Below are 125,710 nucleotides of genomic sequence, written 5' to 3'. Positions count from 1 at the left end.
CAACTGACTCAAATGATGTCAATTAGCCTATCAGAAGCTTCTAAAGCCATGACATTTTCTGGAATTTTCCAAGCTGTTTAAAGGCACAGTCAACTTAGTGTATGTAAACTTCTGACCCACTAGAATTGTGATACAGTGAATTATAAGTGAAATAATCTGTCTGTAAACAATTGTTGGAAAAATTACTTCTGTCATGCACAAAGTAGATGTCCTAACTGACTTGCCAAAACTATAGTTTGTTAACAAGAAATTTGTGGAGTGGTTGAAAAACTGGTTTTAATGACAACCTAAGTGTATGTAAACTTCCGACTAACTGTATCTCTATGACAACAAGCACGACTCCAATTTAATGTAGTTTTTGGGTAAATTGCCGAAATGCCACGTGCGTCCACCTATCAGTGCATTCGTAACAACCTAACAATTACGAAACTGATATTCACTCAAATAAGCCTCATGTAGCAAATTAGCAATTACATTTTTTGTTGTTGACCGAATTCAACACTCATCAGTTTTATTTGTGGCATTCGCCAAAACAACTGGTGTATACTTCACTGTGAAATGCTTGCTTACGAGCACTTCCAAACGATGCAGAGTTTAAAAATAAAATGGTAACACAAGGAATAAAAGAAGAATTGACCTCCATACAAAAATGTCTCACTTTGTGGGCTTATTTTCAGCAACAGATTTAGCCTCTTACTCTCTGGTATCTGTTAAGCTCAGAGCAGAGTTGTTTAGAAAAATGACCATAAATGACTGAAAAATAATTGCTGGCTCGATCCCATCGGTGACAAGGACAGAAACCTATACGTTTGAAGGACAATTTTAATTCTAAATAATATACAAGCAAATTAAAGGTCACCCCATCAAAAGGACAACATGAATTCTCATTCATTAACAGATTTGATCACCTATTTATAGTACATAAAGGAACAGGTACCACCTGATTATGCCAAATAATGTCAGTGGGAGGGATGTTATAATATAAAGGTGTTATAAAAAAAGAGAAACATTTATAATGGTTATGAATAGAACATAGGCAAAACCAAATTTAGAGGGGAAATATAGTGTTACACTTCAATGAGTGTTTTGGCTATGCCAGCACACCAAACAACTTACCCCAAGACACTTCACATGATGACTATAATATGTCAGCTAAAGCCACAATGCTAAGATGTCTCCCCATTGTGGACACTCCCCTGTCTGGTAAGGTTAGTCAGGAAGGAGAAGCTCTTGTAACATAGTTTGCACTTGAAGGGCCTCTCCTTGGTGTGAACGGTCTGGTGCTGCTTCACATAGCTCGCCTCAGCGAAGCACTTCCCACACGTGAGACAGGCTTACGGCTTGTCTGCGTCTGTCCTAATGCTCCGCCTCCAACGTTGTGACCCAATGACACCAGAGGTAGAAGCAGGAGCCACCACCCTCAGGTGGTTCATCTTTGAGCTCCCTCCTTGACCTCTTGCTATTGCTTGGATTGTGTGTTGTGTTATAGGCTAGGTACCTCGTGGTGACCGCCCATCCTGACATTCTATATTGGTGCAGTAACCATGAGGTAGCTGAGGAAAGCTAGACCCAGGTCCAAGCCCAGGCTTTCTATGAACTGAGCCACTAGGCACTTCCTGTTAGTCTACCACCAGGGGGTTCCACTCACCATTCTCTGTGAAGGTTGAATCCCAGGGTGACCTGCTCTGTTCATCATGGTGTGGTGTTTGTATCATAGACCCTCCTGTTCCTATCAGCCCCAGGCCCTGCTCCATCCCTGCACTGATACTGTGAAGAGAAGGGTCTGGGCTGCAGACTGGATCCCTGACTGGAGCCTCTGTCTCTCTGATGACCACCAGGACTGAGGTTGTTCAGTCCACCTGTCCACTGGTTGTGTTCTGTGTGGTGGAGTCTCTGTCACTCATGGTTTGTATTTGTATTTATTATGGATCCCCGTGCAGCTACTCTTCCTGAGTTCTAGTGAAATTAAGGCAGTTTATACAATTTTAAAATCATTACAATACATTTACAGTTTTCATAACACACTGTGCCCTCAGGCCCTACTCCACAACTACCACATATCTACAGTACAAAATATTTGTGTGTATAGTGCATATGTTATTGTGTGTATGTATGTGTCTGTGCCTATGTTTGTGTTGCTTCATAGTCCCTGCTGTTGCATAAGGTGTTTTTAATCTATTTTTAAAATTTTATTTGAATCTATTTTTTAAATTTTATTTTACTGCTTGCATGAGTTACTTGATGTGGAACAGAGTTCCATGTAGTCATGTCTCTATGTAGTATTGTGCTCCTTCCATAGTCTGTTCTGGACATGGGGATTGAGACCTCTTGTGACATGTCTTGTGGGGTATGCATGGGTGTCCAAGCTGTGCACCAGTAGTTGAAATAGACAGTTCGGTGCATTCAACATGTCAATTACTCTCACAAATACAAGTAGTGATGAAGTCAATCTCTCCTCCACTTTGAGCCAGGAGAAATTGACATGCATATTTTTAATATTAGCTCTCTGTGTACATCCAAGGGCCAGCCGTGTGGCCCTATTCTGAACCAATTGCAATTTTCCTAAGTCCTTTTTTGTGGCACCTGACCACACGACTGAACAGTAGTCCAGGTGTGACAAAACTAGAGCCTGTAGGACCTGCCTTGTTGATGGTGCTGTTAAGGTAGAGCAGTGCTTTATTATGGACATACTTCTCCCCATCTTAGCCATTTTTACAGACACCATCACAATAGGTTTTGACCATGAGTGCTGTTTGGTACTACCCTGGTAGGTTGACTGATAACCTGAACCAGGTTGCAGGCACTAGTTAGTCTGACACTTTTTCTTGAGTGGGCAGCTTGATGAAAGCCAGTATTTAAATCACCCAGAAAATACCTCTCTGTTGATATCACATGCATTATCAAGCATTTCACACGTTATCCAGATACTGACTGTTAGCACTTGGTCTATAGCAGCTTCCCACCAGAATGGGCTTTAGATGAGGTAGATAAACCTGTAGCTATATTACTTCAACAGTATTTAACATGAGATCTTGGTTCCGACTTGGGACGGAAGCGCAGAGGCTCCTGATCCAGGCTCTCCCGCCAGCAAAACTGGACAAATCCATATGTGTTGATTCACGAATTAAGTATGTTTTGGTTCGACTGATATACAAAACTCAGTCACTGCAACGGCACAAAAAATACCAAGTCAGTACATTTTGTATTTAATTTCAACAACATGGTCATATTTTACACTCAATGTACCTTTATTGCACAAAACTATACCTGTGACAAGTAGAATAACTTTTCTCACTATGGTAACACTTTACATTTTCTGTAAATCTGGTACCCTTGCTTTGATCAAATTAATTGTTGAATACTTTGGAAAAGGTTTAACATTACACATATCTTCATTACTTTATGTCAAGTAAACATGAATTAAGGCACTATAATTTCCTCATTATAAAACACCAGTATCAACCTACATGACAGGTTGTCACTCTTCATCAGTGAAGCATTTTTACAGACACCATCACACCAACCATCACCATATCATCTACTCTGTCTCATCGTACTCCTTCTTTCCTCAGTTCACCTCATCCAGTTCCATATAGAGTGCCATAGTATGAGTCATAATACCCATATAACCTAGCGGTCAAACAAGGAACTTTTTCCAATTTTTTTTCCACCATTCATTTTTCCCATGGGGGATTTAAGAAACACTTCAAATAAGGACTGTGTTTCGTGTAGCCTTACCTTGGCATGACGTCCTTGGCGTGACGTTTTGATAACGGTGTAAATCTCAAGGACAAGGTGACTTATCAATATATTCGCCTGTATAATATAAATTGCCTACATTTCTTTAAATGGACAATTCTGTGAACTGTCTTCTGCAAGTTTTAAAATGACACAAACGAGTTAGCAAAGGTGTCAGCTAGAGATGGCTTTGCAGGGATTTGTAGTCTTGCATGATGTCTACTTTGATGCTGAATATATTGATCAAATTCACCATGTCCGGGAGATTTACATGGTTACCAAAACGTCACCCCAGGATAAACCTGCATGAAACATCTGTACTTTACTATTTATATTTTTGACAACTTTTACTTTACTAAATTCGTAAAGAAAATAATGTACTTTTTACTCCATACATTTTCCCTGACACCCAAAAGTACATTGACAGGAAAATAGTCCAATTCACACACTTATCAAGAGAACATCCCTGGTCATCCCTACTGCCTCTGATCTGGCAGATGCACTAAACACAAATGCTTTGTTTGTAGTGTGCCCCTCTCCATAAATAAAATTTAAAAACAACCTTGTGCTGTCTGGTTTGCATAATTTAAGGAATGAAATATTATTAATACTTAAGTATATTTTAAACCAAATACTTTTAGACTTACTCAAGTAGTATTTTACTGGGTGACTTTCACTTTTACTTGAGTCATTTTCTATTAAGGTATCTTTACTTATACTCACGTATGACTTGTACTTTTTCCAACACTGGTCAGGATCAAAAAAAATATGAAAGGAGCTACAGTGCATTTGGAAAGTATTCAGACCCCTTGACTTTACAGCCTTATTCTAAAACGTATTAAATAAAAAAAATCCTCAATCTACACACAATACTCCATAATGACAACGCAAAAACCATCTTAGCAAATGTATAAAAAAAAATTAAAAACTTATTTACATAATTATTCAGACCCTTTGCTGTGAGACTTGAAATTCAGCTCAGTTGCATCCTGTTTCCATTGATCATCCTTGATGTTTCTACAACATGATTGGAGTCCATCTGTGGTAAATTCAATTGATTGGACATGATTTGGAAAGGGACACACCTGTCTATATAAGGTCCCACAGTTGTCAGAGCAAAAACCAAGCAATTAGGTCGAAGGAATTGTCCGGAGCGCTCCGAGACAGGATTGTTACGAGGCACAGATCTGGGGAAGGGTACCAAAAAATGTCTGCAGCATTGAAGGTCCCCAAGAACACAGTGGCCTCCATAATTTTTAAATTGAAGGAGTTTGGAACCACCAAGACTTCCTAGAGCTGGCCACCCGGCCAAACAGAGCAATCAGGGGAGAAGGGCCTTGGTCAAGGAGGTGACCAAGAACCCGATGATCACTCTGACAGAGCTCCAAAGATCCTCTGTGGAGATGGGAGAACCTTCCAGAAGGACAACCATCTCTGCAGCACTCCATCAATCAGACCTTTATGGTAGAGTGGCCAGACGCAAGCCACTCTTCAGTAAAAGGCACATGAAAGCCCGCTTGGAGTTTCCAAAAGGCACCTAATGGACTCTATAAACAAGATTCTCTGGTCAGATTGAAACCAAGATTGAACCTTTTGTCCTGAATGCCGAGCATTACGTCTGAAGAAAACCCAGCACCCTTTTTCAGCAGCAGGGACTGGGAGTCTTGTCAGGATTGACGGAAAGATGAAAAGAGCAAAGTACAGAGAGAGATCCTTGATGAAGACCTGCCCCACAGCGCTCAGGACCTGACTGGGGGCGAAGGTTCCCCTTCCAACAGAACAACGCAGGAGTTGCTTCGGGACAAGTCTCTGAATGTCCTTGAGTGGCCCAGCCAGAGCCTGGACTTGAACCCGTTCGAACATCTCTGGAGAGACCTGAAAATACCTGTGCAGCGATGCTCCCCATCCAACCTGACAGCGCTTGAGTGGATCTGCAGAGAAGTATCGGAGAAACTCCCCAAATACAGGTGTGCCAAGCTTGTATCGTCATACCCAAGAAGACTTGAAGCTGTAATTGCTGCCAAAGGTGTTCAACAAAGTACTAAGTAAAGGGTCTGAATACTTATGTAAATGTGATTTCAGTTGATTTTTAATACATTTGCAAAAATGTCTAAAAACATGTTTGTGTGTAGATTGAGGGGGGGAAATAATTTAATCAATTTTAGAATAAGGCTGTAATGTAACAATATGTGGAAAAAGTCAAGGGGTCCGAATGCACTGTAGGGACTGTATATACAGTATTCCTTAACACAATGTCTGGATGTAATATTCTACCCAGGAATATCCAAATGCATCTGCGGATATTTTCTGATGACAACTAAAATTAATCTTTCTCTTTTGATATAAGTGCTTGTTATAGAGTGGAGTGTTTTTTCTGCTGGTGTAACCTGAGGTAGCTCTTCTCTGAGAACCTCTTCCCACAGTGCGCACAGGCGAAAGGCCTCTCTCCCGTGTGGACCCTCTGGTGCCTCTTTAGGTCACCAGCCTGAGCGAAGCACATGTGACACTGGGTACAGCTGAAGGGTTTCTCCCCTGTGTGGACCCTCTGGTGCCTCTTCAGGGTGCATGCCTGGGCGAAACGCATGTGACACTGGGTACAGCTGAAGGGTTTCACCCCTGTGTGAACCCTCTGGTGGATGTCCACCTTCTGGGGGCAGCGGAAGCCTTTGTTACAGAATATGCAGAGGAACCGTTTCTCTTTACTATTGTCTGATGTGGCTCCCCCTCCTCGCGCCTTGGCCTTTTGTTCCCTGTGTGAATCGGAAGGCCCCATCGACATGGATAATGGGTCGCGATCCTTGAACTCGTGTAAAGGGGAGTGGGTCTCGACATTTAGATTTGTTTCTAAGCTTTCCCTGTAGTCTAAGAAGTCACTGGTGTTGCCCTGCGAGTGTCCTTCTCCTAAGTGAGTTTCGTCTGCACTCCATATCAGAGGAGCATCGTCCTCCACTTTCACAATCACCTCATCTACGACCAGACCCTCCCCTTTCTTATCTCGGCACCCTTCCGAGTATACACTACTACTGTACTGGTTCCAGTCCACTTTCATTGGATTAGTCTGTGTATCTAATACCACAGGCATGTCACCAGGTATCATCTCTGTCTCTGTAGTGTATGAACACGATGGATCATTGACAGTCTGTAAAGTGTCACCTGAGTCCCGATGGGACAGAACAGTCCTTGGGCTCAGGTTGCCGTAAAGTAAATACTCTGAGTGTGGAGCAGGTTGACAGCCCAATCGGTTTATCCCCGTTAAAGTCTCGGTGTCTGTCTCTGACTTGAGGATGGCGTTCAGCGTTCCACTGACCTCCATGATGCTGCATTGGGTCCTGGACTGCTCTTGGGCGGTGGAGGGGTTCTCTGTGGCTACAGGGGGCACACCAGTCTGGATGTCTCTGCTGTGCCGTGGGTCCTCCTCTCCTTCAGTCAACTCCTGCTTGACCCCAGGACCTGCATCCTCTGCATCTGCAGACTGACACAAGAAGAGAGGAGGTTATTACAGGTACATGGGTTGAATTGGATAACAATGCCGTAGGGAAGTCTCAAAAGCTCCATTATGGCAGATAAATAAGGATGCACATGGAAGCTAGTGAATAGCTGAGGAGGGCCTTTCTGAAATAAACTGTCCACATTTGATTTACAAAGTAACTCATGTTTTATATAACACTATTACACTAACCTCTATAACATAATGGGTTGAGTTTCCTATCCCCTCATCAACAGTGATTGGGTGGTCATCTCGCCATATATTTTGTCCTGCTGGCTTCACAAAGCTCCTGTGGCCTCTAGTGAGATGTCCTTCACCTGAGAGTGATTGGAGGAAAAGAGGTGGTTAGGTATATTGTATTCTATTGACACTGTCTAGAATTGGCAATAATGTAAGGTAACACTTCTCATAACTTCTTGATATACTATTTATTGATTGATGTATTATGTTCCAGGTATCACATTGTTTTCATTTAGTAAATCATTGGAAGTGCAATAAATCAGGAATCTGGTTAGAATATGATCGTGTCTATGCGCAATATGGGGAAATATTGCATACTGTCCAAAAACGGACCAAGACCCAATTCTGGATAACACATGTAGAGGGGAACGGGGCGACGAGTACTGAGCTCTATATGAAAGGAGACACGCCGCGCAGCCTCCGCCAAAATGTACCTTTTGCATTTCCTCTGTATCGGTCGAGGATCTTGACATTACAGGGATGACTGGCGAGGACGCGCTCTCTCATTGTCCTCTCTGCGCGCTCCCGTGCCACCTTAATTTCCAGTAGCTGTAGTTTCCTCCGCAATGCCCTGTTTTCTTTCTGGCTTTGAGTTATTTCCAAACGAAACACTGCATAGTCGTCATCTACGAGTTTACATATCTCAGCCACAGCTGCATTCGCTAGAACCTCCATAATGGAGGCCATTTGAGAGTGAAAAACCATACAGTTAGCCATTGTTAACAGCTAGCTAGAGTTACCTAGTTCACATCTATCAACCAAGTCGTCTCCAATTAAATTTAAAGAATACCGGGAGTAAGTATGTGATACTGTGCGGTTAAATTAATCTTATGTTGAGTTCCAGGGTGTTAAACGTCTAACAACAATTGAATTGCTCTTGGTCACTGTACACGTTCGTTTATTACGGTTTCTTCGTTTATGGTGTTATAACGGTAAACAACCGTTAGAGGTGCATGCCGCCACCTACTGTACTGGAGTGTAGTCAATCACAGTTTACAAACTAAAATAATAAATAAACAAATATTAAGAAAAATCTAAACCTTCCTGCCTTATCCTGTACTACTAAGAAAATAAAAAAGAGCCATACATGATTTTTGAGTGTTTGTCCACCCACCTTGTAGAGGGCTAGCTGTCCCACCTGTTCTGCCACACATTTATCATAATAGCTCTAATCTTACATTTGGCTGGTGGGGGGAGCTATAGGACGACAGGCTCATTGTAATGGCTGGAATGTAATGAATTGAATGGTAGCAAACTTACGGAAACCATATGTTTGACTCCGTTCCATTAATTCCATGTCATCCTATAGCTCCTCCTACCAGCCTGCACCGCATTTGGCCTCACCTCTACCCAGTGGAGCGGGAATACCAATTATATATAGTTTATAGTTTTAAAGCCCTTTGGCTACCTGGTCTACAATTACATTCCTGCCCATTCCCAAGTAGGCTGGAACCCATCAAAAACACACTACTACACCCAGTCACGATTTTCCATAGCAATATTAATGCCTCCATAGTAAGTCACTCCTATTAAATTTGCCAGATGATAAAACTATTCAATAGAGAGAGGGAATTCCATTTACTTTAGTTTTTATTGGCAGACTAGACCAAAAAGTTGTATTGCAACCACCTATTGGGTGAGGTGAAAACTGGGAGACTTTAAAGGCATAGTTCATGCTAAATATATATATGGCTACAGTCATATTAGCATCGTCAGTTTTCATGAGTGGAAACAGCCGAACTGATGTTAGCAAATTTGCATGGCAAGCTGCACCTTCCTCCCGAGTGGCGCAGCTGTCTAAGCTGAGGCGCCACTTCATCCTGGGGTTCGATCCATTACCGGGAGCCCCATCCGGCAACCCACAAATGACCCAGTACCATCCAGGTTAGGAGAGGGTTTGGCCGGCAGTGTTTTCCTTGGCTCATCGCACTCTAGCGACTCCTTGAGTCGGGCCGGGCACCTACAAGCTGACTAGGTTGTCAGTTGAACAATGTTTCCTCCGACACATTGATACTGCTGACTTCCGGTTTAAACAGCGTGGCTTGGCGGATCATGTTTCGGAGGATGCATTTCTCAACCTTCGTTTCTCCCGAGCCAGTTGGGGAGATGCAGCAATGAGACCGGAAGAGTGGCAGTAGCTAATGGGGATCCTTAATAAAATACAAATAAAAACTATTATTTGGATAACCAGTTGGAGAAAAAAATTATAATAACTAAGTTCGGTAGTTCACAGGGATTTACAACAAAATAAATGTACTCCTTCAGTCGGATTCAAATGTCTTCTCAGATCCCTACACTCCCTTCCAGACTCAGGAGCCTGGGAGGGGAGTACATCTTCAGTCAATATTCCCTGCAATGATCCAGCCGTGAAGTCCTGGAGCGCATCCGTTTACTTCTTCTTTGAGGTTTTATGGCATATCACAACTAATGTTGTATTGCCACCACCAACTGAATGGGGGTTGGGAAGGAAAATACAAAGTACATTCCCATGACGGATAAGGGAAAAACGTAATGAATCCATACACACTACTAATAAAAAATGTAAAAACATTACAAAAATCATCCCACATCCCAGTATCATTCATCCTTTGTGCATAGTTCTCCAGGAACATTCTAGAGTAGAGCAAAGGTTCCCAAAGCACACACATCTCTGGGTCACTTGTCTTTTCAGTTCGCTGCAGCTAGCGGCTGGAATGAGTTGCAAAAAAACACTCAAACTGGACAGTTTTATCTCCATCTCTTCATAAGACTCAATCATGGACACTCTTACTGACAGTTGTCGCTGCTTCCTGTGATTTATTGTTGTCTCTACCTTCTTGCCTTTGTGCTGTTGTCTATGCCCAATAATGTTTGTACCATGTTTTGTGATGCTATCATGTTGTGTTGTCACCATGTTGAGTTGTCATGTGTTGCTGCCATGCTATTTTGTTGTCTTAGGTCTCTTTTAATGTAGCGTTGGGGTGTCTCTCTTGTCATGATGTGTGTTTTGTCCTATATTTTATTTTTAATCCCAGCCCCCGTCCCTGCAGGTGGCCTTTTGGTAGGCCATCATTGTCAGTGGTGGAAAAGGTACCCAATTGTCATTTTTTAGTAAAAGTAAAGGTATCTTCATAGAAAATGACTCAAGTAAAAGTCACCCAGTAAACTTATACTTGAGTAAAAGTATTTGGTTTAAAATATACTTAGGTATCAAAAGTAAATGTAATTGCTAAAATATACCTAAGTATCAAAAGTAAAAGTATAAACCATTTGAAATTTCTTATATTAAGCAAACCAGACAGCACCATTTCTTGTTTTTAAATTTAAGAATAGCCAGGGGAACACTCCAACATTCAAACATAATTTACAAACAAAGAAATGTGTGTTTAGTGAGTGCACTAGATCAGAGGCAGTAGGGATGACCAGGGATGTTCTGTTGATAAGTGTGTGAATTTGACCATTTTCCTGTTCTGCTAAGCATTCGAAATGCAACGAGTACTTTTGGGTGTCAAGGAATATGTATGGAGTAATGTAGTCAAAAATATAAATAGTAAAATACAGATACTACTTAAGTAGTACTTTTAAAGTATTTTTACTTAAGTACTTTACACCGCTGGTCATTGTAAATAATAATTTGTTCTTAACTGACTTGCCTAGTTAAATAAAGGTTCAATAAAAAATTATTCTGAGACTCCAGAAATGACTACTTTGACAGGAGCCCTGCTCTGCAGATCAATGCAAGACACATTCAATTCATCAATTTGGGGGAGACGCAACACGCCTTTTCTGATCAGCAGAAAAACACAAAAGGAAAACAAGCCCATTTCTCGTGATCTTCACCGATTTCACTTTACCCAAAGCTTTCTCCACCATTTTAGATGCTTCAAACGAATTCACCAAGACTGGCATACATTGTTTTCAGCATTGGGGAAGCTACTCTGAAAATATAATTTACCAAGATGCCAATTACTTTACACTGGAAGAAGTTAAGCTAGACTAAAGCTACCCCCTTAAGAAAAAATATTGTGTAGATTGTAAATAATTGCTATTTCTTATGCAGGAGACCAACCTACTGCTAAATACATGGCTATTGCATTGTTATAACCGAGACAACACATAGCAACGTATTTTCACAGTAAAGCCTGTGGGGTCCCCTACAGGATAGCTCCCGCATTACACTAACTGCCAAAACCAGCGCACACACATAATCTCCTCTAGTCGAACATTGTGTGACCAAGAACAGACAGACCCGAAGAGGATTCTACGATGACGGACAGACAACTGAGCCAATGGCGGAAGACTACAGACTACACCCAGCCTGAACCAATCCAAAGATCCGATCTACTAGAATCAACCTACTTCCTGTTCCACATATAAGGGTTGTCCTGACTGTTAACGGTCTCTTTGCCTGCTGTTCCACACGAACTAACGGAAGAGCCGTAATTACGCTGTACTAGATATCTTCACTCTGAAATAAACTGTTACTTGTCATACAATTTACCACTTTGTCTGAATCGATCCTTGACCGGCTCACCCTTCTACACATCTAATTTCTAACAGAACTTGGTAGGCAGAGGATAGTTAACTAACGGTCCAGTCGAAGTGAACTGATTGGGTGTGCGAGAGCGGGTGAGCTCGTGGAAAGGACGATTCAAGGAGGACGGTTGATGATTTTCGGTGGGTGGACAACAATTCTGCTCAACTCGGGAAACTGATCTAAAGGTGCACCGTAAATAAGGTAAGCAAAACCTGTTAAATCAAACTTTGCATATTGTCGTATAGTCTGTCTAAATTTTGATCAGTATTTCCGAGTAAGTATGAATTCTTGTGTAAATTTATAATTTGCTGACGAGTCGAAAGAACAGTGTAGTGAACATATGTAGTAACGAACCGGCGACGGCCGGTGTGATATAAATCATTGATGAGATATCACTAAGGGGATAAATTGTAATTTTGTCCCGTGACCCGGTCAGCACAGTCTGATAGCTTTCAATGATGAGAGATCACTTTTAAGGCCTAGATAGTTCCGATAGGGGTCAGGAATAGATCAGTAAGGGGATAGTTAATTACTATTCATTAAATCTGGCGCCGAGGGGATAAATTGTAATTTTGTCCCGTGAACCGGTCGAGGCTAGTCTGAGAAATTCACTGATAGGGGTCGGACATGTGTAATAATTCTGATAGGGGTTAGCTCGATAGGGGTCGGGAATAGAGATCAGTCAGGGGATAGTTAACTACTATTCATTAAACCTAACGCCGAGGGGAGAAATTGTAATTTTGTCCCGTGAACCGGCCGAGGCTAGTCTGAGAAATTCACTGATAGGGATCAGGAATAGAGATCAGTAAGGGGATAGTTAACTACTATTCATTAAACCTAACGCCGAGGGGAGAAATTGTAATTTTGTCCCGTGAACCGGTCGAGGCTAGTCTGATAGAGATTCATCGATAGGGGTCGGCTTTCAGGGGTCAGAGAGATAGCGTGTATTAATTTTTATAGGGGTCAGTTCGATAGGGGTCAGTAGGGGATAGAATTGGATTCTAGGGTTTAATTTTATCCAGTAAATCCGCTTAGTTCGGTCTGATAGGGGTCGACTGATAGAGGTCAAAGATATAACCTGTAATTGTATGTTTTGTCTTGTTTTGTCTATTTGTAACTGTTAATATGTACCTATGACTTCTGTGTTCTGACAGTTGTTATAGAATTTTATTAATGGGCCTATACTGAGTTATTTTAATAGGAATGAGTGAATTGTGATTGACCAATATGTTAAATTCCTTCGGGACCCTGTTTGTTCTGAAATCTGCATAGAAAACTGTCCTAATTATATATATATTGGGTTGTGTATAGAGGTGAGGGAAAGCAGAGGCTGTGTTTTAACATGTAAAGGACACGATTATGAATGTTGGAAATTCTATGTGAATTTCGTATGAATGACTGTAGTATTGAGAAAACATATTAACCAGAGTTTGCATTCCATGATTTTGAGACCGGGGAAATTAAATTGAGAGAAACGTTTGTCGCGGAGTAAACCGCTAGGTGGGGATACGTAACTGGGCTATTATGCACACGTGCTGATAGACAAGGCTACCTTAGTAGTCGAATGGCCGTGCAAACTTGATTGACAGCCGCCGGGCTAAAACACTGATTTTCGCTTTTTTTCATTCCTGTTGATATTGCCTAAAGAGATTATTCTGACAATTGCTATAGAATCGCTCAAATTTAAATGTATAATCAGGAACAAAATGACTGATGTATAATTGAAATAATATCTGAATATAATATTTAAATATTGAGACTAAATAGTCGAATAGATCCCTTGGTTGTGCGCTCCACAAATGCTATACCAACCCATTCGTTTTTCTCGAACTAAAACATACTAAGGAGAAGCTCAGAGATAAGACAGAGCACGAGCAGCAGTGTCTCTTCGAATACATTGTGGGTATTAATCAACGTCGGGCGAAGTATATGCTAACTATATTCAGATAGAAGGAGAGAATTCCGATTAAAACAACGATTAAATTCCGATTGAATTAAATTAAAATACGATTAAAGCAAATTCACAATGGCGACCCCCAATACTCAAACAAAAAATCACGTATATAAGAAAGAAGGGTCAGATACGAAGGGAGCGAGATTAATGAGAATCCTAATTGAGGGAAAACTTTGGGCGTTTAAATTAGTGCTATTTTCTGCTGTTCAGATGCCGGAGTCACAAATACAGATAACTGTAAATTGGGTCTATTTGCGGAGAATCTCAGTTCCATAGCATTGGTGGTTCAGTGGTAGAATTCTCGCCTGCCACGTGGGAGGCCAGGGTTCGGTTCCCAGCTGAGGTGTAAAAATAATTATATATGTCTGAGTTTTTGGTTGTAATTAAACTAATTGTTTTGCAGGGAAAGTTATAGTCACTAGTATTGGTATAAGATATAAACTGAACGTTTTAAATAGTTTGTTTGGTTCAAATTGAAAGACTAATTCATTCAACTTAATATAAGGAAGGAGATTTTGATGCAAGGCGATGTCTGTTCACTAAATGATTTGTTGGGAATAATACATTGGGAAAAGAGTCGTAATTAAAATTCTAATTCAAAGACGAGACAGTAACTTAAATCAAATTAATTCTGAATGATAACGGGGAACAATTACGATAGATTTGTGTCCATTGAAATGTTTTTATAAGATTAGCCAATTGAGAGATGTTGATTGATGTTGTAAACTCTAATTCAGGATTCAACAGATGTGATAAATTAGGTTTGGTTTATCGAACCCGAAATACTGTTGATGCAGACAGCCAACCATTATTTACAATGAGTTGAAAATCGTTGCGAATTGAGTCAAGATTGAGCGCTTGTTGATGACATCACTCGCGAGGTTTCCGTCGCCACGGAAATTATGTCTTGACTGGGGGTGACAGAGAAAATGGTTAGTGTCTTTTAGAAGGAAATGCGTGCATTAATGTTGAGTCACTTTTCAGAAGTTGATAAACATTTCGAAATACATTTTTAAAAAGGAGTATGTAAATCGTCAGGAAAGATGCTAAAAACTAGCAGCTGATTCGCTGGGTGGGTATCATTGATTTGTGGCGTTTATTTGGACTGTAATTAGGCCATGAGAAAGATAGATTGAATGTCTGAATCATAAAACATCGTGATAATGGATTCTGATGGTTATTGATTCTTGGTTTGATCGTTTAAATAACACCAGTGAATTTGAGCACTGTTTCCATTATGTGGAACGGTGTCAGGGTATTAATGGTGAAAAGCAACCTCTATAGTAAAACATAATTGTACATGTTTTGGTAAACTAGCTAGGTTGAATTTGATTATTTGAGCATTTCCCTTGATACGTAGACATACGTAACAGGGGCAAGTTGTTTTTCCTTGAGGAACACGCAGATGGTGTTTTGTTTTATTGAGATGTAAATGTGAGTTGAAGGAGCCAACGGAAAATACGTTATTTTTATTAAATATCAGGGATTATAATCTTGGGGAGAATGAGGCCATAAACAAAAAAAGGCCTGGAAAGGCCTGGAAGTTTTGATTAATCATTGAGGTTTGCAAATATATACACATAAAACATTTGTTAGGACTATTTGTTTTTGTCGAAAAGTTTTTTAAAGAGGCACGCTCAAATATAGAACTTTATGAATTTTTATTTTATGAGTTTTAAATTACACAAGTGAATTTGGATTTTAAGGATAAAGGGTTCTTTAATATGTCTAGTGTAGTATAGAACTTGACTATAAATGGGTGGGTTGACTTATTGACCTTATCATGACTGTCTTCTAAGGTCTGATCAGCCTTAGGGGAGAGTCATTGGTATAATGAATGTGGTCATATTGAGTTACTAGTTTTAAGGTAAATTCATTATAAAGGAGTTTAGGTTAGGAGGCTAGGATAGGAGATATATTAAGCCAATAGGGCAGGGAATTACATAGAAAAATAAGTTTCAGTTCTTAGGGGTGATAAATTACTGTAGATAAGGAATTCTGCACTTTGTAACATATATTAAATTCATGTTATTGTCAGATAGAATACTGAGGGTCCCTGAAGGAAGGATTTTGATATGATAAGCATTTGTTTTTTTGTTTTTTTTTACTATTACGAGTTTTTTTTAAATAGTATTACATTTAACAGGTATATAGGACATCTGTGATGATTTAGGATTATAGTCAGGTTGATTAAGGAAATGCAAGGACTTTAGAGATTGACACTCATAGACATGATTTTAGATAAAGTCAAACAGTTAGAAGCTTAGTGGTATTTGATAGAGATTAGAGAAAAGGTTTAAATTGGTAAATATATATTTAAGAAAATATATAAGTAGCGCAGATAGTTCTTCAATAGATAAGAAACTTGACAGGGAATTGGTACTGGATTGACGCCCAAGGGAGAATTGGACATGTGGAAAACTAAAAGGGGCTCCTTCATGATGATGTCAGACATAAGGATAATATACTAATCTTACCTAAGTCATTATTTAGAGTAGGTAAGGTTGATACCTGGGCAGAGTCAGGTATCAAAAGGGGGATGGGTAAATTGTGGTCTAGGATAGGATGGGGCCTATTGGATAAGAAACTAAAAATTTAAAAAATGTAGCTAACAATTGGGCATAGAAGTTAAAGATATAATCAGATAAAACATATGAGAAATTGTTTGTTAACCAAGCCTGTATGTCCAGGATTTTATGCATTACAGGTGAACTACAGGTGAAGTCACTCAATCCAGTCCCAGAGGCTTGGGGACCATAGAAGACCCCTGGTGACAGCTAGCTGAAAGAGCTACCCAGATTCATATCGCACGGCGGGTGGGTAAGACACTTTTTCACTGTCGGACAATAAACAGAGTTCGGGAGAAGAACTGGAATTAACAGAATTCCGGGGGCCAACTCTCGAATGAAGCAACCCTCCCTGTCCTATCACCCCTGTTTTTGTTCATAGAAGTGAGGATGTGTCTGGCTCTGGCTAAGTGATGTGTATTTTGTTCCAAAATAAGCATAAGAGATCCCTAGATCTGGGTAGACAGGACGTTAGAGTAGAGATTACATGATAACCGATTTCGGACAGTTCTAGGATTGGAGAAGAGGGTATCCTTATAGCATAGGGAATCCCACAAGGGTGGATAGGTTTTCCATGATATGGGGAAACCTGGGAGCAATGTTGAACTTTGTAAAGGTGATGAAATCCTACTAACCATCAAAACTATTAAGCTCTCTGATGCAGGCACTCACACCCTCGGACTACAAAGGACGAGGACAGACATGATGGGTGTGTTTTCTATTAAGGTACTGCCAAGACCAGAGGTAACCGGACACACTCCTCTACCACCACTGTGTTAAAAATACCATTCAGGTAATTAATGTTAGAGACTATTCGGCTATTGATCAATTAGAAACTGAGACTGGTTTTGATAGTAGGGACAATTTGTGGCTGTCTTATATGAGGTACACAGCTAAAACCCTGAGAAGAAAGGACTGTATTATTTGTAGTCATGCTAGACCTGTTCTGGCTACACACCCATTCGCTGTGGGAGAAGGAGAGGGGTGGTTGTGTATTCTGAGAAGTTTTTACCAGGTTAAGCCCAATTCAACCCTCTGTTCCTCTTTGAGCCTTGTGTTTCCTGCAGTACCTCCTCATCGGGCCTCTTGGGGTGTTGAGGCATATGGGGGCAATTACGAGTGCATCACGGGTACAGGTAATGGCATTGATTTATGGGAGATTGCCTGAAGCCGATTGCAGTAGTAACATAACCATTAATTCCACTTGGCCAGTTACAGGCCTAAACCAAACTAGTGGTCTGGCTGATGTGTGGTGGATGTGTGGAGCCAAAAGAGAGCTGAGACACATTCTTAGAGGAGAATGGCAAGGTACGTGTGGTCTGACCAGTTTGATAATTCCACTGACCATTGTTGATGTTGCTGCTGAACAGCTGTTGGGTTCTGTATCCAAGGGACCTGAAAACATTCCATCCCATGGGAGACATAGATGTAGTGCTCCATGGACAGAGGATGTAGTTGACATACACACTAACCTGTTGGGAGTGCCAGTGGGGATTCCTCATGAGTTTCAGGCCTTGGGTAGGAATGATGGACTCTGGCACTTACTACCTACTATAGGTCCAGCCATGGTGGATGCTAGACAGACTGCATGGATTAATTATATCTACTATAATCAACAGCGTTTTGTGAATTACTCCTGTGATGCACTCACTGGTATGTCTGAACAGCTTGAGGCCACATTTGGGGTTTCCAGACAGAATAGACTTGCCTGGGATATGCTTCTTGCCAGTCAGGGGACGTCTGCAAGATGTTCGGTAAACAATGTTGCACGTATATTCCTAATAATACCAGTCCAGATGGTGGTATGTCTAAGGCGGGCTTGATGCACTATCTGCTAAGATGAGGTCCACAGGGGGGGTGGAGGAGTCTGTTCTCTTGGCCTGGTTTGGTAAGTACACTGGTGTGATGGTTACTGGATTTCTGACCCTAATTCTTGTATTATTTGTTATTTTTACATTTAAGTCATTTAGCAGACGCTCTTATCCAGAGCGACTTACAAATTGGTGCGTTCACCTTAAGACATCCAGTGGAACAGCCACTTTACAATAGTGCATCTAAATCTTTTAAGGGGGGGAGGGGTGAGAAGGATTACTTTATCCTATCCTAGGTATTCCTGAAAGAGGTGGGGTTTCAGGTGTCTCCGGAAGGTGGTGATTGACTCCGCTGTCCTGGCGTCGTGAGGGAGTTTGTTCCACCATTGGGGGGCCAGAGCAGCGAACAGTTTTGACTGGGCTGCGCGGGAACTGTACTTCCTCAGTGGTAGGGAGGCGAGCAGGCCAGAGGTGGATGAACGCAGTGCCCTTGTTTGGGTGTAGGGCCTGATCAGAGCCTGAGGTACTGAGGTGCCGTTCCCCTCACAGCTCCGTAGGCAAGCACCATGGTCTTGTAGCGGATGCGAGCTTCAACTGGAAGCCAGTGGAGAGAGCGGAGGAGCGGGGTGACGTGAGAGAACTTGGGAAGGTTGAACACCAGACGGGCTGCAGCGTTCTGGATGAGTTGTAGGGGTTTAATGGCACAGGCAGGGAGCCCAGCCAACAGCGAGTTGCAGTAATCCAGACGGGAGATGACAAGTGCCTGGATTAGGACCTGCGCTGCTTCCTGTGTGAGGCAGGGTCGTACTCTGCGGATGTTGTAGAGCATGAACCTACAAGAACGGGCCACCGCCTTGATGTTAGTTGAGAACGACAGGGTGTTGTCCAGGATCACGCTAAGGTTCTTAGCGCTCTGGGAGGAGGACACAATGGAGTTGTCAACCGTGATGGCGAGATCATGGAACGGGCAGTCCTTCCCCGGGAGGAAGAGCAGCTCCGTCTTGCCGAGGTTCAGCTTAAGGTGATGATCCGTCATCCACACTGATATGTCTGCCAGACATGCAGAGATGCGATTCGCCACCTGGTCATCAGAAGGGGGAAAGTTATTAAATTTAAATTAAATTATTGATGTGATGTGCTGCTTGCATCATACCGTGTTTTAAGAAATCTGTTACAGATGTGGTGAAGGCTTCAGGCATGCTGTCTTTGCTTGATGCTCCAGTTGGAGATGCCGATACGGACGCATGCTTTCAGGGGAGGATGGGACTGACTGAGGATGACACATGGTATGCTGTGGGTGAGGTAGTAGAATAATTTTACACCACCACAGTTCCTTGTTATACATTTTTATGATAGGTTTTCTTTCCAGTATGTTTGTTCTCCCTGTTGTGAAGATTTAGAGTCCCTGGGTGGCAAGGAGCCCACCTGTTACAGGATAGGAGTAGCTGAGAGGACCAGATGGTTTCTAATAATTCTTTACTCTGTTTTCCATGACCAAAGTTTTATCCTACATCTTACATGTCAATAACAATAAAGTTTTATCCTGTTTTTGAGTGACACCCTTGTGGGTGACAAAAGTGGGAAACAAAAGCATACAACAAAGGCATATTAATAAACTTTTTATTATTTTCATGAAATGCTATGACTGCTGAAATAAAGGATAATGAGTGACACCCTAGCGGGTGTCAAAAGGGGGACTTAAATTTCACACTTTTCTTTTGTTCTGTTTTTGAATGAGCTGTTCTCTTTTGACGTGAAGGTAGTTTAAACTTTGTAACTGTTATATGATTCATGGCTGAATTTTTGTTCACACCCTTGGGGTTATTTTACATTATAGCCATTACCATATATATGATTGAATATTATCTGCTGTTGCCTTGTGGATGTAAGTATGTGTTATGCTACCAAGCTGATTTGAAACATTGTTAAAAGAATCAGGGCCATGGAACTTTCTCATGCTGAAAAAATACAGAAGGGAGGGCACATTCAGAGTGTGGGGTTGCGAGAACAAGCGGTCTTTTGTTAGATAACAGGAGCCAGGTGCGAGATAACGGTATGGAGCATGAGACCCATCTTTCAGTTTTTGCAGCCATTTTAGGAGGGGGATCCAGTTGCTTTTATTGATTAAGCTTCTCCATTGTATGTCGTGTCCCATCTGGGATGGGAAGAGGGGGAAATTATTTTTCTTTGTGGGCCATTTCCGGATAGACTTACCTAGTTTAGGATATTTTTCCTTTTTGGATTATGTTTTCGTTTTTGCTTGGAGTAATGTATCTGGACTATATCACATCTCTTAGGAGATGTGAAGAGAGGGAATCACAACTTTTTCCTGCGGGAAAAAGTTGGCTTATGTGGACAATCATTTTACTTTTATTTTGAGCTGTTGTTCTCCGCTCTGTTAAATGAGGGTTGTAAGTTCCTAGGTGGCTGGTAGCCAACTTAGTACATATTGGGATTGAATGGAGAACATGATGGTAATACATATATATCTATTTCTGTTTAATACCGTGCCTTATTTCATAGTCCCTTTGGGAGAAGTTTCTCTTTGTGTCTGGATCTAGTTAGGTTGTGTCACGTCTCTGGTGAGATGTGAAGAGAGGGTTTTGTAAAGAATTGCTATTTCTTATGCAGGAGACCAACCTACTGCTAAATACATGGCTATTGCATTGTTATAACCGAGACAAGACATAGCAACGTATTTTCACAGTAAAGCCTGTGGGGTCCCCTACAGGATAGCTCCCGCATTACACTAACTGCAAAAACCAGCGCACACACATAATCTCCTCTAGTCGAACATTGTGTGACCAAGAACAGACAGGCCCGAAGAGGATTCTACGATGACGGACAGACAACTGAGCCAATGGCGGAAGACTACAGACTACACCCAGCCTGAACCAATCCAAAGATCCGATCTACTAGAATCAACCTACTTCCTGTTCCACATATAAGGGTTGTCCTGACTGTTAACGGTCTCTTTGCCTGCTGTTCCACACGAACTAACGGAAGAGCCGTAATTACGCTGTACTAGATATCTTCACTCTGAAATAAACTGTTACTTGTCATACAATTTACCACTTTGTCTGAATCGATCCTTGACCGGCTCACCCTTCTACACATCTAATTTCTAACAAGATCCAGGAATCTACACCGCTACATGGCAAAAAAGTAATTAACTACTTAAAACACTACATAGATTTGAATTTAGTTAAACTACCACCAAGCTACTGCAAACTGTAGTTCCATTACTAGTTTAACTACATGTAGTTCACTAGTCCCCAACTACAGATTGTTTCTCCAAAAACTGCACGTGTAGCTGGTATGATCAGAGCTAGACATTTTCCACAGCAATTTTGCTCCTTTTCCCATTATTTTGGACAAAAGTCCACGCATCTTTTATTCACCGTCATCCGATTCAAGTTCCACATCCGCTTCTGCCATCTCACCTAGCCACCGCCATCTCCGTTTACACTGACGAGAAAGGATGTTATTGGTTGTTGTGGTGGAAATTCAACACCAGGGACACCTGAAGCCAATCTTAAAATGAATCACTTTATTATCAGCAAGCTGGAGAGGTTACAACAAACTCTGCACACCGTACAGGTCTATAAGAAGCTCCTTTGGGGCGGTCCCAACAGTTGTCTTATATACGGCTATACACAGATAAGTTATATTTGCATGATTTAGCATAATTAAATTCATCACCAGCGGTGGCTCGCACAGGTGACTGATCAATACCTCATGAGGCTTTCTCTCTCCAAGTTGAGACCTTGAAACTGAGAGACCTCGTGTTCCCATAGCAATATTCAGTTATTGCACAAGTGCCCCCATGACCTGCCAAAATATAGTCAAGAAACTCTGTTTTGCAGAGCCAATATACACAATTATTTCAGTACGTCATTCAATTGTTCCAGGGAATTTCTGTTACTTACACTCCCTCTCCGGCACTCAAGGTCACCAGGCTGCTCATTATTACACACACTTGTCACCATTGTTAAGCGTACCAGTGCCTCATCAGACTCATCTGGACTACATCACCTGTCTGATTACCTTCCCTATATAGGTCACTCCCTTTGGTTCTTTCCCTAGGCATTAATGTAACTGTTTGTGTATGCTACTTGTGTTTCTTGTTTTGTTCCTTGTGTTATTTATTATTATAGTCACTCCCTGTACTTACTTCCAGCGTACACGTTACAGAATCACGCCTCACCAAAGGAAAGCATCAGGGAGTGTTTTTTAAATGTATAAAACATGTTTTAGTGTAGGTGACGTCGCTCCGGGTGTCGCTACCAGAGCAACCGGGGATGCCTCAGCTGGCTCGTCAGGCTTGCATGCTTCAGCCGGCTCGTCAGGCTCCCGCACTTAAGCTGGCTTGCCAGGTTTCCGTGCCTCAGCTGGCTAGACAGGTTCCCATGTCTTGACGTTTGGCCCGACAAGTGTCCGTTGCCGAGTCTACCGAGGATGCCTCAGCTAGCTTGACAGGCTTCCATGCCTCAGCCAGCTCGTCACGCTCCCGCACCTCAGCCGGCTCATCAGGCTCCCGCGCTTCAGCAGGCTCGTCAGGCTCTCACGCTTCAGCAGGCTCCTCAGGTTCCCAACCTCTCCGGTGCTCGAGGTCACCAGGCTGTTCATTATTACGCACACCTGTCACCATTGTCACATTCACTAGCGCCTCATCAGACACACCTGGACTCCATCACCTGCCTGATTACCTTCCCTATATATGTCACTCCATTAGGTTCTTTCCCTAGGTGTTATTGTTTCTGTTTCAGTGTTTCATGTCTGTACGCTACTCGTGTTTCTTGTTTTGTTCCTTGGTGTTATTTATTATTAAAGTCACTCCCTGTACTTGCTTCCCAACTCCCAGCGTACACATTGACAATTTCGAGTAGCATTGCCTTTTTCCTCCACGTGATCCTCCACATACCTCGGGAAAAAAACTCACCAAAGAACCTTGGAGGCAGGTGGCTGAGTGTGAGTGATGTCAATCCAGAGACCTCTTATCTCTCCTCATTCCAGGAGGTTTGTAGTCGCTAAACAGAGCCTTCAGACTGTCTTATCATTGTTTGGAACAGTTCTCATAGCTGTCACCACAAACCCAACAGTACAACTACCTCCCCAGTTCAGGGGTAGGGTATAATAGGGCTCTTCCCACACAACCAATAGGTGCCATTTGGCACTCCTCTCAAAGGGATAAGAACATTATACACTGCTCAAAAAAATAAAGGGAACACTAAAATAACACATCCTAGATCTGAATGAATGAAATATTCTTATTAAATACTTTTTTCTTTACATAGTTGAATGTGCTGACAACAAAATCACACAAAAATTATCAATGGAAATCAAATTTATCAACCCATGGAGGTCTGGATTTGGAGTCACACTCCAGCTTTAGGAAGGGTCTCGGTGGTTCCAAACTTCTTCCATTTAAGAATGATGGAGGCCACTGTGATCTTGGTAATCTTCAATGCTGCAGACATTGTTTGGTACCCTTCCCCAGATCTGTGCCTCAACGCAATCCTGTCTCAGAGCTCTATGGACAATTCCTTCGACCTCATGGCTTGGTTTTTGCTCTGACATGCACTGTCAACTGTAGGACCTTATAGACAGGTGTGTGCCTTTCCAAATCATGTCCAATAACTTGAATTTACCACAGGTGGACTCCAGTCAAGTTGTAGAAACATCTCAAGGATGATCAATGGAAACAGGATGCACCTGAGATCAATTTCGAGTCTCATAGCAAAGGGTCTGAATACTTAGGTAAATAAGGTATTTCAGTTATATATATTTTTTTTAAGCAAAACATTCTAAAAAACTGTTTTAGCTTCGTCGTTATGAGGTATGATGTGTAGATTGATGAGGAAAAATAATGCTGTAACAAAATGTGGAAAAAGTGAACGGGTCTGAACTTTCCAAATGCACTGTCAGGGGGTTGCAGATAGGTTATTAGCGGGTGCAGGTGACCCACGCACCACTAGTTGTCACCAAATTAGCTAACGTCATAGCAGTGGCCGTCGGTGCCGTTTATGATGAGGGGGCACGTTTTTGTTTTTCATGAGCATGGCCTTATTTCTATTACAGCATATTGGATGACTGTCATTCAAATTCCATTCACCCAGTTCAATGCAACATTGATAGGTTTAGGCTACTACATGATACTCACATTTTCCCTATAACCATAATGAGGTTGCTACAACTTAGCCTACGAATGAAAGTTTACAAAGTAGCACAGCAGGTCAACAGAACATTTTCAGACAGTGACACATTCAATACTGCCTTGCACACTCTTGCCTGCATCTAGCTGATTTAATGTGGAATCATTCAACCAACAGTTGCAAACGAGAGTTCCCATTGGACAAATTCAGATAAGTTTATCCCCGTTTCGTTCCGTTTGAGAAACGTTTTTCAAAAGAATTGGTGAAATTAATAGACCCCTTATCACCTGTAAAAACAGTTGTATTCCTTCTCGCATCTATGTGCTCTCCTCCCCTCACCTTTTCCCTTCATTTGTGGACTTCAATGCACAACACATTAGCTGTATTTGAACAGGCGAAAAAAAACTTTCCTAGCCAAACCATATCAAAACCGCTACACACCATATTAGCTAAAGTAACGTCAGAGTCAGCATAGCTAATAGAACTAACGTGTTAGTAAACTCGCTATTCATGCAGCAATATTCCCTGTTCACCCACGACTGCGTGGCCATGCACGCATCCAACTCAATCATCAAGTTTGCGGACGACACAACAGTGGTAGGCTTGATTACAACGACGAGACGGCCTACACGGAGGAGGTGAGGGCCCTCGGAGTGTGGTTCCAGGAAAATAACCTCACACTCAACGGCAACAAAACAAAGGAGATGATTGTGGACTTCAGGAAACCGCAGAGGGAGCAGCCCCCTATCCACGGGACAGTAGTGGAGAGGGTAGTAAGTTTTAAGTTCCTCTGCGTACACATCACGGACAAACTGAATTGGTCCACCCACACAGACAGCATCAGAAGAAGGAGCAGCAGCGCCTCTTCAACCTCAGGAGTCTGAAGAAATTTGGCTTGTCACCAAAAGCACTCACAAACTTCTACAGATGCACAATCGAGAGCATCCTGTCGGGCTGTATCACCGCCTGGTACGGCAACTGCTCCGCCCACAACCGTAAGGCTCTCCAGAGGGTAGTGAGGTCTGCACAACGCATCACCGGGGGCAAACTACCTGCCCTCCAGGACATCTACACCACCCAATGTCACAGGAAGGCCATAAAGATCATCAAGGACAACAACCACCCGAGCCACTGCCTGTTCACCCCGCTATCATCCATAAGGCGAGGTCAGTACAGGTGCATCAAAGCAAAGACCGAGAGACTGAAAAACAGCTTCTATCTCAAGGCCATCAGACTGTTAAACAGCCACCATTAACATTGAGTGGCTGCTGCCAACACACTGACTCAACTCCAGCCACTTTAATCATGGAAATTGATGGAAAAATATATCACTAGCCACTTTAAACAATGCTACTTAATATAATGTTTACATACCCTACATTACTCACCTCATATGTATATGTATGTACTGTACTCTATATAATCTACTGCATTTGCCATCTTTATGTAATACATGTATCACTAGCCACTTTAAACTATGCCACTTTGTTTACATACCCTACATTACTCATCTCATATGTATATACTGTACTCGATACCATCTACTGTATCTTGCCTATGCCGTTCTGTATCACACTCATTCATATATCTTTATGTACATATTCTTTATCCCTTTACACTTGTGTGTATAAGGTGGTACTTTTGGAATTGTTAGGTTAGATTACTCGTTTGTTATTACTGCATTGTCGGAACTAGAAGCACAAGCATTTCACTACCCTTGCATTAACATCTGCTAACCATGTGTATGTGACAAATAAAATTTGATTTAAATACATTTGTAAAACCAAAAGATTACCTTTATTTGGAAGTACCAGTGTTGTGTTGGACATAGCCAGCTAGCTAACATAGCATCCCTCTGTTTGAGCAGGGCTTGAGTGAGCTAAACTAGCTAGCTGCATTTGCTAACTACAGTTAAAGTCGGAAGTTTACATACAATTAGGTTGGAGTCATTAAAACTTGTTTTTCAACCACTATAGCTTTGGCAAGTCAGTTAGAAAATATACTTTGTGCATGACACAAGTATTTTTACAACAATTGTTTATAGACAGATTATTTCACTTATAATTCACTGTATCACAATTCCAGTGGGTCAGAAGTTTACATACACTAAGTTGACGTGCCTTTAAACAGCTTGGAAAATTCCAGAAAATGATGAAGCTTCTGATATGCTAATTGACATCATTCGAGTCAATTGGAGGTGTACCTATGGATGTATTTCATAGCAAGTATAAACACCATGGGACCACACAGCCGTCATACAGCTCAGGAAGGAGACATGTTCTGTCTCCTAGAGATGAATGTATTTTGGTGTGAAAAGTACAAATCAATCCTTGAGCAACAGCAAAGGACCTTGTGAAGATGCTGGAATTAACAGGTACAAAGTATCTATATCCACAGTAAAAACGAGTCCTATATCGACATAACCTGAAAGGCTGCTCAGCAAGGAAGAAGCCACTACTCAAAAACCGACATTAAAAAGCCAGACTACGGTTTGCAACTGCACATGGGGACAAAGATCGTACTTTTTGGGGAAATGTCCTCCGGTCTGATGAAACAAAAATAGAACTGTTTGGCCATAATGACCATCGTTATGATTGGAGGAAAAACGTTAGAGGCTTGCAAGACTAAGAACACCATCCCAACCGTGAAGCACGGGGGTGGCAGCATTATGTTGTGGGGGTGCTTTGCTACAGGAGGGACTGGTGCACTTCACAAAATAAATGGCATCACGAGAAAGGAAAATTATATGGATATATTGAAGCAACATCTCAAGACATCAGTCAGGAAGTTAAAGCTTGGTCGCAAATGGGTCTTCCAAATGGACAATGACCCCAAGCACACATCCAAAGTTGTGGCAAAATGGCTTAAGGACAACAAAGTCAAGCTATTGGAGTGGCCATCACAAAGCCCTGACCTCAATCCTATAGAACATTTGTGGGCTGAACTGAAAAAGGGTGTGCGAGCAAGGAGGCCAACAAACCTGACTCAGTTACACCAGCTCTGTCAGGAAGAATGGGCCAAAATTCACCCAACTTATTTTAGGAAGCTTGTGGCTACCTGTAACGTTTGACCAAAGTTAAACAATTTAATGGCAACGCTACCAAATACTAAATTGAGTGTATGTAAACTTCTGACCCATTGGGCATGTGATGAAAGAAATAAAAGCTGAAATAAACAATTCTCTCTACTGTTAATCTGACATTTCACATTCTTAAAATAAAGTGGTGATCCTAACTGACTTAAGACAGGGAATTCTTACTAGGATTAAATGTCAGGAATTGTGAAAAACTGAGTTCAAATGTATTTGGCTAAGGTGTATGTAAACTTCAAACTTCAACTGTAAGTAAGTGAAATGGAAAGAAATGAATCTTCCTTCACCTAAATTTTTGAAAAAACGAATTTGTTCAAAACTGTTAAACTATTGTCTTTCTCGCTCTTTGAGTGAACTACTCACCACATTTTATGCACTGCCATGCTAGCTAGCTGTAGCTTATGCTTTCAGTACTAGATTCATTATCTGATCCTTTGATTGGGTGGAAACATGTCAGTTCATGCTGCAAGAGCTCTGATAGGTTGGAGGACGTCATCCGTAAGTTGTCATAATTACTGCGTAAGTCTATGGAAGGAGGTGAGAACCACGAGCCTCCTAGGTTTTGCATTGATGTCAAGTACCCAGAGGAGGGCGGAAACTAGCTGTCCTCCGGCTATACCATAGTGCTACCCTACTGAGTGCTGTTGAGGCTACTGTTTACCTTCTTTGCAAAACAATGTATTTTAATCAATGATTTGGTGGCATGAATATATTTAGTAAAGTCTTATCTAAAAAGGTAAACTTTTAAAAATTTTCACTATTTTTATTTCTATGAAATTCACTGAGGATGTTTCTCCCCTTCCGCCGCTGAGGAGCCTCCACTGGTGTGATGAGATCAGATGTGATGTATACTAGTCAATGAAAGTCTTAAAATGAAGTGTCACATTTCGTGTTTATTAAACTTAAAAAGGTGTTAAATACACCTGTCTCAACTACAAATCTGTATGATAAACTACATTAATTTTCTCAATAAAAGTGTCTTGGGACAGAAATTAAGTAGTTGAATGGCATTGGTGAACATCATATAGCCTACACAGTGCAAACACAATATGAACAGACATTTTAGGCTTATATATCACAATGTCTGGATACAATATTTGCACCAGGAATATTCAACATGGTTACTCTCGTTAACTCCAAATGCATCTGCTGACAAAAATGACAATTCAAGTTTGTCTTTAATGCAGGGTTTGAGTGGTATGGCTACTTTCTATGTTATAGAGTGGAATGGTTTTCTATTGGTGTAACCTGAGGTAGCTCCTTTCTGAGAGCCTCTTCCTGCAGTGCGTACAGGCGAAAGGCCTCTCTCCCGTGTGGACCATCAGGTGCATCTTCAGCTGTTGCTGGCTGGAGAATCTCTTCTCACAATGGGGTCAGCTGGAGGATTTCTCCCCTGTGTGGACCTTCTGGTGCCTCTTCAGGTTGCCAGCATGGGCGAAGTGCATGTGACACTGGGTACAGCTGAAGGGTTCCTCCCCATTGTGGACTCCCCTATGCCTGATAAGGTTACTCAGGAAGGAGAAGCTCTTGTAACACAGCTTACACTTGAAGGGCCTCTCCTTGGTGTGAACAGTCTGGTGTTGCTTCACATAGTTTGCCTCAGAGAAGCGCTTCCCACATGTGGGGCAGGCATATGGCTTGTCGGCGTCTGTCCTAATGCATCGCTTCCCACGTTGTGACCCCGAGGAGGTAGAAGCAGGAGCCACCACACTCAGGTCGTTAGTCTTTGAGCTCCCTCCTTGACCTCTAGCCATTGTTTGGGTGTTGTTAGGATTGTGTGCTGTGTTATAGGCTAGGTACCTCTTGTGGTGAACGCCCATCCTGACCCTGTCTGTATTTGTGTGGTAAACCTGAGGTAACTGAGGAAGGGTAGACCCAGACGTCCTATGAACCCAGTCACCAGGCATTAGATGAGACTCTGAAGGAGAAGACAGACTTGCTGATAGACTACCACGAGGGGGGTCTCCCACTACACTCTGTGGAGGCTGAAGCCCAGGGTGACCTGCTCTGTTCATCATGGATACTGTGGTGTTTGTATCATAGGAACAGGAGGGTCTATCTCTATCAGCCCCAGGCCCGGCTTCATCCCTGCACTGAGACTGTGAAGAGAAGGGTCTGGGCTGCAGACTGGATCCCTGACTGGAGCCTCTGTCTCTCTGATGACCAGCAGGACTGAGGTTGTTCAGTCCACCTGTCCACTGGTTGTGTTCTGTGTGGTGGTGGAGTCTCTGTCCCTCACGGTTCGGTCCTGGTTCCGACTCTAGAAGGAAGAGTGATGGCTCCTGATCCAGGGTCCGGGGCCAGGGTTTGTGACCAGCCACTTCAGAGGTCCAGTCTCTCCTGCCAGCAACACCTGAAATCAGCAGGTCCTCATGGACTGCAGACTGTAAACACAAATTGTACAGAAGAGCATATAAAAGTTTATATAAGAAACTCTGCTGTACACAGAAACATGACATTATAAAATGTTAACCAGAGTCAAGCCCATCTCTAACACTCTGATTCAAGTACCTAACAATATGGAGCCATTGGAGTTTATTATAAAACGATTCCATGTGTTGATTCAAGAATTAAGTATAATGTTTTGGTTCAACTTAAATAAGGGAAACGCAGTCCCTGCACTGATACAAAATTAACCAAGTCAGTCAGCACAGTGTCAATTTTGGATTTCATTTCACAAAATGGTCATACACTCACATAACATGTGGTACAGTACTTTTATTGCACAAAACGAAATGTGACAAATATAATAACTTTTCTCACTATGGTAACACTTGACCTTTTCTGTAAATCTGGTACCCTTGCTTTAAAAATATATTTTTTAGAATACATTGGAAAAGGTTCAACATTACATAAGACACATCTTCCCTACTTCATGTGACATAAACATGAATTAAGGCACCATCATGATCTCACTATAAAACACCAGTATAACCTAAAGGGAGAAAATGTGTCACTCTTCATCAATGAAGCATTTTTACAAACACCAACCATCACCATATAATCTACTCTGCCTCATCATACTCATTCTTTCTTCAGTTAACCTCATCCGGTTCCCTACTTCATTGAAAACCAACAGAATTAACTACAAACAAACTAGCTAGTACTACATTACATGTCACAATACTCTATACATGGGCCGTGTGCATTTTCTGCTGGTGTATCCTGAGGTAGCTCCTCTCTGAGAAACTCTTCCCGCAATGCATACAGGCGAACAGCCTTTCTCCGTGTGGACCTTCAGGTGCATCTTCAGCTGGTGCTGGTGGGAGAACCTCTTCTCACACTGGGGGCAGCTGAAAGGTTTCTCCCCTGTGTGGACCCTCTGGTGCCTCTTCAGGTGGTGCTGATGGGAGAACCTCTTCTCACATAGTTGGCAGCCGAATGGTTTCTCCCCCGTGTGCATCCTCTGGTGGATTTCCACTTGTTTAGGAAAACTGAAAGCTTTCCCACAGAATGAACAGGGGAAGCGCTTCTCTTTGCCACCGGCTCTACTGATAGCGTCATTTGTCAATGGGCTTGTATAGCCATTTAGTGTTGAGGCACTGGCATTGTCTGAGGTCTGGTTTAACATTAGGAGAGTGTGAGGCCGAAGGCCAGGGAGTGTCTGTGTTGTCGCAGGGTCCATGTTCCAGTTCATAGATCCTATAGAAGGCAGGCTGAAGGCAGCATCTGTTAGGGGGTTAACCTGAGGCGCCATCAGTCTCTCTGAATCACAACTATAGGAGCAGGACGGAGCATCGCTAGCCGAGTCTGTATCTGTTCTCTCCCGCCGCATACAGACACCTCCCTGTCCCTGCAGACCAAATCTATGCCTCGTCCTGGTCATAGCCAGTCTGTTTTCATGGAGTCTAAGATCGGTTGTTGTTTTGTGTTCCACTGTCTGTTTCTGGTTGTGGTTAACAGTGTTGTTCCCCAGCCCAGAGTTGAAGACACTGTCCCATCCACTGACCTCCACTATGTTGCCTCTGGTCCTGGCCTGCTTAGTGATATTGTCCCCTGGGCGCTTGACTGCACCGGTCTGGGAATCCAAGATGGCCTCCCAGTCTCCTCTGTTAGCCTCCAGCCAACCATCTGCAGGAAGAGGTTACAAAATATACTTTACAAACACGGCAGAGAACTCCACGTATGTCGATTTTTTATGTCATTCATTATAATGTGTGGTTTTGTATGTAAACATAAATTGCAGTTATGAATGAAGAAAGAAAAAATAGACAGGTGCATCACTATTCCGATTGAATATCTATTACTGTATGTACTTCTCCCTTACCTTGCTCCCCCATCTTTACTCCACTCAGCAGGTCAATGCTCTCTGGTTCGTCTTCTATTGTCTCCTCTTTGACTAGCAGCAGGTCAGGCTTCCCATCCTTCATGTCTACTGACTGTAAGAGGTACAGAGTGAGAGGATGTTGGATCAAGAAATCTGATGAGCACCCCGCTATGGAGCATCTTCTGATTGGGCAATGAGAGATTGCGATGAGTACTATGCAAACATGTTAGTTGATTTGATTACTTGACACTTATGATGACAAATTGTATATTTGTGCTTTAATCAATTTCTGTGTTCATTCAAGTGACTGATTGAACCAATCCTCACTATCAGTATCTGCAATTTGGCAGTATGCCCAGAACTTTGTTTTGAGAAAGAAAGGGCAAGGTGACCGGAAACATGACCGTATACAAACAGTGTAGCTATTCCCTCCGCAAGGCAATCAAACAAGCTAAGTGTCAGTATAGAGACAAAGTAGAGTTGCAATTCAACGGCTCAGACACGAAAGGTATGTGGCAGGGTCTACAGTCAATCACGGACTACAAAAGGAAAACCAGCCCCGTCGCAGACCACGATGTCTTGCTCCCAGACAAACTAAACAACTTATTTGTTCGCTTTCAGGACAATACAGTGCCACTGACACGGCCCGCTACCAAAACCTGCGGGCTCTCCTTCACTGCATCCAACGTGAGTAAAACATTTAAACGTGTTAACTCTCGCAAGGCTGCCGGCCCAGACGGCATCCCCAGTCGCGTCCTCAGAGCATGCACAGACCAGCTGGCTGGTGTGTTTACGGACATATTCAATCAATCCTTATCCCAGTCTGCTGTTCCCACGTGCTTCAAGAGGGCCACCATGGTTCCTGTTCCCAAGAAAGCTAAGGTAACTGAGCTAAATGACTATCGCCCCGTAGCACTCACTTCCGTCATCATGAAGTGCTTTGAGAGACTAGTCAAGGACCATATCACCACCCTACCTGACACCCTAGACCCACTCCAATTTGCTTACCGCCCCAATAGGTCCACAGACGACGCAATCGCAATCACACTGCCCTAACCCATCTGGACAAGAGGAATACCTATGTAAGAATGTAGTTAATCGACTACAGCTCAGCATTTAACACCATAATACCCTCCATACTCGTCATTAAGCTCGAGACCCTGGGTCTCGACCCCGCACTGTGCAACTGGGTCCTGGACTTCCTGATGGGCCGCCCCCAGGTGGTGAGGGTAAGTAACAACATCTCCACCCCGCTGATCCTCAACACTGGGGCCCCACAAGGGTGCGTTTTCAGCCCTCTCCTGTAGTCCCTGTTCAACATTGACTGCGTGACCACGCACGCCTCCAACTCAATCATCAAGTTTGCAGACGACACTACAGTGGTAGGCTTGATTACCAACAACGACGAGACGGCCTACAGGGAGGAGGTGAGAGCCCTCGGAGTGTGGTGTCAGGAAAATAGCCTCACACTCAATGTCAACAAAACAAGGAGATGATCGTGGACTTCAGGAAACAGCAGAGGGAGCAGCCCCCTATCCACATCGACAGGACAGTAGTGGAGAAGGTGGAAAGTTTTAAGTTCCTCGTCGTACACATCACGGACAAACTGAAATGGTCCCCCCACAGAGACAGACAGTGTGGTGAAGAAGGCGCAGTAGCGCCTCTTTAACCTCAGGAGGCTGAAGAAATTTGGCTTGTTACCAAAAACACTCAAACTTCTACAGGTGCACAATCGAGAGCATCCTGTAGGGCTGTATCACCGCCTGGTACGGCAACTGCTCCGCCCATAACCGTAAGGCTCTGCAGAGGGTAGTGAGGTCTGCACAACGCATCACCGGGGGCAAACTACCTGCCTACACCACCCGATGTCACAGGAAGGCCAAAAAAATCATCAAGGACAACAACCACACGAGCCACTGCCTGTTCATCTAGAAGGCGAGGTCAGTACAGGTGCGTCAAAAGCGGGGACCGAGAGACTAAAAAACAGCTTCTATCTTAAGGCTAACAGACTGTTAAACAGCCATCACTAACATTGAGTGGCTGCTGCCAACATACTGACTCATCTGTAACCACTTTAATAATGAAACATTTATGTAATAAATATATCACTAGCCACTTTAAACAATGCCACTTTATATAATGTTTACATACCCTACATTACTTATCTCATATGTATATACTGTACCCTATACCATTTACTGCATCTTGCCTATGCCGTTCGGCCATCGCTCATCCATATATTTATATGTACCGGTACATATTCTTATTCATTCCTTTACACTTGTGTGTATAAGGTAGTTGTTGTGAAATTGTTAGGTTAGATTATTTGTTAGACATTACTGCATGGTCGGAACTAGAAGCACAAGCCTTTCGCTACACTCGCATTAACATCTGCTAACCATGTGTATGTGACCAATAAAATTTGATTTGATTTGAAAGGCTCTCTCAGTTTCAATGTCTCAGCTTGTAGAGAAGATGCCTCGTGAGGTATTGGTCTGTCACAAGCATGAACCAAACGTTAATGATGAATTAATTATGAATGATGAATGAGCTAAATCATCAAATATAACTTGCCTGTGTAAATATATAAGCGAGCTTACAGGACTGCCCCGGTAGGGCTCACTTCAGACTGATACCTTATGCATCTAAGTTTGACTGTGACCTCTTCAGCATGCTGGTAATAAACAATGATTAATTTAAGACTGACTTTGAGTATCCTATGTGTAGAATTCCCACCACAAACTGTTTAATAGTTTGACAGTTCAAAAGCATGGTCCCACACTTAAGACAAAATTATTAAAACCTGGGCCCGTATCCACAAAGAGTTTCAGAGTAGGATTGCTGATCCAGGATCCTTCTATATAAATCTTATTCATTATGCTCTAAAAGGCTAAACTGATCCTAGATCAGCACTCTGAGTGGCTTTGTGGATACGCCACTGACTTAACACCATACAGACAGTGGGGTCACCTCAGTGAGACTGTGTGTGGCTCTGTGCTGCACAGCTGGTTCCTCTGCGGGTTCAGGAGGAGGTGTAGTATGGTTGTCCTCCATGACCATGGTCCCCTCAGGGTTCCCCAGACCCTCCTCCTTCACCAGCAGCACCCCCTGGAAGAGACAGGTGATACAGATTACACAGACATACACTCCCTCAGGTACACACACACAGATAATAAACACACTTTCAACATGGAATGTTTACCCATCCCCACTACGTTTGAGTCCTATACTGTAGTTAGAGAATGACTTCATTGTTGTTAAACCCATCATGGTGGACATAAATATGATGTTGTGGGTTAAAACAAGTCAGCTATGATAAGTCAAAAGTCATCAGACAAACCTGACAAAACTATTCTGATGCGTGCAGGAGGTGTTTGTTAGCGTGTGGTATCACAGGAGGTTGGTAGCACCTTAATTAGGGAGGACGGGCTTGTGTTAATGACTGGAGCGGAATAGGTGGAATGGTATCAAACACATGGTTTCCAGGTGTTTGACGTCATTCCATTTGCCATTTGCCTCTCAGCAGCCTCCTGTGGTGGGTATGTGTAGGTATATTTAGTAAGTGTATAGAGTATATTGGTTATAACGTCGTGTTTATGCAGAACAGGGTGAGATCAGATGGGATGTATACTAAAGAGAGTCTCAATGAAAGTCTTCGAATGAAAAGTCCCATTTTGTGTTTATTAAATAAAAAACACTTTAAATAGGCCATATGAAAACCACACATACACGTCTCAGATACACATCTGTATTTACTGGATAAACTGCATTTCTTTTCTCATAAAAATAGTCTTGGGGAATTTTTGTTGGTAGTTGAATGGAAGTAATGCATTTTTAACATCAAATGTACAGTACAAACAATCTGAAACAGACTTGTTAGGCTTATATATCACACAATGTCTGGATGCAATATTCTACCCAGGAATATTCAACACTGAAATCTGTTACTCACATTGTTCCTTGTTTAGCCTCGTGCTTCAACACTCTTCGTTGTTGCGGAAATTGACCCACTACTGCTGTTCACTTTGTGATCTAAGTCAGGGATCATCAACTAGATTCAGCCATGGGCCGATTTATTTTTTGCAGATGGTCAAGGAGCCGGAACATAATTATTATTTGTAGACTGCAAATTGACCGCAAGAAGCTCAAACAGATATAATATTTGACGAAGATATACAGTGGGGCAAAAAAGTATTTCGTCAGCCACCAATTGTGCAAGTTCTCCCACTTAAAAAGTATATAACAAAGTATTGAGATAAACTTTTGTTATTGACCAAATACTTATTTTCCACCATAATTTGCAAATAAATTCATAAAAATCCTACAATGTGATTTTCTGGATTTTTTTTTCTCATTTTGTCTGTCATAGTTGAAGTGTACCTATGATGAAAATTACAGGCCTCTCTCATCTTTTTAAGTGGGAGAACTTGCACAATTGGTGGCTGACTAAATACTTTTTTGCCCCACTGTAAGAATTTCAAATCTTGCTTAAATTTGTATATGATCACATATATCTTTCCATTAGGCGTGGGAATACTTAATTTGCTGGTGTTTGATGTCCAACAATAAAAAACATATACGAATGTATTAGTTTTAATTGCTCAGAAAACTCACCCGCCAGTTGGGGAACCCGGATCTACATAATCTCGCTTAGTCTACCTTCACGTAGTGTTGAATATTCAACACTGAAATCTGTTACTCTTGTTATTCCAAATGCATCTGTGGATCTTTTCTCTTGACAACAATGGCAATCAATGTTTGTTTTTAATGCAGGTGATCAACAAGTCAGAAGCTATAGAGTGGAATGGTTTTTCTTCTGGTGTATCTTGAGGTAGCTCCTCTCTGAAAACCTCTTCCCACAGTGTGTACAGGCGAACGGCCTCTCTCCTGTGTGGACTTTCAGATGCGTCTTCAGCAGGTGCTGGCGGGAGAACCTCTTATCACACTGGGGGCAGCTGAAGGGTTTCTCCCCTGTGTGGACCTTCTGGTGCCTCTTCAGGCTGCCAGATTGGGCGAAGCGCATGTGACACTGGGGGCAGCTGTATGGTTTCTCTCCTGTGTGGACCCTCTGGTGGATCTCCACCTTCTGGGCGCAGCTGAAGCCTTTGTTGCAAAACATGCAGAGGAAACGTTTCTCTTTAACATTGCCTGATGTTGCTCCCCCTCCCCGAGCCTGGGCTCTAGTCCTGTCATTTGAGTTCAATAACTGATCGAAAAGCATACACCCGTGTGAATCGGAAGGCCCCATCGACGTGGACACTAACCTTTCCCTGTAATCTAAGAAATCTATGCCCTGTGAATGTCCGTCGCCTAGGTGACTATCTGCATTCCATGTGGGAGGAACGTCGCCCTCCACTTTCACAGTCACTTCATCTCCGACCAGACCCTCCCCTTTCTTATCAAGGCATCCTTCAGAGTACACACTACTACTGTACCGCTTCCAGTCCCCGCTAGACAGATCAGTCTGTCTCTCTAAACCCAAGGGCATGTTGCCAGGGTCCATCTCTGTAGTGTAAGAACAACACGGATCATCGCCAGCATTTAACACATCACCTGAATCGGGATTGGAATGAACCGTCCTCTGGCTCGGGTTACCGTAAAGTAAATATTCTGAGCTTGGAGCAGGAGGACACCCCAGTCCCCCCAGTCCCAGTCGCTCCGGGTCTGACCTATGGTCAGATCCTGTGTGTAAAATCCTTTGTGTTACAGTTACAGTCTCTGTGTCGGTCTCTGACTTGAGGACGGTGTTCAGCGTTCCACTGACCTCCGTGATGCTGTGTCGGGTCCTGGGCTGCGCTGGGGTGGGGTCCTCCGTGGCTACAGGGGGCGCTCCAGCCCCTCCAGTCTGAATGTCTCTGCTGTGCCGTGGGTCTTCCTCTTCTTCAGACTTATCCAGCTTGACCCCAGGACCTGCAGCCTCTGCAGACTGACACAAGATGAGAGGAGGCTATTGGATAACAATGTCATAGAGAAGTCTCACAAACTCCTCTATGGCAGATAAATGAGGATGTACATAGCTGAGGGGACCCTTTCCGAAATAAAAGGGCCATATTTGATTTACAAAGTAACTCAAATGTTTAACGCAACACTATAACACTAACCTCTATCATGATAACATGCTGGGTTGAGGTTCCACTCCCCTCATCAACTGTGATTGGTTGGTCATCTCTCCATGTAGTGTGTCCCGCTGGCTTCACAAAGCTCCTGTAGCCTCCAGTGAGATTTCCTTCACCTTAGAGAGTGATTGGGGGACAGGTGATTAGGTTACTTACTGTCAATGCTTACCACTATGTTGTACACTATTGACAGTTTTGATCTAGAATTGGCAAGGATGAAAGATAACAGTTCGCATAACTTCTGGGTATACTATTTATTGATCGATGTATTGTGTTCCATGCATCACATTGTTTTCATTGAGGAAATAATAGGAAATGCAGTAATCAATAATCTGGTTAGAATATGATATATTATCTTTGCAAGACAGTTAAGTAATCAGGGGAATTATTGCATACTATCCAAAAAGTGACCAAGACCAAATTCACATCTGAACACGTGCAGAGGGAAACGGTGCTACTGTGCTAAGCTATATATGAACACCACGGGAGGTTGGAGGCTTGTTAATTGGGGAGGACGGGCTCATGGTAATGGCTGGAACATAATTAGTAGAATGATGTGAATCAATGTGTTTGATGTCATTCCATTTGCTCCATTCCAGCCAGTATTATGAGTCAGCAGCCTCCACTGATGTACCTCTTGCGATTCCTCTGTATCGGTCGAGGATCTTGACACTACTGGGACGACTGACGAGGACGCGCTCTCGTGCGGTCTTCAGTTCCAGTAGCTGTAGTTTCCTCCGCAAGGCCCTGTTTTCTTTCTGGCTTTGAGTTATTTCCAAACGAAACACTGCATAGTCGTCGTCTACGAGTTTACAGATATCGGCCACGGCTGCATTCGCTAGAACCTCCATGATGGAGGCTATTTGAGTGTGAAAAACCATACAGTTAGCCATTGTTAGCAGCTAGCTAGCGTTACATAGATAATGTATATCGAACAAGTATTTTCTCTAAAGCGAATTAAAGACTACATGTGTTGAATGTGTAATGCTGGGAAGTTAAATTAGTCATATTTTGAATTCCATGGTGATAATAAACGACAATAAACCGCTAACGTGGACATTTTCCTGGTCACTGTTCACTTCCGTTTACACTGAAGAGAACGGATATTAAATGCCGGCGTCATAGCGCAAAAGGTGTGGCTAAATGTAGGGTATGCGCACTATTTTTTGAAAAACGGTACTGATTATTACGTTACAAGTCAAGTCTCCAATTCAAGTATCTTTCAAGCTCAGATCAGATTTGTTTATAAAGAACAGTGTGTTAGCAAGAACATAGTAGAATAGAATACAATATAATAATTTTATTCCATCTACATCACCTCATTAAGGTAAATATTCAACTGTCCTTTATTTTTTTTATTGAACCTTTATTGAACTAGGCATGTCAGTTAAGCACACATTATTATTTGCAATAATGGCCTACCAAAAGATCTCCTGCGGGGATGGGGGCTGGGATTAGAAATAAAAATATAGGCCAAAACACATCATGACAAGCGACACCACAACACTACATAAAGAGAGACCTAAGACAACAACATAGCATGGCAGCAACACATGACAACACAGCATGGTAGCAACACAACATGGTACAAACATTATTGGGCACAACAGCACAAAGGGCAAGAAGTTAGAGACAACAATACATCACGCAAAGCAGCCACAAGAAGCAGCCACAACTGTCAGTAAGAGTGTCCATGATTTAGTCATTGAATGAAGAGATGGAGATAAAACTGTCCAGTTTGAGTGTTTTTTGCAGCTCATTCCAGTTGCTAGCTGCAGTGAACTGAAAAGACGAGCGACCCAGAGATGTGTGTGCTTTGGAGACCTTTAACAGAATGTGACTGGAAGAACGGGCATTGTTTGTGGAGGATGAGGGCTGCAGTAGGTATCTCAGATAGGGGGGAGTGAGGCCTAAGATGTTTTTTTTAAATAAGCATCAGCAAGTGGGTCTTACGACGAGTATACAGAGATGGTCAGTTTACAGAGGAGTGTAGAGTGCAGTGATGTGTCCTATACGGAACATTGGTGGCAAATCTGATGGTCGAATGGTAAAGAACATCTAGCCGCTCAAGAGCACCCTTACCTGCCAATCTATAAATTACGTCTCCGTAATCTTCCATAGGTAGGATGGTCATCTGAATCAGTGTTAGTTTGGCACCTGGGGTGAAAGAGGAGCAATTACGATAGAGTAAACCAATTAGAGATGTAACCTTAGCCTGCAGCTTTGATATGTGCTGAGAGAATGACAGTGTACCATCTAGCCATAATCCCAAGAACTTGTATGAGGTGACTACCTCAAGCTCTAAACCCTGAGAGGTAGTAATCACACCAGTGGGGAGAGGGCCTTCTTCTTACCAAACCACATGACCTTTGTTTTGGAGGTGTTCAGAACAAGGTTAAGGGCAGAGAAAGATTGTAGTACATTAAGAAATATTTGTCGTAGAGTGTTTAACACAAAATCCGGGGAAGGGCAAGCTGAGTATAAGACTGAACCATTTGCATATAAATAAATGAGAGCTTCCTACTGCCTGAGCTACGTTGTTGATGTAAATTGGGAAGAGTGTGTGGCCTAGGATCAAGCCTTGGGGTACTCCCTTGGAGACAGGCAGTGGTTGAGTCAGCAGATGTTCTGACTTCATACACTGCACTCTTTGAGAGAGATAAGTTAGCAAACCAGGCCAAAGACCCCCTCAGAGACACCTATACTCGTTAGCCGGCCCACAAGAATGGAATAGTCTACCGTATCAAAAGCTTTGGCGAAGTCAACACAAATAGCAGCACAATATTGCTTAGAATCAAAGGCAATGGTGGCATCCTTGTCACGTTGGTATGAAGAGATTCGGGAGACAGACACAGGAATGCGTAATAGCCAAGCCTTTCGCCAAATGGAATTCTTGAGGTAGAGTAACTCTGCCAGATCACTATCAAACCAGGGGCTGAACCTGGTTTTAATTCTCATTTTCTTTATGGGGGGCGTGTTTGTTCACAATACCACTGAAAATATCAAAACATGAGGTCCAAGTGTCTTCAACAGAGGGGATCAAGCTGATTCTAAACCAATTTACAGAGGCAAGGTCATGAAGGAAGGCTTGCTCATTAAAGTTTTTTAGCAAGTGTCTATGACAAATCAGGACAGGTTATTTCATTGAGCAGCCATTACAAACACAGGCTGTAAAACAGTGATCACTAAGGTCATTACAGAAAACACCAGACTGATACCTAAGAGGATTATTTGTGAGGATAACATCAAGGAGAGTAGCATTTTCTGGGTGTTTGGAGATACCTTGTGGGATTGGTAATAATCTGAGAAAGATTTAGGTAGTCCCATTGCTTTAGGACTTGGTAAGGTTGTTTAAGCATGTCCCAGTTTAGGTCACCTAGTAGGACAAATTCAGACTTAGTGTAAGGGGCCAGGAAAGAGTTTAGGGCAGGTAGAGTACAGGCCGGTGCTGATGGTGAACGATAACACCCAGCGACAGTCAACAAAGAGCTATTTGAAAGTTTAATGCTTAAAACCAGCAAATCAAATTGTTTGGGGACAGACTTGCTGGAGACAACCGAGCACTGAAGGTGTTCCTTGGTAAAGATTGCCACTCCAACACCTTTGGAAGATCTTTCTTACTGAAAAAGGTTATAACCAGAAAGGCTAACATTTGTGTTCAAAACACTCTTTCTTAACCACGTCTCAGTAATGACCAACACATCTGGATTGGAGCTGTGAACCCACACTTTCAATTTATCAATTTTAGGTAATACGCTTCTAGTGTTAACGTGCAGAAAACCCAGGCTTTTACAAGAGTAGAAATCAGTGAAGCAGATATCAGAGCATAAGTCAGAATTGGGGATAGCAACAGTAGATGGGCCAGGGTGTACATGCACATTCCAAATATCATCAGTAGTAATACAATCAGGGCACAGCAGAGGACAGGGAGAGCTCTGCAATTATGATTTTTTTTATGACATTTGAATGTGCATCAGATGCACATTCTAGCCTAGGTTTATCTAGCCTAGGTATACTGTCTCTCTAAAAACAGGTATTTACAAGCCTGTTTCAAATTCAAGTTAACAAAGGGTTAATGAGGAGTATGTTAATATGTTTGTTTGGGTTGTAAATTGGATTCGTTCTGACATTTCTTGAATTACTGTTGTTCTTACAGTTCTAAAATGTTTATTACATTTACATTTTTGTCATTTAGCAGACGCTCTTATCCCAAGCGACTTACAGGAGCAGTTAGGGTTAAGTGCCTTACTCAAGGGCAGATTTTACACCTAGTCATCGCTGGGATTCAAACCAGTGGCCTTTCACCCTTAACCGCAGTTATTGATTGTTTGTGTACCTGTTTGACATTTTACAGCATTGTCAGGAGCTAGTAATATAAGCATTTCACTGCACCTGCTATAACATCTGCTAAACTGTGTACATGACCAATAAACTTTGATTTGTTGTTTACCACCCTCCTAAACAGAAGTAAACAGGTCGCACACTCTGACCCAGTTTGTAAAGACCAGTCAGTCTGGAATATCAAGTACAGGTGGACTTTAGTTCATGTTTAATATTTCATCTCAATCATCACTAGACCTGAAGGTAGATTATAGGCCATTTACTGCAAACAGCTTGAGGCCAAGGACTGTAGACTAAACACAGTGACATGGTTATGTACACTGCCTTACTTATTTATTTGGACAGTGAAGCTTTTAATTTGGCTCTATAGCCTATTCCAGCATTTTGGATTTGAGATCAAATGTTTCCTATGAAGCGATATAAACGAATGGCAAATAATGAATACTGTGTCATTTTGAAGTAACTTTTATTGTAATTAAGAATAGAATATGTTTCTGAACACTGCTACATTAATATAAATGCTACCATGAATATGGATAATTATGAATATGAATTGTGAATAATGATGAGGGAGAAAGCTACAGAGGCACAAAGAGAAGTTGCTGTAGACCACCGAGTGCTAACAGTAAGTATCTAGATAATGTGTGAAATGCTCAATGGTGTATGTGATATTAACAGAGAGGTATATTTTCTGAGTGACCTAAATATTGACTGGTTTTCATCAAGCTGTCCACTCAAGAAAAATCATCCAAATGTAACCCGTGCTTGCAATCTGGTTCAGGTAATCATTCAACCTACATACAAACAGCACAGGAAATAAATCATCCACGTGTGTTGATCACATCTTCACTAATGCTGCAGAAATCTGCTCTAAAGAAGTATCCACACCCATCGGATAAAGTGATCAGAAACCAAAGTTCCAAAGGCTGGGCCTAAAATTGTGTATGAGAGATCATACATGAGGTTGAGTAGGGAGTCCTATTTTGAAGATGTAAATAATATTTGCTGGTCTGTTGTGTGTAAATGAGGAGAAACATTTATAAAATTGCTTTTTCCAGTTACTAATAAACATGCACCCATTAAGAAACGGACTGTAAAAATGTCTAATTCCCCGTGGATTGATGAGGAACAAAACAATTGTATGGTTGAGAGGGACAAGGCAAAAATAATGGCAAATAAGTCTGGCTGCACAGCCGATTGTCAAACGTGTTGCAAATTGAGAAATCATGTATCTAAACAAAAAGAAGAAACTGTACTATGAAACGAAGATAAATTATAATAAGCGACTTTGAGCGTGGTATGATCGTTGGTGCCAGGCGTGCCGCTTCCAGTATCTCAGAAACGGCCGGCCTCTTGGGCTTACAATGCATGACAGTGTCTAGGGTTTACCGAGAATAGTGCGACAAACAAAAAAACATCCAGTCCCTTGATATGAATGGAGCAACGTTTGAATGCATCACCTTGTAGAATTCATGCCAGAAGGGCAGTAAAATCTGATTTTAAAAAAAGACGACAAAACACCTCCTGGAAACACGAAGAGACACGCTCATACATACACACTGTAATGTTGTGGCATTGTGGATTTTATATTGTAAATTTTTTCATAATGTAATAATGTTTTGTATGATGTATTGTTTTATTTATGATGTAGGCTGTGTTTTGATGTACTGTAACTGTTTTAACTCTGTTTGGACCCCAGGTAGAGTCATGAGGATCCTAATAAATACCCCCAAAACATGGTATCTTCTCAACATTACCAATAACAGGGGAGGTTAGCATTTTTTGGGGGGGTGGGGGTATGATATTTATGCCTCTGTAACTTTCTCACTCATCATTAATCACGACTCATTCATGACTATCCATAATCATGGTATTACCAACATTGATTCCAAAGATATTAATGTCACCCACAATATTCAGAATGGGTCGATTCGTCCCCCTCAATAATTTATTGATAAACAATCAGCATTCGGACGCACTGTGCCCCTTCCACACTAATTTCACTGTGCTGCTCAGCCGCCTCAGCCAGCACTTGCCTCGCAGTCAGGTCGGCCTCAGTCCATTTCAGGCTCACATATACACTACATGACAAAAAGTATGTGGACACCTGCTCGTCAAACAACTCATTCCAAAATCATGGGCATTAATATGGAGTTGGTCCCCCCTTTGCTGCTATAACAGCCTCCACTCTTCTGGGAAGGCTTTCCACTAGATGTTGGAACATTGCTGCAAGAACATTTGCTTCCATTGAGCCACAAGAGCATTAGTGAGGTAGGGCACTGATGTTGGGCGATTAGGCCTGGCTCCCAGTCAGCGTTCCAATTCATCCCAAAGATGTACGATGGGGTTGAGGTCAGGGCTCTGTGCAGGCCAGTCAAGTTCTTCCACACCGATCTTGACAAACCATTTCTGTATGGACCTCGCTTTGTGCACAGGGGCATTGTCATGATGAAACAGGAAAGGGCCTTCACCAAACTGTTGCCACAAAGTTGGAAGCATAGAATCTTCTAGAATGGGCTCCTGAGTGGCACAGTGGTCTAAGGCACTGCATCTCAGTGCAAGAAGTGTCACTATAGTCCCTAGTTCGAGTCCAGGCTGTGTCACATCTGGCCGTGATTGGGAGGCCCATAGGGCGGCGCACAAGTGGCCCAGCATCGTCCGGGTTTGGCCCGAGGTATGCCGTCATTGTAAATAAGAATTTGTTATAAACTAACTTGCCTAGTTAAATAAAGGTGGAATAAAAATACAATTTGAATATCATTGTTTACTGGGCCTAGCCAGAACCATGAAAAACAGCCCCAGACCATTATTCCTCCTCCACCAAACTTTACATTTGGCACTATGTATTCGGGCAGGCAACATTCTCCTGGCATCCGCCAAACCCAGATTAGTCCGTCGGACTGCCAGATGGTGAAGCGTGATTCATCCCTCCAGAGAACGCAATTCCACTGCTCCAGAGTCCAAAGGCAGCGAGCTTTACACCACTCCAGCCAATGCCTGGCATTGGGCATGGAGATCTTAGGCTTGCGTGCGGCTGCTCGGCCATGAAAACACATTTCATGAAGCTCCCAAAGAACAGTTCTTGTGCTGACGTTGATTCCAGAGGCAGTTTGGAACTCGGTAGCGAGTGTTACAACCAAGGACAGCCGATTTTTACTCACTTCAGCACTCGGCGGTCCCGTTCTGTGAGCCTGTGTGGCCTACCAATTCGCATCTGAGCCGTTCTTGCTTCCACTTCACAATAACAACACTTACAGTTGACCGGGGCAGCTCTAGCAGGGCAGAAATGTGATAAAAGGTGGCATCCTATGACGGTGCCACGTTGAAAGTCATTGAGCTCTTCAGTAAGGCCATCCTACTGCCAATGTTTGTCTAAAGAGATTGCATGGCTGTGTGCTCGATTTTATCCACCTGTCCGCAACGGGTGTGGCTGAAATACAGAATTGTCCGTAGAGCTCCTAGACAGGATTGTGTCGAGGCACAGATCTGGGAAAGGTACCATAACATTTCTGCAGCATTGAAGGTCCCCAAGAACACAGTGGTTTCCATCATTCTTAAATGGAAGAAGTATGGATCACCAAGACTCTCCCTAGAACTGGCTGTCTCGGCCAAACTGAGCAATCGGGGGAGAAGGGCCTTGGTAAGAGAGGTGACAAAGAACCCGATGGTTTCTCTGATAGAACTCCAGCGTTCCTCTGTGGAGATGGGAGAACCTTCCAGAAGGACAACCATCTCTGCAGCACTCCACCAATCAGGCCTTTATGGTAGAGTGACCAGACGGAAGCGACTCCTCAGTAAAACACACATGACAGCCCGCTTGGAGTTTGCCAACAGGCACCTAAAGGACTCTGACCATTTCATCCTTGATGAAAACCTGTTCCAGAACGCTCAGGACCTCAGACTGGGGCCAAGGTTCACCTTCCAACCATACAAAAACCCAAGCACACAGCCAAGACAACGCAGGAGTGGCTTCGGGACAAGTCACTAAATGTGCTTGAGTGGACCAGCCAGAGCCCGGACATGAACCCGATCAAACATCTCTGGAAAGACCAGAAAATAGCTGTGCAGCAACGCTCCCCATCTAACCTGAGAGAGCTTGAGAGGATCTGCAGAGAAAAATGGGAGAAACTCCCCAAATACAGGTGTGCAAAGCTTGTAGCGTCATCCCCAATTAGACTTGAGGTTGTAAATGAGCAAACATTTCTAAAAACCTTTTTTTGGTTTTGTCATTATGGGGTATTGTGTTTTGGCAAAGGGTAAAGTCTGCCAAACTTAGTCCATCTGTTCCTAAGATATTATAGTTTTGAAAGCAGAAAACTGTATTGAGAACAAATGTTTAATTGATGAGAAAATTAACAGAATGTCGGCCAAAATCAATCTCGCTCCATTTTCTCTCACTGCCAACCATTGAGCTTCCTCTCATCACCATATTTGGTCGTGAGTGGCAACACCAAATGGATGCTTCACATTTATACATCCGGTGAAATATCTGGCTCATTGTTGTGACAATATGTTCGAAGGAAGCCAAGGAATTCAAGGAAACTAAGTCAAATTTTAAAGCAAATAAAAAGATAACATCATTTCTCATTGACCGATTTGATCATCTATTTTTAGTACATAAAGAAACAGATGCCTGCTGATTATGCCAAATACTTTTTGGGGGTAGGGGTGTGTTATGAAGGTGTTATATAAAAGAGGGACGTTATTTTTGTTATGAATAGAATATAGGCAAAACCAAATTCAAAGTGTGAATATAGTGTTAGACTTAAATGACAGTGTTATAGCTATGCCAGCACACCAAACAAAAAGTCTGTATCCTGTGAGAAAGACAGCATGCCCAGATACTGAGGGACTTAGTAATCCAAAAAACTCTCTTACCCCAAGACACTTCACATGATAACAATAATATTTAAGCTAAAGTATATCCCCTGCGTAAAACTCAAGCCACACTGCTACGATTTCTCCCCATTGTGGACACTCTTATGTCTGATAAGGATACTCAGGAAGGAGAAGCTCTTGTAACATAGTTTGCACTTGAAGGGCCTCTCATTGGTGTGAATGGTCTGGTGCTGCTTCACATATTTTGCCTTAGCAAAATTCTTCCCACATGTGGGGCAGGCATACGGCTTGTCTGCATCCGTCCTAATGCTCGGCCTCCCATGTTGTGACCCAATGACACCAGAGGAGGTAGAAGCAGGTAGAACCACCCTCAGATTGTTAGCCTTTGAGCTCCCTCCCTGACCTCTAGCCATTGTTTGGGTGTTGTTGGGATTATGTGATGTGTTATAGGCTAGGTACCTCTCGTGTTGTACACCCATCCTGACCCTGTCTGTATTGGTGGGGTAACCAGGAGTAAACTGAGGAAGGTTAGACCCAGGCCCAGGCTTTCCATGAACCCAGTCACCAGGCATTAGATGAGAACCTGAAAGGGAAGACAGACTTGCTGAAAAACTACCACCAGGGGGGTCTCCCACCACTCTCTGTGAAGGCTGAACCCCAGGTTGACCTGCTCTGTTCATCGTGGATAGTGTGGTGTTTGTATCATAGGAACAGGAGGGTCTATCTCTATCAGCTCCAGGCCCTGCTTCATCCCTGCACTGAGACTGTGAAGAGAAGGGTCTGGGCTGCAGACTGGATCCCTGACTGGAGCCTCTGTCTCTCTGATGACCACCCGGACTGAGGTTGTTCAGTCCACCTGTCCACTGGTTGTGTTCTGTGTGGTGGAGTCTCTGTACTTCGCGATTGTGTCCTGGTTCCGACTCGGGAATGAAGAGCGAAGGCTCCTGATCCGGGGTCCTGATCCGGGTCCAGGGTTTATGGCCAGCCACCTCAGAGGTCCACTCTCTCCCACCAGTAACACTGGATATCAGCAGGTCTTCATGGGCTGCAGACTGAAAACAAATATTGTACCCGAAAAGCATAAAGGTTTATATAAGACACATTTAACCACAGTCAAGCCTATGTCTAAAACACTGATTCAAGTACCTAACAATATGGAGCCATTGGATTTTTAAAATTTTAATTTTAATGTCCATGTGTTGAAACTCAGTCCCTGCAATGATACAAAAATAACCAAGTCGGTCAGCACTGTATTTAATTTCAACAAAATGGTCATACACTACTTTTATTGCACAAATTGATACACCTAAAAAGTAGAATATTTTTTCTCACTATGGTAACACTTTCCCTTTTCTGTACATCTGCTACCCTCGCTTTGATTAAATACATTTTTGGAATACTTTACTACTTTATATCAAGTAATTAGGGCACTATTTCCTCATTATAAGACACCAGTATCCTATAGAAGGCAGGCTGAAGGCGGCACCTGTTAGAGGGTTAACCTGAGATGCCATCAGTCTCTCTGAATCACAACAATAGGAGCAGGCCGGAACATCACTAGCCAAGGCTGTGTCTGTTCTCTCCCGCCGCATACGGACACCTCCCCGTCCCCGCACACCAAATCCACTCCTCTCCCTGGTCTCAGCCAGTCTGTCGTCATGGAGACTAAGTGTGGATGTTGTTTTTTGTTCGCCTGTCTGTTTCTGGTTGTGGTTAACAGTGTTGTTCCCCAGCCCAGAGTTGAGGATGCTGTCCCATCCACTGACCTCCACTATATCACCTCTGGTCCTGCCCTGATCAATGATGTTGTCCCCTGGGCTCTTGGCTGCACTGGTCTGGGTATCCAAGATGGCCACCCAGTCTCCTGTAGGAAGAGGTTAGAGAATAGAAACTCTACATATGGTGTTTTTTTTGTCAATTACCTGGTCAAGTTCATACATTATAATGTGTTTTTGTAGGTGAACATAAGTTGCATTGATTTCATTTTATGAATGAAGAAAAAAATAATAGCCAGGTGCATCACTATTCCCATTGAAGATCTATTACTGTATGTAGGCTATATGTACACTCCTGTTCAAAAGTTGGGGGTCACTTAGAAATGTCCTTGTTTTTGAAAGAAAAACACATTTTCTTGTCCATTTAAAATAACATCAAATTGATCAGATATACAGTGTAGACATTGGTAATGTTGTAAATGACTATTGTAGTTGGAAACTGCAGTTTTTTATTTTTTTATATCTACATAGGCGTGCAGTGGCCCATTATCAGCAACCATCACTCCTGTGTTCCAATGGCACGTTGTGTTAGAGTTCCTCTGTCCAGTGTCTGCGTTCTTTTGCCCATCTTAATAATTTATTTTTATTGGCTAGTCTGAGATATGGCTTTCTCTTTGCAACTCTGCCTAGAAGGCCAGCATCACGGAGTCGCCTCTTCACTGTTGACGTTGAGATCGGTGTTTTGGGTACTATTTAATGAAGCTGCCAGTTGAGGACTTGTTTCTCAAACTAGACACTAATGTATTTGTCCCCTTGCTCAGTTGTGCACTGGGGCCTTCCACTCCTCTTTATATTCTGGTTAGGGCCAATTTGCACTGTTCTATGAAGGGAGTAGTACACAGCGTTGTAGGAGATCTTCAGTTTCTTGGCAATTTCTCGCATGGAATAGCCTTCATTTCTCCGAACAAGAATAGACTGAAGGGTTTCAGGAGAAAGTTCTTTGTTTCTAGCCATTTCGAGCCTGTAATCGAACCCACAAATGCTGATGCTCCAGATACTCAACTAGTCTAAAGAAGGCCAGTTTTATTGCTTTTTTAATCAGGACAACAGTTTTCAGCTGTGCTAACATAATTGCAAAAGGGTTTTCTAATGATCAATTAGCCTTTTAAAATGATCAACTTGGATTAGCTAACACAATGTGCCATTGGAACACAGGAGTGATGGTTGCTGACAATGGGCCTCTGTTCGCTTATGTAGATATTCCATAAAAAATCTGCCGTTTCCAGATACAATAGTCATTTACAACATTAACAATATCTACACTGTATTTCTGATCAATTGTATGTTATTTTAATGGAGAAGAAAAAAAGTACTTTTCTTTCAAAAAACAAGGACATTTCTAAGTGACCCCAAACTTTTGAACGGTAGTGTATTTCTCACATACCTTGCGCCCCCATCTTTAGTCCACTCAGCAGATCAATGCTCTCTGGTTCGTCTTCTATTGTCTCCTCTTTGACCAGCAGCAGATCAGGCTTCCCATCCTCCATGTCTACTGACTAAGAGATACAGAGTGAGAGGATGTTGGATCAAGAAATCTGATATGAGCGACCTGCTATCTTCTGATTGGGCAATGGGGGATTTCTATGCATACTGTGCAAACATGTCAATTTATTTTATACTATGCAAACATGTTAGTTGATTTGACTACTTGACACTCTTTAATGGTTTGATCATTTAAAAGCCATGGTCCCACAAAATTAATCAAGACCTCGGCCCTTATCTACAAAGAGAATCAGAGTAGGAGTTCTGATCTAGGATCTTTCAGTATAATCCTATTTCTTATGATCTACAAGGAAACACTGATCCTAGATCAGCACTCCTACTCAGAGGCTTTGTGGATACGGGCCCTGACCTAATACCATTTAGACTGTAGTTCATAGTGTGCTCACCTCAGTAAGCCCAGTCTCATATTTTTGCATATATGACAAAATCCGACGTTTTTGTTTGCCTGTTTCACACACATCCATGTGCTTTTATGAAAAAAATAAAAATGAGGTCCTTAGTTTACATGTTAGAACTCACAAACTCTCGGTACAAGGTAATTGCCACGCATGCGCGTACCGATAGGATGCATGGGGTGTGTCGCAACGTTTGCTGTCATTAAATGTGAAGACTGTTATATTATCAAATCAATTATCTGTGTAATTATTGCCCCAACTTTCTAATTAATTACTATTCCATGATTCGTTTAATCACGGAATAGTAACTAACTAAGAAGTTGGGGCACCACAGGAAAATGTTGTTTATAGAGTTGCAATTTCCCAAATATAACTCTTCAGATATTTTATTATCTTATTGATTATAGACTTATATTAATGTATTATTACCTCATCAATCTTATTCCAGAATGTCGCAAACCCTTGGATATCTGCACGAACCCTATCATCATAAATCATGAATAGTGATATACAAATTGTCTTATTTATTTACTAACTAACTAACTAATCAATCACAGAATTACATAAACACACACAGAAGATAATACATTGGTTCCTAACATGACACAAAGAAAAGTCCCTAGTGGGCTAAGCCAATATGATGACTTGGTAGACAAAGGAAAGGGGTGGGGAAAGCTTAAGAGTGGGAAAATTCAGAGTTGATAACTACACTCATGGAAATGCTAATACTTTGAACATGAACAACCGCTCATTCGAAAAGAAATGGCAATTTACATATTTACAAGTGTATGCCTTTGTTGTCCCTCTCTGCGATCGCCAGTCCGTCTGCTGGATAGATTGTCGACACAAAGTCTCTAGTTTGTCCACCAGATCAAAGTCTCTGGTTGTAGCTTGTTATTATGGATACGTCAGAGTACCATTCGGTCATTCGACCGGTTGCATTTACCAGACTATAGTACTTAAACAGCTGCAGCCTGAATAATTGTTCTTTAGTGTGTAGATTTCTTAGCCATTTCAACGTGGGAATGATCTCCATGTTCGCTAGTCTTGTCCTTTGGTAGAGTTGCCAACCATTTCAACATATAGCGACAGCTTCCATGTTTTCTGGTCTAATGTACATTTTGTCACAGGTGGTTTTACACAGGAGCAGAAAAGGGTGCGTTCCATGACACCTTGTAGTGTCTGTTCTCATGGGGGCGTGGCCACTGACTGATCATAAGTTACTATGAAAAACAATTCTCATTTAGAAGACTAAGATCACATTGTTATCTTTCCAAAATTATTCTTATGCTTAATCATTAATTTAATACAACATTCAGATGCAAACCCCATAATTGAGAAGTGTATGCAAACAAAGAAACAGTAATGTGTGTCTCCTGTCGTTCATGAGGTCACCAAATGAAACAAACTCGGCATGACTGTTCCTTAAGTGTCCACGGACCACTCCAACTGCTTGGAATACCGAAATACTGTTAAATTATTCAACCTTTTGATGTCCAAGTGTCTCTGTGTTCCATAGTCACATCCCAATCTCGATATCAGAAGCAGAGTATTTTACGACCGCCATAAAGCGTCCTCCTCCACCTCTGCGGGAGAGAGAGGGCGCAGTAGAGCGGACCCACTGTACCCTGATCCTTCAGCTCTTCACAGGAGAGTTATGACAGGTATGACTAGTTCCGTCTTGTACTGACAAAACTGTGGTTATATGTAGAAGGCAAACAATAAGTTTAAAGTTTAAATTAAGTCTCTAAAATCAAATAGATCAATATATCCCCAAGCGACTGGGAAAGCGTGAGCGGTCAGTTATATACAAACGCAAGCCAATCACTTGGTAAAGCGGCGCGGCGACACAAATCTAACAAGGCATTACTTCACCCAGAGCAAAAGACAAGGAGCAATTAGGAGATGCAAACGAGAGTAATGAACAGCTAAAGAATATCAAGCAAAGCTAAAATGCTCTCAATGCACACCAAAACAAACTGCTACAATATGTTGTTAAAAAAGTAGATTTGCTCGAAAAGAAAGTAGCCTATCGTGTCAGACATGCACATGAAAGAACAACACACAGAAAATGAACCTGCTGGAAACAAAGTTGCAAACTTTAGAAGATGAATTGGACCAGCAAGAAAACAGAATGAGAAGAAACATGAGAATACTGTCTGTACCAGAAGACGAGGAAAAATGACACCTTTCCACCTACGTGGTCAAACTGATAGCAGAGGAACTTGCTGTGGATATAGCACCAGAGGATCTGGATTGGGCGTGAAACAGAAGAACGCTAAATATCCCTGCATGGTCATCTTCAAACTGTGGAACTATCAGACCAAAGTCAACATTCTGAAAGCACAGGGGGGAAAGGAGATCAAAATTCACAGCCAGTCCATTCGATTCATCTCGGACCTGTCTGCTAGGCTGAGGAGAAAACGCAAGGAATACATTCAGATCAGACAGTTAGAATCAAATCTCAACTCTGCTTCCCGGCAGTGCTGTGGGTATGGAAGGGAACGCAAAGGATGGGATTCACAAGCGCCGATGAAGCCCTAATCAAGCTACAAGAAACCTTTCCAATTGAAGAAGGAGAGCCCCCTTTTCTGAGAAGAGGACGAAGTAGGAAAAAACTATGAGCGCACTAGGCTACATACGGTGATGCCTATGATCAGCTTATGGTAAATTGAGATAATATTATTTCCCCCTCCCCCAATAAAATATATAATCTACTTCCCCCAAGTAACTATTCTTCTCTAGGAAGTAACAATAGAAGTAGCCGATGCCAATGGGCTACATGGACACTGAAAATATAATACAAAAGGGAAAATATAGCATGTAAATAACTATTTGGTCCCGCTTTTTTTTAAGTGACCCCTATGAAAGCTTCATAAAGCCTTCATATAGGCATCATAACACTACATATTTGTGAAGCATCTCATCTATAACCATATATCATGCTCTATAAAGATTCATAATGTGGCATAACTGTTTGACATATTTATACATCTTTTATAGAGCATGAAATACGATTAAAGATGACAGATTTTTGCCCATTTATGCAGTGCTTATGAACCCTATATCAAGGCTTTATGAAGCCTTCAAATAAAGTGGAACCAACTGTTCTATGGATGTGTGTGTGTTTGGGCGTGAGTGTAGGTGTGTGTGGGTGTATGTTTGTGTGCCTGTTCATATGAATGGGAGTGTGAAGGAGGGTGAATTAATACGTGTGGGTAGGGGGTGAATGGGTGTGTGGATGCATACCGTATGTGTGAATGAAGGAGAATGGATGAGTAAGTCGTTGTATGTAAATGTATCTGAGAAGAAGGGGAAAGGGTTGGGACAGACTTGGCTTGGGTGGGTAAGGGTGTGCAAGGATGGGGGGTTGAGACAAGCTTGGCAAGGATGGGAGGGTGTGACAAGCTTTGCCTGAGTGGGCAAGGATGGGAGGGTGTGACAAGTTTGGCTTGGGTGGAATAAAGGGGAGGGTGTGATGAGCTTGGCTTTGGGGAGGGGGGTAAAGGGGGAGGAAAACTGGGAGGGGGAGGTTTTGAGGGACAAGTTTGGCTTGGAAAAGTAGGAAGAAAGGATTCATCTATACTACAATGTAATTGTATTTATTTTTGTGACTTGCAAACCTGCTGCAAAATGAATAAGAGTTCTGGACAAATTAGGAGGACAAGTCATTATTATTCCTTGTTTGCCATTATAGGTCAATTCCAATGGTGGTTATTGGCGAGAGTGGGGGGATAGGGACGGGGGAGCTGGGAGGGCATCAAACACTTCCCTGAGGTGCAGTGAGCTCCAAACGTATTGGGCCAATTTTTGTTGTTTTGGCTCTGTACTCCAGCACTTTGGATTTGAAATGATATAATAACTACACTGCTCAAAAAAATAAAGGGAACACTAAAGTAACACATCCTAAATCTGAATGAATGAAATATTCTTATTAAATACTTTTTTCTTTACATAGTTGAATGCGCTGCCAACAAAATCACACAAAAATTATCAATGGAAATCAAATTTATCAACCCATGGAGGTCTGGATTTGGAGTCACACTCAAAATTAAAGTGGAAAACCACACTACAGGCGGATCCAACTTTGATGTAATGTCCTTAAAACAAGTCAAAATGAGGCTCAGTAGTGTGTGTGGCCTCCACGTGCCTGTATGCCCTCCCTACAACGCCTGGGCATGCTCCTGATGAGGTGGCGGATGGTCTCCTGAGGGATCTCCTCCCAGACCTGGACAAAAGCATCCGCCAACTCCTGAACAGTCTGTGGTGCAACGTGGCGTTGGTGGATGGAGCGAGACATGATGTCCCAGATGTGCTCAATCGGGCCAGTACATAGCATCAATGCCTTCCTCTTGCAGGAACTGCTGACACACTCCAGCCACATGAGGTCTAGCATTGTCTTGCATTAGGAGGAACCCAGGGCCAACCACACCAGCATATGGTCTCACAAGGGGTCTGAGGATCTCATCTCGGTACCTAATGGCAGTCAGGCTACCTCTGGCGAGCACATGGAGGGCTGTGCGGCCCGTCAAAGAAATGCCACCCCACACCATGACTGACCCACCACCAAACCGGTCATGCTGGAGGATGTTGCAGGCAGCAGAACGTTCTCCACGGCGTCTCCAGACTCTGTCACGTCTGTCACATGTGCTCAGTGTGAACCTGCTTTCATCTGTGAAGAGCACAGGGCGTCAGTGGTGAATTTGCCAATCTTGGTGTTCTCTGGCAAATGCCAAACGTCCTGCACGGTGTTGGGCTGTAAAAGCACAACCCCCACCTGTGGACGTCGGGCCCTCATACCACCCTCGTGGAGTCTGTTTCTGACCGTTTGAGCAGACACATGCACATTTATGGCCTGCTGGAGGTCATTTTGCAGGGCTCTGGCAGTCCCCCTCCTGCTCCTCCTTGCACAAAGGCGGAGGTAGCGGTCTTGCTGCTGGGTTGTTGCCCTCCTACGGCCTCCTCCACGTCTCCTGATGTACTGGCCTGTCTCCTGGTAGCGCCTCCATGCTCTGGACACTACGCTGACAGACACAGCAAACCTTCTTGCCACAGCTCGTATTGATGTGCCATCCTGGATGAGCTGCACCACCTGAGCCACTTGTGTGGGTTGTAGACTCCATCTCATGCTACCACTAGAGTGAAAGCACCGCCAGCATTCAAAAGTGACCAAAACATCAGTCAGGAAGCATAGGAACTGAGAAGTGGTCTGTGGTCACCACCTGCAGAACCACTCCTTTATTGGGGGTGTCTTGCTAATTGCCTATAATTTCCACCTGTTGTCTATTCCATTTGCACAACATCATGTGACATTTATTGTCAATCAGTGTTGCTTCCTAAGTGGACAGTTTGATTAACACAGAAGTGTGATTGACTTGGAGTTACATTGTGTTGTTTAAGTGTTCCCTTTATTCTTTTGAGCAGTGTATTTGTATTTGTATTTATTATGGATCCCCATTAGTTCCTGCCAAGGCAGCAGCTAATCTTCCTGGGGTTTATTATGGATCCCTATTAGTTCTTGCCAAGGCAGCAGCTAATCTTCCTGGGGTTTATTATAGATCCCCATTAGTTCCTGCCGATGCAGCAGCTACTCTTCCTGGAGTCCAGCAACATTAAGGCGGTTATATACAATTTAAATATTACATGACATTACATTTCATAACACTTTATCCAATACATTTAGTGTGTTCCCTCAGTCCACTACTCCACAATCACATATTTACAATACAACATCCATGTATGTGTGTCTGTGTCTCATCATAGTCCCGCTGTTCCATAAGATGTATTTTTATCTGTTTTCTAAATCGGATTCTACTGCTTGCATCAGTTACCTGATGTGGAATAGAGTTCCATGTAGGCATGGCTCTATGTAGTACTGTGCGCCTCCCATAGTCTGTTCTAGACTTGGGGATTGTGAAGAGACCTTTGGTGGCATGTCTTGTGTGGTATGCATGGGTCTCCGAGCTGTGTGCTAGTAGTTTAAACAGACAGCTCGGTGCATTCAGCATGTCAACACTTCTTACAAAAACAAGTAGTGATGAAGTCAATCTCTCCTCCACTTTGAGCCATGAGAGATTGGCATGCATATTATTAATGTTAGCTCTCCATGTACATTTAAGGGCCAGCCGTGCTGCCCTGTTCTGAGACAATTGGAATTTTCCGAGGACTCCCTTTGTGGCACCTGACCACACGACTGAGGTTAAAGTGAAGACCATTAGATTTGATTTAAGGTTATTGTCATCCATATCGGGTGAACTGTTTAGAAATTAGAGCACCTTTTGTACATAGTCCCCTCACTTATGTGTATTAAAGTTTTCTAAAGTTTAGTATTTGGTTCCATATTCCTAGCGCGCAATGTGACTCCACAAACTTGTTGGATGCATTGCTGTTAATTCTGGTTGCTTTTCAGAGAATTTTGTGCCCAATATAAATGAATAGTAAATAATGTATTGTGTCATTTGAGTCACTAATATTGTAAATAAGAATAGAATATGTTTCTAAACTCTTCTACATTAATGTGGATGCTACCATCATTACGGATAATCCTGAATAAATCATGAATAATGATGAGTGAGAAAGTTAGTTACAAATATCATACACCCCCGTTATTGTAATGGTGAGAGGTTAGCATGTCTTGGGGTATGATATTTCTACATCTGTAACTTTCTTACTCATCATTATTCACAATTCATTCAGGACTAAGGGTGCGTTCATAAATTCGATCTGGCTATCTACTCCGATTTCAGAGCACTCTCCTCCGAGTGTGCAAAAGCGCAGAATAACTGACGCTCAACACCCCTTGAATATGGTCAGTGTCAGTAAACCGCAGCGAAAAAACGTAATTAAATTGTTGCCAGGAGCACAGTTTAGTCACCAATGCTCTGGATACAAGGAAAACAGCCTAACCAGCTCTGCTATGGAGAGTAAAATGGCCAGAGTGAGGTGTTCTCTCACTTTCGGGCTCCCAAGTGACGCAACGGTCTAAGGCACTGCATCTCAGTGCTAGAGGAATCACTACAGACCCTGGTTTGATCCCGGGCTGTATCACAACCGGCCGTGATTGGAAGTCCCATAGGGCAGCACACAATTGTTGGTGGTTGAAGATATCCCTCTAGTGGTGTGGGGGCTGTGCTTTGGCAAAGTGGGTGGGGTTATATCCTTCCTGTTTGGCCCTGTCCGGGGGTGTCCGGATGGGGCCACAGTGTCTCCTGACCCCTCCTGTCTCAGCCTCCAGTATTTATGCTGCATTAGTTTATGTGTCGGGGGGCTAGGGTCAGTTTGTTATATCTGGAGTACTTCTCCTGTCCTATTCGGTGTCCTGTGTGAATCTAAGTGTGCGTTCTCTAATTCTCTCCTCTCTTTCTTTCTCTCTCTCGGAGGACCTGAGCCCTAGGACCATGCCCCAGGACTACCTGACATGATGACTCCTTGCTGTCCCCAGTCCACCTGGCCATGCTGCTGCTCCAGTTTCAACTGGCCTGGGCCCTAGGACCATGTCCCAGGACTACCTGACATGATGACTCCTTGCTGTCCCCAGTCCACCTGGCCATGCTGCTGCTCCAGTTTCAACTGTTCTGCCTTACTATTATTCAACCATGCTGGTCATTTATGAACATTTGAACATCTTGGCCACGTTCTGTTATAATCTCCACCCGGCACAGCCAGAAGAGGACTGGCCACCCCACATATGCTCTCTCTAATTCTCTCTTTCTTTCTCTCTCTCTCGGAGGACCTGAGCCCTAGGACCGTGCCCCAGGACTACCTGACATGATGACTCCTTGCTGTCCCCAGTCCACCTGACTGTGCTGCTGCTCCAGTTTCAACTGTTCTGCCTTATTATTATTCGACCATGCTGGTCATTTATGAACATTTGAACATCTTGGTCATGTTCTGTTATAATCTCTACCCGGCACAGCCAGAAGAGGACTGGCCACCCCACATAGCCTGGTTCCTCTCTAGGTTTCTTCCTAGGTTTTGGCCTTTCTAGGGAGTTTTTCCTAGCCACCGTGCTTTTACACCTGCATTGTTTGCTGTTTGGGGTTTTAGGCTGGGTTTCTGTACAGCACTTTGAGATATCAGCTGATGTACGAAGGGCTATATAAATAAATTTGATTTGATTTGATTTGAATTGGCCCAGCGTCGTCTGGGTTAGGGGAAGGTTTGGCCGGGGTAGGCCGTCATTGTAAAATAAGAATGTGTTCTTAACTGACTTGCCTAGTTAAATGAAGGTTAGCTTGGGTGCTTGCCTGCCGTTGTGAGATCAGAAACCTGGATCAACCCTACTCCTCTGCCAGAGCGTCCAGTATGCTCTCTGAACGCTCCGCGAGCACAACGCTCTTGAATTTCCAACAAACGAACAATCCGACAATTTACAAATGCCCAGAGGGCACTTTGGCACTCCAGATTGGATTTACAAACACACCGTAGGAAAGTTAGATGCACAAATAGCTGTGTGTTTGTGTGCAACTCTTAAGAGGCAGCTCTGCATTTTCAAGCTGTTGGTTACGTCCCTTTTCAACACACTAACACAATACACGTAAATCTACATTTAAACGGGGGGGACTCATTTGAGATTCAAAGCCTTGTCACAATCTGCGTCAATTACGCAGACTAGGCCATTTACACAGAGAGCAATTTGATCAGTCAGTCAAATACACGTGATAGTTGCTTTGATGATCAGAACGTGCAGATGGACTGCGGTATGTTAAGGACACTTCCATGAACAAGTGTTGGAACACATCCAACTACGTCGACCATTTTAATTGGCTGATGCAGAACTTGTTCCAGGATATAATCTGATGAGACCAGCTACAATTTAGTGTTTTGTCAACTGCAAGTAAATCAAACATTTTTACTGGCTGATACTCATTTTGAGCCGCAGAAAATATTTACATTGAAATGGTTACTTATGTTCCCCACTACGTCAGAGTTCTATACTGTAGTTACAGAATGACTTCATTTAAAAAAAAAAAAACATCATGGGACATAAATATTATGTGGTTAAAAATAAGTCAGCTATGGTAAGTTAAAAGTCATCAGACAAACCTGACTAAACTATGTTGACGTGTACAGTAGGTGTTTGGGTATATTTAGTAAGTGTATATTGGTTATAATATCGTGTGTATGCAGAATAGGGTGAGATCAGATGTGATTTATACTAAGAGTCTAAATGAAAGGCTTAGAATGAAAAGTTCCATTTTGTGTTTATTGAACATAAACAATATTTAAATACACCATATGAAAACCACACATACACATCTCAACTAATAATCTGAATGAATTTGATAAATTGCATTAATTTTTTCATGAAAAGTGTCTTGGGAAAAAAATTAGGTAGTTGAATGAAAGTAATTAAATAGGCCATTGTGAACATCATATAGCCCACACAGTACAACCACAACATGTATCAGACTTTGTTGGTGTAACGGATGTGAAACTGCTAGCTAGTTAGCGGTGGTGCGCGCTAAATAGCTTTTCAATCGGTGACGTCACTTGCTCTGAGACCTTGAAGTAGTGGTTCCCCTTGCTCTGCTGCTTTTGTGGAGCTATGGGTAACGATGCTTCGTGGGTGACTGTTGTTAATGTGTGCAGAGGGTCCCTGGTTCGCGCCCGGGTATGGGCGAGGGGACGGTCTAAAGTTATACTGTTACATTGGCTTATATATCTACCATGTCTGGATGCAGTATTCTACCAAGGAATATTCAACACTGATATCTGTTCCTCTCGATATTCCAAACACATCTATTGATCTATTCTGCTGACAACAATGAAAATTAATCTTTGTCTTTAATGCAGAGTTTGATCTAAACATCAGAAGCTATCGAGTGAAATAGTTACTTTCTATGTTATAGAGTGAAATGTTTTTTCTGCTGGTGTATCCTGAGGTAGCTCCTCTCTGAGAACCTCTTCCCGCAGTGCGTACAGGCAAATGGCCTCTCTCCGGTGTGGACCTTCAGGTGCATCTTCACATGGTCCTGGCGGGAGAACCTCTTCTCACACTGGGGGCAGCTGTAGGGTTTCTCACCTGTGTGGACCCTCTGGTGCCTCTTCAGGTCACGAGCCTGGGCGAAACGCATTTGACACTGGGTACAGCTGAAGGGTTTCACCCCTGTGTGGACCCTCTGGTGGATCTCCACCTTCTGGGGGCTGCTGAAGCCTTTGTTACAGAACATGCAGAGGAACCGTTTCTCTTTAACATTGCCTGATGTGGCTCCCCCTCCCTGAGCCTGGGCTCTAGTCCTGTCGTTTGAGTTCAATACCTGATCGAAAAGGACATGGCTGGGTGAATCGGAAGGCCCCATCGACGTGGACACTGGGTCGCGATCCCTGAACTTGTGTATAGGAGAGTGGGTCACAACGGTTGGATTTGTCTCTAAGCTTTCCCTATAATCTAAGAAATCTCTGCCCTGTGAGTGTCCATCTCCAAGGTGACTTTCTGCATTCCGTGTGGGAGAAGCGTCACCCTCCACTTTCACAGTCACCTCATCTATGATTATAACCTCCCTTTTCTTATCTAGGTACCCTTCAGAGTATACACCACTACTGTACTGGTTCCAGTCCCCTCTAGACAGATCAGTTTGTGTCTCTAAACCCAAGGATATGTTTCCAGGGTCCATTTCTGTAGAGTAAGAACAAGATGGATCATCACCACTAGTGTCTAACGCATCACCATCTCCACGGGAATTAACCGTTCTTTGGCTCTGGTGAAATACGGGTAAGTACTCTGAACCGGGAGCAGGAGGACAGCCCAGTGTCCCCAACCCCAGTCTCTCTGGGTCTGATCTGTGGTCAGATCCTGTGTGTAAGAGCCTTTTTGTTACAGTTAAAGTATTGGAGTCTGTCTCTGACTTGAGGACGGCGTTCGGCGTTCCACTGACCTCAGTGATGCTGCTTCGGGTCCTGGGCTGCACTGGGGCGGTGGTGGGGTCCTCCATGGCTACAGAGGGCGTTCCAGTCTGGATGTCTCTGCTGTGCCGTGGGTCTTCCTCTCCTTCAGACCTCTCCATCTTGACCCCAGGACCTGCAGTCTCTGCATCTGCAGACTGACACAAAAAGAGAGGAGGTTATTACAGGTAAATTTGTAGAATTGGATAACAATGTTGTAGGGAAGTCTCAAAAGCTCCCCTTTGGCAGTTGTACATGTAAGCAAGTGAATAGCTGAGGTGAGCCTTTCTGAAATAAACGGGCCACATTAGATTACAAAGTAACTGTAATTTTTATGCAACACTATTACACTAACCTCTATCATGATAACATGCTGGGTTGAGGTTCCACTCCCCTCATCAACAGTAATTGGTTGGTCATCTCTCCATGAATTGTGCTTCATTGGCTTAACAAAGCTCCTGTGGCCTCCAGTGAGACTTCCTTCACCTGAGAAAGTGATTGGGAGAAAGAAAAGGAGGTTGTGTTGGCTACTGTCTGCTCAACGGTATAGACCCTTTTCTGTGTTTGCAAATACTTCTGCATGAGGGCGAAGAGTGCAATTTGGTTGCAGAACACGGGGAAGTTCTCATTTTAAGGCTTGTATGAAAGTCCTACTTAATATAACAGTGTAAGCATATGACAACCCAAAAATCAATGGCTCTGGTTATAATAGCCTCTTTTAGAATCTGAGGGTGAAATACTTCCACACTCGTCTCTAACATGTAGACTCAGCATTCCTGACCAGTCTCGTTACAAGTCAGAATGTTGAACAAACTTCATTTCAACTTACTTTAGTTGTTGTCTGCTGATTTTGTCCCTATGTCGGTGATAATCTGGTACAAAATATCCACAGGGAAGTGTTATCAAACCCCGGCCTACTGATGCAATTCACACTTGACCAATACTTGGACAATATGGCCGAGCATAACCGAACGGCAAACACTTCCAGCTGATTCCGAGGAAATGTGCTTCGGTCAATGTACGTGTCAAGAGAATGAAAATACAAGTGACAGAACCTACCGGCGCCGCAAAAAGTAGGGTAAACAACCCTTTCCTGTGGATACCTTATCTCCTACTGCCAAAAGGACCAACAGCATGAACAACCGGTAAAGTGTAAATATAATTTTAATAAACATTCTGGCTTGTAGAGACTACTGCATCTTTTCATGGTTACATTAAGACACCATGGAGCCGGCACGAGATATGGGTCAGTGCAGTACTCGAGATCTGACCTTTATCCACACTGCTTCATCGAGAAGGTTGAAATAGTGTTCATTTTCCCAGAAAACTGCCATTTTCGTCCTCATGCTAGCTAGCATTAGCCATAATGGAATTGCATGTCACGTTGGCTGTGATACACTACATAGCCAAAACTGCTCGTCGAACATCTCATTCCAAAATCATTGCCATTAATATGGAGTTGGTTCCCCCTTTTGCTCCTCCACTCTTCTGGGAAGGCTTTCCACTAGATGTTCGAACATTGCTGCAGGGACTTTCTTCCATTCAATTTCAGCCACAAGAGCATTAGTGAGGTCGGGCACTGATGTTGGGTGATTAGGCCTGGCTCACAGTCGGCGTTCCAATTCATCCCAAAGGTGTTCGATGGGGTTGAGGTCAGGGCTCTGTGCAGGTCAGTCAAGTTATTCCATACTGATCTTGACAAACCATTTCTGTATGGACCTCACTTTGTGCACGGGGGCATTGCCCTGTTGAAACAGGAAAGGGCCTTCCCCAAACTGTTGCCACGAAGTCAGAAGAACAGAATCGTCTAAAACGTCATTGTATGCTGTAGCATTAAGATTTCCCTTCACTGGAACTAAGGGGCCTAGCCCAAACCATGAAAAACCAAACTTTGTAGTTGGCACCCTGCACTCGGGCAGGTAACATTCTCCTGGCATCCGCTAAATCCAGATTTGTCCGTCTGACTGCCAGATGGTGAGACTTGATTCATCACTCCAGAGAACGTGCTTCCACTGCTCCAGAGTTCAATGTCGGCGAGCTTTACACCACACCAGCCGACGCATGGCATTGCGCATGGTGATCTTAGACTTGTATGCGGCTGGAAACCCATTAAAGGTCAAGTACAGTGGCATATCCTATCCCTGCATTGAGGTATGTTTTCCGACCATATCTTGTGCTGGTGTCTTAATGTAAACATGATTGGAGCCCTCCAAAAAAGACACAATAGTCTCTACATTCCAGCATGTTGAATAACATGTTATTTACACTTACTAACCATGACTGGAGCCCCAGTGCAGCTCATTGTAAACAATAGTAATAGTAGGGTCGGTATCGTCTGGCAAGATTACCTGTTTTTATTCTGCTTCCAAGTCGTGTGCATTTGTTTAGAATATGATATTGAATCTTTGCACTAGATGGCTCGTAATCAGGGAATTTGAAATATTGCATACCATCTAAAAACTGCCCAAGACCCAATTATGTGTAACATCTGAACACGTGTGCAGGGAGGAAAGGGGCCATTAAGTTTATGAACGGCGACAGCCTTCTGCAAAATATACCTCTTGCCATTCCTCTGTGTCGGTCGAGGAACTTGACACTACTGGGACGACTTGCCAGGGCGCGCTCTCGCATTGTCCCCTCTGCGCGCTCCCGTGCCATCTTCAGTTCCAGTAGCTGTAGTTTCCTCCGCAATGTCCTATTATCTTTCTGGCTTTGAGTTATTTCCAAACGAAACACTGCATAGTCGTCGTCTACGAGTTTACAGATCTCTGCCACGGCTGCATTCGCTAGCACCTCCATGATGGAGGCTATTTGAGTGTGAAAAACCATATCGTTACAGTTAGCCATTGTTAGCTAACGTGATCAGCTACTATACCTAGTTAGCGTTACCTAAATAATATATATTAACCAAGTCCTGGCATCAACGCGAATTTTAAATTACATTGGATAAGTATGTGACGCTATGCAGTTAAAGGACTGATATTGAGTTTCATGGTGATAATAAACGTCTAAATAACAATGCTAACATGGAAATAGTTTTTGATCACTTCCGTTTACACTAAATAGAAAGGATCTTATTGGTAGGCGTCATAGCTCAAATGGGTGTGGTTAAATTAAAAAGGTATGCGCGCTGTTCTTTGAAATACGGTACTGTTTATAGAGTGTGATTGCGATCTGTGGACTTGCTGTTTTCACGTGTCCATTAACTCGTGACATTCCTGGATTACTCATTATATGAATACAGTCGGATTAAATAAACAAATACAATAGTCTGTTGAAAAAACGTTAAGGTTACATGTAGTGGTGTTGTGCAATTGTTTAGTTTTGTGTTAATGCAAATCAATTACTTAAAAATCATAATGTGATTTTCTGGAGTTGTGTTTTAGATTCCGTCTCTCACATTTGAAGTGTACCTCTGATAAAAATGACAGACCTCTACATGCTTTGTAAGTAGGAAAACCTGCAAAATCGGCAGTGTATCAAATACTTGTTCTCCCCACTGTATATATATATATATATATATATATATTTTTTTTTTTAAAGAGCCGTTTGGGAGCCAAAAGAGCGTCTCTTTTTGGTGAGCTGAGCCGAATGAGCCGAATCACTGGAAAGAACTGGAATGCCCATCACTAGAAACCAGGCCCATCCCCTGGGGAGCCAGACCCAGCCAATATAGACCCAGCCAATATATATCCCCACTGTATATAGGTTTTGTATTTTTTCAAGTCAAACAGTTTGCGATAGTTTAACAATGATTGGTGTTAAAACAACTCTAATTAAACTATTAAATGAAATCATACTCTACCTTTACCACAATGTATTTAAAAATGCATTGGTTTATTATGAAAAAGAATGCTATTAAACATTTGCATTTAAAGTATAACTTTTTATGTATATTAACAAAGTGCATATAAATCTAACCATTCAAAATTAATACAATCTGAACAGCACAATAGAATACTGCACCATATCAAAGAAAAATAAATTACAATATGCAAAACTGCAGCATCCCACAAATTGAAATGAATGTAAGAAAGAAGGATGCTATTACCCATGTGCATTTAAAGTACAACTATTTTAATGTATATATAAACAAAGTGCATATAAATGTAACAATTCAAAATGAATACAGTCTGAAAAACATAATAATAGAATATTGCACCATATCAAAGAAAAATAAATAATGTGCAAAACTGCAGCATTCCACTTAAAACATTAAACTGGTCCCTATTTTCTCTCTTTATTGCCATGTTATAACCAGCAGCACACAGCAATGCTGACCATATTTTGCTTTTATGAGAGAGGGGCTCCTCCAAATAGGATTGGATCTCCATTATGGCATCTGCTAAGGGATTCCTTCATGCTGCATCCCCAGTTGCTCTCTCGTCAAACAGCAGACATTTGTGGCACTACTGCTGGTGCTTCTGCTCCCTCTTCCTGTTGCCCTGGTGCCTGAGCCAGCTGACTGCTGGGGCTGTCCCTCCCTGCTGCTGAGGCTATTTTTTGAAGAGCCTCATCAATTGCTCTTATATCACTGAAGGCTAACTTCTTAAACCTGGGGTCAAGTGCAGCGGTTTCTGATACCACGTGATTATATTCCATTCTGTGGAACTTTCTGTCCATTGATGAACACAGGGTGTCCATCAACTCTGTCACATGTCCTGTGGTTACATTTGCTTCTCTCTGGTGGCTGGCTGTGATTCGCTGCAGACCCTTACACAGGAGTATCATTTTTGAGGCTGTCACATAGTTGAAAAGTGAGAACAGTAATTTATTAGTCTAGGTTCATGTTTTGTGTACTGACACTACATTCTCATCTACTGCTCATATACATATATAATACTGGATTAAATAATGATGTAGTAATAACTGCTTACTGTACCTCTCTCCACTGATCTCCACAGTGACCTGCTAAAAGGGTTCCAGGACTCTGCACACCTCCTCCACCACCTCCCATTTCTCTTAGGTCAGAGCATCAACAGGTGCATTGACAATGGCCAGGGTAGAGATGATGGCATCCTTTGACTCAAGAAACCGCTTCAACATCTACAATTTTAAATTACACCTTGTAGTGCAGTCTTGTTTAGGCCTCAGCTCATCTGGTGTTGTGTAGACTTTAGTTTTTCAGCACCTGCTGTGCTCCTGTGGAAGTATTCCACAGCTGCTTTCACTTTGTCCACAGTGGGCTTTGTCACCTTCAGAGCATCTGTTACAATCATGTTGATTGTGTGGGCAAGACATGGATGATAGGATGATACATTTAAACATTTTCATTGGTTATGTTAGCTGCATTGTCGCTAACACAACAGACCACTTTTCCATCTACTTGCCATTCTCTGGCCACTCTCAACAGTTCCTCTGCCAAGTTCTCTGAGGTGTGTCTGTCACTGAACTCAAAGCAGTCCAGAAGACAGCTAGACATCGAGAAATCTTCAATGAAGTGACATGTAACCGACATGTAATACGTGGTTACCCCTGATGTTCAGCAGTCAGTGGTAAGGCAAACTGCAGTAGCTTTTGGACTCTTTCCCGCACTGATGCATTTGTGCTCTAGTACAGTTGTAGAATAAGTGATTTTGAAAGGGTTATTTCTGCTTGGAATTGTGTACATTTGATTTAGACTATTGCTATCATTTCTATAACCTCTGTCCTCCACGATCGAAAATGGCGGGAAATTGGTGGCCATCATTTTAGCCAATGCAATATAAATTTGGCCTTGTTTTGCTACAGACATAGACTTTGGTATAAACTGGTTTATAGAAGAGTCCGTTGCTGTGGGTCGTGGAGTTGGCCTACTTGACTGAGTGGATACATCTCCACATGTGGAGGTGCTGGCTCCACCACTATCACTAGCAGGCCCGCTAGTTTCTCGAAGCTCCACTACAGCTAGCTTCACAGTTGGGTACACAGTTCGCATATGCCGGTGTAGGTTGTGCGTAGAACCGGCTTTATATGAGATTTTGTTTTGGCAAATTCAACATTGTGCTCTAACATGGTCTACATTATTAAAATGCATCCAAATGCTACTATGCTTCCGACTCATTTTCCAGCTGTTGTTTTCACAGCTGTCCTCCCTCTCTCTCCTCGGCTGCTAAGTGTGTGACTGTGAGTGAGTTGTCTTGGCCCTCCCTCACGCATCTTTGGTTCATTGGTTCATTGATTGACAGGAACAACAGGTGAGGCTGTTAGTCTGAGCAGACAGTCAGAACGAACCTGTGTGCGCTTAAGCATTTAGGCCTATATTATTTTTTATTTAGTTAATTCTATTCATTTAATTATTTTGATTATTCATATCTTTATTTTTTTTATAAATACATTAGGCTCTTCTGATATGCGAGACGGCTCCCAACGTTCACCTACAAGATCCGGCTCTTAGAGCTGACTCGTTCGTGAATGACCCATCACTACTGGCTTCCAAGTGGGTGGGCCTATAAACATCCCAGGCCCACCCATGGCTGCGCCCCTGCCCAGTCATGTGAAATCCATAGATGAGGGCCTCATTTATTTATTTAAATTTCCTTATGAACTGTAACTCAGTAAAATTGATGAAATTCTTGCATTTTCTATTTTTGTTCAGTAAATACACTACATAAGGCTCCTTAACAGCTTCTACCCCCAAGCCATAAGACTGCTGAACAATTAATTAAATGGCCACCTGGACTATTTACATTTGTTATCTATGCATAGTCACTTTACCCCTACCGACATGTACAAATTACCTCCACTAACCTGTACCCCCGCACATTGACTCGGTACCGGTAATGGTCTAGGGCTGTTTTTCATGGTTCGGGCTAGGCCCCTTAGTTCCAGTGAATTCTTAACGCTACAGCATACAATGACATTCTAGACGATTCTCTGTTTCAAACTTTGTGGCAACAGTTTGGGGAAGGCCTTTTCTCGTTTCAGCATGACAATGCCCCCGTGCACAAAGCAAGGTCCATACAGAAATGGTTTGTCAAGATCGGCGTGGAAGAACTTGACTGGCCTGCACAGAGCCCTGACCTCAATCCCATCTAACACCTTTGGGATGAATTGGAACGCCGACTGCGAGCCAGGCCTAATTGCCCAACATCAGTGCCCGACTTCACTAATGCTCTTGTGGCTGAATGGAAGCAAGTCCCCGCAGAAATGTTCCAACATCTAGTGGAAAGCCTTCCCAGAAGAGTAGAGACTGTTGTAGTAGCAAAGGGGGGACCAACTCCATATTAAATGATTTTGGAATGAGATGTTCGACTGGCAGGTGTCCACATACCTTTGGTCATGTAGTGTAGTTCACCTAAGCGAAGCCCTTGCTACACGTTGGGCAGGTGTACTTACTGCTTTTTGGCGCCCGTCCTAATGCTCGGCCTCCCACGTTGTGACCCAATTACACCAGACGAGGCAGAAGCAGGAGTCACCGCCCTGAGGTGGTTAGTCTTTAAGCTCCCTCCTTGACCTCGAGCCATTGTTTGGGTGTTGTTGGGATTGTGTGCTGTGTTATAGGCTAGGTACCGTTCGTGGTGAACACCCATCCTGATCATGGATACTGTGATGTTTGTCCACTCTCTCCCACCAGCAACACCGGATATCAGCAGGTCCTCATGGACTGCAGACTGTAAACACAAATTGAACAGAAAAGTATGAAGGGGTTATATAAGATCCTCTTTGCTGTACACACAGAAACGTGATATATTATGAAATGTTAACTACAGTCAAGCCCATCTCTAACCCTTTCATTCAAATACCTAACAATATGGAGTGTATACAACAGGTGTTGACCTTACGGTGAAATGCTTACTTACAAACCCTTAACCAACAACGCAGTTAAGAAAAATACTTTAAAAATAAATAAAAGTAATAAATAATTGAAGAGCAGCAGTAAAATAACAATAGCGAGGCCACAGTTGAAGTCGGAAGTTTACATACACCTTAGCCAAATACATTTCAACTCAGTTTTTCACAATTCCTGACATTTAATCCTAGTAAAAATAATCCTGTTTTAGGTCAGTTAGGATCACCTCTTTATTTTAAGAATGTGAATGTGAAATGTCAAAATAATAGTACCATTCTTTATTCATGGAGAAAATGACTTTACCCCAGTCCTCAGCAGTCCAATCCCTGTATCTTTTGCAGAATATCAGTCTGTCCCTGATGTTTTTCCTGGAGAGAAATGGCTTCTTTGCTGCCCTTCTTGACACCAGGCCACCCTCCAAAAGTCTTCGCCTCACTGTGCGTGCAGATGCACTCACACCTGCCTGCTGCCATTCCTGAGCAAGCTCTGTACTGGTGGTGCCCCGATCCTGCAGCTGAATCAAAATTAGGAGATGGTCCTGGCGCTTGGTGGACTCTCTTGGGCGCCCTGAAGCCTTCTTCACAACAATTGAACCGCTCTCCTTGAAGTTCTTGATGATCCGATAAATGGTTGATTCAGGTACAATCTTACTGGCAGCAATATCCTTGCCTGTGACGCCCTTTTTGTGCAAAGCAATGATTACGGCACGTGTTTCCTTGCAGGTAACCATGGTTGACAGAGGAAGAACAATGATTCCAAGCACTACCCTCCTTTTGAAGCTTCCAGTCTGTTATTCAAACTCAATCAGCATGACAGAGTGATCTCCAGGCTTGTCCTCGTCAACACTCACACCTGTGTTAACGATAGAAACCCTGACATGATGTCAGCTGGTCCTTTTGTGGCAGGGCTGAAATGCAGTGGAAATGTTTTTGGGGGATTCAGTTCATTTGCATGGCAAAGAGGGACTTCGCAATTCATCTGATCACTCTTCATAACATTCTGGAGTATATGCAAATTGCCATCATACAAACTGAGGCAGCAGACTATGAAAATTAATATTTCCTCCTTCATCATACATGCTTTTTCAGGTCTGCCCACACATTTTCTATAGGATTGAGGTCGGGGCTTTGTGATGGCCACTCCAATACCTTGACTTTGTTGTCCTTAAGCCATTTTTCCACAACTTTGGAAGTATGCTTGGGGTCAATGTCCATTTGAAAGACCCATTTGCGACCAAGCTTTAACTTCCTGACTGGTGTCTTGAGATGTTGCCTCAATATATCCACATACTTTTCCTTTCTCATGATGCCATCTATTTTGTGAAGTGCACCAGCCCCTCCTGCAGCAAAGCACCCCCACAACATGATGCTGCCACCCCCGTGCTTCACAGTTGGAATGGTGTTCTTCGGCCTGCAAGCCTCCCCCTTTTTCCTCCAAACATAACGATGGTCATTATGGCCAAAAAGTTATATTTTTGTTTCATCAGACCAGAGGACATTTCTCCAAAAAGTACCATGTGCAGTTGCAATCCGTAGTCTGGCTTTTTTATGGTGGTTTTGGAGCAGTGGCTTCTTCCTTGCTGAGCGGCCTTTCAAGTATGTCGATATAGGACTTGTTTTACTGTGGATATAGATATTTTTGTACCTGTTTCCTCCAGGATTTTCACAAGATCCTTTGCTGTTGTTCTGGGATTGATTCGCACTTTTCACACGAAAGTACGTTCATCTCTAGGAGGCAGAATGTGTCTCCTCCTGAGTGATATGGCGGCTGCGTGGTCCCATGGTGTTTATACTAGTGTACTATTGTTTGTACAGATGAACGTGGTACCTTCAGACAATTTTTTTCCTGAGGTCTTGGCTGATTTCTTTTGATTTTCCCATGATATCAAGCAAAGAGGCACTGTGTTTGAAGGTAGGCCCTGAAATACATCCACAGGTACACCTCCAATTGACATCAATTAGCCTAACAAAAGCTTCTAAAGCCATGAAATCATTTTTCGGGAATTTCCCAAGCTGTTTAAAGGCACAGTCAACTTAGTGTATGTAAACTTCTGACCCACTGGAATTGTGATACAGTGAATTATAAGTGAAATAATCTGTCTGTAAACAATTGTTGGAAAAATTACTTGTGTCATGCACCAAGTAGATGTCCTAACCGACTTGCCAAAACTATAGTTTGTTAACAAGAAATTTGTGGAGTGGTTGAAAAACTAGTTTTAATGACTCCAACCTAAGTATATGTAAACTTCCGACTTCAACTGTATGTACAGGGGGTGCCGGTACAGAGTCAATGTGCTGGGCCACCGGTTAGTTGAGGAAATATATACATGTGGGTAGAGTTATTAAAGTGATTTATGCATAGATAATAACAGAGAGTAGCAGCAGTGTAAAAGAGGGGGTAGATGGCTTGGGGGTAGAAGCTGATTAGAAGCCTCTTGGACCTAGACTTGGCGCTTGCCATGCGTTAGCAGTGAGAACAGTCTATGACTAGGGTGGTTGGAGTCTTTGACAATTTTTAGGGCCTTCCTCTGACACTGCCTGGTATAGAGGTCCTGGATGGCAGGAAGTTTGGCCCTAGTGATGTACTGGGCCATACGCACTACCCTCTGTAGTGCCTTGCGGTCGGAGGCCAAGCAGTTGCCATACCAGGCAGTGATGCAACCAGTCAGGATGCTCTCGATAGTGCCGCTGTAGAACCTTTTGAGGACCTGAGGACCCATACCAAATATTTTCAGTCTCCTGAGGGGGAATAGGTTTTGTTGTGCCCTCTTCACGGCTGTCTTGGTGTGCTTGGACCATGTTAGTTTGTTGGTGATGTGGACACCAAGGAACTTGAAATTCTCAACCTGCTCCACTACAGCCCAGTCAATGAGAACGGGGGCATGCTCAGTCCTCCCTTTCCTGTAGTCAACAATCATCTTCTTTGTCTTGATCACGTTAAGGGAGAGGTTGTTATCCAGGCACCACACGACCAGGTCTCTGACCTCGTCCCTATATGCTGTTTTGTTGTTGTTGGTGATCAGACCACTGTTGAATCCTCTGCAGACTATGATCACACAGTCGTCTGGAACAGCTGATGCTCTCATGCATGTTTCAGTGTTACTTTCCTCTTATCGAGCATAGAAGTAATTTAGCTCGTCTGGTAGGCTTGTGTCATTGGGCAGCTCTCGACTGTGCTTCTCTTTGTAGTCTGTAGTAGTTTGCAAGTCCTGCCACATCCGTAGTAGGATTCAATCTTAGTCCTGTATAGACGCTTTGCCTGTTTGATGGTTTGTCAGAGGGCATATCAGGATTTCTTATAAGTTTCCGGATTAGATTCCCGCTCCTTTAGCTCAGTGCAGATGTTGCCTGTAATCCATGGTTTCTGGTTGGGGTATGTACAGTCACTGTGGGGACGACATCATCGATGCACTTATTGATGAAGCCAGTGACTGATGTGGCGTAGTCGTCAAGTCTATCGGAAGAATCCTTGAACATATTCCAATCTGTGCTAGCAAAACAGTCCAGTAGCTTAGCATCTGCTTTATCTGACAACTTTTTTTATTGATCGAGTCACTGGTGCTTCCTGCTTTAAATTTTTGCTTGTAAGCAGGAATCAGGAGGAAATAATTATGTTTAGATTTGCCAAATGGAGGGTGAGGGAGAGCTTTGTACGCATCTCTGTGTGTGGGGTAAAGGTGGTCTAGAGTTGTTTTCCCTCTAGTTGTACATTTAATATGCTGATAGAAATGAGGTAAAACGGATTTAAGTTTCCCTGCATTAAAGTCCCTGGACACTAGGAGCTGACTGAGAAAAGGGAAACAAATTATACAGCCCCAAAAAAAGTAAATTTTGTATTTAATTTCAACAAAAGGGTCATACACTCACATAAGGGACTTTGAAGTACAGTACTTTTATTTCACAAAACTATACGTGACAAAAATAATAACTTTTCTGTAAATCTGGTACCCTAGCTTTGATACAATGAATTTTAGAATAGTTTGGAAAAGGGTCAACATCTTCACTACTTCATGTCAAGTAAACATGAATTAAGGCACTATCCTTATCTCACTATAAAACACCAGTCAGTGGTCTAAAGTACTTAAGTAAAAATACTTTAAAGTATTTGAAGTCTTTTTTTGGGGCATCTATACTTTACTATTCATATTTTGGACAACTTTTACTTCACTACGTTCCTCAAGAAAATAATGTACTTTTTACTCCATACATTTTCCCTGACACCCAAAAGTACTCATTACATTTTGAATGATTAGCAGGACAGGAAAATGTTCCTCACGCACTTATCAAGAGAACATCCCTGGTCATCCCTACTACCTCTGATCTTGTGGACACCCTAAGCATAAATGCACAATTTGGATCTTGTCTCAGTGCTGCAACTCCCCAACAGACTTGGGAGACGAAGGTCCAGTCATGCGTCCTCTGAAACATGACCCGCTGGGCCAATTATGCGCCGCCCTATGGGACTCCCGATCACGGCCGGTTGTGATACAGCCTGGGTTCGAACCCGGGTTTGTAGTGACGCCTCTAGCACGGCGATGCAGTGCCTTAGATCGTTGCGCCACTCAGGAGGCCCTGTACATTTACTTTTGATACTTAAGTGTATTTAAAACCAAATACCTTTATACTTTTACTCAAGTAGTATTTTACTGGGTGACTTTTACTTGAGTAATTTTCTATTAAGGTATCTTTACTTTTACTAAAGTATGACCTTTGGGTACTTTTTCCAGCACTGACACTAGTTTCAACATATTAGCATTTTTACAGGCACCACCAAACCAACCATCGCCATATCTACTCTGCCTCATACTAATTATTTCCTCAGTTCACTTCATCCAGTTGATGTTCCCTGTACAGCCAAAATCAACAGAATTAACTACAAACTAACTAGTACTACATTACATGTCACTATACTCTATACATGGGCCGTGTGCATTTTCTGCTGGTGTATCCTGAGGTAGCTCCTTTCTCAGAACCTCTTTTCACATTGGGGGCAGCTGTAGGGTTTCTCCTGTGTGGATCCTCTAGAGCCTCTTCAGGTTGGACGGGTGGGAGAAACTGGCCCGTCACAGGTGGCAGCCGAAGAGTTTCTCCACCGTGTGCATCCTCTGGTAGATCTCCATCTGTTTGGGAAAACTGAAGCGCTTCACTTTGACGCTTCCAACGTTACTGATTCCATCTCTACTACTCTCATTTGTCAATGAGTTGTGCAGCCATTTAGTGTTGAGACACAAACATTTTCTGAGGTCTGGTTTAACATAAGGAGGGTGTGATGAGGACGAAGGCCAGGGAGTGTCTGTGTTGTCGCAGGGTCCATGTTCCAGTTGATATATCCTATAGAAGGCAGGCTGAAGGCAGCACCTATTGGGGGGTTAACCTGAGGCGCCATCAGTCACTCTGAATCACAACTATAGGAGCAGGACGGAGCATCGCTAGTCGAGTCAGTGTTTGTTCTCTCCCCCTGCATACGGACACCTCCACGTCGACCAAATCTACGCCTCGTCCCCCAGGACTTTGTCCCATCCACTGACCTCCACTATGTCACCTCTGGTCCATTGCCTGCTCAGTGATGTTGTCCCATGGGCACTTGACTGCATCAGTCTGGGTCTAGGAATCAAAGATGGCTGCCCAGTCTCCTCTGTTAGCCTCCAGCCAACCGCCTGCATGAAGAAGTTACAAAATAGACATTACAAACATGGCAGAGAAAACTCTACAGTTGTTTTTTTGTCAATTACCTGGTCAAGTTCATACATTATAATGTGTGTTTTTGTGGCAACATAAGTTGCATTGATTTAATTTTATGAATGAAGACAAAAACTATAGCCAGGTGCATCACTATTCCCATTGAAGATCTATTACTGTATGTAGGCTATATGTATTTCTCCCTTACCTTGCTCCCCCATCTTTAATCCACTCCGCAGGTCAATGCTCTCTGGTCCATCTTCTATTGTCTCCTCTTTGACCAGCAGCAGATCAGGCTTCCCATTTTCTATGTCTACTGACTGTAAGAGATAAAGAGTGAGAGAATCTTGGATTAAGAAATCTAAATGAGCACTCTGCCGTAGGGTTATGCTATGGAGCATTTTCTGATTGGGTAATGAGAGATTGCAAACATGTTAGTTGATTTGATTACTTTACACTATGTACATTTATTTATAATTAAGTGATTGGTAATAAAGTGCTGTTAGGTGTATGCAGAATAGGTGGAGAATAGAGACATCCCACTGGGCACACTGGTTGAATCAACGTTGTTTCCACGTTTGAACCAACATGGAATAGACTTCTGTGCCCAGTGGGAGTTTACTCCTACTCTAATGGGTCAAAATAAAAGCTATGCATGAAGCCTCTTTAGTCATAAGAGTCACACCTAGTTGACAGATATTTAGGAGACCTCTTGAGCTGTCCTAACCAGTTAAGAGTTACCAGCAGGTGTCTTGGAAATAGAAAAATGCAGCGAGTCAGTGGTTCCTGCGCCACATGCAATTACTTTGGAGTTGTTGAAATAATGTTTTGATACTGCCATGTGATCAGTCCATAAATAATCTAGACCTACATGCAACAGTATACCTTGCACCTTTGACAATTAATTCAAATTAGGCATATTTCACATAATAAATAAACCAGTTTTTCTTTTGATTATTTAATTACCTACATTATGTTATTTCAAGTTATCCCTTTGGAGCGCAATAACACATTGTTAAAAAGATGTCTAAATTGGACATTGGCTTATGTTAAATTTGATTGTGTTTAATTCAAATAGATGTTGTAGGCAACATTGTATACAACATTATCGGCAAGTGACTTGATTCCAAATGTGCCAAAGCAATTTACAATTGTCAAACAGGAGTGACGAGTGTGTTGATATAATGGTAATGTTGTCAACAACAAGAATATAATAAACATGAATAGGTTATGCATGCCAACATATTAGGCGATAATTAAGAGAAGGCAAAGTGATCGTGTCAGGTGAAAATTCTATCAAACGTTTTACCATCGCAACATTTGATGTACTGTCACATTCACTGTGGTTGTCTGAAGCGTGCTATAGAGTTCATAGCGGGCGATACCTCATCGCAATTATCACCCTTCATTTGCAACAATTTCAATGAGCGTCGTCGTCACTGTCTTCCCTTTGCGGTATCTCAAACTGTCTTGAATATCAGCTGATATAAAAACTTTTATGAGTTGATTTTACTCCTGGCTCGGAGTTTGTCTGAGCAGTGTCTTAACATCATCCTAAAACCTACTCTGAGCTGGGAGGTTTTTTTTCTCAGGATTCCTAGGACCTTTTCTGATATGCTTTGTGGACACGAGCCTTGATGTGATAAAGAGTCTCAATTAGTCTTAGAATGAAAAGTCTCATTTTGTGTTTATTAAACATGAACAAATGTTAAATACACCATATGAAAACCACACATACCTCAACAAAAAAATCATCATGAACTTGATAAACTGCATACATTTTCTCATTAAAAGTGTATTGGGATAAAAAATAACTAATGAAATAGGCATTTTGTGAACATCATATAGCCTACAGTCAAACTCATTTTGCCCCACAGGCCGCATTCAGTCTTCCCAGAGGTCGGGGGGCTACTCTTAAAAGGGAATAACATTTAGAAAATGTGTCTTAACCTTAAACCTTTCTGACTCATTGTTGGACTGTCAAAGTGTACACCTTTCTCATTCAGGGAGCGAGAGGCAGAGGTAGAGCAAGAGTTACGTTACCAGGTTAAGGTAACTTAAGATAGAGCTTTGTAGAATAAAAGCAAATCTACGATAATAATAAACGTTATCAGCAAACATACTAAATTCAGGAAGCCCAAACGATTGAGAAATGCCATAACTTTTACGTGATAAATTTGGGCTGTGGGTTGCAATTTGACCTTTTCTGAGAAGGGACAACTCAAACACACCGGTAGTATTCAAAATAGCCTACATCAGACTTTAGCACATCACCCAACACAACACGCCTTTTACTATATTGTTAGAAGCATCATCAGACCTCTGTAGTAGCCTATTCAATTTCTTTCAATGCATTTTTCGGGAAACCAAGCAGAAAATGCAGTGCTCTAAAGATTACATCGTAGCCACACAAATACAGTGCATTCGGAACTTATTCAGACCCCTTGACTTTTTCCACATTTTGTTAAGTTACAGCCTTATTCTAAAATGGATGAAATATTTTTGAACATTTATAAAAAATGTAAAACTTATCACATTTACATAAATATGCAGACCCTTTACTCAGTACATTGTTTAAGCACCTTTGGCAGCGATTGCAGCCATTTGGGGAGTTTCTCCCATTCTTCTCTGCAGATCCTCTCAAGCACTGTCAGGTTGGATGGGGAGCTTTGCTGCACAGCTATTTTCAGGTCTCTCCAGAGATGTTCGATTGGGTTCAAGTCCGGGCTCTGGCTGGGCTGCTCAAGGACATTCAGAGACTTGACCCGAAGCCACTCATGCGTTTTCTTGGCTGTGTGCTTAGGGTTGTTGTCCTGTTGGGAGGTGAACCTTCGCCCCAGTCTGAGGTCCTGAGCACTCTGGAGCAGGTTTTCATCAAGGATCTCTCTGTACTTTGCTCCGTTCATCTTTGCCTCGATACTGACTAGTCTCCCAGTCTCCACTGCTAAAAACCATCCGCACAGCATGATTCTGCCACCACCATGCTTCACCGTAGGGATGGTGCCAAGTTTCCTCCAGGTGTGACGCTTGGCATTCAGGCCAAAGAGTTCAATCTTGGTTTCATCAGACCAGAGAATCTTTTTTCTCATGGTCCGAGAGTCTTTAGGTGTCTTTTGGCAAACTCAAAGCAGGCTTTTACTGAGGAGTGGCTTCTGTCTGGCCACTCTACCATAAAGGCTTGATTGGTGGAGTGCTGCGGAGATGGTTTTCCTTCTGGAAGGTTCTCCCATCTCCACAGAGGAACTCTAGAGCTCTGTTAGAGTGACCATCGGGTTATGGTCACCTTCCTGACCAAGGCCCTTCTCCCTCGATTGCTCAGTTTGGCCGGGCGGCCAGCTCTAGGAAAGGTCTTGGTGGTTCCAATCTCCTTCCATTTAAGAATTATGGAGGCAGCTGTGTTCTTGGGACCTTCAATGCTGCAGAAATGTTTTGGTACCCTTCCCCAGATCTGTGCCTCGACACAATGTCTCTGGGCTCTACGGACAATTCCTTCGACCTCATGGCTTGGTTTTTGCTCTGACATGCACTGTCAACTGTGGGATCTGATATAGACAGTTGTGTGCCTATCCTAATCATGTCCAATCAATTGAATTTACCACAGGTGGACTCCAATCCTGTTGTAGAAACATCTCAAGGATGATCAATGGAAACAGGATGCACCTGAGCTCAATTTTGAGTCTCATATCAAAGGGTCTGAATACTTATGTATATATATATTTTTAATACATTTTCAAAATATAATTAGCTGTGTTTGCTTTGTCATTATGGGGTTTTGTGTGTATATTGCAGAAGAGTGTTTTTTACTTAATCCATTTTAGAATAAGGCTGAAGTAACAAAATGTGGAAAAAGTCAAGGGGTCTGAATACTTTCCAAAGGCACTGTACATTAGAATATAATTGTTGATCTAATCAGAAACACTGTGCTCACAACCTTTATCTCCTAACTGATGTCGTTGGTGTATTTTGTTGGAATATATTTTGCATTATAAACTGGGTGGTTCGAGCCCTGAATGCTGATTTGGCTGACAGCTGTGGTATATTAGACCGTATACCATGGGTATGACAAAACATTTATTTTTACTGCTCTAATTACGTTGGTAACCAGTTTATAATAGCAATAAGGCACCTCTGGGATTTGTGGTATATGGCCAATATACCACGGCTAAGGGCTGTGTCCAGGCACTCAGCGTTGCGTCGTGCGGAGAACAGCCCTTAGCCGTGGTATATTGGCCATATACCACACCTCAGGTCTTATTGCATAAATAGTCTAAGGTTTTTACCAAGCACAAGCCCATTCAGACAAGGGTCCTGTGCGTGAAACAACACATAACGAGCTTGACAAATGTATACAGAAGAAAAGTTTCACCCACATTTTAGATAAGAAAATATCTGCTTACCTTTGTAATGCCAACCATCCATCCAAATAAAATATAATTCCATGTGTTCGCCTTTTGTCTTTATATACTTTCACATAGCCTATTTCATGATATGGGGTAATCCAATGAGCAACACTGCAGCTGTTGATTGCAGTGATCATCATTCATCAAGTATGCTATATACTGTACACTGAGTGTACAACACATTAAGAAAACCTTCCTAACATTGAGTTGCACCCCCACCTTTTGCCCTCAGAACAGCCTCAATTCGTCAGAGCATGGACTCTACAAGGTGTCGAAAGTGTTCCACAGGGATGCTGGCCCATGTTGACTCCAATGCTTCCCACAGTTGTGTGGCGGACCATTCTTGATGCGCACGAGAAACTGTTGAGTGTGATCCTAGCAGTGTTGCAGTTCTTGACCCAAACTGCTGCTAATGGCACCTACTACCAAACCCCATTCAAAGGCATCTACATTGTTTGTATTGCCCATTCACCCTCTGAATGGCACACACACGATCCATGTCTCAATTGTCTCAAGGCTTAAATATCCTTCTCCTCCCCTTCATCGACATTGATTGAAGTGTATTTACCAAGTAACATCAATAAGGGATCATAGCTTTCATCTGGTCAGTCTATGTCATGGAAAGAGCAGGTGTCTCCAATGTTTTGTAAACTCAGTGTATAATCAATACATGACTTTCAAGGAGTAGGTTATTTGATGCACGGCTATTAGAATGCTTTTCCATTGCATAAAATTAGCCTGCATTACCACATTATCTTTCTCGCTTGAGGAAGGCAATTTGGCCCTGGCTTACAAACAAAATCCCCTGCATCATTTTGTAAATGATTGTCATTAGTCTACCGATTTTGTAAATGTAGGCTTATAATACATGAAATAATAACACATTTGATCTACCCCAATGAAAAATTGGACAGTGAGCATTAATCACATTTCAATAACATGCATGCATCAGTAGCTATGGTGATGTAGCTCTGGCTCTAGCTCTCTCTCCCTTTCACAGACAGTCAAACAATGAGTCAGGACTTTTTTGAAATGTGCCATTTTTCCCCTTTTAAAAATAAATAAATTGATGCTCAAAAACTGTCTAGATTTCATTTCGATGCCTGTTAGCAAGCTGGACATGAGTGAGGAGACCATCAATTTAGCTCCATTATCATTCCTACACAGTTCCCATTTGGTTTTAGTGATTTCAAATGCCCCCCCAAATGTTAGATATTTTTTTATTCAAACCACCCACGCATTGAATGGGCTCTTTGAGAACCTCTTCCTGCATTGCGTACAGGCGAATGGCCTCTCTCCCGTGTGGACCTTCAGGTGCATCTTCAGCTGGTGCTGGTGGGAGAACCTCTTCTCGACCTGGGGACAGCTGTATGCTTCTCCCCTGTGTGGACCCTCTGGTGCCTCTTCAGGCTGGATGAGTGGGAGAAACTAGCACGGCACAGGTGACAGCCGAACGGTTTCTCCCCTGTGTGGACCCTCTGGTGCCTCTTCAGGTCACCAGCCTGGGCAAAACGCATGTGACACTGGGTACAGCTGAAAGGTTTTACCCCTGTGTGGACCCTATGGTGTCTCTTCAGGTCACCAGCCTGGGCGAAGCGCATGTGACACTGGGTACAGCTGAAGGGTTTCACCCCTGTGTGGACTCTCTGGTGGATCTCCACCTTCTGGGGGCAGCTGAAGCCTTTGTTACAGAACATGCAGAAGAATCGTTTCTCTTTACTACTGCCAGATGTGGCTCCCCCTTCCTGAACCTGGCCTCTAGCCCTGTCGTTTGAGTTCAATACCTGATCGAAAAGGACATGGCCATGTGAATCAGAAGGCCCCAATGACATGGACGCTGGGGCGCGATCTCTGAGCGTGTGTAAAGGGGAGTTGGTTGTGACATTTGGATTTGTCTCTAAGTTTTCGCTGTAATCTAAAAAATCTCTGCCCTGTGATTGTCTGTCTCCTAGGTGACTATCTGCCTTCCATGTGGGAGGAGCGTCGGCCTCCACTTTCACAGTCCCATCATCTACCACTTTAACCTCCCCTTTCTTATCTAGGCACCCTTCAGAGTATACACTACTACTGTACCGGTTCCAGTCCTCTCTAGACAGAGTAGTCTGTGCCTCTAAACCCAAGGGCATGTTGCCAGGGTCCATCTCTGTAGTGTAAGAACAAGACGGATCATTGCCAGTCTCTAACGCGTCACCGGAGTCCCGATGGGGATGAACCATCCTTGGGCTTCGATTACCGTAAAGTAAATACTCTGAGCCGGTAGCAGCAGTACAGCCCAGTCTCCCCGGCCCCAGTCCCTCTGCGTCTGACCTGTGGTCAGATGATCCGTCTTGTAAAAGCCTTTGTGTTACAGTTGAAGTATCTGTGTCTGACTTGAGTACGGCGTTCAGCGTTCCACTGACCTCCGTGATGCTGCATCGTTTCCTGGGCTGGGTTGCAGCAGCGGTGGATAGGTCTTCCGTGGCTACAGGGGACGCCACTCCAGACGTTACACCAGTAGGGGTGCTTCTGCTGTGTCGTGGGTCCTCTTCTTCAGTCCTCTCTTGTTTCACCAGAGACAATCCTCCTGGACCTGCAGCTTCTGCAGACTGGCACAAGAAGAGAGGTTATTACTGGAGTAGAATGAATAGAAATTATTAGAATTGGATAACATCGTCGTAGTGAAGTCGCGACAAGCTCCAATATGGCAAACAAATTAGGATTTACATGTAAGCAAGTGAATAGCTGAGGGGAGCCTTTCTGAAATAAACAGGCCAGATTTTATTTACAAAGTGACTAGTTTTTTTAATGCAACACTATTACACAAACCTCTATCACGATAACGCGCTGGGTTGAGGTTCCACTTCCCTCATCAATAGTTATTGGTTGGTCATCTCTCCATGTATTGTGTCCCACTGGTTTCACGAAGCTCCTGTGGCCTCCAGTGAGATGTCCTTCACCTGAGAAAGTGATTGGGAGAAAAGAGGTGGTTAGGTTAGCTACTGTCAATGCTCAATGCTATATTGTTCACCAATACAATTTTGCCACTGTCTAGAATTGGCAAGGATGTAAGCTAACCCTTCCCATAAGTTCTTGATATAATATTTATAGATTGCTTGATTATGTTCCATGTGTCACATTGTTTTAATTGTGTAAATAATAGGAAATGCAGTAAATAAAAAATGTGGTTATAAATTATGATATTGTGTCTTTGTGCAAGCTAAGTAATCAGGGGAATAAGTTTAGCAAGGTATCAAAAACCGACCAATACCCAATTCAGGTTAATCATAATGTGGTTAAACATCTAAAGTCACACATGCGCAGAGGCGAACAGGACCACATGTCACGCACCCTCGGCCTTCTGCAAAATGTACCTCTTGCGATTCCTTTGTATCGGTCGAGGATCTTCACACTACTGGGACGACTAGCAAGGACGCGCTCTGCGCGCTCCCGTGCCACCTTCAGTTCGAATAGCTGTAGCTTCCTCCGCAATCCCCTGTTTTCTTTCTGGCTTTGAGACATTTCCAAACGAAACACTGCATAGTCGTCGTCTACGAGTTTACAGATCTCTGCCACGGCTGCATTCGCTAGTACCTCCATGATGGAGGCTATTTGAGTGTGAAAAACCATACAGTTAGCCATTGTTAGTTAGCTTTACCTAGATAACATTGATTAACAAAGTCCAGTCTCCAACGCAAATTAAACGCTACCTGGGGTAAGTATGTGATGCTGTTATGAGTAATTGTTTTGGTTAAGTATGTCAATAAACGTCTAAATAACAACAATTAAAAACGCTAAAGTGGTTCTTGGTCAATGTTCACTTCCGTTTACACTGAAGAGAACGGATCTTATTGGTGTGCGTCATAGCTCAAAAGGTGTGGCTAAATGAAAACGGGTATTATATTTAAAGATATGCGCGCTGTAATTTGTATTACGTTATTGCTTATTACATTACACATTCAGGGCTCTAATTTGCATTATAAACTGGGTAGTTCGAGCCCTGAATGCTGATTAACTGAAAGCCGTGATATACCACGGATATCATTCATTTGCACTGCTCTAATTACGTTGGTAACCGTTTATAATAGCAATAAGGCACCTCGGGGTGTGTGGCATATGGCCAATACACCACAGCTAAGGGCTGTATCCAGGCACTCCGCGTTGCGTTGTGCCTAAGAACAGCCGTTAGCGTGGTTTATTGGCCATATACCGCACCGTATTGCTTAAATATGGTCTGAATGTGGCAAGGGTACGTTCCCTTGCAAAGCCCCTTCTTTCTTCCCATTGACACCTCGTCGTATTTGCCCATATTTTCTTCTCATTCTCATTGGCGCTACAGCAGAAGAATTCCGCATTCACAAAGATACACACAGCGAGGCAGGGTTTAACGTGACCACGCCCCTGATTAGAGTTCAGCTGTAGGGTACCCCATTACTCCTATGATAAATTGCTTACTTTACCCATATCCTGTATTATTTTTACAATCATTTCATTAACAATAAACATTTTGGATATGCTTGGTTGGTAATTTTTAACATACTTATGTCCTCTTAATCAACAAACTATACTGAACAAATATATAAATGCAACATGCAACAATTTCAATGATTTTGATGTAACAGTTCACCAGTTCAAATGACATTGTAGAGAAATTAACATTGGATTCTCTGGCAACGGCTCTGGTGGACATTCCTGCAGCCATCATGAATTGCACACTCCCTCAACTTGAGACATCTGTGGCATTGTGTTGTGACAAAGCTGCACATTTTAGTGGCCTTTTATTGTCCCCTGCACAAGGTGCACTTGTGTAATGATCATGCTGTTTAATCAGCTTGTTGATATGTCACATCTGTCAGGTGGATGGATCATCTTGACAAAGGCTAAAATGCTCACTAACAGGGATGTAAACACATTTCTGCACACAATGTGAGAGAAAAAGCTTTGTGTGCATATGGAACATTTCTGGGATCATTTATTTCAGCTCATGAAACATAGGACTGACACTTTACATGTTGTGTTTATATTTTTGTTCAGTGTACATCATACCTAAAAAAACACTTTCATTCTAAATGTAAAAATGTTAGCTTAATTAAGTCACTCCGTGAGGCAATCGAATGCAATCAACTTTCAGCCGATTCAAAACATGCACGCACGTGCGCCTGGGTGAGATTAATCTAACCATGTCATTTTTTGCTCTTGTTGGGGAAAGTTATTATAATATAACCTGTAATTGAATGGTCTACTGTAATGTCTGTGTATTGTTGAAAATAAAAAAATCACGTGTTCTGAAACACCAAAAGTTTTTTCTGTTGTCCTTATTTTTGAGGTTTGTAAACAGACTAGATTATGAGAATTGCCAGCTACTGGATGCATTTTATATATAGTTGATTTTCCGTGAACAAATGTTACATTATATTATTTGTTACCATCAGCTCCTGTAATCTTTACTCCAACCATAATAACACTGGTTGAAGGGGGGAAGAGAGATTGAATATGACCCTGTGTTATACTTAATCAAGTTTTATTAGTCATATGCAGTGGCAACCAGTCATTCAGGGCAGAGCCACACCTGTTTTGAGCACCACACTTTTAGGTAAAATATATATATATGTATGTTATTTTGGTATTAACATGTGTCATATCAGTTTGCAAACTAAAAAAATCTAATTGAGTTCATTAAAGCCTCATACTGACATGGTCTCCTTTTTGCTTTCTTGAGTAAGGCAGCTCCAAAATGAAGGTGTTTCAGCCTAGCTCAGAGCTTTCTGTGGTGGAGTTAGCCAGCAGAAAGTACAGAGCGCTGCACCTGATTGGCTCAGTTTTCTGTCACTCATGAGAGTACGTCATTCCCAATTCTAAGGTTAGAGCTCTAAAAATGTTGCCCCTTGAGTTCTGCCATAGAGTTATATTAGAAGTGCCCATCCAAGAATGCTCAAGGTCATTGACCACAGCTATAACATGATTTGATATCATTCTATCTACAGCAGATTTGATTGGACTGATCATCTTACTTTCAAAGTCTTAGCCAGCAGTCATCATCAGTTGTCATCAAGTCGACAATCTACTGGCAAATCCTTTTTATTCCTTGTCATATGAAGAGAAATAATGAAGAGAAATTGTACATAAAGATTACATTGTACATAGATTACACAAGTTGGAAATCGCAAATTCAACAATGAGTCGTTTGGAAGGAATCAGTGGCTAACAGCAAGCATTGCAAAGAAATCACTAACGTCAGCCTGCTATTCAATGGAGTGGCTGTTTCCCCCCCCACCCCTTGAGGTCCCACCATAAATCCAGAGAATGCCAGACTTTGATGACAAAGTTTGTTGTAGGTCCTAATAGTTCGAGGGCACAGTTTGTCACCGTTCTAGTGCAATTCATGTATTGTTTAGTGTTGTGTAGTGGCTTTGCTGGCATGCATTCCACTTTTTTTTTTTGACCCACCAAGATTTACATGCTAAAATCGCCACTGGTCATATGTACGGGATACACATGGTAGGCCTACTGTATACACTCAGCCAGGTCACCCATGATACAAGTCAGTACTCAACGTCCATCCATGTTTGAGAACGTTGGGAGATGACATGGAAACCGGCCACGAGGGGCTACAGGTGAGTTCTGTTACCTTCAAGTAGGTTTTGATTTTGCTAGGGCGTTGTGGACGGGGATGGCGGGTGGGTGTAAGCATCTGTCTCTGAACCTTAAGAATTTGGAGTTAATGCCTGAACTTAACACTAACTTTAAAAATGCGGAGTTAAGGCATTAACCTTCAATACTTAAAAATGTGACGTTTGATAAACATGGATGAGCGTCTTCTGATGTGAGACTGTGAGAGCTGGTAGATAAATCATCCAACGAAATGCTAACTTAACACAAAAACAATTGACAATTGCCGCTAGCTACTGGATGCATTTATATATCATAAATTTTCCGTGAACATGCAGTACATTACATTGTTACCCATCAGGTCCTGTAATATTTACTCCAACCAGAATAGCACTGGTTGAAGGGGGGAAGAGAGATTGAATATGACCCTGTGTTGTTATTATTATTATTACAGTTTTATTAATCGGATATTCGGGATACACATGGTGTACATCGTCCAGCGAAATGCTTACTTAATCATCACAATACAAATGCTTACTTAATCATCACAATACTTTAAAAAAAAAATATTTCCAGTGTGTTACTGGCAGGAGAACTTTCAATCACAATGATAATAACTAACAATCAATAGCTTGACCAATCCCAGAGGTTTGTAAGACCATGCGTTTAATAATAATTAGGCAAAGACTCAGTTTATGCAAAAGGTTCGTACAGTTTATTCACGAGAACGCTCTGAAATCAAAAATGCAAACACAGTCTTTATAACACACACACAAACCAGTTCAAATCTTAAGCTACGCCTTGCTCAGACAGTCAGTGTTTTTCCACTAAACAGATACATTGTTTCTTTAATCTGCAACGTTTCATAATCTTCTGCAAGCCTAACAGTTTCTCCTCTCCACGGGTGGAGACAGAATGTCCTGTAAGGAACAAAGTAGTACAACTTGTCTGTCGATAGCTCCTCTTATCATTTGTTTCCCACTTGCACCCTGCTTACATACTAAAAAGGAGCAAACGGTCCTTGTTCTAATTCTGACTAAAACTACACACACCATCAGCAGGACCTGCTGCAGTGAGGCGTGTTATTGGAAGAGCAGGAAAAAAATGTCACCATTTGTCAACAGATGGGAGAGTTAATAGTACCACGCCAAGTCCCACGCCTCCAATACGCAATTATACAGGAACCATAAAGGAGGTGGCAGAAGCTGCTACCGAACAGCACGCACATACTCCTGGTTCTCTGGGGGGATGTTTTGTTGATTGTCTCTGCAGAGCAGTGTTAGAAGTCCAATCAAAAAAGCGACTCAGAACTATCACAATAAGGACTGGGTTGCTGACCCCTTCTATGAGTGAATCTTCATCCTGTAGTAAGTAGACCACATCCCCACACTGGTTTTCATCCATTACACCCCCTCATATCCTGCACTACTTATTTAATTGGAATTATGGTAGTGTGAGAGAGAGATTGTCAATCAAATAACCCTTCCACAGTCATGTAAAATGGGCTGCAGAATCCCGGATGGGAGTTGTACAGCATTACATGGGCTTGCACCTACCTATCTCTCTGATTTGGTCCTGCCATACATACCTACACGTACGCTACGGTCACAAGACGCAGGCCTCCTAATTGTCCCTAGAATTTCTAAGCAAACAGCTGGAGGCAGGGCTTTCTCCTATAGAGCTCCATTTTTATGGAATGGTCTGCCTACCCATGTGAGAGACGCAAACTCGGTCTCAACCTTTAAGTCTTTACTGAAGACTCATCTCTTCAGTGGGTCATATGATTGAGTCTAGTCTGGCCCAGGAGTGTGAAGGTGAACGGAAAGGCTCTGGAGCAACGAACCGCCCTTGCTGTGTCTGCCTGACCGGTTCCCCTATTTCCACTGGGATTCTCTGCCTCTAACCATATTACAGGGGCTGAGTCACTGGCTTACTGGTGCTCTTTCATGCCGTCCCTAGGAGGGATGCGTCACTTGAGTGGGTTGAGTCACTGATGTGATCTTCCTGTCTGAGTTGGCGCCCCCCCTTGGGTTGTGCCGTGGCGGAGATCTTTGTGGGCTCTCCTCGGCCTTGTCTCAGGATGGTAAGTTGGTGGTTGCAAATATCCCTCTAGTGGTGTGGGGGTTGTGCTTTGGCAAAGTGGGTGGGGTTATATCCTTCCTGTTTGGCCCTGTCTGGGGATATCATCGGATGGGGCCACAGTGTCTCCTGACCCCTCCTGTCTCAGCCTCCAGTATTTATGCTGCAGTAGTTTATGTGTCGGGGGGGCTAGAATCAGTTTGTTATATCTGGAGTACTTCTCCTGTCTTATCCGGTGTCCTGTGTGAATTTAAGTATGCTCTCTCTAATTCTCTCTCTCAGAGAACCTGAGCTTTAGGACAATGCCTCAGGACTACCTGGCATGATGACTCTTTGCTGTCCCCAGTCCACCTGGCCATGCTGCTGCTCCAGTTTCAACTGTTCTGCCTGCGGCTATGGAATCCTGACCTGTTCACCGGACGTGCTACCTGTCCCAGACCTATTATTTGGCCATGCTGGCCATTTATGAACATCTTGGCCATGTTCTGTTATAATCTCCGCAGCCAGAAGAGGACTGGCCACCCCTCATAGCCTGGTTCCTCTCTAGGTTTCTTCCTAGGTTTTGGCCTTTCTTGGGAGTTTATCCTAGCCAACGTGCTTCAACACCTGCATTGCTTGCTGCTTGGGGTTTTAGGCTGGGTTTCTGTACAGCACTTTGAGATATCAGCTGATGTACGAAGGGCTATATAAATACATTTGATTTGTCCGAGTAGAGTTCCCTTAGGTTTCCCCTTCTCCCAGTCCCTGTGTAACCTGCGGGAGACAAAAGAAGCACCAGTTGAATGAATGTCAGTTGAATTTGTGTCAGTCTTTCCACTTTAGCTTAATAACATTGAACCAAATAGATTCATTTAATATCAATTGAATGAAATTATTTTAGAACTGTAATATTTAAATATTGTGTTGATATGTATAGACAGTTGGGAAAACTGAGCAGGTTAGAAGAGCACAGCATCCCCCAGTTAAATGTTTCTGGGAAGATTGGCAGCCAAATATAAAAATGTTAATGTTAGTATTACTGCTCCCAAATTACATACTCTGATACAGTTGAAAAGGAGGTGAGGAGATAGAATGCAAGGAATCGAGGAAAGATTCATTGAGATTGCATGTCCTCTCTCTCCCTCTGTTCCAATTACCTCTCCCTTCCCTACCTGGTGTTGAGGTTAATGCAAGATTCTGCATTCTCCTCCCAGGCTCGTTGTGAATAAAATGAGAATGCAAATGTGGGAAACATGGATTATTCTGCACATTGGCCTGGATATTGATCATGTTTTATGTCATGACCAGGCAAAGGTTGAACAATTATTTTAACACATTTTTTACCACTATAGCCTCATCTCTAGTTAAGAATTACCGGCCTGCTCTGGACACTATGGCCAGTCATTCCTTAACAACTTGTACCTTAGCAAAGTTATCTCAAATGATTTGCTTGAGCTGTACATGGTAACAGAGGACAAAGTTTCCAATCTACTATGCTTAATGAGCACAAACAAAGCAACTGGGCTGGATAACCTTCCTGCAAGATTCATAAAGTATAGTGCTTGTGTCACTGCTAAAATGATAACACATATTGTTAACCTTTCTATTAGTAGTGGTACATTTCTCAATGATCTCAAAACAGCCTGGGTGTTTCCACTCCACAAAAAGAGCAGTAAAACAAATGTAGGAAACTACAGGCCTGTGTCAATCCTCAGCACCTTATCCGAAGTTGTTCAGAGATTCGTTTTTAATCAACTTGAGGGATACCTTCTCGAGCACAAACTTCTTTATGAACTCCAATCTGGCTTTAGAACCGCTCATTACATTGATACTTGCCTCATCCACCTTTTTGACCACATCAAGCAGGAACGTGAGAAGGGGAACTATACAGGTATGGTCATGTTAGACGTGCAGAAAGCTTTTGACACTGTGGACCATGATGTTCTTCTGATGAAACTGTAATCCATGGGTCTAAATTGTGTAGCAGTGAATTGGTTTAGGTCTTATCTGACCAACAGAACACAAGTATGTAATGTTGGTGATGTTCTGTCAAAAGTCCAAATATCCTGTGGTGTACCGCAGGGATACATTTTAGGGCCTCTCTTATTTCTAATATACGTTAATGATATGCCAGATACAGTAAAGTGCAAACTCTTGTTTTATGCTGATGACTCAGTCATACTGGTATCAGTGAATGATAATGTTTATATAGAGGAGACCCTGAGTAAGGAATTGCATTTTGTTAGAGATTGGTTGACTGACAAATTGTCGCTACATTTGGTAAAAACATAGATTTCTTAGGGCTGACAAGATAAAGGGAAATGTGCAGGCATGGAGATTGAATCTGTAACAAGTAACAAGTAACTAAAACAAGTGTGTCCATAGATCAATCCCTTTCTGGGGACCTGATTGCTGCTAAAATTCTTTCTAAAAAGGCGAACAACAGGTGGGGGTTGTGCTTACAGCCCAACACCGTGCAGAACGTTTGGCATTTGCCAGAGAACACCAAGATTGGCAAATTCACCACTGGCGCCCTGTGCTCTTCACAGATGAAAGCAGGTTCACACTGAGCACATGTGACAGACGTGACAGTCTGGAGACGCCGTGGAGAACGTTCTGCTGCCTGCAACATCCTCCAGCATGACCGGTTTGGCGGTGGGTCAGTCATGGTGTGGGGTGGCATTTCTTTGGGGGGGCCGCACAGCCCTCCATGTGCTCGCCAGAGGTAGCCTGACTGCCATTAGGTACCGAGATGAGATCCTCAGACCCACTGGTGCAGTTGGCCCTGGGTTTCTCCTAATGCAAGACAATGCTAGACCTCATGTGGCTGGAGTGTGTCAGCAGTTCCTGCAAGAGGAAGGCATTGATGCTATGGACTGGCCCGCCCGTTCCCCAGACCTGAATCCAATTGAGCACATCTGGGACATCATGTCTCGCTCCATTGCACCACAGACTGTCCAGGAGTTGGCGGATGCTTTAGTCCAGGTCAGGGACGCCACCTCATCAGGAGCATGCCCAGGCGTTGTAGGGAGGTCATACAGGCACGTGGAGGCCACACACACTACTGAGCCTCATTTTGACTTATTTTAAGGACATTACATCAACATTGGATCAGCCTGTAGTGTGGTTTTCCACTTTAATTTTGAGTGTGACTCCAAATCCAGACCTCCATGGGTTGTTAAATTTGATTGCCATTGATAATATTTGTGTGATTTTGTTGTCAGCACATTCAACTATGTAAAGAAAAAAGTATTTAATAAGAATATTTCATTCATTCAGATCTAGGATGTGTTATTTTAGTGTTCCCTTTATTTGTTTGAGCAGTGTATATTGGTATGCCCAATGCCATTTCTGATTCAACGCTGGGTGCGCAATTTCAATTGAGGAGAGGGCGAAGATGAGGAGGACTGGAGCTCAACTTTTATAGCTTGCTACTACTATAAGTGCTGAAAGTAGACAAATTTGAGTAGGCATAATTCATTTAAACAGTCTTCATTTTAATACCCTCTCATACCCCGTCAATTAGAGACTTGGTCCTAAAGATTGCATGGTGGGTGGGGGAATTGATCGACAAATCGATGGACATAGCAGCCTATAGCCTAATTGTATGTCAAACCGACTTACGTTTTATTAAAGAAAATTGCAAAAAGCACAGGCCTACCCCTTTTACAGCTTATGATTTGAAAGAAAATTAAACTGATCCGATTAGATAAGGTGATCTACAGTATAACAGCGCTTTGGCTGCAATGCCTTATGCTAGAAACAAGCTGTGAAATAACCTGGAATGACGGGACTCCGATGCGTATGGGAATATATGGGGAATGGTTCCCAGATAACCCATGTGTACATCTCAAGTCACACTGCTACGATTTCTTCCCTATGTCTGTTAAGGCTACTCAGGAAGGAGAAGCTCATGTAACAGTTTGCACTTGATGGGCGTCCATGGTGTGAACAGTCTGGTGCTGCTTCACAGTTCGCCTCAGTAAAGCACTTCCCACACGTCATATGGCTTGTCGGTGTCTGTCCTACTGCTCGGCCTCTCATGTTGTGACCCAATGACAGCAGAGGAGGTAGAAGCAGGAGCCACCTTTGAGCTCCCTCCTTAACCTCTAGCCATTGTTTGGGTGTTGTTGGGATTGTGTGCTGTGTTAAAGGCTAGGTACCTCGCGGTGAATGCCCACAAGAGCTACCAACACAGACCCTATGATCCAATTTGCTAGGCATTGGATGAGATCCTGAAGAAGAAGGCTCTTCCTGAAAGACTACCACCAGGAGGGTGGTAGTCTCTTGAAGGCTGAAGCGCAGGGTGACCTGCTCTGTTCATCATGGATACTGTGGTGTTTGCATCATAGGCATAGGAAGGTCTATCTCTATCAGCTCCAGGCCCTGCTTCATCCCTGCACTGAGACTATGAAGAGAAGGGTCTGGGCTGCAGACTGGATCTCTGACTAGAGCCTCTGTCTCTCTGATGACCACCAGGACTGAGGTTGTTCAGTCCACCTGTCCACTGGTTGTGTTCTGTGTGGTGGAGCCTGTCCCTCGCGCTTCGGTCCGATTTGGTGCCAGGGTTTGTGACCAGCCGCTTCAGAGGTCCAGTCTCTCCCACCAGCAACATCAGATATCAGTAGGTCTTCATGGGCTGCAGACTGTAAAAGACATATTGAACAGAAAAGCATAATGGTTTATATAAAACTCTGCTGTACACACAGAAACATGACATTATAAAATGTTAACAACAAGCAAGCCCATTTCTAACAATGTGATTCAAGTATCTAACAATATGGACCATTGGAGTTTATTATTTTTTTTAATCCATGTGTTGATTCAAGAATTAAGAATGTTTTGGATTGACTGAAATAAGGGAAACTCAGTCCCTGCAATTATAAAAATAACCAAGTCAGTCAGCACAGATTCAATTTCCTATTTAAATTCAACAAACTGGTCAGTACTTTTATTGCACAAAAATATACGTGACAAGTATTGTAGAATAACTTTTCTCTCTATGGTAACACTTTTCTGTGAATCTGATATCCTCGCTTTGATAAATTCATTTTAGAACGCTTTGAAAAAGGTTTGCTTTGATAAAATTATTTTTTAGAATGCTTTGAAAAAGGTTCAACATCGTCACTACCTAAAGTGAAGAAAACATTCATTAAGGCATTAATCATTTTCTTATAAAACACCAGCATCAAACAGGACAAGGTTGTCACTTTCCATCGGAGAATCATTTTTACACCATCATACCAACCACCATCTCTCATCTGCCTCATCATACTCCTTCTTTCCTCAGTTCCCCTCATCCAGTTCCCGACTACATCCAAAACCAGCAGAGTTAACTACAAACAAACTAGTACATACACTATTCATGGGGCGTGTGCATTTTCTGCTGGTGTATTGTCAGGTAGCTCCTCTCTAAGAACCTCTTCCCGCAGTGCGAACGGGTGAATGGCCTCTCCCGTGTGGACCTTCAGGTGCATCTTGAGATGGTGCTGGTGGGAGAATCTCTTCTCACACTGAGAGCAGGTGTAAGGCTTCTCCCCTGTGTGGACCCTCTGGTGCCTCTTCAGGCTGGAGGAGTGTGAAAAACTGTCCCTGCACAGGAGGCAGCTGAAAAGTTTCTCCCCTGTGTGAACTCTCTGGTGCCTCTTCAGGCTGGACAAGTGTGAAAAACTGGCCCGGCACAGGTGGCAGCCGAATGGTTTCTCTCCAGTGTGCATCCTCTGGTGGATCTCCACCTGTTTAGAGAAACGAAAGGCTTTCCCACAGAACGAACACAGGAAGCGCTTCTCTTTGCTACCAGATCTACTGATAGCGTTACTACTACTGTCATTTGTCAATGGGCTTGTGTAGCCATTTGATGTTGAGGCACTGGCATTGTCTGAGGTCTGGTTTAACATAAGGAGAGTGTGAGGAGGACGAAGGCCAGGGACTGTCTGTGTTTTCTCAGGGTCCATGTTCCAGTTGATAGATCCTACAGAAGGCAGGCTGAAGGCAGCACCTGTTAGGGGGTTAACCTGAGGCGCCATCAGTCTCTCTGAATCACAACTATAGGAGCAGGACGGAGCATCGCTAACCGAGTCTGTTCTCATACAGACACCTCCCCGTTCCCGCAGACCAAATCTACGCCTCGCCCTGGTCTCAGCCAGTCTGTTGCCTTGGAGACTAAATTCAGATGTTGTTTTGTGTTCCACTGTCTGTTTCTGGTTGTGGTTAACAGTGTTGTTCCCCAGCCCAGAGTTAAGTACATTGTCCCATCCACTAACATCCACTATGTCGCCTCTGGTCCTGGCCTGCTCGGTGATGGCGTCCCCTGGGCTCTTGGCTATACCAGTCTGGGAATCCAAGATGGTTGCCGAGTCTCCTCTGTTAGCCTCCTGCCAACCACCTGCAGGAAGAGGTTACAAAATCTAATTCATAAAAATGGCAGAGAAATTCTATATATGGAGTTTGTCAATTACCTGGTCAAGTTCATACATTATAATACGTGTTTTTGTGAATAAACATAAGGTGTATTCATTTCATTTCATGAATGGAGAAAAAACAATAGCCAAGTGCATCACTATTCCCATTGAGATCTATTACTGTATGGAGGCTATATGTATTTCTCCCTTACCTTGCTCCCCCATCTTTAGTCCACTCAGCAGATCAATGCTCTCTGGTCCATCTTCTATTGTCTCCTCTTTGACCAGCAACAGATCAGGCTTCCCATCCTCCATGTCTACTGACTGTAAGAGATACAGAGTGAGAAGATGTTGGATCAAGAAATCTGATATGAGCACCCTGCTATGGAGCATCTTCTGATTGGGCAATGAGGGATTGCTATGAGTACTATGCAAACATGTTAGTTGATTTGATTACTTGACACTTTTTAATTCATGGTTTGATAATTGAAAGGCATGGTCCAAATCTTAAGACCAAATTAACCAAGACCTGGACTTGTATCCACAAACTATCTCAGAGTAGAAGTGCTGATTGAGGATCAGGTCCCGCACCTGTCTATATAGTCTTATTCATTTTGATGACCAAACTGATTTTAGATCAGCACTCCTACTTTGTGGACAGGGCCTCACTGTGGGCTCACCTTAGTGAGACTGTGTGTGGTCCTGTGCTGCTCAGCTGGTTCCTCTGTGGGTTCAGGAGGAGGTGTAGTCTGGTTGTCCTCCATGACCATGGTCCCCTCAGTGTTCCCCAGACCCTCCTCCTTCACTAGCAGCACCTCTGGACCCTCCTCCTCCTGGAAGAGACAGGTGATACAGATTACACAGACATACACTCCCTCAGGTACACACACACACAGATAATAAACACACTTTCAACATGGAGGGTCAATACTTGCAAACATAAGCAACCGCTTAAATTTAAACTGATCCCCTGATACAAAATATGTATCAGCCAATTAAAATCGTGACGAAACGCTAAATTGTAGCTGGTCCCATCAGACAACATGGCACACAGTGAGGTTAGCCCTATGCTAACCTCACTGATTTTATCCAGGCATAAGTTCTTCCAACCACACGCTCTGATCATCAAAACAACTATCACGTGTATTTGACTGACTGGTCAAATTGCTCTCTGTGTAAATGGCCTAGTCCACATAATTGTTGCAAATTGTGGCGGCAAGTGTTCGAATCGCACACGTTTTTCACACTCTTTGAAATGTAGATTTACATGTATTGTCTTAGTGTGTTGAAAAGGGACGTAGCCTGCAGCCAACAACTTGAAAATGAAGATTAAGAATGAATCATTAAGCCTTGCACAAACACACTGCTATTGGCTAATAATCGTATTGTACAGGTTACTTCAAATGGTCATACGCATACACTTAAATGTAGGCCTAAATGTTTATATGCAATTTTATAATTATATCCTTGTCAGGACATCACCACCGCTCAGTGTGAGAAACGTTTGCACAAGGAATCGTCTCCTTGTTCCCATAACCTGAAAGATCCCTACACTGCAAATGGATATGTAAGTATACATTACGACTGATAAAGGGCATCTGCGTTTAATTCTTCTGGTATGGTATCAGAGCAAATGGGACTTGGTTATTTGGTTTTTCTTTCAAGATTAGTAACCATGTTCATTTTCTTAAGGAACATTATTACGACCCTAATAGTGGAGAAGGGTACCTCTGGTATAGAATTTGGCTTCAACTTCAAGAAACTGCCCACTCAATTATACTCTGGAGGCCCAACTGCTGAGTGAGTGGAAGGCTGGTGATTTACTCAAACTGTGTTTAAAGTGGAATGTTTTGTGAGAAAGAAATTGACACAAAACTAAAGTTGTCTTTGTCTTATTTGTTTCAGATTGAACAGGATTTTGTGCTGCAGTTCGGAGAGGGAACATCAGCCAGGTTTTTGCAGAGGTGGCCAACTACATGCAAGCAAAAGATCCTCATGCTAAGCAAGACCCTAAGCAAGGCCACTCAGGGAGCTGAACTTCAGGAGCTGATCCAGATGGCAGAATCTGCAGTTGATGAGCTGACACGAATGCTGACCTGTTAGATGATCATCATGTATCATTTATATTTAAAATGACTCGGAAATGTTAATGTCACTGATGATGGAATTTACCATTTTAATCAGGATCTCTTTGTTTAGGATGGGACAGTGACCTTTCCTCCATCCTTCTCCTGCTCCATTTGATTCCTCCTCCATCACAAAGCTGCAAAAGACCAGCCAAGATGTCTGAATCCCAAGCTGAACCGCATCTTGTGATATTCTAAAAGGTTTGTATTGGCATTCTTATTCTTGGACAGTGCTGTAGCCGTTAAAAACTAACACCATCATTAGTTCATATCGTCTTCATGCAGGAACCAGTATCCAGAAGCACCTTGATACGATTGACCAGAGCCGCCAACCATATATTCTTGCAGTCGGGACCAGGAAGAGCAACATCCATTCTTACTTCATCATCCTGGACAAGCGAGCCTTTTATGTCAACGAGCACTCTTGGTGCCTTCGATGAGCTTTTCAAGACTCACTTTGTTTTTGGTACTGCTTACAATACAATGCTGCGCAACATGTACACCTTCGTAAACAGACAACTGTGTACAACAGACATTGGGAAGGTTAAGGAGACTCCAAGGGTTGTGAGCTCAGAGTTAGACTCCTGCACTAATGCTGATTAAGTTGTGTTTTGTTTGCCATGCTATTCATGGAAGTACCAACTTCCTCGTGAGGCATCTCAAGTTGATGCATGGAATGTGCCCTGGTAGAACTCTTAAATTAAATGTGGTCAAGCAGATTGTTGTCGTGTATTTGGTAAATTTTCAGGCTTTAGGAAGCATTTGAACAGGGCACAATTCCGGAGACTGTCAAATTTTGTTAAACGCTAACTTGGATGCTAATATAGCCATTGATAATCAGCCAAGTAATGGGGATTTTCCTTCAAATTCTAGTTGTAACCAGATTGTACCAATATCTAACAAGAACACACTTGATATGTGTGCGTCTGCAATTGCACAACTGCAGTCTGCAGGTCAGACAACTGTAAATAGTTTTGTATCTTCCATGGAAGGACTAGTTCAGGAGATACAGGGTCAAGCTAAAGCGACCGCTTATGTATATCTTCAAAAGAGACAAACTGTCAGAAACATCCAACATTCTTTTCAGGATATTGAAAATCCTTTCACATCCTTTCTACTGTTAGATTTGACAGTAGAAGAAAGAACACTACTGGAACTTATGATCAAACAGTCATAACTGATACATTTTCTTACGTTCCAATTCTCGAGACATTGCAGTCAATTTTGAGTTTACTTTGATTTGGAAGATGGCCTAAAATATATATAAGAGATATCCTCTATTTTATAATGAGAAAAATGCATTGCAAATTCAACTATTTTGATGACTTTGAGACTGCTAATCCATTGCGATCAAAAAAGGCTATTAACAATTTGGGAGGTATATACTTTACTTTCAGAAATGTTACCCCAAAGTTTAATTCAATTTTGGTAAATATTCACTTATGTGCACTATTCCATACCCAGGACCTTAACTTATGGATTTGAATCCATTCATGAGCCAATAGTAAGCGATTTGAAAGTGCTTGAGACTGAGGGTATTGAAGTTCCCTTCTTCAGTGGTCGTATACATGGCAGTAATGTCCAAGTAACTGGAGATAATCTTGGCATACATTGCCTGTTTGGTTGTGTGGAATCATTTAGTGCTCGTTATTGTTGCCGTTTTTGCCTCAATGAGAAAGTGGATTTTCAAACAGTGTTCTGAGGATTACCAAAGACTGACTTTACAAACAAAACACATGAACTCAGACCATTGTCAAACTACTCAGTCAAACCCAACACTACCTCATATGTACGGTGTGAAGCATGCTTGCTTATTGAACTCTGCAGTACTTCAATACTACAGGCAATTTTTGTTGATATAATGCATGACATTTTAGAAGGAGTTGCACAATGAGGTAAAACTTGTTACACTATATACAAGCCAACTTTGTGACTGCTAAAGATGTGTACGGTATCATTTAACTATGGCCACACAGAGAAGAGGAATCGTCCACCTGCACTCAAATTGGATGATGGGAGCAATGATTTGGATCTAAATGCTATTCAGTCTTGGTGTCTTCGTAATTTGACATTGATATTTGGTGATCTGGTACAGAAAGATGATAAATACTGGCAGCTGCTTCTGTTACTACTACAAATGGTAAATATTGTGTTTTCTCCTATACTAACAGAGGGCATTACTATCTGGGGCGGCAGGTAGCCTAGTGGTTAGAGCGTTGGACTACTAACCGAAAGGAAGATCGAATCCCTGAGCTGACAAGGTAAAACTCTGTCGTTCTGCCCCTGAACAAGGCAGTTAACCCACTGTTCCTAGGCCGTCATTGAAAATAAGAATTTGTTCTTAACTGACTTGCCTAGTTAAAGCTAAATAAAATTTAAAAATCTATCTGAAGCACTTCATTGCTGAACATCATCGGCCTTTTCAAGTATTTGTTTCCTGATAGAAATCTGTTACCGAAACACCACTTCATGACACATTATCCTCGTTGTATAAGGAATATTGGGCCCATTCTTCACTTGTGGTGTATGCGCTTCGAGGCAAAACATAATTTCTTTAAAAAAGAAACTGAAGGGTTTTAAGAATGTAGCCAAGTAACACCAAAATTACATGGCATATAATTGGGAAGCGTTCAGCCAGGATAGACTAGCTATAGGTCCAGAAAGATGTCAAGGCTCAATGACCTGAAAGAAAGCAATGAGTTTGCTGTCAAGTTGAATGTCTCAGTGCACACAAATGTTTTGTCAGGTAAATGGATAAAGCCCCATGCTACAGAATATCGTCTTGATTTGGTCATATGTGGTGAAATAGTCATTGAAATGGCAGTATTTTACAAAATTAAGGCTATTGTTCCGAAAGAGAAATGTTTTTTTTTGGTTGGGTCAGCTCGTTCTTATGATAATTTGCATGCATTTAAAGTTGTTTTGAAGCAAGGTATTTAACATGACCACAAACTTTTTGATTTGCTCATGTCATATGGAGCAAGGGATTTTTTTGACTATATTGTCCCATACTGTCACGTGATAAGTTTAAGCCAGGCCTGTTACTTATAGTTAGGTTGTGAGAAACATTTGTTTTTATTGTAAATGTCAGCATTTTCCAACAAACGTATTGATTTGCTCATGTCATATGGAGCAAGGGATTTGTTTGACTACATTCTACTGTCACTTGATAATAGTTTAAGCCAGGGCTGAGACGTATGTTTTGGTCATAAAACATATTTGAATGTTGAAACCTCTTTGCTTGAGTTTGCGAAATTCCAAGCGCTTTAACAAAATATGATTTACAAGAGAGTAAATAAATTAAACACAGGATAGAGTCAACACATTTGTAACTCTAATAGGAGTCACCCAAGATCAACACGAGTGAGTGTCACTATAACACAGTGTTGATTACCTTAGCGTTCAATTTGATCAACACTGGCCAGTGTAGTGCAGGGTTAACTTTTTGCACTCGTGTTAAATCAACACTAGAAAATGTAACACTTTGTACTTTTTCCTCTGTGTAGAGTGGGACCATATGTACTCGCTGACAGTGTTAAATGTAACACTTTCAAATTTATTGCGTAGGTAGTCTACATAATTAGATTATGGATAAGAGCGATAATATTTGTTTTTGCCAAATGGCGGTCAAGCATCAATCATCAAGTCACCAGAAGACCCTCAATATTTATTGGAAAGGAGCATCACACTCAATACTGTGCACTTTCACTCCCCTGTGATGCTCATCATAACTTATTTCATCTGTAGCCTTATAAACTGCATGGTTTCCCGAGTCGTAGTGGGAGGACCACACACCATATTGTTGCGTGACTCCAAGTTTCCTTCGATATGATAGTTATATCAAATAAAATTGTATTTGTCACATACACATGGTTAGCAGATGTTAATGTGAGTGTAGCAAAATGCTTGTGCTTCTAGTTCCGACAATGCAGTAATAACCAACGAGTAATCTAACCTAACAATTCCACAACTACTACTTTATACACAGAAGTGTAAAGGGATAAAGAATATGTACATAAATATATATGAATGAGTGATGGTACAGAATGGCATAGGCAAGATGCAGTAGATGGTATCGAGTACAGTACATACATTTGAGATGAGTAATGTAGGGTATGTAAACATTATATTAAGTGGCATTGCTTAAAGTGGCTAGTGATACATTTTTTACATCAATTTCCATCATTAAAGTGAGCTGGAGTTGAGTCAATATGTTGGCAGCAGCCACTCAATGTTAGTGGTGGCTGTTTAACAGACTGATGGCCTTGAGATAGAAGCTGTTTTTCAGTCTCTCGGTCCCAGCTTTGATGCACCTGTACTGACCTCGCCTTCTGGATGATAGCGGGGTGAACAGGCAGTGGCTCGGGTGGTTGTTGTCCTTGATGATCTTTATGGCCTTCCTGTGACATCGGGTGGTGTAGGTGTCCTGGAGTGCAGGTAGTTTGCCCCCGGTGATGCGTTGTGCAGACCTCACTACCCTCTGGAGAGCCGGTTGTGGGCGGAGCAGTTGCCGTACCAGGCGGTGATACAGCCCAACAGGATGCTCTCGATTGTGCATCTATAGAAGTTTGTGAGTGCTTTTGGTGACAAGCCGAATTTCTTCAGCTTCCTGAGGTTGAAGAGGCGCTGCTGCGCCTTCTTCACAACGCTGTCTGTGTGGGTGGACCAATTCAGTTTGTCCGTGATGTGTACGCAGAGGAATTTAAAACTTACTAACCTCTCCACTACTGTCCCTTCGATGTGGATAGGGGGTGCTCCCTCTGCTGTTTCCTGAAGTCCACAATCATCTCCTTTGTTTTGTTGACGTTGAGTGTGAGGTTATTTTCCTGACACCACACTCTGAGGGCCCTCACCTCCTCCCTGAAGGCCGTCTGGTCGTTGTTGGTAATCAAGCCTACCACTGTAGTGTCGTACGCAAACTTGATGGTTGAGTTGGAGGCGTGCATGGCCACGCAGTCGTGGGTGATGTCACATCCTGGCCATAGAGAGGCTTTTATTCTCTATTTTAGTTAGGCCAGGGTGTGACTAGGGGGGGCATTCTATGTTCATTTTCTATGTTTTGGATTTCTTACTTGTTTGGCCGGATGTGGTTCTCAATCAGAGGCAGCTGTCTATTGTTGTCTCTGATTGAGAACCATACTTAGGTAGCCTGTTTTCCCACTGTTAGTTGAGGGTGGTTATTTTCTGTTTAGTGTTGGTTGCACCTTGCAGAACTGTTTCGGCTATTCTTTTTGTTATTTTGTATTCAGTGTTCAGTCAGTTAAGCTAATAAAGATGAACACGTACCCTGCTGCATTTTGGTCCAATGACTCCTCTTCTTCTTCTGACGAAAGCCGTGACAGATGAATAGGGAGTACAGGAGAGGGCTCAGAATGCACCCTTGTGGGGCCCCAGTGTTGAGGATCAGCGGGGTGGAGATGTTGTTACCTATCCTCACCACCTGGGGGCGGCCCGTCAGGAAGTCCAGTACCCAGCTGCACAGGGCGGGGTCGAGACCCAGGGTCTCGAGCTTGATGATATCTAAATATCAATATTTAGATATAAAAGGCGTTTCCACCACCATTTCTCACATAATACACTTTACCAACCCAAAAACATCCCACCATGACGAAAGAACAAATTATGTCTGCAATTATACAATTTTACCAAAACTTCCTGTTTCCATCATCACAGCTGTCCTTTTTTTTATATACAGTATGACTTTACTTAAACTGTGGATGGAAACGTGGTTACAGATGCATCATTTGACTGGAGGAGGATGAGCGTTAGTGTACAGTAGGATTATAGGTTGCATTCTCATTCTCATCCTACACGAGGCAGTATTGCAGTTCCTTTAAAGATGTTTAAATCGACAGTCTTAATGTAGGATGACACTTGGCTGTCATTAGTATATTCTTATGTAGGCTACACTTACATGCAGGCCTATAACGTTTAATAGGCTATGCATTATTATAAATCATCCATTTCGAATCGAACATCAAGGTCCGGCAGTGAACAGTTTTTTCCTAAACTAAAAAGCTTGATACGGAGGGGCTCATGGTGAAAGTGCACTATTGATTTAGAGTCAACCTCTTTAGCAGAGTGTGCCACCTAGAAGTAATGGTGATAATGGTAGCCTACATGACTGAAAATGTGTTTACGATGTAAGATAAACTTGTGTCGTAAGGACCTCTTGTGGATAGGTGTGTGTGAAACAGAAACATGAATTTTGTCATATATGCCAAAACTGTGAAAATGTAGTCTAACATTAGTATTAGCTAGTAACCTAGTCAAGGATGCATCAATGCAATATTGGCACCCAACATTTTGTTACAGACCAATGGAACAAAAGTAACCTTGAATTTGAAGGTTTAAAATATCAATCTAGTTGCTAGGGTTGACCTATTTTATGAATTGCTATTGTTTGGTGGATATAAAGTCTAAGGTCTTTGATAGGCTGATTAAGAATTTGTGCCAGGATATAAATCAGTGTTACCTGTTCAGGTTAACATAGGGCCAACGTGTGCCATGTTATGGGACCAGCTACTACAATTTAGCATTCTGTCACGTGCAAGTATGATGATTTTAATTGGTTGATACGCATTTTGTGCCAGATAAGCAACCATTTAAATGGTTTATGTTTGCACGGTGGTGGAAAAAATACCCGACACTCATCCTTGAGTAAATGTAAAAATACCTTAATAGAAAAATACCAAGTAAAAGGTAGTCACTCGTTAAGATTCTACTTGAGTTCAAGTCTAAAAGTATTTGGTTTTAAATATACTTAAGTATCAAAAGTAAATGCAACTGCAAAGATATACTTAAGTATCAAAAGTAAAAGTATAAATAATATCAAATTCCTTATATTAAGCAAACCAAATGACAATGCTATTTTTTTTTAAATCGACAGATAGCCAGGGACACACTCAGACATAATTTCTAATGAAAACTCCTCGAGTTTTCTAAGATGGCAGAGCAGTCATATGTCTTTGTCTTGTCTCGTCCCATGTATACAGTGGGGCAAAAAAGTATTTAGTCAGCCACCAATTGTGCAAGTTCTCCCACTTAAAAAGATGAGGCCTGTAATTTTCACCAAAACCTCAACTTCCTGCAACCCGCCTCACCCAATGGGTTGTGGATCTGTTTTTTTCTAAAGAATTTCTATATTCCTCTGAACTGGAATACCTCAACTGAAGCTAGCTAGCTATCAGCTATCAGTCAGCTAACCACTGCTAGCAGTCATCAGCTAACCTTTAGCTCGGAAAGCTCTCGCCAGTTCGTACAACGCGTTTCAAACCAGAGCACACCGGACCTATTTTTCTCTCCATATCCCCGGATTCCTACCGCAAATTCTGAACCTTTTCATCTGGATCATGGCAGCTAGCTAACTGCACGGAACCCCACCGATCCTTCACGACTGGAATACCGACATAATCTGCCCGAGGATCCCAACAGTCCCCTCAGGTGCGACGTCCCCTGAAGTCCCATTCTGCTAACCGCGGCCTGCTAGCTATCTATAGCATATTGGACTGTTAGCTGATCCATCGGCCAGTTTCTTGAACCACTATACCCATTTTGCCAATTGGCTTGGACCCCTCTGCTACTTGGAACCCTACTAATTCCACGACTGGTCTAGCAACGTCACCGCACGAGGAGACAAAAACAGACTTCCCCCCCTCATCGCGACGTCTCTCTAAGGCCCTTATGCTAGCTTGCTAGCCCCGGCCTGCTAACTGTCTGAATCGCCGTGTCCCCAGCCAGCCCAACCACTCACTGGACCCATACGATCACTTGGCTACGCATGCCTCTCCCTAATATCAATATGCCTGGTCCATTACTGTCCTGGTTGGCGATTGACTTATTTCACTGTAGAGCCTCTAGCCCTGCTCAATATGCTTTAACCAACCATGTTATTCCACCTCCCACATATGCGATGACATCACCTGGTTTAAACGTCTCTAGAGACTACATCTCTCTCATCATTACTCCATGCCTAGGTTTACCTCCAATGTACTCTCTTCCTACCATACCTTGGTCTGTACATTATGCCTTGAATCTATGCTATCGTGCCCAGAAACCTGCTCCCTCTCTGTTCCAAACATGCTAGATGGCCAGTTCTTAGCTGTACCCTTATCCTACTTCTCCTCTGTTCCTCTGGTGATGTAGATGTTAATCCAGGGCCTCCAGTGCCTAGCTCCACTCCTACTCCCAGGGTGCTCTCATTTGTTGACTTCTACAACTGTAAAAGCCTTGGTTTCATGCATGTTAACATTAGAAGCCTAGTCCCTAAGTTTGCTTTATTCACTGCTTTATGTCTTAGCCATGTCTGAATCCTGGCTTAGGAAAACCACCAAAAACCCTGAAATTTCCATCCCTAACTATAACATGTTCTGCCAAGATAGAACTGCCAAAGGGGGGCGGTGTTGTAATCTACTGCAGAGATAGCCTGCAGAGTTCTGTCTTACTATCCAGGTCTATACCAAACCAATTTGAGCTTCTACTTCTAAAAATGTACCTTTCCAGAAACAAGTTTCTCACCGTTGCCGCTTGCTATAGACCACCCTCTGCCCCCAGCTGTGCCCTTGACACCATATGTGAATTGATTGCCCCCCATCTATCTTCTGAGCTCGTGCTGCTAGGTGCCCTAAACTGGGCCATGCTTCACACCCCGGCCATCCTACAATCTACGTTTGATGCTCTCAAGCTCACACAAATTATCTATGAACCTACCAGGTACAACCCCAAATCCGTAAACACGGGCACCCTCAAAGATATCATTGTAACTAACTCGCCCTCCAAATACACATCTGCTGTTTTCAACCAAGATCTCAGCGATCACTGCCTCATTGCCTGCATCCGTAATGGGTCTGCGGTCAAACGACCACCCCTCATCACTGTCAAACGCTCCCTAAAACACTTCAGCGAGCAGGCCTTTCTAATCGACCTGGCCGGAATATCATGACCTCATCCCATCAGTAGAAGATGCCTGGTAATTCTTTAAAAGTGCCTTCCTCACCATCTTAAATAAGCATGCTCCATTCAAAAAATGTAGAACTAGGAATAGATATAGCCCTTGGTTCACTCCAGACCAGTCTGCCCTTGACCAGCACAAAAACATCCTGTGGCGTTCTGCATTAGCATCGAATAGCCCCCTGTGATATGCAACTTTCAGGGAAGTTAGGAACCAATATACACAGGCAGTTAGGAAAGCTAAGGCTAGCTTTTTCAAACAGAAATTTGCATCCTGTAGTACAAACTCAAAAAAGTTATGGGACACTGTAAAGTCCATGGAGAATAAGAGCACCTCCTCCCAACTGCCCACTGCACTCCCCCATTTCTCCTTCACCCAAATCTAAGAGAGCTGATGTTCTGAAAGAGCAGCAAAATCTGGACCCCTACAAATCAGCCGGGCTAGACAATCTGGACCCTATCTTTCTAAAATTATCTGCCGAAATTATTGCAACCCCTATTACTAGCCTGTTCAACCTCTCATATCGTCTGAGATTCCAGTAGATTGGAAAGCTGCCGCGGTCATCCCCCTCTTCAAAGGGGGAGACACTCTAGACCCAAACTGCTACAGACCTATATCTATTCTACCCTGCCTTTCTAAGGTCTTTGAAAGACAAGTTAACAAACAGATTACAGACCATTTCGAATCTCACCGTACCTTCTCCGCTATGCAATCTGGTTTCAGAGCTGGTCATGGGTGCACCTCAGCCACGCTCAAGGTGCTAAACGATATCATAACCGCCATCGATAAGAGACATTACTGTGCAGCTGTATTCATCTAAGGCTAAGGCTTTCGACTCTGTCAATCACAAAATTCTTATTGGCAGACTCAACAGCCTTGGTTTCTCAAATGATTGCCTCACTTGGTTCACCAATTACTTCTCCGATGGAGATCAGTATGTCAAATTGGAAGGCCTGTTGTCCGGACCTCTGACAGTCTCTATGGGGGTGCCACAGGGTTCAAATCTCGGGCCAACTCTCTTCTCTGTATACATCAATGATGTCGCACTCACTGCTGGTGATTCTTTGATCCACCTCTACGCCGACGACACCATTCTGTATACCTCTGGCCCTTCGCTGGACACTGTATTAATAACTAACCTCCAGATGAGCTTCAATGCCAAACAACTCTCCTTCCGTGGCCTCCAACTGCTTTTAAAATGCAAGTAAAACTAAATGCATGCTCTTCAACCGATCGCTGCCCACCCGTCAGCATCACTACTCTGGACGGTTCTGACTTAGAATATGTGGACAACTACAAATACCTAGGTGTCTGGTTAGACTGTAAACTCTCCTTCCAGACTCACATTAAACATCTCCAATCCAAAATTAAATCTAGAATCGGCTTCCTATTTCGCAACAACGCATCCTTCACTCATGCTGCCAAACATACCCTCGTAAAACTGACCATCCTACCGATCCTCGACTTCGGCAATGTAATTTACAAAATAGCCTCCAACACTCTACTCAACAAATTAGATGCAGTCTATCACAGTGCCATCCGAGTTGTCACCAAAGCCCCCATATACTACTCACCACTACGACCTGTATGCTCTCGTTGGCTGGCCCTCGCTTCATACTCGCCACCAAACCCACTGGCTCCAGGTCATCTACAAGTCTCTGCTAAGTAAATCCCCGCCTTATCTCAGCTCACTGGTCACCATAGCAGCACCCACCCGTAGCACGCGCTCCAGCGGGTATATCTCACTGGTCACCCCCAAAGCCAATTCTTCATTGGGCCGCCTCTCCTTACAGTTCTCTGCTGCCAATGACTGGAACGAACTGCAAAAATCTCTGAAGCCTCATATCTCCCTCACTAGCTTTAAGCACCAGCTGTCAGAACAGCTCACAGATCACTGCACCTGTACATAGCTCATCTGTAAATAGCCCATCCAATTTACCTCATCCCCATACTGTATTTATTTATCTTGCTCCTTTGCACCCCAGTATCTCAACTTGCACATTCATCTTCTGCACATCCTACGCTTCCAGTGTTTAAATGCTATATTGTAATTACTTTGCCAGCATGGTCTATTTATTGCCTTACCTCTCTTATCCTACCTCATTTGCACATGCTGTATATAGATTTTTCTACTGTATTATTGATTGTATGTTTGTTATTCCATGTGTAACTCTGTGTTGTATGTGTCAAACTGCTTTACTTTATCTTGGCCAGGTCGCAGTTGCAAATGAGAACTTGTTCTCAACTAGCCGACCTGGTTAAATAAAGGTGAAACAAAATAAAAAATAAATTAAGCATTTGTGTTTAATAAGTCCGCCAGATCCGAGGCAGTAGGAATGACCATCAAAGCTGTGACCGAGACTGAAAAACAGCTTCTCTCTCACAGCCATCACTAACAGAGTTGCTGCTGCCAACATACAGACTCAAATCCTTTGCCACTTCAATAAAAGGTATCACTAATCACTTTAAATAACGCCACTTTAATAATAATATCTACATATATTACATTACTCATCTCATATGTATATACTGTATTCTATTCCATCTTGCCTATGCCGCACGGCCATATATTTATATGTACATATTATTATTTTTTTACCACTGCGCCACCCGGAGGCTCTTATATGTACATATTCTTATTCATCCCTTTACATTTGTGTGTATAAGGTAGTCGTTGTGAATTTGTTAGATTACTTGTTAGATATTACTGCACTGTCGGAAATAGAAGCACAACCATTTCGCTACACTCGCATTAACATCTGCTAACCATGTGTATGTGACCAATAACATTTTATTTGGATGTTCTCTTGATAAGTGTGTGAATTGGACCATTTTCTTGTCCTGCTGAGCATTCAAAATATAACGAGTACTGTTGAGTGTCAGGGGAAATGTATGGAGTAAAAAGTACATCATTTTCTTTAGGAATGTAGTGAAGTAAAAGTAGTCAAATATAAATAATAAAGTACAGATAGCCCAACATAAAATAAAAAAGTATTACTTTAAAGTATTTTTATACCCCTGTGTTTGCAAGTATTGATCCAAAGTGTTTACCCATCCCCACTACATTTGAGTCCCATACTGTAGTTACAGATGAACTTCATTGTTAAAACTTTGTCAGCTATGATAATTCAAAAGTCAGAAAATCCTGACAAAGCTATTTTGACGTGTACAGTAGGTGTGTGGGTATATTTTGTAAGTGTATATTGGTTATCAAGCGCTGTCGGGTATATGTAGAATAGGGAGGGATCAGATGTGATGTATACTAAAGATAGTCTCAATGAAAGTCTTAAAACGAAAAGGTCCAACTGTGTTTATTAAACATGAACACGTTTTAAATAAACCACATGAAAACCACACATGCCCATCTCAACTAAAGACTTGCATAAACATATTTTTTTTCTTTCTGAATGCAGTTTAAAGTAGTTGGATAGAAGTAATGAAACAGGCACTTTGTGAACATCATATAGCCAACACAGTACAAACACAACATGTAACAGACTTTAGGCTTATGCACTGAGTGAACACACATTAGGAACACGTCCTTTCAGTGACAAAGCTAGTGTTTTCATTAACTTGTCCAGTCATTTGTTTTTGTCGACATTTAGAACGTTAGCATAGAAAATAGATGCGACAATTGCCTGCTAGTGTGCGTCTTCATCGACACAAGATAGATAAATGGAAACACCTGGACGTAATGGATGTCACCGGTTTGTTTTTTTTTCATTTTCAAACAAAATTAAACATCGCAAGAACCTATAGTGTCAAATAAAAATGTAGTGGTTGAAGTGTTTCCATTACCCATTTAGGCAAATTGCACATTCATAAATTGGCGAGCCTGTATTCCCTCCCACCTATCTCTTTCATGTCTCAGGTAGTCTACGAAAGCCCCCATGGATAGAATGCAAGAATTTACTCATATTTTCCGTATACTAATAACTCTCAAGTGATAATGTATCGCCATGGTCTGTGCCATGGTGAAACGTGCACTCCTGTCGATCTGAAATAATTGGATGGTGAAACTTAAAGCCAACCAGAAAAGCAAGGTGAAACAATTCAGGCGCTCTTGAAATTCAGGACAATCCTTGTTCTGCAAAGAAACATTTTTACAGTTGAAAATGTATTTTGCAAGCAGTTGGCATTTAGAATTAAAATGTGGAGTGGAGCTTTATTGTTACACGGTGACATCACGTGCCATGCGTACCTTCAAAATGATTCTGCAATTTATTTTGAAAAACAGTTTACGTCCTAATTTGTCACAAAGAAAATTAGACCGAAGAAAAATCCACCGGTCGAACGGATATAAATGTTGTCAACCTCTAGAAAATGTCTGCTATTTCTGCCATTTCCATTATACATGACGCAATTATTTTAAATCCATTTCAAATCCGTGTAGATTTTTAAGTGTTGAGACAATTGAGACATGGATTGTATATGTGTGTCATTCAGAGGGAGACCAGACAAGACAAAATATTTAAGTGCCTTTGAATGGGGTATGGTAGTAGGTGCCAGGCGCATCAGTTTGAATGTCAAGAACTGCAACGCTGCTGGGTTTTTCTCACTCAACAGTTTACATGTCTATCAAGAATGTTCCACCACCCAAAGGACATCCAGCCAACCAGACACAACTGTGAGAAGCACTGGAGTCAACATGGGCCAGCATCCCTGTGGACCGCTTCTGACACATTGTAGAGTCCATGGCCTGAAGAATTGTGGCTGTTCTGAGGGCAAAAGGGGTCTTTATGCAGGTGTATCCTGAGGTTGCTCCTCTCTGAGAACCTCTTCCCACAGTGCATAAAGGTGAACGGCCTCTATCCCATGTGGACCTTCAAGGTGCATCTTCAGCTGGTGGGAGAACCTCTTCTCACACTGGGGGCCGCTGTAGGGTTCTCCCCTGTGTGGACTTTCTGGTGCCTCTTCAGGTTGAACGAGTGGGAGAAACTGGCCCGGCACAGGTGGCAGCCAAATGGTTTCTCCCCTGTGTGGACCTTCTGGTGTCTCTTAAGGTCACTAGCCTGGGCAAAGCACATGTGACACTTGGTACAGCTGAAGGGTTTCACCCCTGTGTGGACCCTCTGGTGGATTTCCACCTTCTGGGGGCTGCTGAAGCCTTTGTTACAGAACATGCAGAGGAACCGTTTTTCTTTACAATTGCCTGATGTGGCTCCCCCTCCCTGAGCCTGGGCTCTAGCCCTGTCGTTTGAGTTCAATACCTGATTGAAAAGGACACGGCTGTCTGAGTCGGAATGCCTCATCAACGTACACACTGAGTTGCAATCCCCGAACACGTGTAAAGGGGAGTGGGTTGCAACATTTGGATTTGTCTCTAAGCTTTCGTTGCAATCTAAGAAATCTCTGCCCTGTGAGTGTCTATCTCCTAGGTGATTATCTGCATTCCATGTTGGAGGAACGTCGCCCTCCACTTTCATGGTCACTTCATCTACGACCAGACCTGCCTCTTTCTTATCTAGGCACCCTTCAGAGTATACACTACTACTGTACCGGTTCCAGTCCCCTCTAGACAGATCCGTGTGTGTTTCTAAACCCAAGGGCATGTTGCCAGGGTCCATCTCTGTAGTGTAAGAACAAGACGGATCACTGCCAGTCTCTAACGCGTCACCTGAGTCCCGATGGGAATGAACAGTCCTCGGGCTCGGGTTACCGTAAAGTAAATACTCTGAGCCAGGGGCAGGAGGACAGCCCAGTCTCCCTGGGTCTGACCTGTGGTCAGGTACTGCGTGTAAAAGCCTTTGTGTTACAGTTAAAGTCTCTGTCTCTGACTTGAGGATGGCGTTTGGCATTCCACTGACCTCCGTAATGCTGTGTCGGGTTCTGGGCTGAGGCGCAGCGACGGTGGATAGGTCCTCCGTGGCTACAGGGAGCACCACTCCAGACGTTGCTCCAGTCTGAATGTCTTTGCTGTGTTGTGGGTCCTCTGCTTCAGTCCTCTCCTGCTTGACCAGAGGCGATCCTCCATAACCTGCAGCCTCTGCATCTGCAGACTGACACAAGAAAGAGGTTATTGTCGGTACATGAGTTTAATTGGATAATGTCTTTAAGGAAGTCTCACATGCTCCCCTATGGCAGATAAATGAGGATGTTGCATGTCAGGAAGTGAATAGCTGAGGGGAGTCTTTCTGAAATAAAACTGGACACATTTGATGTACTGTAATTTTGATGTAATACTATTACACTAACCTCTATCACAATAACGTGCTGGGTTGAGGTTCCACTCCCCTCATCAACAGTGATTTGTTGGTCATCGCTCCATGTATTGTGTCCCGCTGGCTTCACAAAGCTCCTGTGGCCTCCAGAGAGATGTCCCTCACCTGAGAGTGATTGGGGGAAAAGAGGTGGTTAGGTACTGTCAATGCTCAATTGTACACTATTGACACTGTCTGTTAGGTAACACGTCTCATAACTTATTGAAAGATAGCTAAGTTGTAATCAGGGGAATTACTGCATACTATCCAACGTGCGCAGAGGGGAACGGGGCAAAATGTACCTCTTGCCATTCCTCTGTATCGGTCAAGGATCTTGTCACTACTGACGAGGACGCGTTCTCTGATTGTCCTCTCTGCGCGCTCCCGTGCCACCTTCAATTCTAGTAGCTGTAGTTTCCTCCGCAATGCCCTGTTTTCATTTTGGCTTTGAGAAATTTCCAAACGAAACACTGCATAGTCGTCGTCTACGAGTTTACATATCTCTGCCACGGCTGCATTCGCTAGCACCTCCATAATGGAGGCCATTTGAGTGTGAAAACCCATAGCCATTGTTGTTAGCTAGCTAACGTTAGAAGCTATCTAGCGTTGCCTGAATAACGTACTATCGATCAACTAAGTCCTGTGTTAATAAATGTCTAAATAACAATAATAAAAACACTATCGTGAAAATTGTTCTTGGTCACTGTTTACTTCCCATCCACACCGACGAAAAATGATTTCATTGGTGGACGTTTTGGGGCGTGATTAAATGAAAAAAAGAGTGCGTGCTGCTCTTTGAACTACGGTAATGCTAATTCCATTACAAATTAGACAAATTGCACAGACATTGTGTCTCCACAACAGAAATATTCATAAATAGAAATCAACAACAAATCACGACCTTTTATGTGCAGTATCTTTGAATCTGAGAAGACTTGCTTAGAAAGAACAGTGTGTTAGTCAGAATATAACAATTATATAATGACTTTATTCCATCTAGGTTTACATCACCACAGTAACGTAAATATTCAACTGCCTAGGTTTACTGTCTCTCTAAAAACAGGGTTAATGAGGGGTATGTGGTTAATTACCCTCTTAAACAGACATTAAAATGCTGAACACTCTGACACCGTTTGTGGAGACCAGTCATTCTGGAATATCAAGTACAGGTGCACTTTAGTTCATGTTTAATATTTCAACCCAATCATCACAAGACCTGAAGCCTTCAAGCCATTTACTGTAAACAGCTTGAGGTCAATGACTGTTTGTAAATGTCCCAAACCACAGATGATACATAAGCCTTTGAGCAGAAACAGTTACGATGTCCTCCAGCGATTTAAAAAAAAACACATTTCCTGTTGAAAAACGATGTTCAAAGTATAAATACAGTAAAGCACACACACACTAAAGGGTAAAACATATATATAGCAAAATAGTGTTTTATAGACAACTGCTCAATAGTTGGCCTGATGGTCAAATGTGATGTCATTAGCCTCCCCTTTGCTTGAGGAGCAAGATTTGTAAGCATCATTTATTTTTCAGAATGATTACAAATCCTTTTACGAGTATGAATATTCTGCTGTGAATCAAAAATACACACGTACTGTTACTGTTGACACGCTAAAGAGATTTGTAAATTTGAAGAAAGAGATTTCGCAAGTAAAAATTCGATTTCTGCAGCTCTGGGGACAGGACCTTTTACTCCTGACCAATCAGTTCCCTTTGCCAAAACCACAGCCGCCTAACCATTGGCTGGATTGTTCCATCAATCAAATCTCAGGAAATAGCTACCCACTTGAACAAGAGAGGATGAAGTAAATAAAACCAAAATGATCTATTTGAAGGTAATAGTTTATATGTGTACATCGATTTTTTTGTTGTTGCTGTGAAAAGGCATGACAGTTTGCTTATCATGTGAAATAAAATGGTACATTTCAGACGAACTCCAGACTAGCCATTGCATTGACAGCCGCTAGGGTTAGTTATCTGGCTTCTGACGTTCATCCTAGCTTTACTATGGCAAACTTTATCATGCAGCTTTAAATGCGAGGGGAAACCGAATATATTTGCTAGTTAACCAGCTGATTGGTAAAGTTGATATACATGCCATTACTTACTTAACTAGCTATCGAGTTAAATTGAAAGTACTGGGGGGAAGCTAGCTAACTCCTACCATCATCAATGAAGTGTAGCTAATGTTAGCCAGATTTCTAGAAAATAAAAACGATATTTGCTAGCTATATTTTAAAGACGTTACTTTTGAATACAAACTACTTCATTCCACTGCCTGTTTATTGATTGATTGGTGACTGAAAAAATGCCCCTCCCAATTTCACTGCAAATAGACTAGTCGGCTGTATTGGTTGGGTATCATTTGGCTGGTGTGAACATTACATGAGTGTTTAATTAGCCAATTTACTGACTGGGCTTATTGTTTTTCATGTTTTTGTTATTGCATTTCAGGTGGAGCGGGAGTAAGACCACTAGAAAGCAGCATGCTGCCAGACCACCACAGGACCCTAGAGATATTACAGTCTGCTTATGAACCAGATATTGAATTTGAATTGTGTTGGGCTGTCCGTCAGAAAAGTTCCAAAGACTATCCATCAACCAATTACAAACGTAAAACAGCATTTTACCCCACCAAACAGATAAGCGTTTCATGTATTTAGGTTTGAAGGTAGCCTTACTCTGTGGTTCAAGTTGTATCTTCATGTCTGTAACTTCACTCTCACTCCGTCTGACCCCTAAGCCCTCATGCCTGACCTCCCATTGGCCCAGGGCCTCTGGCAAAACCCTCTAATCAGTCTCTCTGACAGGGAGTTTACTCCAGGAGTTGACAGGTTTATGGTGCATAAGGTATCTATGTGTATGCATGCATGCATGACTTACATGGAGTGCTCCATGTTCCTGCTGGTTGCAGGGAAATGGCATGCCTTGGAGTATGGTTGTATCCATCTCCACCAGGCTCCTGGAAATCATATGACAAACCTGCATAGATTAACAAAATAAAATGGCAACTGTATTTATGCAGTTGAAGTCAGGAAAGCCATAGGTTCTTTACACAGGAGTGTACAGGTTTTTGTTACAGCACTTCACTAACACCTCATTCAACTAATTGTGGTCTAAATTGAACAAACACTTGTACACAGTTCAGTCACCTGGCCCAGAAATCACCCACGTCTGTATTATTGAATGAGCATCCCAAGTTACAAGTTTAGCTACAATTCTGCATGATGTAACCATAGATAGGTTATTCTCTATCTAACCATGTGAATAAACCCCCTAAACAAGATGATTATCCTGGTGGTTAGGAGTTTCCCAAGTTCTTGACATTTGTCTGGGTGTTAGGGATGTGCTTCAACCTGAGGAAAATGGCAGAGGGGGAAGACATTAACCCCAATGCTTACATTTCAGTGCTGGTTCAAGTTGCTGAGAACCACATGTACCTTGAGTTTTTCAGTCACCAAATAATCAATGAATAAGCAGTGAGGTAGTTTGACAAGTGTTCAAAGTCAGTAACAAGTCTTTAAAATATAGCTAGCATGTTGGCAAGTACCTGGCCAGTAATCTTCACCTGTCGACGGCAACAGCTTTCACAGGCTCATCATACTGTAAAAATAACCCAATTATGAAACATTTGATTTAAACTGACATTATTTGTTGCATATAATGTCTAGGACATAACCTAGCCTGGTGGATCCAGCCTGATCTTTTTTTACCATTCTATTTCACTTCACGTTTGATGATATCTGCATTGAAGTAGAAAGGTGAACGAAGCGATCCGGTTGGTTCCACTAGGACCAGGCTATTTAGAACCACCATTGATAATGTAATCAGTGCTCTGTGTGTGTGTGTGACCCACCAGTACCTTTGAGGGGCCAGGAGCTGCTCTATGCTGCTATGCCCATCAATTGAGCTGTAGAAAAAAACTCACCTCCAGCCTCACCTTTTGCCTGCTCACCAACAGTTGTCAATAGGGAGAACAGAATTAGGTAGGTTTAGTCTGACTTGTTCAAACTTCAACGTAGTACCCGTTTGTGTATCAGATATTATCTATCCTTGTAACGGCCAGTGGTAATAGAACAGTGACTATGTATGTATGTATGTATGTATGTATGTGTTCATAGAAACATGTATGGAGGCAGCACATGGAGACTTGCAAGATGATGTGAAGTCCAGACTGACAGGCGGGCTTGATACGGATGTCTCCGAATGGAGAAAGACCTGGCACTCGGCAGTAACATTTTACAAGACAACTTTTACCATTTAATTCAATAAAAAAATAAAGGATCAGACTAGATGTGGGGGGAGAAACCCTGTGTTTTCTGCACCAGGATCCGGGAACTGCTGTTGTGAACAGGACACCACACAGGAATTATTATATATTATAATATTATGTGAAGTGTTGTTTATTCTACATGGACCTGTGACTACATCTGAAAGTTAGCAAAACACTTAGTTCAGAATATATACATAAATTTAGCAATTACATTAATCTCATGTTACTCTTCAGGCTGCTGATCTATTCAAAGCTTCTCTATATCTGCCTGTAGTTATTGAGCTCAACTCTGCAGGAGGTTTGTTTGTTGTAACTGAGTGGGGGGAAACAGTTGTGGGCAAGGTTCTGACAGATGGGTGTGTTTTGGTGGTGGCAAGGACAAACAAACACCCGCATCAAACCACACCCCCAAGCCAACTCAGGTTTGGCTTCTGTCATGGCCACCAGCATTTCTTGAGGAGCAAGCCAAAAAACAAGGCCAAATCAGCAGGTGCAATTCTCCTTTAAAATCATCACACAATCTCAGTGCATACAGTTGATTTTATTAAAACACTATGTATAAAAAAATACATGTAAAAAATGTCTACCAATCGATTGTCAAAAGAACAGACGACTCTCGGTCAACTAACTTTTCTTTCTTTTTTGTCGGGGACAGCCCTAAACTTTATAAACTGCAATCATTTTCTCATTACAATTGTCTTGGGGGAAAAAATGAAGTACGGTAGTTAAATGGAAGTAATATACATCATATAGCCTACACAATATGTAACAGACTTTTTAGGCTTAAATATGCCTTATATATCACAATGTCTGGATGCAATATTCTACCCAAGAATATTCAACACTGAAATCTCACTCTCGTCATTCCAAATGCATCTGTGGATCTTTTCTGCGGACAATACTGAAAATGTATCTTTGTCTTTAATGCAGGGTTTGATCTAAAATGTCAGAAGTTATTTAGTGGAATGTTTTTTCTGCTGGTGTATCCTGAGGTATCTCCTATCTGAGAACCTCTTCCCACTTTGCTTAGGAGGTGAACAGCCTTTCACCCATGTGGACCTGAAGGTGCATCTTTAGGTAGTTCTGATGGGAAAACCTTTCTTACACTCAGGGCAGCTTTAATATTTCTCCCCTGTGTGGACCCTCCGGTGCCTCTTCATGCTGGACGAGTGGGAGAAGCGCATATGACACTGGGTACAGCTGAAGGGTTTCTCCCCTGTGTGGACCCTCTGGTGCCTCTTCAGATTGCCAGCCTCAGCAAAACGCATGTGACACTGGGAACAGCTGAAGGGTTTCACCCCTGTGAGGACCCTTTGGTGGATCTCCACCTTCTGGAGGCAGCCAAAGCCTTTGTTACAGAACATGCAGAGGAACCGTTTCTCTTTACTATTGCCTGATGTTGCTCCCCCTCCCCTCCCCTTGGCCCTTTGAGTTCAATACCTGATCCAAAAGGACGCAGCCCTGTGAATCGGAAGGCCCCATCAACGTGGACACTGGGTCACGATCCCTGAGCGTGTGTAAAGGGGAGTGGGCCGCAACATTCGGATTTGTCTCTAAGCTTTCCCTGTAATCTAAGAAATCTCTGCCTTGTGAGTGTCCTTCCCCTAAGTGAGTCTTGTCTGCGTTCAAGGTCAGAGGAGAGTCTCCCTCCACTTTGACTTCATCTATGACTATAACCTCCCCTTTCTTATCTAGGGACCTTTCAGAGTATACACTACTAGTATAATGGTTCCAGTCCCCCTCTTGACAGATCAGCCTGTGTGTCTAAACCCATTGACATGTTGTCAGGGTCCATCTCTGTAGCGTAAGGACAAGACGGAACATCAACACCAGGGTCTAACGTGTCACCATCACCGCCTCCACAGGAATGAACCATCCTCTTGCTCTGGTGAAATACTGGCAAGTACTCTGAACAGGGAGAAGGACAGCCCAATGGCCCCAGCCCAAATCTCTCTGGGTCTGAGCTGTGGTCAGATCCTGTGTGTAAGAACCTGTGTGTTGCAGTTAACGTCTCCGTGTCTGTCTCTGACTTGAGGACGGCGTTCCACTGACCTCCGTGATGCTGGGTCGGGTTATGGATGGTGCTGGGGTGGAGGTGGGATCCTCCATGGCTTCAGGGGGCACTCCAGTCTGGATGTCTCCCATGTGCTGTGGTTCCTTCTCTCCTTTAGTCCTCTCCTGCTTGACCCCAGGACCTGCAGCCTCTGCATCTGCAGACTGACAAGAAGAGAAGAGGTTATTATCGGTGTCGTAAGGAAGTCTCACTAGCTCCCCTATGGCAGATAAATGACAATGTAATCAAGTGAATAACTGAGGGGGAGCCTTAGTAACGTTAATATTTTATGCAACACTATTACACTAACCTCTATCATGATAACATGCTGGGTTGAGGTTCCGTTCCCCTCATCAAGAGTGATTGGTTGGTTCTCTCCATCTATTGTGTCCTGTTGGCTTCACAAAGCTCCTGTGGCTTCCAGTGAGATGTCACTGGATGTTCACTGTAAAGTCTACAGCCTGTTGTATTCGGTGCATGTGACATGAGTTGATTTGCATCATTGTTTTCAATGAGTTAGTCATAGGACATGTAGTACATCAAGAATATGATGATGTATTTGTGCAAGATAGCTAAGTAATCAGGGGAACTATTTCATACAATCCAAAAACTGACGAAGTGTTTAACCCAATGTGGTTAAAAACTGTACCTCTTGCCATTCCTCTGTATCGGTCGAAGATCTTGACACTACTGGGACGAATGGTGAGGACGCGCTCCCGTGACACCTTCAGTTCCAGTAGCTGTAGTTTCCTCCGCAATGCCCTGTTTTCTTTTTGTCTTTGAGTTATTTCCAGACGAAACACTGCATAGTCGTCGTCTACGAGTGTACATATCTCTGCCACGGCTGCATTCGCTAGCACCTCCATAATGGAGGCTATTTGAGTGTGAAAAACCACACAATTGGCCATTGTTAGTTAACGTTACCACCTAGTTAGATCTCATCTATCAACCAAGCCCTGTCTCCAACGCGAATTAACGACTACCTGGGGTAAGCATGTTATGCTTTGCAGTTAAAATTTGTCATATGCTAAGTTGCAGGGTATTAATAAATATCTAAATAACAACAAAAACCCTAACGTCGAAATGTATTGGTCAAGGCTTACTTCCGTTTACTACTTCTTCCATGGTATATTCACTATCACACAATTTAGTGTGCATGTCGCCACCTACTGTGCGGGATGGAAACAGGATATATTCATAAACGACCCCGCCCCCAAATAATAATAATACTTTTCTGTAAAAAAGCAAACATATCTGATCCCGACACAGGCTCAAGATGATCAGTTGTCCAAACTACTTTTCTGCCACAGCCACAATAATGTCCAGTTTCTTTGACACTTGAGCCGCACAGTTTATAACTGTGGCAATGAACGCCACAAAATCTACCTTAACACCAGGGTATATTTTGACTGGCTGCAATATCCATATCGTCGGTGGGCGTCACTTGTTTTCTCACCTCTTTAAAATGGCATAGGAAGTTTGATTGACCTTTAACTTGTGACACCTCAATCCCCTTCACACTTACAGGGCACTCCAGGAACTTGGGATCATGATCCCCACCACAATTGCAACACCGTCGTTCTTCTAAATCAAATCAACATTTTCTTTGTCATATGCACTGAAATGCTTGCTTATGAGCCCTTCCCAAGAATGTAGTTATTTTTTTATAAATATAGTAACACAAGAGGAATAAAATACACAAGAAAGAAGCTATAACAGAGGGAACCAGATCAATATGCAAGGGTACAATGTTTTATTTTATTTGTTTAACCTTTATTTAACTAGGCAAGTCACTGCGAGGCAGCGTCTTGGACCGCTTCGAGGCAGCGCCTTGGACCGCTTCGAGGCAGCGCCTTGGACCGCTTTGAGGCAGCGCCTTGGACCGCTTCGAGGCAGCGCCTTGGACCGCTTCGAGGCAGCGCCTTGAACCGCTTCGAGGCAGCGCCTTGGACCGCTTCGAGGCAGCGCCTTGGACCGCTTCGAGGCAGCGCCTTGGACCGCTTCGAGGCAGCGCCGTGGACCGCCCCTCAAGGAACCCATGTATTTAAAGGAGATACACTACCGTTCAAAAGTTTGGGGTCACTTAGAAATGTCTTTGTTTTCCATTTATACATACATGAAATTAGTTGCAAAATGAATAAGGAATATAGTCAAGACATTGACAAGGTCATAAATAATTATTTTTTATTTAAATAATTGTGTCCTTCAGACTTTGCTTTCGTCAAAGAATCCTCCATTTGCAGCAATTACAGCCTTGCAGACCTTTGGCATTCTAGTTGTCAATTTGTTGAGGTAATCTGAAGAGATTTCACCCCATGTTTATTGAAGCACCTCCCACAAGTTGGTTTGGCTTGATGGACACTTCTTACGTACCATACGGTCAAGCTGCTCCCACAACAGCTCAATAGGGTTGAGATCCAGTGACTGTGCTGGCCACTCCATTATAGACAGAATACCAGCGGACTGCTTCTTCCCTAAATAATATTGCATAGTTTGGAGCTGTGCTTTGGGTCATTGTCCTGTTGTAGGAGGAAATTGGCTCCAATTAAGCACCATCCACAGGGTATGGCATGGTGTTGCAAAATGGAGTGATGTATCTTGAAGAAGGAAGTCTCTTTTACCCTGTACAAATCTCCCACTTCACCACCAAAGCACCTCCAGACCATATTGCCTCCACCATGCTTGACAGATGGCGTCAAGCACTCCTCCAGCATATTTTCATTTATTCTGTGTGTCACAAATGTTCTTTATGTCTGTCCATAACACCTTTTTCCCAATCTTCCTCTGTCCAGTGTCTGTGTTCTTTTGCCCATCTTAATCTTTTATTGTCTGAGATATGGCTTTTTCTTTGCAACTCTGCCTAGAAGGCCAGCATCCCGGAGTCGACTCTTCACTGTTGACATTGAGACTGGTGTTTTGCGAGTACTATTTAAGGAAGCTGCCAGTTGAGGACTTGTGAGACGTCTGTTTCTCAAACTAGACAGCAATGTACTTGTCCTCTTGCTCAGTTGTGCACCAGGGCCTCCCACGCTTTCTATTCTGGTTAGAGCCAGTTTGTTCTGTTCAGTGAAGGTGTGTAGTACACAGCGATGTACAAGATCTTCAGTTTCTTGGCAATTTATCTCATGGAATAGCGTTCATTTCTCAGAACAAGAATGACTGACGAGTTTCAGAAGAAAGTTCTTTGTTTCTGGCCATTTTGAGCCTGTAATCAAACTCACAAATGCTGATGCTCCAGATACTCAACTAGTTTAAAGAGGGACAGTTTTATTGCTTCTTTAATCAGAACAAAAGATTTCAGCTGTGCTAACAATTGCTAAAGGGTTTTCTAATGATCAATTAGCCTTTTAAAAATGATAAACTTGGATTAGCTAACACAATGCACCATTGGAACAAAGAAGTGATGGTTTCTGATAATGGTCCTCTGTACACCTATGTAGATATTCCATTCAAAATACGCTGGTTCCAGCTACAATAGTAATTTATAACATTAACAATGTCTACACTGTATTTCTGAGCAATTTGATGTTATTTTAAATGGACAAAAAAAACAATTTTCTTTCAAAAACAAGGACATTTCTAAGTGACCCTAAACTTTTGAACGGTAGTGTATTTAACTCTTGGACAAAAACTAACGTGGGCAAGACAGAGGAGCTTATTGTGGACTACAGGAAATGGAGGTTCGAACACGCCCCCATTCACAGCGACGGTGCTGTAGTGGAGCAGGTCGAGCGCTTCAAGTTTCTTGGTGTCCACATCACTAAGGACCTATCATGGTCCAAACACACAAAAACAGTTGTGAAGAGGGCACGACAACGACTCTTCCCCCTCAGGAGGCTGAAAAGATTTGGCATGGGCCCTCAGATCCTCAAAGTTCTACAGCTGCATCATTGAGAACATATTGACTGGCTGCATCACCGCTTGGTATGGCAACTGCTCGGCATCCCACCGCAGGGCGCTACAGAGGGTAATGCGTACGGCCCATTACATCACTGGGGCCGAACATTATGATATATTTGATTTTCAAAATACCCCGTCTAATACTGACATGCAAGCGACTAATCACAAATCTACAGCCATCAACATACTGTTGTCCTGCACATCTAATGTGCTTCCTTGTGTCTTTCGTCAGAATAAACACCAATCAACTGGGCTCGCTGGCTAGACTGTCCTTTCTTTAAAAACACTATGCAAGAGAGTTAAGAAGTTGTTGATGTTTAAATACTGGAGAGTTGAGACCAAATCACGGACGCTGGACAGAGTGGATTTCAGTTGTAACAAAAGGCTGTTTATTGAGTCAAAAGATATCTTGTCCTGCAGTTTTACGTGCACGGACCTAGTTCATATAACTCAGTAAGGAGTCAGGTGAAAAAGGGACTTAGACATTGGTCACAGCAGATTTTATACATGGAATATGTAGGTGGAGTCTTGTCGTGTTGGTCTTCTGAATGATCCCGAAGGGTTGGAGGCGGACCTGCTCTAGCCAGAGCAGGAGCCCCTTTGGTGCACAGCAGAGTCTTCTGTTCTGAGCACCCGACCAGTAGAGGGGGGTTGAGATGTGTGTGTTTATGCAAGGAGATATTTGTGTGTCAGGGGATCGTGAGACAGTAGAGCAGAGGGGGTCGTGAAACAACAGAACAGAGGGGGTCGTGAAACAACAGAGCTGAGGGGGGCAGTTTTATTGCTGGGTGTGTGAGCTGGTTCCTGTGTTTAGCAGGGGTACGTAAAATGACTTGAGTCAAGCGGTTTAGCTTGGCGCTGTATAATATATGAGCTATGTGTATGAATGTTTATATATATATGACAAAGTACGATCACATATGTTACACTGGTGCTGAAACCAGTCTTCTTGGCATTGTTGGACAGCTGTAACACCGGGTTACAGTTTTTACTTAAATCTGCTTGAAAATCTATGGCAAGACCTGGTAATGGTTATCTAGCAATGATAAACAACCAATATGACAGAGTTTGAAGAATCTTTAAAAGAATAAATGGGCAAATATTGCACAATAAAGGTGTGCAAAGCTCTTATGAGACTTACCCAAGAAGACTCACAGCTTCAATCGCTGCCAAAGGTGTTTCTAATATTCAATCCGGGTGGTGAATATTTTTTCTGCATTTATCCTCAAGCCGACTACTTTTTTCCTCATTGTTAGACTATTTGATGTGTAATTGTTGTATAAAATTGTTAAATAGCACCTAAAACAGTATATAGCTATAAATAGTACACTGCATAATGAAACAAGCCCTAGTAAGGTAGTGTTGATGGTGGACTGACTGTATTATTTGGCATTAATAGACTGGTTTTACGCACTACTTTCTATTCCAGCTGGGAGAGAGCGCGAGGACGGCTCATGTCATGCAGGTTCAGGTAGCCTGTACAGGACAGTTGTATATTCAACTAAAATAAATTGGTAGCTGATTAGTATTCTGTTGTATTTCAAATTAATTTGACAATCTGCTATGTTTGAGTTTCCAACTTTAATTACTGAACAATTAATTACATTATTGCCATTCCTCAGCCAACAGTCTAAAAATGGCAGCCTTGCAACGCCGTGTATAGCTTCGCGAAATGTTAGGCTTAACCGGAGAAAATTACGACCAAATAGGCCTACCAATAAACATTTATTCATTAGCTAGCTGCATTGAATGCGCACCACTGCACTGAATACGGACACTCACACGGCAAGCGCAAGGACTGCGCTTGCTCTTGTTCATCTAGTTGAGGGAGGAGGCACAGGCCCGCAACGTAGAATTCGTACACTACAGAGCTCTACTACATTACATTACATTTAACTACAACTACAGTTTAGTAGTTGATGGGTACCCCGGTTTTTAAAGGTTGTCACAGTTTGACTGTTAATGTTTGTACATGTTTGGTGAAATGACTGTTTAAGTGTATTTAATTGACTTGGTGCCATACTGATTGGTTTATGTTTGCCTGCTATTGAATATCTTATGTCATTTCTGAATGTCTATTTATTGAGAGCGATGTTGGTTTATCACTGCCATTTGGCAGTGTGCATTTTGTTAGGTTATACTACGGGTATCTGAATAGGGAATGAGGACACATCTGGGGTTATGTCATATTAGTTAGACTCCAGACCACCCCTATTATTTCACATGAGGCCTATTTCACATGATATGCCTAAAAACTTAACCACTAGGCTAATAACTAAACACGTTTTACATTCGATTATTTAATTACCAACATGTTATTTCAATGTATCCCTTTGGAGCGCAACAAATTGAGTGACGAATGTGTTGATGTAACGGAAATATTGTCAAAATTCCGCTTTTAACAACCATCAGATTTGATTTAAAAAAAAAAATTGTCATGCAAGCCAACATATTATATAGGCTTTCATTAAAAATAAGCAAAGTGATCGTGTCAGGTGAAAAATTATATCAACACGTTTTATCATTCACGGTGGCTGTCTGAAGCGTGCTATAATGTTCATAGCTATCATGTGCAACAATGTCAATGAGCGCTATCACTATCTCTCCTTTGCGGTACTGCAAACTATCATGACGACCAGCTGAGATAAGACATTGGGCAAGTTTAATTTTGTTTAAGTGTGGGACCTTGTTTTTTTAAATTATCAAACCATTTAAGAGTACCAAGTAATCAAATCAACTAACATGTTTGCTTTGTACTCATAGCAATCCCTCATTGCCCAATCAGAAAACATTTTGCAAACATTTATAATACTACAGACAATACAACAACAAAAACTGTGGGTGTTTGTGAAACAGACGTCTTGGTTCAGATTTGGTCCGGTCCTGACCAACCAAATTTTTGGTTGGTCTTGTTTGGTGGCGAAGCTCATTAAAATAAGGCTGCGACTACGAATACAGAGATTTCGCCCCCGCCTCTTCCAGCGCCTATGGTAGGGAGGAGCGAAAACACGTAGAGACACGGCCCTCCGTCGAATGAGAATGACACATGCTGTAGCCTATCTCAGCCTCATATTTCTGAACAGTTGAAATGGGAAAGCCTGCGGCGATTTGAACGAACATTACCAAAATTATTGATTGAAGGCTATACAACTTTCTCTTTCTGTTATAAATGCTGTTGCAGTTGCACAAGCAGGACGCAGTCCCTACACATTGCACTGGACAAAAAACAATCAGCGTTTTGTGTGATGTAGACAGGGGATGTCAAACTAATTTTGCCCTGGGGGCTGCATTCGATCTTCAACGAAGTCTGTCATACCATTGCGAGAGTTGCGGAAAAAAATAACTAGCCAATGTTTGCAAATGATAATGAGAAATGAATCGCTATTTTGGCTGCCTGTATGTCTTGCTTGTGTTTTGAAATGCTTGCCTAGATATACTGTTACAACAGACAAAGTGTTTATGATCATGTTTTTTTTGTGTAGGCTACAACATGAAAAAATAACATGAAATTGCGCTTTAGGTGTAACGGATGTGAAACGTCTAGTTTAGTTAGCGGTGCGCGCTAAATAGCGTTTCAATCAATGAGACCTTGAAGTAGTAGGTCCCCGCGGCTTTTGTGGAGCGATG

At 42.6% G+C, this 125,710-nt stretch overlaps 4 protein-coding genes, 2 long non-coding RNA genes and 1 pseudogene across 10 annotated transcripts; 1 reads left to right on the top strand and 6 right to left on the bottom strand.

Moving 5' to 3' along the window:
- Positions 1-3,203: 3,203 nt before the first annotated feature.
- On the bottom strand, positions 3,204-8,373 carry LOC115146722 (zinc finger protein 583-like). The gene is made up of 3 exons (XM_065003950.1): positions 7,900-8,373; positions 7,418-7,542; positions 3,204-7,210 (listed from the first exon to the last, which is right to left on the bottom strand). Exons 1-3 carry the CDS (start codon positions 8,180-8,182, stop codon positions 6,092-6,094), a joined length of 1,527 nt encoding a protein of 508 aa, XP_064860022.1. The 5' UTR covers positions 8,183-8,373; the 3' UTR covers positions 3,204-6,091.
- Positions 8,374-28,432: 20,059 nt separating this feature from the next.
- On the bottom strand, positions 28,433-39,046 carry LOC115145702 (uncharacterized). Its single transcript, XM_029687227.2, has 7 exons — positions 38,577-39,046; positions 37,928-38,058; positions 37,591-37,752; positions 34,797-34,934; positions 31,827-31,938; positions 31,509-31,630; positions 28,433-29,943 (listed from the first exon to the last, which is right to left on the bottom strand). The coding sequence occupies exons 1-7, from the start codon at positions 38,833-38,835 to the stop codon at positions 28,933-28,935; spliced, it is 1,935 nt and encodes a 644-aa protein (XP_029543087.2). The 5' UTR covers positions 38,836-39,046; the 3' UTR covers positions 28,433-28,932.
- Positions 39,047-42,732: 3,686 nt separating this feature from the next.
- LOC115145672 (uncharacterized) lies at positions 42,733-64,737 on the bottom strand. Its single transcript, XM_029687197.2, has 6 exons — positions 64,238-64,737; positions 62,035-62,165; positions 61,673-61,837; positions 50,282-50,393; positions 48,889-48,986; positions 42,733-48,174 (listed from the first exon to the last, which is right to left on the bottom strand). Exons 1-6 carry the CDS (start codon positions 64,524-64,526, stop codon positions 47,236-47,238), a joined length of 1,734 nt encoding a protein of 577 aa, XP_029543057.2. The 5' UTR covers positions 64,527-64,737; the 3' UTR covers positions 42,733-47,235.
- An 845-nt stretch (positions 64,738-65,582) lies between these two features.
- Positions 65,583-83,336, bottom strand: LOC115145733 (myoneurin-like). 3 transcript variants are annotated; one of them, XR_010459696.1, is made up of 7 exons: positions 82,879-83,336; positions 82,334-82,464; positions 81,928-82,113; positions 75,337-75,448; positions 74,978-75,106; positions 66,562-69,271; positions 65,583-66,418 (listed from the first exon to the last, which is right to left on the bottom strand). XR_010459696.1 is itself a non-coding variant. In XM_065003947.1 (4 exons), exons 1-4 carry the CDS (start codon positions 83,144-83,146, stop codon positions 80,753-80,755), a joined length of 1,686 nt encoding a protein of 561 aa, XP_064860019.1. In that variant the 5' UTR covers positions 83,147-83,336; the 3' UTR covers positions 76,797-80,752. The 3 variants fall into 3 exon arrangements, 1 of the variants encoding a protein (XP_064860019.1); XR_003866039.2 differs by having other exon boundaries at positions 65,583-69,271; XM_065003947.1 differs by lacking the exons at positions 65,583-66,418; positions 66,562-69,271; positions 74,978-75,106; positions 75,337-75,448 and adding an exon at positions 76,797-80,901 and having other exon boundaries at positions 80,976-82,113.
- An 8,311-nt stretch (positions 83,337-91,647) lies between these two features.
- Positions 91,648-112,599, bottom strand: LOC115145673 (uncharacterized; annotated as a pseudogene).
- Positions 112,600-113,616: 1,017 nt separating this feature from the next.
- LOC115145719 (uncharacterized) lies at positions 113,617-116,730 on the top strand. 2 transcript variants are annotated; one of them, XR_003866025.2, is made up of 4 exons: positions 113,617-113,692; positions 114,312-114,470; positions 115,717-115,843; positions 115,979-116,730. It is a non-coding gene; the product is annotated as an uncharacterized LOC115145719 (long non-coding RNA). The 2 variants fall into 2 exon arrangements; XR_003866024.2 differs by lacking the exons at positions 115,717-115,843; positions 115,979-116,730 and having other exon boundaries at positions 114,312-115,143.
- LOC135561862 (uncharacterized) lies at positions 116,653-119,290 on the bottom strand. 2 transcript variants are annotated; one of them, XR_010459705.1, is made up of 3 exons: positions 118,833-119,290; positions 118,494-118,644; positions 116,653-118,347 (listed from the first exon to the last, which is right to left on the bottom strand). It is a non-coding gene; the product is annotated as an uncharacterized LOC135561862 (long non-coding RNA). The 2 variants fall into 2 exon arrangements; XR_010459704.1 differs by having other exon boundaries at positions 118,494-119,290.
- Positions 119,291-125,710: the final 6,420 nt, after the last annotated feature.

The sequence above is a fragment of the Oncorhynchus nerka genome, linkage group LG18 (assembly GCF_034236695.1).
Source record: "Oncorhynchus nerka isolate Pitt River linkage group LG18, Oner_Uvic_2.0, whole genome shotgun sequence".
Lineage (NCBI taxonomy): Eukaryota > Metazoa > Chordata > Actinopteri > Salmoniformes > Salmonidae > Oncorhynchus > Oncorhynchus nerka.
The sequence above is the reverse complement of the archived record's forward strand: the minus strand, read 5'-3'. Positions and strand labels throughout refer to the sequence as shown.

Bases quoted from the DNA above. Each gene is read 5' to 3' on its own strand.
- LOC115145672 (XM_029687197.2), bottom strand. From the start codon at position 64,526: ATGGCTAACTGTAACGATATGGTTTTTCACACTCAAATAGCCTCCATC. The intron at 62,166-64,237 runs GTATATTTTGCA...TCACTTTCTCAG, and splicing joins ACACAGAGGAATGGCAAGAG to GTGAAGGAAGTCTCACTGGA. The intron at 61,838-62,034 runs GTTAGTGTAATA...TTTTTGTGTCAG, and splicing joins AGCATGTTATCATGATAGAG to TCTGCAGATGCAGAGACTGC.
- LOC115145733 (XM_065003947.1), bottom strand. From the start codon at position 83,146: ATGGCTAACTGTATGGTTTTTCACACTCAAATAGCCTCCATCATGGAG. The intron at 82,465-82,878 runs GTACATTTTGCA...TCACTTTCTCAG, and splicing joins ATACAAAGGAATCGCAAGAG to GTGAAGGACATCTCACTGGA. The intron at 82,114-82,333 runs GTTTGTGTAATA...TTCTTGTGCCAG, and splicing joins AGCGCGTTATCGTGATAGAG to TCTGCAGAAGCTGCAGGTCC.
- LOC115146722 (XM_065003950.1), bottom strand. From the start codon at position 8,182: ATGGCTAACTGTATGGTTTTTCACTCTCAAATGGCCTCCATTATGGAG. The intron at 7,543-7,899 runs GTACATTTTGGC...AATCACTCTCAG, and splicing joins ATACAGAGGAAATGCAAAAG to GTGAAGGACATCTCACTAGA. The intron at 7,211-7,417 runs GTTAGTGTAATA...TTCTTGTGTCAG, and splicing joins CAACCCATTATGTTATAGAG to TCTGCAGATGCAGAGGATGC.
- LOC115145702 (XM_029687227.2), bottom strand. From the start codon at position 38,835: ATGGCTAACTGTATGGTTTTTCACACTCAAATAGCCTCCATCATGGAG. The intron at 38,059-38,576 runs GTACATCAGTGG...TCACTCTCTAAG, and splicing joins ATACAGAGGAATCGCAAGAG to GTGAAGGAAATCTCACTGGA. The intron at 31,631-31,826 runs GTAAGGGAGAAG...CTCTTCCTGCAG, and splicing joins AGTAAAGATGGGGGAGCAAG to ATGGTTGGCTGGAGGCTAAC.